The sequence below is a fragment of the Nicotiana tomentosiformis genome, chromosome 3 (genome assembly GCF_000390325.3).
Source record: "Nicotiana tomentosiformis chromosome 3, ASM39032v3, whole genome shotgun sequence".
In the NCBI taxonomy this organism is placed as follows: Eukaryota; Viridiplantae; Streptophyta; class Magnoliopsida; order Solanales; family Solanaceae; genus Nicotiana; species Nicotiana tomentosiformis.
The window spans coordinates 100,798,016-100,930,227 of NC_090814.1; the positions used below are offsets into that span (position 1 = coordinate 100,798,016).

At 39.4% G+C, this 132,212-nt stretch overlaps 7 protein-coding genes and 1 long non-coding RNA gene across 13 annotated transcripts; 4 read left to right on the forward strand and 4 right to left on the reverse strand.

Annotated features, from left to right (window-relative positions):
* The first annotated feature begins 39,579 nt into the window (after positions 1-39,579).
* LOC104093216 (uncharacterized) lies at positions 39,580-41,208 on the forward strand. Of its 2 annotated transcripts, none has more exons than XR_011415200.1 (4): positions 39,580-39,706; positions 39,962-40,026; positions 40,545-40,706; positions 40,818-41,208. It is a non-coding gene; the product is annotated as an uncharacterized lncRNA (long non-coding RNA). The 2 variants fall into 2 exon arrangements; XR_685590.2 differs by having other exon boundaries at positions 40,634-40,706.
* A 1,534-nt stretch (positions 41,209-42,742) lies between these two features.
* Positions 42,743-65,095, forward strand: LOC104093217 (potassium channel SKOR-like). Of its 3 annotated transcripts, none has more exons than XM_070197337.1 (13): positions 42,743-43,116; positions 44,719-44,943; positions 45,051-45,114; positions 45,951-46,290; positions 47,429-47,724; positions 47,881-47,961; positions 48,784-48,882; positions 49,743-49,967; positions 50,174-50,362; positions 62,763-62,838; positions 62,953-63,247; positions 63,872-63,990; positions 64,723-65,095. In XM_070197337.1, the coding sequence occupies exons 1-13, from the start codon at positions 42,872-42,874 to the stop codon at positions 64,968-64,970; spliced, it is 2,502 nt and encodes an 833-aa protein (XP_070053438.1). In that variant the 5' UTR covers positions 42,743-42,871; the 3' UTR covers positions 64,971-65,095. The 3 variants fall into 3 exon arrangements, with proteins under 3 accessions (XP_070053438.1, XP_070053440.1, XP_070053439.1); XM_070197339.1 differs by having other exon boundaries at positions 42,982-43,116; positions 44,719-44,924; XM_070197338.1 differs by lacking the exon at positions 42,743-43,116 and having other exon boundaries at positions 44,634-44,924.
* Positions 65,096-69,646: 4,551 nt separating this feature from the next.
* Positions 69,647-71,384, forward strand: LOC104107556 (large ribosomal subunit protein uL29c-like). Its single transcript, XM_009616392.4, has 2 exons — positions 69,647-70,022; positions 71,038-71,384. The coding sequence occupies exons 1-2, from the start codon at positions 69,696-69,698 to the stop codon at positions 71,209-71,211; spliced, it is 501 nt and encodes a 166-aa protein (XP_009614687.1). The 5' UTR covers positions 69,647-69,695; the 3' UTR covers positions 71,212-71,384.
* A 748-nt stretch (positions 71,385-72,132) lies between these two features.
* On the reverse strand, positions 72,133-73,418 carry LOC104107555 (protein VACUOLELESS GAMETOPHYTES-like). 2 transcript variants are annotated; one of them, XM_033659028.2, is made up of 2 exons: positions 72,590-73,418; positions 72,210-72,450 (listed from the first exon to the last, which is right to left on the reverse strand). In XM_033659028.2, exons 1-2 carry the CDS (start codon positions 73,337-73,339, stop codon positions 72,433-72,435), a joined length of 768 nt encoding a protein of 255 aa, XP_033514919.1. In that variant the 5' UTR covers positions 73,340-73,418; the 3' UTR covers positions 72,210-72,432. The 2 variants fall into 2 exon arrangements, with proteins under 2 accessions (XP_009614685.1, XP_033514919.1); XM_009616390.4 differs by having other exon boundaries at positions 72,133-73,418.
* Positions 73,419-74,779: 1,361 nt separating this feature from the next.
* On the forward strand, positions 74,780-78,865 carry LOC104107557 (uncharacterized). The gene is made up of 4 exons (XM_009616393.4): positions 74,780-75,056; positions 75,191-75,273; positions 78,373-78,428; positions 78,525-78,865. Exons 1-4 carry the CDS (start codon positions 74,885-74,887, stop codon positions 78,601-78,603), a joined length of 390 nt encoding a protein of 129 aa, XP_009614688.1. The 5' UTR covers positions 74,780-74,884; the 3' UTR covers positions 78,604-78,865.
* Positions 78,866-79,401: 536 nt separating this feature from the next.
* LOC104107558 (extra-large guanine nucleotide-binding protein 3-like) lies at positions 79,402-95,551 on the reverse strand. Of its 2 annotated transcripts, XM_009616394.4 has the most exons (8): positions 94,326-95,518; positions 94,083-94,220; positions 93,156-93,260; positions 92,857-93,042; positions 92,043-92,220; positions 82,978-83,222; positions 80,351-80,520; positions 79,402-80,258 (listed from the first exon to the last, which is right to left on the reverse strand). In XM_009616394.4, exons 1-8 carry the CDS (start codon positions 95,295-95,297, stop codon positions 79,694-79,696), a joined length of 2,559 nt encoding a protein of 852 aa, XP_009614689.1. In that variant the 5' UTR covers positions 95,298-95,518; the 3' UTR covers positions 79,402-79,693. The 2 variants fall into 2 exon arrangements, with proteins under 2 accessions (XP_009614689.1, XP_070053441.1); XM_070197340.1 differs by lacking the exons at positions 79,402-80,258; positions 80,351-80,520 and having other exon boundaries at positions 83,164-87,844; positions 94,326-95,551.
* Positions 95,552-103,090: 7,539 nt separating this feature from the next.
* On the reverse strand, positions 103,091-103,495 carry LOC138908248 (uncharacterized). The gene has a single exon (XM_070198903.1). The coding sequence runs from the start codon at positions 103,493-103,495 to the stop codon at positions 103,091-103,093; it is 405 nt and encodes a 134-aa protein (XP_070055004.1).
* A 7,541-nt stretch (positions 103,496-111,036) lies between these two features.
* Positions 111,037-115,263, reverse strand: LOC104107559 (uncharacterized). The gene is made up of 4 exons (XM_009616395.4): positions 114,840-115,263; positions 114,020-114,165; positions 111,527-111,645; positions 111,037-111,444 (listed from the first exon to the last, which is right to left on the reverse strand). The coding sequence occupies exons 1-4, from the start codon at positions 115,052-115,054 to the stop codon at positions 111,343-111,345; spliced, it is 582 nt and encodes a 193-aa protein (XP_009614690.1). The 5' UTR covers positions 115,055-115,263; the 3' UTR covers positions 111,037-111,342.
* Between the last annotated feature and the right edge of the window lie 16,949 nt (positions 115,264-132,212).

Consider the following 132,212-nt stretch of genomic DNA (forward strand, 5'->3'; position numbering starts at 1 on the left):
ATATCCGAGCTCATTGTTTGCCATGATTGTACGTAAGATTTCTTAAACACGTTCGTAACACGGAAGGGAAAGAAGATATGCCAAAAACACACTCAAATATATAGCTAACATCGTTTAAGCTCACTGGCAACGACGCCAAAAATTGATCCACTCCCAATCCACACTCAACAATGAGTGGAAGAGATATTGGAAGAATTGTACCTAACTATGAGTCGGGGTCGATTTTCTCAGGGAGCTAAAAATGGGTGTTGGGGTATACTTGATGCGTGAAGACGAATGAGCTTAAATACACTTCCAATCAAGCTGGTTTTGCTAATTTCTTTTATAAACTACACTATCAATGATCAACTAGAGAAACAAAATTAGACATTGACTAATTGTTTTTGGTTGTTTTCAAATAGGTAAAAAGGCCTAGGGATGTAACCTTTGCGTAGGTGTTCGCCTAATGGGTTTATTATGTTAACACTTATTTTAGTAATTGTGGTCTATTATAGCTCTCAACTCTAAGTTACCCACTCAATACCTCTCAGCCATAGAGTGATTTTGCTCCATTTGAATTTCTCAAGCCCAAATAAGTATCAAGCTAAATAGTTGATATGAGCTCATGTCGGATTTTCCCTATCTCTAGTTCAAACCCTTTATTTAGGCTATTCAAATACTTAACTAGCCCAATTTCTTGTTAGCCAAGTTTTCCTGGACTAGGTCCCTCTTTGTCAAGTAAAGACTAAGTCAAAAAGGCAGGAATCAATGTTTGCAACCATTAATTCTATAATTAAAGTATGACCAAGGCTAAATGAAAAACATCCAATCATAAACAAGCATTAAATTAGATACCCATAATATTTACACATTAGGGTTCGGCTGCAACCATTAAATTAAATTCCATGTGCGGTCCGCACATTGCTTGAGTCTGCAGGTTGAGAGATTTTGCTGCCGCACAATTTGATTTGCGGCTGCACTTCAGCTTCTGCGATTGCACAAATCATGTGCGGTCTGCAGTCCTGGCAAGGCTTCAGTCTTGGTCATTTTTCACACTCTCTGAACTTTTTGATTCTTGTCAGTGCGACCATGTTCTGCGGCCGCACAAATTGTGTACGGTCCGCACTTCTCTTCAATCACTTATGGGCTTCTACATAAGATCTGCGGCCGCAGAGAGAATTTTGCGGTTAGCACATTCTTTTACGGCTGTAGAAATACTTCTGCAATCTACACTTCTGGTATGCTACGCTCTTTCCTGCCTCTTGAGCCGGAACACCCCTTTTGAGTTGGATTTTTTCATTAGAGTCAAAATCTCCAATATTCCTGCAATTTACACACTTTCATTAGTTTTGGGAACATAAATCAACATTTTCGGACTAAAACTAAAGCATGAAGGTACTAAAGTGGTCAAAATCCGCACTTATCAATATACCACAAGCAGGAAGACCATAACCAAGGCGCAATCAACCATTCAACACCGAGGGCCATCTTGCTCGAATTCCGCCACAATGCCCAAATAGAACCACATCATGTGTGTAAATAGTCAACAGTCTCACAAATCATTGTATCATATGAGAGTAATACATGGAAAATATCAGAAAAAGAATAACATCAACTATAACATATGACCGTCCCTCAATAGTAATTGTGCTGAGTAAACAAAGCCAACCCGATGTAGAACACACATTCTCATTAGACCTACCAATGCCCTCAAAATCAATTCCGATACGCACGAAATAGGTAAAGAACCTCTGAAAAGTCCACATTAACCTATCCATAACACATTCACTCAACTGTCAACCTCTCAACATACCTTCACTGTCTACAACCAACGAACAATATGCCTTTGAGAACCCTCGTAGTCTTTAAATCCCTAGATTACCTGATTATTCGCGTCTGATCCCAACCCACCACTCAAATGAATGATACATCCCTCATATATAATCACCTCACAATAATTATTTCCATAATTATTTCGTGCCACATAGCAAACTCTGAACATCAGTAGTCAACCAACAACCAGGCGATTACCGTAATACCAGTCAAGCATCTGCAAGTCAAACAAAATATGCCTTCTGAAATATGCACCATTATCAGGTGATACATACAGTGCCAGCATCCTTCTAAATGTCTGAAACCGTCAATCATGTCTAGAACTCCTGACCTTCAATTCAAAGTTGAACCGCAACCTCGTACATGCAAACCTTAATCCCACACGTCGCACCACATCTATCATGCCATCATAAGAAAAATATGAAAATCCCATTATCATCCCGGAATTATAAACCGGACACATATTCTGTCAGTCAGAAACATTCAACTTGTCCCTTATCCAAGAAACAATCACAAGCCGTGGTTGAAATCATTGGGAGCTCTTCTAAACCCATTAGCACAAAACCAAATTGCCTTACATTTATTGAGAGAGTTGAGTCAGTATCAGCAGGTGAGTATATCTTCAGATTATCTTTGACTCCTAGTTACTTTCAATTATTATATTATTAGTTCAGTTTCAGCTTTCAATATATTGCCTTACATACTCGGTGTTGATACCAAATTTTTTCCTTATATTTTTAATATATATATATATATATATATATATACACTTTGAAATAGTATATTTGCATTATCATTTAGTTTATAAACCTATACAAGCTTTTTTCATAATTTTTCATAATTTTTAAAGGCTTTAAATCGATTTATTTCTATATTTTTATTATATAAACATCCAGTAATTATCCTTCAAATTATTTTTATGATGATTTAATCATCTAAACTTATCATTTACACCAACATGATGTTTTAAATACTTTTCAGTGCATTTTTTATAATTACATTTGCATTTTAGGGCTAATCGCACATTTTTGCAATAATAGTCCATATTCATGTATAATTACATTATTTATGCAAAAAATAACTTTTTATATTTTTATAACGTTAAGTAATTCTTTTTAATCATTTTAGTGCACAAATAATTTTTTTGTTATTTATTAATTACTTTTATGAATTATGTTTATTAAATATTGGGTATTTAAAAACTAGCCTAAAATCCTACTTATTTTTCGGGCCAATCACTCGACCAAAATCTAATACTCTAGACCAAATAACCCCCAGCCCAAATCAATTAACCCAGCCCCACAACCCGGCCGCGACCCGTTTTAACCACCCGAGCCAACCACTTTTTAATCATGGCCGTTGATCTCGAAGATCAACTGCCCCCATATCACACCCTCTCTTTTAACTACCCCAAACACCCAACGCTAATCCCCATTTCTGACCGTCCGCCGCACTCATATCCTCACCTCCATTCTCCCGCACCCCTAAAATCTCTCCTAATCCCACCCAATATGGGATTCCATGGTGTTTCTTTGCCATATACGGCCTCTCTTTTGTACTGGTTACTCTTCTACACTGCTTTCCTAAACATGGCAAGCAGATCTCATAAAGATCGAACCAAAATCGGTTCAAATCCTTGACTTTTCTGATATTCTATCTATATTCATCATTTTGCTCTATTGTTAGTACGATATTTGTGTATCTTTTGTTGATTCTTACTTACCCTCAAATTATGGTTTTCAGATTTCCTTAAATAAGAACAAAATTGTTTCGATTCTTTGATTTTTAGTGCTATTTGTGTCTATATTCATCCTATGTTATTATTTTTGTGTATATTCTGGTAATATTTGTTTTCCTAAAAACTAGGGTTTGCTTGACTTCTCCCAAATTGATTCTGAATCAGTTCCGCATGTTATTCTTTCCTTTTTCTTTAAAGTTGATTGATTGTTTTTCCTTGTTTGTGTGTTTAACTTTGCTACTATAAAAACCCATCCCCTTACCCTTTCTGGACAGAACTGGAATCACTATTATCTCACTAAAAATTGAACTTTTCTACTCTATACTGGTTCACTATTCGATTCTGTTTGGTTCTTGGCCGGCTGAAAGCCAAGGCCATTGGACTTATAATTTTTCTGACCTCTCTTAGGTGTGGGCAGTGCCTAGGTTCTTGAAACCCTTGGAACTTGACATATTCAGGACTATGGGTCCTTACTGCAATCTTTTTCTTGTTTATCGAACAATCACTGGTTATTTTCTAACTTTCGCAATGTTATTATGTTCTAATTAGCATGTTCTCTTAATTGCATGATCTAATGCATTTCTTTGACTCCTTTCTGCCTAATACTGCTTGTGATTGCTAGCTTAATAATACTTTGCAGCTAGCCTAATTAATTTAGACAAAATGAAGCATGCTTAGTTTAGTTTGTGATAACCTGAAAAATCTGTTTTGACTATATGGTTCAATCGATGTTCTCTACCTAATTCTGAACTTCTAATGACTAATTTGATGTTATTAGTATGCCCTAACTTGTTTAAGACCTTTACTCTGAATGTTATATGCTCTTATGACTATGGTTATCACCCTATGTATTCTTGCCATATCCAATATGTACCTCTGACAACTTGTGATCCATTAAAACCGGTCTCCCTTAACTGACACTCTATGTTACCTGATCATGTTTGTATTATAATGCTTAACTCTTGTGTTTGGTATAACATGATCCCTTAAGTCCTAAATTAGTTTCATTACTTGGTTTTAATGGTCTAATATCATTTCCTGTTAACTTGCAATCCCAGGCTTCTTGTTCCTTATCATATGTCACCCTGCCCAGTGTGTTAATTTTCTTTTGGAGTTCATTATGTGATTATCTTACAAGTTTGCTAATGTTTTCCAAACCTATTACCCTACTACTATTTTCACTGGTTGTTTCTTGTTTAATTCTGGGGCTGGCTGTAAGCCAAAGCCCTTCCCCTAAGTCTCCTCTATCAACCTCCCTAGTCTGAGCACTGCCCTGGGTTCTTGAAGCCCTTGAGAACTATGACACACTAGGATCCAAGGTTCTTTGCCACCTTTTTCCTAATTGCTCAATTTTACTCCCTCTTCTCACCTACTGGATAAACAAGTTGGTTTGTGTAAATGGCTATACCTCTGGGACTTTTGATGGCTACTGGATGTGGGCTATTTTGTGTGAATGGAGATTGTTTCTGCGATGTTGTGAAACTGTGTTGAAGGCCTAGCTAGGCTAGGTATACATTGGGCCTACATTAGGCCCACTATAGCAATTCTGTAATTCTGTAATTTATTTCACTCATTGGGCTTGTAATAATGTTATAATAACAATTGGGGTGTTAGTAAAATTGGGAAAAGAGGTTTATTTTATTATTTGCATGAAACGGGTAGAAATCCTGCCTATAGGTGTTTACTTTGCTCGAACATGTTCTGCTATTGTGTGTATTAGATAACCTGCCTATAGATATTTAATTCATTTAACATATTCTGTTTCTACATGCTAGATGTCATGCCTATAGAAAATAAAATGACCAATGTCTCAATGTGCATTACAGCATATTCATTAGGTGCTACGACCATAGGGTTCTGTTAATTTATCTTCTATCAAATCTGCATTTTAGAAATCATGCCTATAGGGTTTAATTGGTTAATGTGTTGTTGTTATAATTGCTCATTTAGGAAACATGACTATAGGAGCTAAAATCAGTTTCCATCGCGAATCGTAGAAATCTTGCTTTAAGTGCTAAAATTGAACTTTCAACATTATTTCGTTGCCACTATTAGAAAGCATGCCTATAGGAGCAAACTAAGTAATTCTGAATATCTCCTGTTATTATCACTGCCAATTAGTGCGTAAATCATCTAGATAGCGTGTCAATAGGTTTAATCTCTTACAACCTGTAATTAGTAGGCAACTGTGTAGTCACTTAGAAATTATACTCTGCATACAAAACTGTCTGCACGTTCAAAATTCATGTCACATAGAAACCATGTCTATAGGGCCTAATGGGTTTAATTTGCCTCAATCCTGAAATTGTATAACGTTTAATGTGAAAATTTGTTCGCGTGAATTGGTTGTCTAAGTGTGGAGGCTAACTTGAGATCTTAATTGCTTTTACATGAAGTCCAACTTGTTTTGTATGTCACCTAGTTTTATCATTTCTGAGCAGCCTAAGCTAAGTTTAGAAACCATCCAAAATAAAGGTCCAAACGCCTCCTGGGCCATAGGTATGGGACGGGTAGTGCAAGCATAGGGCACGGTTTAGAACCAACTAGTGCGCTTTAGGTAAAAACTTAAAGATAGTAATCGGGTAGCAGGAGATGATAGTCTATGCCCGCTGAATAATATGACTAACACCCCATCTCGAGGGAGTTACGAAGTATTATTTATGTTGCACGGGGTGATCCTTTAGGCTAATAAACTTAGGACCCCCCATCTTATATTTAAACCAATTATCTATGTTTACTCAAGGACTTTCTAATAATGAATTTTTTTCAAACTTTTTGTTTTTCTCTCTGACTATTTGACTAATTTATATAATTCAAGTTTGGCCGGGACCCACAGTTGTGGACTTCGAAGAGTTCCTAACACCTTCTCTTCAACGTAATTTCAGCCCTTACCCGATCTTTGGTGACGCAAACTGGTTAAACCAGAGTTATTTGCAAATAGGTGCCCTAACGCACCTCAAACCCATTAGATGGCGACTCTCTCTTTTAACACCTTCCTTTAAAAGAGTTGTCACGTGTCGAAACCCGATTTCGCGAGAAAGAGGGGCGCGACAGCATGGCAACTGTGCAGGGGACATTTTTAGGCTCTTACCATAGCAAACTTGGTCTATATGAATTAGTCTTCTTTGATGAATGTGTTTCCTTGTTCTTTATAGTTACATGAACATCCTGCTTCCATTTTCCCTTTTTATGGCTACATGCACACCATTTCCCCTATTTCCCTCTATTTTGAATTTCTATTAATATTCATATTTTTGCTTAATTTTGTTACAATGTGCGTTTTCCTTTATTTTCCAAGTCATGTTCACTTGCTCCGAATCATTTTTAAATTTGCTACATCATGTCTCTCCCTACCCCTACCCTTTGCTTGCCTTATTGCAATTCTTTCACATTGCGCGAACTAACTTCTTCCTTGGTTTCCTTTCTTTTTATGTTTTTACGCTCCATTTAATACTGCGTTTATTGTCTTCATCATGCAAAATACTTGACAACGTGTTGTTTTAACTTTACATAAAGCATGCTCCACATCATATTCCACTCGTGCATAATTAATACCATAGCGGCACTTGATAAGTGTCCGCGCTCTTCCTAAATCACCCTTTTAAATTTGGAAAGGCTTATTTGCGGTAAAACCAGTCGATCAACAGTGCAATCGACGGTTCTGTGCCTTCCCCTCTCAAGTTGTCCACTTTAGGGTACCGATCTAGACTCTTCTAGAAACCCCCACTCTAATATTAGTTGTGCATGCATCATGTCTAAACCTAGTATGGGTTAGAATGTTGTCCGCGTAATAACTCTCTAAGGCAAGCCTTGTCCAAATCCCGCCGGGATTTCCTTAAATCCCAATGGGTACAATCATGATATGTGCATTATTTGGAGAAAACGTGTCGATATGCTAATTATTAATGTGTAAATAGTCGAATCTGGAGGGGGAAAGGGCTAACTTTATTTGTTTTGTAGAAATGAGGCACGAATTCCGTAGGTTCGGCATGGTTCGAAGTATCCCACCTTTGTTAAGAGATTGGTGGGAAAATCTCTCGCCAAGTGACAAAAACCATGTGAAAAGAGTTCTTGGGAATTTACCTTCTTTGTTAGATATTCAGCCAAACAATGCGTTAATTGAGGCTGCCACCATGTTCTGGGATGAGAAGAGGACCATCTTCCGTTTTGGTGATATAGAAATGACTCCCCTTCTAGAGGAAATAGGAGGCTTCACTAGGCTCCCATGGGATAGCCCTGGCTTGTTGGTACCGAAAAACCGTACTTCTCGAGGTTTCCTAAAAATGATGGGTTTCACGAAAAATGATGAATTAGCCTGTCTGAAGAAATCTTACATACCATTCGACTTCCTTTACGAGCGTTATGGTCACAACAAGTCATATCATCTTTACCATGATGAATTTGCCATCACTTCTTTGGGTTGGACTCACTTCCGGGTTTTTGTATTCATTGTCTGTTTTTAGGGTTGCTGATATTCCTAATATAAGGGGAAATGATCCACACTCGCCTAGCTATGGTCACTAAGACCCTAATGGAAGGAATTGAGGGGCAAACTTACACTATTGTCCCAATGATCGTGGCTGAGATGTACCGAGCATTAGACCATTGCAAAAAGGGATATAGGCATTTCGAGGGTTGCAATCTATTGCTGCAAATATAGTTGTTGGAACACCTTCAGAGAGGACAATACCGTCAAGAATTTTCGCGACGACCATGGAATGACCACATAGCTTATCACCATCCGAAGAGAATGACTTTTATCCCAGACAGGTTTGCACAACCGGGAAACGATGTGAGCTGGGTAGATTTCTTTAGCAATTTGATTGATGACAAGGTACATTGGATGTTCGAGTGGTTCCCTAGCAGTGAATTCATCATCAGGTTGAGAGATGTTCCTCATCTAATGCTAATCGGATTAAGGGGAATCTATCCTTATGTTCCTATCAGAGTCATGAGGCAAGCTGGGAGAAAATAGGTTATACCACAAGTTTCCAAAATAGTTCATTACAAAGCAGACTTCCAAGGGAATGCCATTCCATTCAAGTTCAATGCACATCACATGAGGCATCAAAAGATTATTGTGGAGAAAGATACCATCGAGCCATACAGGTATCATGCCGGCCATGTGTACTTATACCCATCATGGTTGGTCGATGACATAGCAGGAGAGGTCAAGCCAGGGGTTGATTTGAGAAATAAGATCATAGACGGCGCTGCTGAAGCACAAGTTAAATACAGGAGGTTGCGCAAAAGAGTCTTTGAATCTGAGGCCAGGCATCTGGAACAACATAAAGTGGACATGGAAGCAATCAATGAATGGAGGGGAATCGTTACTAAATCAATAGAAAGGTTGGAGTATTTGGAGCAGGGTTTGATGGAAGTTGAAGGAAATATGAGGAAAAGGATCTCGGATTGTCAGAAAGCAAAGGGCAATGAAGGAGGACATCTAGCAAGGGCGTATCTGCTGTTGGACATGCGCGACCTGGGGAATCTGATTGACGGGGCTAAGAAGGCCAAGCTTGGATAAGGTCCCTATGTGACCGAGGTGATTAGGAATAATGTTTTCTAGATTCATTTTAGAATTTAATTGTCATAAGGCAAATGCCACTAGTGACTCTTTATAATTATTGTCGTTTTAGTATAGATTTGGTCTATTTATCATATTAATGAAATGACGCAGTTATCGACATTGAGTTTTCTCCAAAGATATATGTCACTAGGCCTACCTCGGGCACGATGAGGTCCCCAAATTAGGACGTGAATTTATAATTCCGCAATACCTGTTTAAATATCGTAAATATCCTTTTAATACTCCTTACTGACTTGTTTACCTTTTATTTTTCTTCTTTTCTTTGTTTATTCCCGTCCCCTAAGGTTGGTTCGTGCATACTGGCATCATCAGCATATCATACCAGATCTAGAGGTCCTGCACTTCCTCCTCCTCCAAGTGATCCCAAGAACAAAGGAAAAGCTAAGATGGACGATATGAGTGGTATCCAGAAAGACAATGCTGCGCACACCGAGAATGTTGAAACTTCAGATGGTCGAAGTACTCCAGCGCAGAATGACTTGGTTTTACGGTTAGAGCAAAGGATATTGGAGTTACAAGGGGGACTTGAGCAGGTCCGTAACTTGGCAAACCTATCCCTTACCCTGAATGTTCCCGACATCAACCAACAAAACTCACAAAACCCAACTCCTCCACAACATCATCATCATCTGACCCAGTACCCACAAACTATCACCTACCACACTCCTCAAAATGCACCACAACCTACTCTTGATCCCCAAAACTCAACCAATGATCACCACTACACCCAAATCCCTAGAGTCCACCAAAGTAATCCCATATATGTGGAAACCTTACCCCACACTTCACAACAAACCCTGTATACACCGGAATCTGTCGAGAAGGACCTGCTCATCAAAAACATGCCGGAAGAACTTAAGAAGCTTACAAGTCGAGTCCAAGGTGTTGAAGGTGGTAAAGGCATCGAAGATTTGAACTATGGGGATTTATGTATTCAACCGAATGTAGAACTACCAAAGGGTAACAAACCTCCTAAGCTCAAAATGTTCGACGGGACAGATGATCCAAAGGTACATCTAAGGACGTATTGCGACAAGCTCGTAGGGGTTGGTAAAGATGAAAGAATCCACATGAAGATGTTCATGAGGAGCCTCATTGGATACGCCCTATCCTGGTACATCCGTCAAAATCTGAAGAAGTGGATTAATTGGGTAAGCATGGCGTCAGATTTTATGGATCGGTTCAGATTCAACACAGAGAATGCACCGGACGTCTTCTATATCCAGAATCTTAAAAAGAAGCCGATAGAAACTTTCTGCGAGTATGCTACTCGGTGGAGATCAGAGACTGCAAAAGTAAGGCCAGCATTGGAAGAAGAACAAATTCTTTGTCCGAGCCCAGGATCCGCAATATTATGAGAGGTTGATAGTTATTGAAAATCATAAATTCTCCGACATCATCAAATTGGGAGAAAGAATAGAAGAGGGAATCAAAAGCGGGATGGTAACAAATTTCGAGGCACTCCAGGCTACGAACAAAGCCTTGCAGTCGGGGGGTATATCTAAAAAGAAGGAAGTAGGGACTGTGATGGTAGCCCAAGGTCCAAAGTCTCCTCTCACACATCAAATGCCTCTACCCACATATCAGCCTTCAACCCTAGATATCAACAACCCGCTACCGCCTACCACACTTACAACACTCAGCCAGCATATTACCACTCACCACCAGCCCGCCAAAACTACCAAAAACCTAGGCCAAATTTTGACCGTAGGCTGCCCAAATAATACACTCCTATTGCCGAACCTATTGACCAGTTGTATGAGAGATTGAAAGTTTCTGGTTATGTCACTTCTATTCCCACTGTCGCCATGAAAGATTCCTCTCAATGGGTCAATCAGAATAAGATATGTGCCTACCATTCAGGCATGAAGGGTCACACTATTGATGAATGCCGCACTCTAAAGGATAAGATCCAGATGCTGATTGATACACAAGTTATACAAGCAAAGGAGACTGCACCTAACGTCCGCAACAATCCCCTCCCGGATCACAAGGGCGAGGGGGTAAATGTGATAGAAACTGATGAAGAATGGGACTCGGAGGGGTCAATTGGGCTCATTCGAGAAGAGGATTATCCCAAAATGCCTCCAGTCACTCTCACGCCTATTGTTTTACATATACAGTCACCGATTGAAGTTGAGGTAGCCGCACCAACTCTGTTCGAGGTTGAAGTAACAATGCCCTCAGCCACACCAACTCCGTTCGAAGTAGAAGTGACCACACCATTCACCGTAACGGTAGCACCCACACCATCCTTTAATTCCAATGTTATGCCCTAGGACAATACTGCAGAAGAGAGAAGGAAAGGAAAGGGGAAAATGGAAGAAACTGGTGCAGCACAAGATATGACCAGAACTGGTAGGGTTTACACGCCCGAGCATTTGGGGGGAACAAGTAAAGAGGCCACTTCCAGGAAGCCTATCATTGAAACCGGCCTGGATGATCTTTGGAGAAAGGTGCAAGTGAGGGAGTATTCTGTGGTTGATCATTTGAACAAAACCCCTGCTCAGATATCCATTTGATCACTACTGCAGAATTCTGAGGCACATAGGAACGCGTTGATAAAAGTGTTGAATGAGGGTTATGTACCCAACAACATTATCAGTGGAGAGATGGACAACATGGTTGGACAAGTATTGGAAAGCCATAAGATCACTTTCCACGAAGATGAATTGCCACCAGAAGGGTTGAGCCATAACAGGGCGTTGCATATCACAGTACAGTACTAAGACAAATTCATGGCCAGGGTCTTGATAGATGGGGATTCAAATCTCATCATTTGCCCGTTGACTACTTTGAAGAGGTTAGGTAAAGGTTTGCATGAGATACGAGCAGGAACTATGAACGTAAAAGCATTCGATAGGTCTCAAAGTGCCACAATCAGAGAAACCAACCTCTACTTACAAATGGGTCCAACTTGGTTTGATGTTGAATTCCAAGTGCTCGACATATCCGCCTCATACAATATTCTATTGGGACGACCTTGGATACACACCGCTGAGGCTGTAGCGTCTACTCTGCATCAGGCTGTAAAGTTCGAATGGAATCATCAGGAGGTGATCATTCATGAAGATGGGAGTAACCCTATTTACACCAACCAGACTGTCCCGGTTTTGGAGAATAGAAGGAAGTTAGGGGGAGAGACTTACCATCGCATTGAGCGTGTTAACACGATCGAGAAGGACAAATGGTGGAGTAGCAAAATAGAAAGCATATTGGCATGGACATGGTATGAACCCAGCAAGGGTCTCGGCAAGAATCTCCAATGGATCACCAAACTAATACAGTTAAAACATCACGGCACGACCTTTGGACTGGGATATCAATATCACTGGCACGAGTATCAGAATTGGTCACCACCATGGCGTGGTCTTTATTACCCTCTCGAGCAGCCGATACCACATTTGAGCCAATCCTTCCACCAGGCTGATATGATGTCGGGATCCGAAGAAGACGAAGCGCTAGCTGGTTTAAGGAATCTATTTATGGAAGATGAAGACATGTACTGCAGTGTAATAGTTGAGGAGGAGGAGGAAGAAGGCATCGTCATCAAGACAGTGGAGAAGGGAGTTGTTCTCAAGAACTGGACTGCCACACCATCAAGGGCCCGCCGAGTTCCGGGGTAGCCTGGCTGCTAGTGTGATTTATTTTGAAAACAATTCTTATGAGCATTTTTAAAACATTTTCAGTATTTTGTTTTGAAACATTTGTTTGAATCCTTAAAAATCACTTTTGTTTAACATCTTAATAATTATCAATGGTTTGCTATTTTATTATTTATTACTATTCTCTACATTTTTCTCTCTACAACATTACTATTTCTTATCGTGATGAACCAACAACTGTGACATGTAATGAGACAACGCAACATAAGGATAGTGACTCGAAAGAAATAGAAGAAGAGGATATAATACCTGAGGAAATTATTAGAGAAGTTGAAGATTTTGAGAACAAGCCTAAGTCCAACCTGGACGAAACTGAGATAGTCAACTTGGGAGATTCTGAAACAGTTAAAGAAACTCGCATAAGCATTCACCTGTCACCATCAGAGAAAGAAGAATACACTCGTTTCCTGAAAGAATATGAAGACATTTTTGCATGGTCTTATGATGATATGACTGGTTTGAGCACGTCCATAGTGGCTTGTAAACTACCCACCAACCCAATGTGTCCGCTAGTAAAGCAGAAGCTCAGAAAGTTAAAGCCATATATGAGTCTAAAAATCAAAGAAGAAGTTACGAAGCAGATCAAAGCTAAGGTTCTCAGAGTGGTTGAATATCCAACTTGGTTGGCTAACATCGTGCCAGTTTCGAAGAAGGATGGGAAAGTCAGAGTATACGTCGATTATTGGGACCTAAACAGAGCAAGCCCTAGAGATGATTTCCCATTACCCAACATACACATACTGATCGACAACTGCGCCAAGCATGAACTCCAATCCTTTGTGAATTGCTTCACGAGATATCATCAGAACTGGATGGATGAAGAAGATGCCGAAAAGATAACTTTTATTACACCGTGAGGGGTGTACTGCTATAAAATGATGCCGTTTGGTCTGAAGAATGCTGGAGCCACTTATATGAGGGCCGTGACAACTATTTTCCATGACATGATACACAAGGAGATAGAGGTATATCTGGATGATGTCATCATCAAATCCAAGAAGAGTACAGATCACGTAGCAGACTTGAGGAAATTCTTTGATCGGCTTCGGAGGTACAATTTGAAATTGAATCCCGAAAATGTGCCTTCGGGGTCCCCGCAGGAAAGTTGTTAGGATTCATTGTCAACCGCCAAGGAATTGAGCTAGACCCATCAAAGGTCAAGGCTATCCAGGATTTGCCACCTCCAAACAACAAGAAAGACATAATGAGCTTCTTGGGACATCTTAATTATATCAGCTGCTTCATAGCACCACCAACCGTGATATGTGATCCGATTTTAAAAATGTTAAATAAGGATGCCGCAACCAATTAGACTGAAGACTGCCAGAAAGCTTTTGACAGAATCAAAGAATATTTGTCCACACCGCCAGTCCTGGTCCCGCCGGAACCTAGTATACCACTGCTACTCTATCTCTCTATATTAGATGGGGCTTTCGGTTGTGTCTTGGGACAACACGATGAGACGGGAAGGAAAGAACATGCCATATAATATCTGAGTAAGAAGTTCAAACCCTACGAAGCACGGTATTCTTTGCTGTAATGCACCTGCTGTGCTTTGACCTGGATAGCCCAGAAACTGAGGCACTACTTCTGTGCCTATACCACATAACTCATATCAAGGATGGATCCTCTGAAGTACATTGTCCAGAAACACATGCCTATAGGGAAGCTGGAAAAATGACAAATATTGTTGAGTGAATTTGACATCGTCTATGTGACTCATAAGGCGGTTAAGGGACAAGCATTAGTGGATCATCTTGCGAAAAATCCGTTAGGAGGGGAATACGAACCACTAAAAACATATTTTCATGATGAAGAAGTATCATTCGTAGGAGAAGATATAGCCAAAGCCAATGACGGATGGAGAATGTTTTCGATGGAGCCGCAAACTTCAAAGGAGTGGGTATCCACGAAACTCAGATTTATATGCACCAATAATATGGTAGAATATGAGGCTTGCATATTGGGGCTCAATTTGGCCGTTGATATGAATATCCAAGAATTACTGGTAATTGGTGATTCAGATCTTCTGGTACATCAGGTTCATGGATAATGGGCTACAAAGAATACCAAGATATTACCATATCTATATCATGTGCAAGAAATAATGAAGAGGTTCACGAAGATAGAGTTTAGACATGTCCCGAGAATCCAGAATGAGTTCGCAGATGCATTGGCCACTTTATCCTCCATAATACAGCATCCGAACAAGAATTTCACCGACCCCATTCCAGTAGGGATTCATAATCAGCCAGCTTACTGCGCTCATGTTGAAGAAGAAGCAGACAGGAATCCATGGTTCCATGATATCAAGGAGTACTTGGCAAAAGGAAAGTACTCGGAGCATGCAAATCATACTAAAAAATGCACGCTCCAAAGATTGTCCAACCATTTCTTCCAAAGTGGAGGAATTCTGTAAAGAAGGACTCTAGACTTACGGTTATTACAGTGTGTTGACGCCAAAGAAGCTTCCAAACTGCTCGAAGAGATACACTCTGGAACTTGCGGACAACACATGAATGGTTTCGTTTTAGCCAAGAAGATACTGATGGCAGGTTATTTTTGGATGACTATGGAAACAGACTGCATCAGGTATATCCAGAAATGTCATCAGTGCCAAATACACGCAGATATGATACGGGTGCCGCCAAATGAACTCAATGCAACAAGTGCACCTTGGTCTTTTGCCGCTTGGGGAATGGACGTCATTGGACGAATCGAGCCCGCCGCTTCAAACGGGCACAGGTTCATTTTAGTGGCCATAGACTACTTCACAAAATGGGTCAAAGCTGCATCCTACAAAGTTGTAACCAATAAAGGCATCGCAGATTTTGTTAGGGATTATATTGTTTGTCGATTCGGGGTTCCAGAGTCCATCATCACCGACAACGCCGCCAATATCAACAATGACCTAATGAAAACTATGTGCGAGACCTTCAAAATCAAGCACAAGAATTCCACAGCATACATGCCTCAAATGAATGGAGCCGTGGAGGCCGCAAACAAGAATATCAAGACAACACTGAGGAAGATGATAGACAACCACAAGCAATGGCACAAGAAGTTACCATTTTCCTTATTGGGGTACCGTACCATAATCTGCACATCAACCGGGGAAACACCCTATTTGCTGGTCTATGGTACCGAAGCTGTCATTCCTGCCGAGGTTGAAATTCCTTCTTTAAGAATTATACAAGAAGTTGAGCTCAGTGATGCAGAATGGATAAGAAGACGTTATGAACAATTAGCTCTCATTGACGTGAAAAGAATGAATGCAGTGTGTCATGGTCAACTCTATCAGAATAGGATGTCTAGAGCTTTCAACAAAAGGGTCAAACCTAGACAGTTCGCACCAGGGCAGCTGGTACTGAAGTAGATCTTCCCGCATCAAGATGAAGCCAAATGGAAATTTTTGCCCAATTGGCAAGGGCCATACATTGTTCACAAAGTACTAACAGGAGGAGAATTCATACTCGCAGAAATGGACGGAGAGGTTTGGTAAAAGCCTATCCATTCAGATGTAGTTAAAAGATATTATGTTTAGAATGTTCGCATTTCTTCAACTGATGTAATTGAACTACGCTCGACCTGATTCCCGTTTAAGAGGGGATACATAGGCAGCCCTGTGGGTTCGGTCACAATTCAATAAAATTTTCATTTTCCCCACAACTAGAATCTGGGGCAGAATTTTGAGGAGGACCCACAAAATTCGAGAGCAAGTCCAGCCAACGTCATCATATGCAGAACGGTCAGAGAATCGCCTAAGTAAACTGGGGCAGAATTCTTAGGAGGACCCTCAAAATTCTAAGGATGTTGCAATGTCTCTTAAGGGTCACAGTCATTGGTTCATCTAATTTATCCGATATTGCATACAAATGTATTTTAAATAACTACATTCATCATATGCACGCACATTATCGAAAACATTTTTTATGAAACAGCAAGATGCTACCCATGGTAACTCGAGCAGGATTTCGATGCAGAGCAAGGCAAAGAACGCAGGCAAAGGCATGAACCAACCTTCCCCGTAGAACTCACAATTTTACTTTGGATGCAGGAACAAGGAATATTCACAAATACGTGCACACCTCAGGATCACTATCTTCATAACAAAAAAACTGCCAAACGCAAACATATCTCCACCTAAGAAATACTCTGCTATCAGTTATTATTTGTTCATTGCATGAGACTAAACATTGTCTCCATTTTGCATGAGGCTAAGCCCTTCCTCCTTAATCACATAAGGCTAAGCACTGCCTTCCCCTACATGAGACTAAGCATTGTCTCCATTTTTGCATGAGGCTAAGCCCTGCCTCCTTAATCGCATAAGGCAAAGCACTGCCTTCCCCTGCATGAGACTAAGCATTGTCTCCATTTTTGCATGAGGCTAAGCCCTGCATTCTTAATCGTATAAGGCTAAGAACTGCCTTCCCCTGCGTGAGACTAAGCATTATCTCTATTTTACATGAGGCTAAGCCATGCCTCCTCAATTGCGTAAGGCTAAGCACTGCCTTCCCCTGCATGAGACTAAGCATTGTCTCCACCTTTGCATCAGGCTAAGCCCTGCCTCCTCAATTGCATAAGGATAAGCATTGCCTTCCCCTGCATGAGACTAAGGATTGTCTCCCGCTTGCATGAGGCTAAGCCTTGCCTCCTCAATTGCATAAGGCAAAGCATTGCCTTCCCCTGCACGAGACTAAGCATTGTCTCCCACTTGCATGAGGCTAAGACATGCCTCCTCTTGCATGAGACTAAGCATTGTCTCCCATCTTGCATAAGGCTAAGCCCTGCTTCCTCCTTGCATGAGACTAAGCATTGTCTCCCATTTCGCATGAGGCTAAGCATTGCCTCCCTAATTGCATAAGACTAAGCTCTGCCTTTCCTTGCATAACACGAAATGCTATTCTACTTGAAATCTAGCATTATTTTCTATTTTTCTTAGGGCTAAGCTCTGCCACCGATCTCACACAAGACTAAGCTCTGTCTTGTTTCGCTTCGCATATGACCAAACATCATGTCTTTGCATCTCATGGGCTGAAACATCGCCATTTTGTCCAAAGGCGTCATAGTCTGAAGGAATCATCCTCAAAGCCGGAAAACACCATGCCATGGCCTGAGGATCTCACAATATTGCACATCATTATTCAAAGGCGTCATAGTTCATAGGCACCATTTTCATGGCCCGAGAACATCATTTCATTGCCTGCGAATCCCTTATAACGCAATTCATGGCCCAGGACATCATGGTCTAAGGACATCATCCCCATCGTCCCAAGACAACTTTCATGGTCCAAAGGGAATTTGCATCATGTTTAAATTATCGCAATATACACCTGGATGCATTGTATTTAAGTTTTGCAGGTAATCCAGGAGGTAACCGTTCTCCCAACGGGAGCAATCTTCGCTTTGTTCAATATTCACACCCTGTAACTACCTCAAATAAAACCAACCACCATCCGTTACCCATTTCCACTTGATGACCGTTCAAATGCCCATAACCGTTCCAAGGTACATTCATTCACAACTCTGATGTCATCCTACCTAGAAGAACTTGTCCATTCCTACAACAACTTCATCGGCTCAGTTCACCGTTGAATCCAAAACTAGACATGGCCTGATTCGTGTAAAACCAGGGATATGTAGGCAACACAGAAACCGGAGTTCGGCCTATATTTTTCCAAATCACCCCAATCGGTCAAAATTGGTCATCATTTCTTTACTAGACAACTCTTTCATCATTCCCGGGTAAAGAGGGGCATCTGTTGATACCCAATTCTTTGCCATATACGGCCTCTCTTTGGTACTGGTTACTCTTCTACACTACTTGCCTAAACATGGCAAGCGCATTTCATAAAGATCGAACAAAAATCGGTTCAAATCCTTGACTTTTCTGAAATTCTATCTATATTCATCATTTTGCTCTATTGTAAGTACGATATTTCTGTATCTTTTGTTGATTCTTACTTACCCTATAATTAGGGTTTTTAGATTTCCTTAAATTGGACCAAAAATTGTTTGATTCTCTAATTTTTAGTGCTATTTGTGTCTATATTCATCCTATGTTATTATTTTTGTGTATATTCTGGTAATATTTGTTTTCCTAAAAATGAGGGTTTACTTGACTTCACCTAAATTGATTCTGAATTAGTTCCGCATGTTATTCTTTCCTTTTTCTCTAAGATTGATTGATTGTTTTTCCTTGTTTGTGTGCTTAATTTTGCTACTATAAAAACCCATCCCCCTTCTCCTTTCTAGACAGAACTAGAATCACTATTCTGTCACTAAAAATTGAAGTTTTCTACTATATCTCAAAGAATAAAGTACAACGTAAAATGACATAAAGTCTTGAACAGAGTAGGGCTCACCAAAACCTGCTGAGTAGAGAGTAAATGCTAATGAGGATCAAGACTGCCCGCTGATGAACTACTTGCATCCATTGAAGATGCAGCGCCCCCGGCATAAGGTAAGTTAGTACATATGGAATAGTACTAGTATGTAAAGCTAAATGTGCTCTTATGAAATAGAATGCCAATAAAATAAGGGGAAACACCATGGAAGAAACAAGTAACAATCAATGATATCCAAATGCCAAGTTAAAACTTAACAATTTTCATAATACAAAAATAATATATATTTTTGGTTGGGAGAACATTAGCACCGATATGCCACCGTGTTTTTAGCACGCAGTCCTATCACGCTCGATCGCGTAGGCCATTTCCCCATGGACAATGTGGTTTAACATGTGATGTGAAAAAAGTTGTTACCAAGAGTAGTACCACCATGTGCGCAACAAGGCGTCCGATATCCACCCGATCGGCTAGGCCGCCTTCCTACATATGCTGTGTGGGTTGACTTTTCAATTCACAGCTAATATCAATCTCATCCCAAATAAGGGGAATAATCACAATCCACCACAATCCACCAGTACACCGATTCATGTAGTTTCGGGTGTGGGCCTTATGACCCACCCTTCCTCGGTTTGCTAAATATAAATGTATTCACCTCATCATCTTTAACATTGTATAAATATTCATTAAAATTTTCAACCACTCACAACAACACTATTTCCTTGGCTCTTTTGGCCATTCACAAGTTGATTTATTAGAGTCTCGCGGATCGGTACGGAGACGTCCGTACTTAGCTTTGGGAGGTTATGGAACTATTAAGAACAATCATACTTCTTTGATTTCCTTGTCGTGTGAGTTATTGACATCAAATTCAAAAATTCTCTATTCTATTCTTTTTCACAGATAGTGAGGACCCGTACCAGGAGATCCGATGATCAGGCACTCGAGCCCCCTGCCAGAGCCGCCAGAGGCCGGGGCTGGGGTACAGGATGACCACGCGGTGCAGCCAGAGCACCTGCGTGAGCTGCGACAGAGGAGCTCCCAGTAGCTCCAATTGGAGGGCCGGCACCGGAGGTTCCTATTGCTGCTCCATCCCTCTAGGAGACTCTCGCTCAGTTCATGAGCATGTTCAGCACTTTAGCTCAGGCTGGGCTAATTTTGCTAGCTCTATCCACATTTTAGGCCGGGGAAGGGGCACAGACTCCAGCAGCCTGCACTTCTGAGCAGAGGGTCCAGGTTGATCAGGCCCTAGAGTTCATTCCTATGCCGCCGGTATCCCCTATTCAGCATGAGACTAGGACAACTGCTTCTGAGGCGGAGCAGCTCAGACTTGAGAGGTACAAGAAGTACCACTCCACCTACTTTTAGCGGATTAGCTTCAGAGGATGCTCAGGGTTTTCTAGAGGAGTGTCATCGTATTCTCCGCACTATGGGCATAGCGGAGACGAGTGGAGTTCCTTTTACCACTTTCCAGCTGAGAGAAGCAGCCTATCGGTGGTGGCATGCCTATGAGCTGAGTAGTCCGAACGAGGCAGCCTCACTCACTTTGACTCAGTTCTCAGATATGTTTTTGCGTGAGTATGTCCCTCAGAGCCTTAGGGACGCTTGGCGCATGGAGTTTGAGCAGCTGCCCTAGGGTTCTATGATTGTGTTAGAGTATGCAGTCTGTTTTAGTGAGTTGGCTCGACATGCACGCCACAATTCAAGAGAGGGTTCGTCGCTTTATTGAGGGACTCCACCCCAGTATCAGGACCAGTATGGCCAGGGAGTTGGAGATGGATATCTCTTATCAGTAGGTTGTGAGTATTGCCAGGAGAGTGGAGGGCATGCTTGCCCGGGACAGATAGGAGAGAGAGGCCAAGAGGTCTCGAGAGACTAGTCATTATTCTGGAGCTCGTGCCCCAGCAGCTCGCCATGGTAGGGGTTTTGTGAGTCGCCCTGTTCATTTAGCTCTTCCAGCCGCCAGTGGTGTTCCAGCTCCTTCCATTCCTCAAGAGCCTTATTATGCACCACCAGTATCCAGTGTGCCTCCTGCTCGGGGTGCTATTAGCGGCCAGTCTAGCAGACCTGGTCCGAGCCAGTCATAACACCCACGTCCTCCGAGGAGTTCTTTTGAGTGTGGTAATATTTGCCACATGGTGAGGGATTGCCCAGACTTAGGAGGGGTGAACCTCTACAGACTTCTCAGCCACCACGTGCTCCACCGGGCCCTCTGGCCATGCTTCCAGCACCAACTACCACCCCACCTACTCAGGCAGTTCGAGGTAGAGGTCGGGGAGGCCGAGGTCGCCCTAGAGGGGGAGGCTAGGCTAGGTATTATGCTCTTCCAGCTCATTCAAAGGCAGTTGCTTCCGACTTTGTCATCACAGGTATTGTTCCAGTCTATCATAGAGATGCGTCGGTATTATTTAACCCAGGCTCTACGTATTCATATGTGTCCTCTTATTTTGCTCCATATTTGGGGGTATCTCGGGATTCTTTGAGTTCCCCTGTTTATGTATCTACTCCTGTGGGAGATTCTCTTGTTGTGGATCGCATATATTGGTCATGTTTGATTGCTCTTAGTGGTTTTGAGACCAGAGCCGATTTATTATTAGTCAGCATGGTAGATTTTGATGTTATCTTGGGCATGGACTGGTTGTCGCCCCATTATGCTATTCTTGATTTTCACGCTAAGACCGTGACGCTGGCTATGCCAGGCTTACCGTGATTAGAGTGGAGGGGTATCTTAGAGTATACTCCCCGCAGGGTTATTTCATTTCTTATGGCTCGGCGAATGGTTGAGAAGGGGTGTGATGTATATTTGGCCTATGTGAGATATGTCAGTGTTTATACCCCTACAGTTGAGTCAGTTCTAGTAGTGAGGAACTTCCCAGATGTGTTCCCAGCTGATCTTCCGGGCATGCCGTCCGACAGAGATATTGATTTTGGCATTGATTTGTTGCCGGGCACTCAGCCCATCTCTATTTCTCCATACCATATGGCTCCTCCTGAGTTGAAGGAGTTAAAGGAGCAGTTGCAGGAGTTGCTTGATAAGGGCTTTATTCGGCCCAATGTGACACATTGGGGTGCTCCGGTCTTGTTTATGAAGAAAAAGGATGGTTCTATACGTATGTGTATTGATTATCGACAGCTGAATAAGGTTATAGTGAAGAACAAGTATCCATTGCCCAGCATTGATGACTTATTTGATCATTTACAGGGTGCCAGAGTGTTTTCCAAGATTGACTTGTGTTCAGGCTATCATCAGTTGAAGATTCGGGAGCCGGATATCCCGAAGATTGCTTTCCGGACCAGATATGGTCATTATCAGTTTCTTGTCATGTCTTTTGGGCTGACCAATGCCCCAGAAGCCTTTATGCATTTGATGCACAGTGTGTTCCGGCCTTATCTTGACTCCTTCGTCATTGTGTTTATTGACGACATCCTAGTGTATTCCCGGACTCGGGAAGATCATGAGTAGCACCTAAGGACTGTGCTTCAGACTTTGAGGGAGAAGAGGTTGTATGCAAAAAAAATTTAAGTGTGAGTTTTGGCTTGACTCAGTGGCATTGTCGGGTCACGTAGTATCGAGTGATGGGATCAAGGTAGATCCAAAGAAGGTGGAGGCAGTGCAGAGTTAGCATAGACCGTCATCAGCTACGGAGAAGTTTTCTTAGTTTGGCGGGGTATTACTGTCGCTTTGTAGAGGGATTTTCATCTACTACAGCACCTATGACCAGGCTGACCCAGAAGGGTGCTCCGTTCAGGTGGACAGAGGAGTGTGAGGAGAGCTTTCAGAAGCTCAAGATATCTTTGACTACAGCCCCAGTATTGGTATTGCCTACAGGTTCGGGGTCTTACACTGTCTATTCTGATGCTTCGCGAATTGGTCTTGGTGCGGTGTTGATGCAGGATGGTAGGCTGATTGCCTACGCGTCCAGACAGTTGAAGGTGCATGAGAAGAACTACCTTGTCCACGATCTTGCGTTAGCAGCTATTGTTCATGCCTTGAAGATTTGGCGCCACTATTTGTACGGTGTTTCTTGTGATATCTACACTGATCACCGGAATTTGCATCACCTATTCAAGCAAAAGGATCTTAACTTGCGCCGGCGGAGGTAGTTGGAGCTACTTAAGGATTATCACATCACTATTTTGTACCACCCGGGGAAGGCCAATGTAGTGGCCGATGCTTTGAGTCACCGGGCGGAATGTTTGGGGAGTTTGGCATATCTTCCAGCAGCAGAGAGGCCCTTAGAATTGGATGTTCAAGCCTTAGCCAGCCAGTTCGTGAGATTGGATATTTCGCAGCCAAGCCGATTATTGGCTTGTGTGGTCTATCGGTCTTCCCTTTATGACCGTATTAGGGAGCGTCAGTATGATGACCCCCATCTATTAGTCCTTCAGGACAAGGTTCGGCGAGGTGATGCTAGAGATATGACTATTGGTGATGATGGCGTGATGAGGATGCAGGGCCGGATATGTGTGCCCAATGTGAATGGGCTTCGGAAGTTGATTCTTGAGGAGGCCCACAACTCACGGTATTCCATCCATCCGGGTGCCACAAAGATGTACCAGGATTTGAGACAGCACTATTGGTGGAGGAGGATGAAGAAGGACATAGTTGGGTTTATGGCTCGGTGTCTCAACTGTCAGCAGGTTAAGTGTGAGCATTAGAGACTGGGAGGCTTGCTTCAGAGGTTAGAGATCCCAGAGTAGAAGTGGGAGCGGATCACCATGGATTTCATAGTTGGACTCCCACGGACTTCGAGGAAATTCGATGCTATTTGGGTGATTATGGATCGGTTGACCAAGTCAGCTCATTTCATTCCAGTGATGACTACTTACTCTTCAGAGAGGTTGGCTAAGATTTACATCCGAGAGATTGTTCGCCTTCATGGTGTCCCAGTTTCCATCATTTCAGACAAAGGCACACAATTTACATCACGGTTTTGAAGAGCCATTCAGCAGGAGTTGGACACTAGAGTGGAGCTGAGCACAGCATTTCACCCTCACACGGACGGGCATTCCGAACGCACGAATCAGATTCTAGAGGATATGCTCCGTGCATGTGTGATGAAGTTTAAAGGGTCATGTGACCAGTCCTTTCCACTTGCGGCGTTTGCCTACAACAACAATTATCAGTCCAGCATTCAGATGGCACCGTATGAGGCTCTATATGGTAGGCAGTATCGATCCCCAGTGGGTTGGTTCAAGCCGGATGAGGCCCAATTGTTGGGTACAAACTTGGTCCAGGATGCCCTGGATAAGGTGAAGGTGATTCAGGATAGACTTCGCACAGTCCAGTCCAAACAGAAGAGTTATGCAGACCGGAAGGTTCGCAATCTAGCATTCATGGTTAGAGAGCGGGTCTTGCTTCGATTATCGCCTATGAAGGGCGTCATGAGGTTCGGAAAGAAAGGCAAGCTGAGCCCGAGGTACATTGGTCCTTTTGATGTATTGCGGCATGTTGGGGAGGTTGCCTATGAGATTGCTCTACCTCCCAGCCTAGCAGGAGTTCATCCGGTATACCACGTTTCTATGCTCCGGAAGTATCACGGTGATCCGGCTCATGTATTGGATTTCAGCTCAGTCTAGTTGGACAAGGATCTATCTTATGTTGAGGAGCCTGTGGCTATCTTGGACAGGCAGGTCAGAAAGCTAAGGTCAAAGAACATTGCTTTAGTAAAGGTTTAGTGGAGGGGTCAGTCAGTCGAGGAGGTGACTTGGGACACCGAGCGGGATATGCGTAGCTGTTATCCTCATCTTTTCTCAGCTTCAGGTATGTCTCTATGCTCGTTCGAGGACGAACAATTATTTTAAAAGGGGGAGGATGTAATGACCCGACCGGTCGTTTTGAGAGTTAGATCCCCGATCCCCTACTAACTGCTTCCCTCGTATCTATTCCTGCTATTGTGTCTTGCCGGGAGGGTTCATTTTGGTTTTCGGAGTAAATTGAGACACTTAATCTCTTAATTGGGAGCTTAAGTTGGAAAAGTCGACCGGATGTCAACTTGTGTGTACACGACCTCGGATTTGAATTTTGATGATTCCTTTAGCTCCGTTAGGTGATTTTGGACTTAGGAGCGCGTCCGGAATGTGATTTGGAGGTCCGTAATAGAAATAGGCTTGAATTGGAGAAAGTTAGAATTTTGGTGATTTTGGCCTGCAGTGAAAATTTTGATACCGGGTTCGGATTGGATTTTCGGAAGTTGGAATAGGTTCGTAGTGTCATTTTTGACTTGTGTGTAAAATTTGAGGTTATTCGGACGAGATTTGATATGTTTCGATGTCGTTTGTAGAATTTAGAAATTTCAAAGTTCATTAGGCTTGAATCCGGGTGTAATTCATGGCTCGACTAAGTTCGTGTAGTGTTTTAGGATTGGTTGGTAGGTTTGGTTGAGGTACCGGGGGGCTCGGGTGAGTTTCGGGTGCGTAACGGACTTATAAAAGCAGCAGATTTTCTGGTGTTGTTGCAGACAATTCCTTCATCGCGTTCGCGAGGGAGGTCTCGCGTTCACGTAGGCCATATGAGAGGCCAACTGGGTTTGTTCTTCGCGTTCGCGATGTTGTTCCCGTGTTCGCGAAGGTATGGAACACTAAGGCTACGCGTTCGCGATAAGGACCTCACGTTCGCGTAAAGTCAATGGTCAGATGGGTTCTAGGCATAATAGCCTACGCGTTCGCAATGAGTGTCACGCATTCGCGTACGGTCAGGCTAGTTGAGTTTCGCATTTGCGACCAATGCATCGCGTTCGCCATGAGCATTTTTAGGACTTAAGCAGCTTGTGCTTCGCAAACACGAGGCTTTGACCGCGTTCGCGAAGAAGGTTCACCTGGGCAGTATTATACATTTCAAAAATGAGGGTTTGGCCATTTTTACCAAATCTTGAGTTTGGGAGCTCGGAATTGGATGAGACTTTGAGGGATTTTCAGAGATATCAATTGGGTAATGATTTTACACCTGATTTTGGTTATATCCCACTAATGTATCCTTAATTTTATCATTTAATTTTGGATTTGGGGCGAAAAGATTGGAAAAATGGAAAGAACTTCTTCAACTAAGATTTTGAGTTTTGATTGGGATTTTGACATCGGATTTGGATAATTTTGGTACGAGTGAACTCGCGAGTGAATGGGCGTTCATAATTTGTGATTTTTACTTGATTCCAAGACGTGGGCCCGGGGAGGTTTTTTGAGTTTTTTTCCAATTTATTGCTTTAACTTTGATTCCGTTCGCTAGATTAGTTTTTTGTAGTTATATTTATGTTATGTAATTGGTTTTGGCTAGATTTGGGTCATTCGGTGTCGGATATTTGTGGAAAGGGCATTATTTCGGATTGATTTGAGCTTGGTTCGAGGTAAGTGGCTTGCCTAACGTTAAGAGCATTGTGAGGGATTGATTTGAGCTTGGTTCGAGGTAAGTGGCTTGCCTAACCTTGTGTGGGGGAACTCCCCTTAGGATTTGGTATTGTTTTGATATATGAGCGCCGTGTACATGAGGTGACGAGTACGTACACGGGCTAATTGTTGTAAAAACCCAATTTTCATTAAATAGTAACTTGTCTTTCCTCTTATTTGAACTTATTAGCATGTATAGTTTCCTGTTAGACTAAGAAAGCATGCCTACTTGCCTTAACTGTTTACTTGAACTACGTGCAATATGTTTAGTGGTTTTACCTGCTTTCCTTAACTTGTACTTAGGTTAAATTGTAAGATTTCGTACCGTAACTATTGAATTCCGTTGTTTGGCTGCATATTTACTTTGGGACTACGGAACGGCATTCCGGGAGATCCCCCTGCATTGCATATTTACTTTAGGACAACGGAACGGTATTCCGGGAGATCCCCCTGTCTTTCATATTTACTTTGGGACTACGGAACGGTATTCCGGGAGATCCCCCCTGCACATTTACGTTTGGGACTACGAGACGGTATCTTGGGAGATCCCTTGTTAATTTGTTGTGTACTGAGCTGTTGTTTTTCCATGATTTCCCTCTTGTTACATTTCAGTCTTTATTTTTGCGATATTTCATTTTTACTTTACCTTATTATATATATATATATATATATATATATATATATATATATATATATATATATATATATATATATATATATATATCCCGATAGGGCCCTGACCTGACCTCGTCACTACTCGACCGAGGTTAGGCATGGCACTTACTGGGTACCATTGTGGTGTACTCGCGTCCTTTCCTGCACATGTTTTTCGTGTGCAGATCCAGGTACATCTTACCCGCCTCATCATTAGTACAGTCGCTGCAGATAACCGGAGACTTCAAGGTACATCTGCCCGCGCCCACATATCCTCGGATTCCTCCTCTGTCCCTTATGTTGTTTTTCTTCCTTATTTCCTTTAGATATTATGTATAGAAAATAGTTAGACAATTTCATAGAGCTTGTGACTTGTGATTACCAGGTTTTGGGAATACTGTTAATATTCGAGTGTTGGTGTTCTTGTACATGCCGAGCGGCATTGTTATCAGTATATAGTATTTATTGCAGTTTAGTTGTTAATTTCTGCTTTATTTTCTGTTATTTCAGAATTATTAGGCTTACCTAGTCGTAGTGACTAGGTGCCGTCACGACAACTTACGAAGGGAGAAATGGGTCGTGACAGGTGCAAACTTTGCTACCTGGTGCGGAAGGTCGTGGGAGCGTATCCCACAGGGAAATTTGTACAAGTGTGACATGTTAGTCACTTGATTATTAAGGATTGAAGCCAAGTATGGAGATTTTGATACTGTCGCTAATATGAGAGCTTATGCCTGAAGGGCTCCCTATTCATTTAGTTATGGACAATGGAGGTTTGTTCCGGATTGGACGGCTGCTCGTGTGTGTCATGAATAGGGCCATTATGGATCCTTGAAAGGGTGTTGGCCCAATATGGTATGATCATAATCGGTTTGAGGTCCGTTGATGGGCCTAATGTGCATGTGTGCTCTATATCAGGTCGGATGTGTTCATTCAGCATTGCGTTGTTTATGGAAAGTCTTCGAATGTTGGCTGTTATTTCTGTCGCCAGCTATTCCATGTAATACCCTATTGTGCCATGTGGGTTGTGAGACGGCTTAATTATTCGCGCACGCATTGTGGTCCCGTGTAGCTTATGGTGTTATATGATCAGGATGGCTCTCGAGATGGAGGTCATTTATCGCACCTTAGTTGTGCTTGGGTTTTGTAGCGTATGGCACTATTTGTCTCCCCATGGTTGTATTTTTGCACTTGGCGTGCTTGAGGTCGATATCCGGTATTTTGTAGGTATAACCATTATGTCTTGATGAGTATTTCCTTATTTAATATTTTGTGCGGATCGGGTGGCATGCTGCCACGAGTATGTTGTTTGGATCGGGTTGCACGCCGCAACGATACCACTTTTGGATATGGTTTCATGTCACAATGGTATCAAGTGTGGATCGAGTTGCACGCCGCAACAGTGAGATGTTGAGTACAGTTCCCCATATCTATTCTTGTGTATTTTGTTTCTCATACTCTAAGAAGGGCTCATAGCATCTGTTCGACCGTTTTATTCTTTACGCGGGCTGGATAGTTCTTTTCCAGAGTTCGTTCTTCCTTATATGTCATATTCAAGTTGTAGCTTGTTGGTGCATCGACGGCGTCATATGAGATTTTGGTCAGTGTTTGAGGTGGCTCATCGCCGAGCAGCTTGTACTGGGTGAGATGAGGTTATTGGATCTGGGATTAGTGCGGTCGGAGTTATGACGGGCATATTAAAGAGCAAATATCATTATTTAGTTCTGAATGAGGTAATGGTTCTTGTCAGGAGGAGAGGCTCTATGATTTATTGATTCTACAGGTGGTTATGAGTTTCTACACATCTCTTCTGTCATGGCACTATTGGGAGAGTCAGAACATGGCTTATATGTGTTATGAGGTGTATTGCGGGCACCGGGTCCATGAAATTGCAGCTATTATGGTCGAAGAATGTTATTGTGGTCAAGCGACTTATGTGGTGTATGGTGTGATTTCAGCGGAGGAGCATGGTCAATTTGGGTACAGTTTTTGGAGATTGATGCGGTGTTCGTATGTTAGAATCAGGTCTCGTGGCAAAATTCCGGATGTCGAAATTTAGTTCTAAAGCTTGTTAGCTAAGGTTATAGTAAAGATCTTCATTCTGGCTCGAGTTGATGTGCTCAACTGGGTTGTGGTGGTACGAGCAGGTGCACGAGGTGTTAAATAGTGATTTTGGACAACTCCGGAGCAGTTCTTGGCATGTTCAAGGACAAACGTATGTTTAAGTAGAGGAGAATATAACGACCTGACCGGTCGTTTTCAGCTATAGCGCGTCGTTCAGCGGTTTAACGCCTTAAGTAGCTTCATTTCATGTATTATGACTTGTACGCGTGTTTGGAGTTGATCCGGATGGAAAATCCTAAATTCAGAAGCTTTAAGTTGAAAGAGTTTATCAAGGTTTGACTTTTGAGCAAACGACCTCGGAATCGAGATTTGAAGGTTCCAACAAGTTCGTATGATGATTTTGGACTTGGGCGTACATTCGGATCGGGTTTTGGATGACCCGTGAGCATTTCGGTGCCTATTGTGGAAAATTGGCATTTTTGGAAGTTTTAGAATTTCATAAGTTTGGTTTGAAGTGGACTTTGGTGTTATCGATGTCCGTTTGGGGTACGAGCCTTGGAATAGGTTCGCATCGTGATTTATGACTTGCACGCAAAGTCTGGCGTCATTCCAGAGTGTTTTGATATGATTCGGACGCGTTCGTCAAAGTTTGGAAGCCAACAGTGAACAATCTAGTGATTTCCCATTTTAATAAGCTTTTCAAGTAAATAATTTTCCTTAATTTAAAAGATATAATAAATAACAGATTTAAAGTAATTAAAATGAAAGCAGCTAAATGCAATCATAACCGTAGAAATAAATCCAAAACCACAACTCTACTAGTGTGTGCCAAGACCTGGTATCACAAGCGTACGAGCATTCTAGTAGAATATACAAAAGAATACTAGTCTATTGTCTCAAGTGAAATAGACAGAAAAATATAAGCAAAAGAGAGACTACAGCGGCTGCAGAACGGCTCGGAAGGCAGTTCATCGTGAAGTCTCGAAGTGGTAATCAAATGTGCGTGTCGGACTGATATCCAGATGCACCTGCCTCAGATCCTGCATATTTAAGTGCAGAAGTGTAGCGTGAGTACACAAATAATATGTACTCAGTAAGTATCTAGTCTAACCTCGAAGAAGTAGTGACGAGGGGTCGACTTCGACACTTACTATGGGCCAACAATATAATAATATGAAATTCTAATTAAATATGATAGATATAAATGACAATAGAACTCAGAGTAAGACATAAATAAGCAATCATTTCACCGTTAGTAAGAACTGAATCATTTCCCTCATTTAAACATGAAATTTCTCAAGTCAATGAACTAATATCAATATAAAGGGACTTCCAGTATTATTATCACGCGCGAATTATGCCGAGGACGTACGACCCGATGCAAATATGCATATACATAAACTGTGTGCATTGTCGAGGGTCGAATGGCATAAACCATTCTGCGGTCTAAAGTCTGCTTCTGCGCAGCAAGCCAGGCCACTGGCCCATCGCACCTGCGGAGCTGGGCCGCTTCTGCGCAACCGCTGTTGCGCCTTTTTCTTTCGCTCCTGCGGACACTACCGCTTCTGCGGTCACAGCCTTCGCATCTGCGCATTTGCAGGTGCACTAAATCTCTCGCTTCTGTGAATCCTGGGCAGCCTTGGCTTTTCCGCTTCTGCGGCTCATGGCTCGCACTTGCGGCTGGCCAAGCGCAGGTGCGATTACACTAGCAGCTGGGAGCTTTAGTTGTTGCTCCCAGGTTCTAACTTGGTTCGAGCCTCGTCCGATTGACACCTAGGGCCCTCGAGGCCCCGCCCAAACAAACCAACAAGTTTGGAATCATAAAACGGACTTTCTTGAACTCTCGGAACGCCCAAAACAACATCAAACTAAGAATCACACCCCAAACCAATTGAATAAAAAATATGAACTTTAAGTTTTTCAATTTACCCCCAATGCGCCGAAACGTACTTAAACTACTCGGAATGACACCAAATTTTGTGTGCAAGTCTTAAATGATATTACAGAACTATTCCCGGTCTCGGAATTCTATTTGGACCTCGATATCACTGAAACCTACTCCAAACCAAATTTAAAGAACTTCAAAAACCTTCAAGGAACCAGCTTTCACTATTAGGCACTGAAACGCTCCCGAGTCATCCAAAACCCGATCCGAACATATGCCCAAGTCTAAAATCATCATACGAACCTATTGGAACCATCAAATCCTGATTCCGAGGTCGTTTTCTCGAAATGTTGACCGACGTCAAACTTAGCCTTTTTAGCCAACCTTAAAGAACCAAGTGTTCCGATTTCAATCCGAACCCTTCCAAATCCCGAACTAACCATCCCCGCAAGTCATAAAACAGTAAAAGTACCTACGGAAAGTCTTATTTAGGGAAACGGGGTTCTATAAAGTAAAACAACTAGTCGGGTCGTTACATATTATCAATTAAATATTATACATTAACTAAAATTGGCCGACTTCGGTCGGTATTTCCATTAAATTAATTTTTAAAAAATTAAAATTGAAATACCGACCAATTTCGGTCAGAAATATGTGGTCAAACGGTCAAACACTAACTTAAATACATCGACCGCAATTTTCGACCGAAGTCAGTCGGAAAATTTTAATTTAGGGTCCCGGATACGAGTTTCTTCCCCGTTATTCTCTTTACTCTTTCTCTCACTCATTCTTCTACATCCGTGAACCCTTCCCAAATCCCACCCAAATCAACTCATCACTCTCTTATCACCGAAAATCAAACCCCCTTCCCCACCCCTCCACTTCTTCTCTCCCCGTTCTCCGTTGGTCCCACCCCTGCCGCGCCACCACTGCTCCTCTGCCACCACTGTCGCGCCACCACTGCCGCGCCACTCCCAAAATCATACCCCTCTCCTCTCTTTAAAGGTTATTTATCTACATTTTTTAATTTTAGTTATTTAAATTCTTTCAATTGTATAAACTAGGTTTTACAATTTGGGAATTTGGGATTATTTCAATTGATTTATAATTCTTTAGATTTAGGGTTTACAAAATCATGATTTAGGGCTTATTAAACTATGATTTAGGGCATATTAAATTATGATTTAGAGTTTATTAATTATGATTAATAGTAAGTGAGCTAGTCTAATTGAATGGCTTAACTAATTCAATATTCTAGTAAGTAAATGTTGTACTTTGTAATTAAGTTTATTATTTAACTTAATTCTATAAATTAATTTGAATTATGATTAATATAACATGTAATTTATTTGTTCTTTATGTAGATGGAATATCGTAGTTGGATGTTTAGAGCATATTAAATTATGATTTGGGGTTTATTAATTATGATTAATAGTAAGTGAGTTAGTCTAATTGAATGACTTAACTAATTCAATATTCTAATAAGTAAATATTTTACTTTGTAACTAAAGTTTATTATGTAACTTAATTCTATAAATTAATTTGAATTATGATTAATATAACATATAATTTATTTGTTCTTTATGTAGATGAAATATCGTAGTTGGATGTATAATAGGAATTATCCTAATCGTCGGGTTTTTAGGGAGGAATTTATAGAAGGAGTTAAAGAATTTATTAGGCATGCAATGTTACTTGAACCGTTTTGAATTGGAGGGATAATTAGGTGTCCTTGTACGAAGTGCAAGTGTTTGATTTTTTGGGGTTCAGAGGATGTTACGACTCATCTTTATAGAAAGGGTTTTATGGATAGTTATTTTGTGTGGACTAATTATGGAGAGGTTGATGGTACTAATGGTGTATTTCATAAATTAGTTGTTGGTGAAAGTAGTAGGTCGGTGGAGAATAGCATTCAACATCCTAGATACCATGCAATGGTTGCAGATGCTTTTGGGATGCACTTCGATTTTGAAACCATGAAAGTGTTGAACAACCTCCTAACGAAGAGGCAAAATATTTTTATGAACTGTTAGAGGCCGCTAGTCATCCACTAAGGGAAGGGAGTATGCACTCTCAGTTGTCTGTTGCGGTTAGATTATTAAGTATCAAATCAGATACCAATATTTCTCAAGTGGGAATGGATTCTTTCATTGGCCTTATGAGTGAACTAGTTGAACCAACTTTCAACATACCTGAAGATTTATATAAGGCTAAAAGATTGGTTTCTAAGTTAGGACTCTCGTCTATGAGAATCAACTGTTGTGAAGATGGTTGCATGTTGTATTATAAGGGTGATGCAGATTTAGAAAGTTGTAAATTTTGTGAAGACCCTCGTTTTAAGCGGCTTTCCAGCGGGATGAATGTTGTTGTGAAGTCGATGCATTATTTACCTCTTATTGCTAGATTAAAAAGGTTGTACGTATCGATGAGTTCTGCTCCTCATATTAGATGACACTATGAAAATAGAAGGTCGACCTGTGTTATGTGTCATCCTTCAGATGGGGAAGCTAGGAAGCATTTTGATAGGACGTATCTGGATTATGCTAGTGAACTGAGGAATGTTTGGTTGGGTTTGTGTGTTTATGGTTTCATGGCATTTTCTGTTTCTGCAACACCATATTCATGCTAGCCGGTCTTTATTACGCCGTATAATCTTCCGCTTGAAATGTGTATGACTAGTCCATATATTTTTTTAATTTGTGTTATTCCCAATCCCCGCAATCCAAAGAGTTTGATTGATGTATATTTGCAACCTCTGATTGATGAGATAAAACGGTTGTGGTATGATGGAGTTGAGACATATGACATATCAACTAAGCAAAATTTTAATTTGCGTGCTAAATTAATGTGGACCATTAATGATTTTCCTGCGTATGGAATGTTGTCTGGGTGGATGACTGCTGGAAATTTAGCATGTCCTTACTGCATGGAAAATGGTAAAGCGTTCACTTTAAGACATAGCCGAAAGCAGTCATAGTTTGATTGCCATCGTCGGTTCTTTCTAGTTGATCATGAGTTCAGAAGGATGAAGAACGCATTCAAAAAGAATACAGTTGAACATGATTTGCCACCTCCAATTTTGTCAGGTGAGGAAATATGGGAGAGGGTTCAGAACTTCACTAAAGTTACCGAGGCCCCACCTTCTAGATTTTCTGGATATAGTGTTACTCATAACTGGACAAAATAGAGCATATTTTGGGAGTTGCCATATTGGAAGGATAATCTTCTCCGACACAATCTCGATGCCATGCATATTGAGAAGAACTATTTTGATAATTTGTTCAACACAGTGATGGATGATAAGAATAAGACAAAAAATAACCCGAAGGCTAGACTTGACTTACAAGAATATTGCAGGCAACTTGAATTACATTTGCAATCTACGAACAATGGTAAGGTGTTCAAGCCCAAGGCCAGATACACATTCACTTTGGAACAAAGATGACAGATTTGTGAGTTGGTTGCAAACCTAAAGATTCCCGAGGGCTATGCTTCGAATCTGGGAAAACGTGCCGATATGGTTGAAGGAAAGCTGACTCATATGAGAAGTCATGACTATCATATCTTCATGGAAACCTTAATCCCTACTGCATTTTGAGGTTTTCCTGAAAATATCTGGAAACCCATCACAGAGATAAGTTTGTCTTCAAAGACTTATGTTCTACCACATTAAGGGAAGAAAACCTATTTCAAATGAATCGGAACATTCCTGCAATCAGTAATAAGCTGGAAAGGATTTTTCCATGTGGTTTATTTGATGTGATGGAACACCTTCCAATTCACCTTGTACACGAGGCGCGACTTGGAGGGCCAGTTCAATGCAGGTGGATGTATCCATTCGAGAGGTAATGATCAAACCTTGATTTATTCTTGTAATTTTCTTTAACGTTATCATCTAATATGACAATGTGCAGGACTATCGGCAACTGTAAATGATTTGTTAAACAAAGGAATAGGATTGAAGGATCCATATGCGAAGCCTATCTTGCAAAGAAAACTGCCCATTTTTGTTCTTACTACTTCGATAGTCATGTGCCATGTGCTAGAAATAGGCCCAATCGGCACAATGTCGTGACTGAGATTGATCCATTATATCCACCAATGTCCATATTCAATCAACTAGGCTGAGGTTCTAAAGATCGAACAAAAAGGGGCCTAAGTAGTATGGAGTACAAATCAGCTTCAAATCATGTGTTGCTAAATTGTCCGGAAGATCAACCCTTTCTTAAGTAAGTGTTGACGTAAGATTAATTTACATGGACTACTATTTAGTTTGGTTGATGCAACTAACAAAATTTTTAATGTGTCGCTCAGTGACTTCGTGAGTCAATTTGGCCATGATGCTGTATATTCTACATTTGAGGCATGGTTTAAAGAGTGTGTAAGTGCATCTTACATACTTTCTCACATGTGAATATACATACTTGGTCGCTTGTGATTTATTTAACACTGCATATAGGTCAATAATCCAAACAACGGTGTTAATCAATTTTTGAAAGATATATCTTGGGGACCTGCCACTACTGTTACAACTATGTCTAAGTATTTTGTGAATGGTTACAAATTTCACACCGCGGAATACTCCAAGTATTAAACAAAAAAAGCAATAACAGTGGGGTGTGTATCAAAGGTGGTGAAGGCAACCATGATGGGGAAAATAATTGTTATGGTGTGATCAAAGAGATTCTAGAATTATCATATTCAGGTTGGCCAAATAAGAAGATCGTACTTTTCCGATGCAAGTGGTTTGACCCAACACCTAGAAGAGGTACAAATGTACACTCGCAATACAACATAATTGAGGTTAATACAAAGAGGGAGTATGATCGCTATGATCCTTTTATAATTGCAGAAAAAGTGAAGCAAGGGTATTATGCTTTATATTCATTGCGGAGGGATAAGGCTATCAAAACTAAGCCTGTTGGTAAGGTGGAAGTTGAGAATGTGCTAGATGTTGCTAACCAAAACGATACCTCAAGTGTTAACCAAATGGTGGATGATCAGTTAGAAAATGACTTGGAGAATCCTCAACGCACATTAGAAGAAGTTGATATGGAGGAAATATCAATCATAGAAAATGAGGACGAAGAATCACCTAATGAAAATGAAATAAGTGAAGAGGAAGAATTTTCGGACGAGGAAGGATACTTCGAAGATGACTAGCATGTTAGTTTTTTCAAGCGCTCTTAACTTATATAGATTTATATTCTCAACTCTTACATTTTCTTTAATTTATGCAGATGACCGGTAGGGGTCGAGGTAGGTCTAAGAAGGATAAGAGGCCTATTGATCGTGATGATGGTGCTACACTCTCACTTCCTTCCACTCCATACTTGCAACCCTCCGTTGCTGATGGCCGGCAGCAATCTTCTAGGCACACATCTTTTCCACCACATCTATCTACTCATCAGACTACCTACCATTCGCCCTCCCAGCAATATTCTTACCATTCTCCACCACAGGGCTATACCCCGCTTCCTCCACATGATCATGCATATAGTTACATGGGCCCACTGAGTCAGCAGTCACGGGGCCATGTGGTGATACACCCATCATCTGCTCCATTTGCTTCATCACCAGCTGGATCGCATCTATCTAGATTTTAGCCAGCTGGATCGCATCTATCTAGATTTTAGCCAGCCGGATCGCAGCAGTGGTCTGGATCGCAACAGGGGTCTAGATCGCAGCAGGGGTCTGGACCACAGCCATCTTCATCAGCGACCCCGTCTCCCTCTCCACGGAGTTCATCTCCTAGCATTTCTAGATTTCGCCTTCGGGATAGTAGCGCTGAGCCAGATGACTCCCCTTCTGTGCACGCTTCAAATTCATCAGAGGAAGATGATCCAGAGGAAATGCGGTATGATCATTATCATAGGATGATCATCAGGCCTGAGGGCAATGGGCAAGATTTATTTATTACTTCTTTGTTTTTGTTGAATTATAATATCTAGTCTTGTTTATTTAATGTAATTGCTATGTTACAAGTTCATACCTAATTATCGGACTACAAAGATAATCACTAAAGCTCTTGGCCAATTGTATGATGCACCCTATGCGACTTGGAGTGAATTTCCACCGGAGCTCGTGGAGAAAATTTTTAACTAATTTAAGGTTTTAATACAATTCTTATCTATTTAAGTATTATATTAACAATATTTTCATCTAACGTTACGCACTTCATTTACAGACTAAGTGTGCCTAGGAGGACCAGCATAACAGTGTCATTCTTGAAAATTTTGAGTTCAAATGCCGTAAGAAACTATCTGATTCCTTTTGTTCTGCTCGGAAGAAAAGCAAGAAGCCTTCATGGGTTCTACCGCACATATGGGAGGATCTGTTGAGGCAGTAGACCACTGAGAAGTTCGAGAAGAGGAGTGAACAGGGAAAGAAGGCTCGAGCATCTAAGAATATTTAATTCCTTAAATATTTAATTCTATTTTTATCAAACTATATTTATATATTTTAATTTAGTTAACATGTTTTATTATATTTGTAGGAAAAACATATGGGAGGAAGATGATTCATGATGAGTTCTTCATGGAGACTCACATCCGGAAGAAGAACGCACTGACAGATCTAAGTAGATGGGTCGAGGACCGGGCGAAGACTACATATGTAAGTTTCATAACTACTATAACTTGAAATTAATGTTTATAATATTATATAGTTAATAACTTTCTATCTTCTAAATAAAGGGTCGCTACAAGATTAATGTGGAGGAGTACACTAAGAGCTTGCCACCGAATGAGCAAGGCGAGCGACCATCTCTTTCAGATGAAGAAGCGCAGAAGATATGGTTGGATATTGTCAGTGGTCCTAAAAAGGGGATAGCATACTACCTTCCAGAGAGATCATTTCGGCACTACAGAGCTGGATTGCAAGGTATAGGGACTTCCGCCCAGGGCGAGGCAATTGATAGGTCGACTCTCTCATCTATGGAAATGAAGATCGCAAAGCTAACAGTACAGCTTGAAGAGACAAAGGCTAGAGAACAAAAGAGAGATAAACAATTTGATACCCTTCAAGTTCAGCTAGGGGTGGTCATCGGTCAGTTCGGTTCAGTTGTGAATATTATCGGTTCGACATATCGGTTATCGGTTTATAAGTATGCAAAACTGATAAGCGAACCGATAAGAAATTTATTATCGGTTAATCGGTTATCAACTGTTATCGGTTCGGTTATCGGTTTACCCGATAAAATAACTCAATCTAGATCAAAACATCTTCAGAAGCTCGCAACTGAAGATTTTTTTAGTCCTTTAGATATAATATGTCAAAATGTAGCTAATTAGCAGTGGAACAACAAACAACCACAACCATAGGATAAGCTCAGCGACAGTAACTTGAATTAGCCAAAAATATATAATAATGATATACTAATAATAATTAGTAGCAGCAGAATTCCATTCATTACATCCACATATTGCAATGGAATGTCAGCAATAAGTTGCGACACTACACTGCCTCCTCCTATCCTACTCATGTTTAGTACCTTTTTAATACAAAATTATTTACTGGACAGATACAATAATGAAACTGGCAAGAAGAACAAAAGTATTCTACAGTGTTTCAAACTCCGAACATTGTAGAAAATAGTAATAATAGTCTAATACTTCAAGAACAGTTATCCAAAATCAAGAAACGAAAATAAAAATCATAAAATATGAGCACAAAATAAAGAATTTTTAACAGTCAAAAATTCCTATATAAAGATGAATTTTGTTATAGAAACCTATTGTATAAGACTTACGCTAGGAGTAAGGTCTATGAAGATAAAGACTTTAAGACAATGAACTGAAGAGTACGACTAAGAGGGAATATGAGAGAATGAAGCCCTAGATGTATGTATATACTTAAGGATAAAGTCATAATTTCTTATTGGGTTATCGGTTAACCCATTAATAAAATTGACAAACCGAGGCCCGAACCAATAACCCAATAGTAAAAAAATTCTAAACTATTACCAAACCGTTAACCCAATAACTCGATACCGATAACCCAATAAGCTTTTTTCGGTTCGGGCTATCGGTTTTACCCGATATATGCCCAGCCCTAAGTTCATCTAGAAAAGAGGGACCAACAATTTAATCTCCTTCAAGGTCAGCTGGACAATCTTCTTGCTAGTGGTGTTTTTCCCATTCTCTGGTCTCGTGAGCCTTCCCCAGATGCTAATCCTTCTCGTCGTGATCCTTCGAACCATGCCGACGATGAAGCTTCTAGTAGTGAAGATGGAGATGATACAATATAAAACACTCATTGAATGGTGTATATTGCTAAACAAAGTCTTGAACTTGTGAATATTTAGTTGGAATAGTTTTGAATGATGATTGTATTGTTGATATTATTTTTTTATTGAATATTTTTATTGTTATTTTTGTGGTTGGCGTTGTTGTTGTGGTTGTTATTAGCGTTGTTGTTGTAGTTGTGATTGTTATTAGCATTGTTATTGTGGTTGTTATTGGTTAACTGTTGTTGTTGGTTAATTGTGGTTGAATGGCAGCAATATAATGCTGCCATTATAGGATGGTTATTGATTGTAACTGCCGATTCGGTCACAAATCTTTTTTTGTAATACACCCTAACCCGTTTTTTCCTCTTTCTTCTTTCTTCCTTCTTCTCTAACTTTTTTTCCTCTCCTCCCCGCTCCCTTTCTGCCCCCACCCGTTCTATTTGTTGATTTTATCCGCTAATCTAACCATATTAGCTATGATTTTCCTCTCTCTCACTCCCCCTCTCCCTCACCCGCTCCATTTCCCCCGTCCAGCCCTCCCCCCCCCCCCAGTTATTTTTGTTCCTAAGTTGTTTAACTCATTTTTCGTGCAGGAATCCGGCGTCTCGTCTCCCCTCCGGTGGTGGTTCGGCAGCTGATCTGTTGGTTCATTTTTCAGGTTTTTTTGCATTAATTTAACAAAATAGTATGTACAAATTAGCTATATAATTTGCAATATAGTATAGATAAATTAGCAATAATTTTTGCAATATAATATGTATATAGTGATGTTAAATATTTATTAGCTATTTTTTTATTATTTATATAAATTCTTGTTTAATACTTGTTTATATAACTTCTTGTTTAAAATTCTTGTTAAAAATACTTGTTAAAATTTTTTGCAATATAATAATTTTTGTTTATATAAAAAATAACTAAAGAAACAACTTAAGTGCTAATACTTCGTATAATTTAGGTTATAATAGTTAGAGTTGAAAAATATTTTAAAGAGTTAGAATTTTTATACATTCAAGTTATGTTAGTTAAGAAACAACTTAAGTGCTAATACTTCTCTGTTTCGGCTTTTCGTTTGGAAATTCTCCATGCCCTATCTATGTATTAATTATATTATTTATTACTGAAACGAAATGAAGAAGTATCATATTATGTTTATTTTATTTATTATGTTTATTTCAGGACACTGATTCTGTATTATGAAACGAAATGTATTATGTTTATTTCATGACAAGTATCCTATTGATTTTGATGCATGGCGATAAACTCAGCCTGAAGGAACTCAGCCGGCCCCGAAGGATATGACTGCAATTTCGACACAGGCGGCTGGTGGCGTGAATAAAGGTATAAATATTATGTAATTATCTATTTTGGTATTAGTTTGAAAGTTGCGTGTTTATTTTCTTACTTCTTTTACTTTCTTTTTTTTATTTCTTGTGAAAATAATAAATAAAGGTCGAGTCTACGGGATTAGAGTACAGCCATCCTTCAGTCGTCCATCAGCACCATTATTCACTGGGGCACCAGTTTCCCAAGAAGACATGAAAGCTATGCGTCAAAAAGTGGATCAAATGTCGCAAGAATTTCAAGCAACTCAGGCTTTGATCCAAAAATTATTAAAAAAGATAAGCAAGAAATGAGTTGCAATGGAGTCTGAGTCTGAGGAGGAGACTGATTCTGAATAGGCTATTTGAATATTTTAGAGTTGAAGTTAGAGAAATGTGTAATTTATGTTATTTGATAGTTGGTTGTTTGATTAGTTGGTTGAATTGTTATAAATATTACTGTTCGTTTTGTAGTAAATATTGGATTTGGATTGTTATATTAGGTTTTTGTTTGGTTGTTAGGTGTTTGGTTGGTTGTTTTATTTGGAAGGTAGTGTAATTAGAAATACAACAGAATTCTGCTTAATAATGCCCAGATTTGCGACTGAATCAGTCGCAAATTTCACCAGGAATTACTCAGATTTGCAATTGATTCAGTCGCGAATTAAAAGTTTCTAACAAAATTTAATTAACATTTGCGACTGAATCAGTCGCAAATGGAGAAATATCGATATTTTTAATTAATTAATAATCAATATTTACGACAGATTCAGTCGAAATAATTAATTAAAAAGTAATTTTATTTTTTAAGTTTCCGACGGAATCAATCGCAACCTTTAATTTATATTGATTTTTTTAAATTCAGGTCAGCGACTGAATCGGTCGCTAAATTTGCGACTGATTCGGTCGCAAATGGCCAAATTTCAAATGTCCCGTATTTTTTAATTTGCGACTGAATCCGTTGCAAATTTTTGACTGATTCCGTCGCAAATATATTACGACCACGTATTTTCCGACTAACACTTTTTAGTCGTAAATCCATCAGAAAAATACGATTTCCGACTGATTTGACGGTCGTAAATTTTTTGCTTTTTAGTAGTGTCGGTCGGTTTTCTTGGATGATTTTTGGCAGTTTTCTAATAGTGTAGGATCGTTTGATCATCAAGAGTTACAGTGTAACGGATAGAATCTCTCTACCTTAAATCAGAATCTTCAGTTCAAGCATTAAGAATGAAAAAGAATCTTAATATATATAGAGCGTTTTCCTCTTTAACGGGTCTTACATGAATTCAGATTATATAATCGTGCTCAAATACATATATCAGAATTCAGAAAAAAAAAAGAATAATGTTTTCATAAAAGAACTATTACAAATTGAAAAATCATTTCAATATTCTTATTTTTATCAACCGCTCAACGTTCTTTGATGCAATCTGAAATCCATCAACGTGAAAAAGGGTATAAGCACATTTTGCTGTTGTCAAAGACATAACGAATAAATAAAAAGTTAAATAAATAAAATGGGAATCTAAAACCTTTTGCTTACGTGGACAACAAAAAATTCGTCGAACTGTACGTTAGGACGTGGCCGTTGTTATATTATAAGCGCCAAATAAGTATATACATGTCCTTCTTATTGAAGTCTCCCAAGTCACAATTGGATATTGTATCAGAAGACTAAAAAAAAATTACAATATAAATCAATAGCTATTCAATCGAACAATGAAACCTTCTTAATTAATTTGCCAAAAATGTGCTTCGCTAATGTCGAAAGAAGCGTGATATGCTGAAGAAAACTCGTATCCACGCAAAGAAAAACGAGTGAAGTTTGCTATTCTAAAACTTCACACTGTATTAATGGAGATCAATCAATAAAGTAGCAAGCATAAATTCTGTGTTTATTATTCCTGCAGTCTCCAAATTATCTTTATTTATATTTATTCTCGAGTTGACATAAAGAGATATATTCCTAGTTCAAGTTTCAATTCTATTCCCGAAGCACCTCATCCTGTCCAAAAGTATATATCCTGCTCCAGCAACTTTGGACTCTATAAGACAAGAACTCTTGCTTCTGTTTTTGGCAGAATTAAGATAGTCCCATGATTGCAATACATTAAACAAAAAAATTTCAATTTGGATCAGCCAATTTTATTTGGAAATAAAGCAGTGATAGAGAACTACAAGATGGATAGAGGAAAAAGAAGAGGTGAAGATTCAGAAGATGACGAATTTAAGGTTGAAGATGTTCAAGAAAGTTCCAACTCCAAGAAATTAGCCTCTAATTGGAAGAATCGCTTCAAGCTTTTGAGGAACTACTCTAGTCTTGACACCAATAATGTTAGTGTTAGAAATGGAGATCAAGGGAGAGACAGTACGAGCAGGGGACGTAGAGATCACTGCTATGGATTTGTTATTCATCCCGATAATTGGTCAGTCACTGTGTGTCCTTAAGGTTATATATAGAAAAGAAAAAGGATTTAAAAGCATGTTTGGTCAAAATCAGTTTATTTTGAAAATTGATTTTCTTCAAAGCGCTTTTCAAAAAAGTTCTTTTGATAAAAATCAGTTTTGTTTGACTAATTAATTTAAAAATCATTTTTGAATGGCAATTGATGTTTGGACAAACTTTTAAAGAGTGTTTCTAAGAGTCCATTTGGCCAAGCTGCCAAAACTGCTTATTTTAAAAAATATTTTTGTTCAAAAGTACTTTTTGAAAAGGATTTTTGCAAAATAACATTTTGTATTTGGCCAATTCGTTTGAATAGTACTCTTTGCAAGCTCATTGTGTTTGACCAATCTTTTAAAAAAATACTTTTAAGTATCAAACAATAAAAGTTCAATTTGCGATTAGTATTATTTTTAAAAAGAAAAATAATTAATTTAAATATTTATTATAAAAGAATTTAATTAAAATATAAAACATAAAGTAAAAATTCTAATAATATAAAATATAGTTATTCCAAATTGGGTATTTGGTACTACTTATTGTTTACATGATAATTTAAATATATCAAAATATATCGTTCCATAAAAATTTAAAATCTACGCTTAGGAATTAAAGAAAGAGAATAAATATATGATTAAAACAAAAAGGAGAAGAAATGTATAGTAGAAATAAAAAGAAAAAGGAAAAAAAAGTATTAAATTAATGAGAGATAATTTAAAAAATATAAATTTATTGTATGGTTATTTTTGTTTTGAATAAGTTAATTTTTTGTTTCTGCTTCTGCTTTTTGTAAGAAGTTAAAATTTGTAGCTTCTCTGCAAAAGCAGAAAAACTGCTTCTGCTGCTGCTCAGAAATATTTTTTTATTTTAGCCAAACAGGCTCTACGTGTCTTTTTTAAAAAGTGCTTTTGGCGATTAGATATTTTTTGCTGCTTCTAAAAAATTACTACTGTTTCTACTCAAAAACACATTATTCTTTCTAAAAGCTTGGCTAAACACCTTAACTATGAAAGCTAAAAAGAAGCTTGGCCAAATAGCTAGAAGTGATATTCACCGCGTCAGTGACACTATAAATTTTTTTATACTCTTATGGGTCCGTTTGTTCAATTGTAATATACACTAGGATATCCTATAGGTTGAGTTATCTCATAAGATTAGCTTTTTCGCCCTCTAAATGTGATAACTAATAATAAAATATATATAAGTATTAACTATATTCATAATTAAACATGGAATAAATACAATCTCTAATATTATCGTGAGATTAGTATCCTTATTCCGTGACCAAAGGGCCCCTCAACATCGTTCAATTATCATTTTTATCTTTTATCTAATTGTGTGAATAATTTTTAATAACTAGCGCAGAAAACTTAAACTCAAAAAAAAAGAAAAAGAAAATCAAAAGTCCGTTTGCCAACTGTTTATATTAAGCAATGGCCAAATTGGTATTTTGACATTTATAAAAAGAAAATCTTTTTCTTTCTCAACTTCCAATTCTAAATCTGAACCCTCAAATCAATAATACCTTGTCCGTGGCGCCAAGATAACAATTACTGACTACTATAAAGAGAAATTTTGAATGCAGGTGGTACCTGTTGTGGACTCAATTCATTCTGATATGGGCGATTTACTCCTCCTTCTTCACTCCCATGGAGTTTGGGTTTTTCAGAGGACTCCCCGAAAATCTGTTCCTACTGGACATTGCCGGCCAAATTGCTTTCCTCATCGACATCGTCGTTCTCTTTTTTGTTGCGTATCGAGACGCTCATTCTTACTGCATGGTCTACGACCGTAAACTCATTGCCCTTCGGTCTGTCCCTTTTTTTAATTTACGCAATTCCTAGTAGTACTACTCATGCAACTTTTTTTCAATCATTTGTTTTTAATCACCGATTATGATTTCACTAATATGTATAGGTACTTGAAATCTCGTTTCCTGGTGGACTTGCTAGGTTGCTTCCCATGGGATGCTATATACAAGGTTTGTTTAACCATGAGGAATTTCAGAATAGGACCTGAATAGAGCGGAATATTTTTCAGGATTGAGGCATACTTGATAGATTGATTTGTATTATGGCTGTGTTGTTCAAGTTTTTGCAATTTTATACCAATGTGCTGCTCTAGTGAAAAGACAAGGTTATATATATATAGCTATGTGTTTCCTAACTATCGTAATTCAATAGAGATATCCTTATTTGTGATACTCCACCTCGAAAACGCCAAGCCATTACTGTTGTTGCCTTTTTGAAATGGAATAAACTTATAGCCTTGTTTCTTTCTGTTTCCAAGACAAATGAAGTGATGACTGACTAGTTTCTGTTTAAAACAATTTTCTTCCTTTGTATTATAATTTACCATTTAGGAAACTGAGAATTTAATTGTGGTGGCTAGAACATTCCTTACAGGACTGGTCGCAGTGGTAGTTTGGAGTGTGAGGACTGTGTATCAACTAAATGTATGCAACTCTCCAATCATTTAGGAACTTGTGTGTTAGTCTTCTTGTTCTCCTTTTGACAAAGTGTTATAATCCTCTCAACGTTGGCCTCTGATAGTCAACTTCCAGCCTTTGTACGATGATTATCAACTAGAATCTAGCTTATTATTATGACTTTGAAGCTTTTTTATGAAACAAAATAAAAAAGGTTTTGCCAACCATGGTGGATGGGCACGACTTTGCAGCTTGACATTTATGCTATTGGTATGCATAAGTTGTAGAGTGTTATGCAATCTATTTGGTCAGTTTCCAATGCTGATAATAGCAAAGAAATTGACATAAATGGCTATAAAATGAACTACTGAGCTGTTTTCTGTGATCAGGCTTGTGGAAGAAAGGAGCCAGTTAGATACCTCTTATGGATTAGGCTAAGCCGAGCCCTTAGAGTGACAGAGTTTTTTGAAAAGCTGGAGAAAGACATCCGTCTAAATTATCTGTTTACAAGGATTGTGAAGTTATTAGCTGTCGAAGTATACTGCACTCACACAGCTGCTTGTATTTTTTACTATCTGGCTACTACATTGCCTCCATGGGAAGAAGGTTACACGTGGATAGGAAGCCTGAAGATGGGTGACTATAGTTATGCACATTTCCGAGACATTGATCTTTGGACTCGCTATATCACATCTTTGTACTTTGCCATTGTCACCATGGCAACTGTTGGTAAGCTATTTCTTTTTACTGCAAAGTTCAAACTATATTAGCTTATTGATTTTATCATTCTAGTTCCATCTATTCATTTATACAAATGTCTAAAACAACATTCATGTTTTACTCCCTTCTTTACTTCGGATCTTCTTACAAATCTTTTAGATTCATCTTAAACACAAGTGTGTCTTTTGAATTTTTATCACTTCTTTGCTTATTGTTTCCCACTAGGAAAAGCAGAAATAAGAATTAGCAAAGGTAGCATGGGAATAATGCAGTAAAATTTAGTGACTTTCAGTTTATTAGGAATTACAGTTGAGATTAGTGATTTTTGGTTTAAATGATTGTAGTAATTTCTGTTAGCTAAGGGTATTAGTTACTTGATACAGAGGCTATATATCATATGAAGCCATGCTTCAATAATTCTCTTCAAAATCAAATTCACATTTAGTTGGAGATGTTGAAAATTCAGATGCAACAGGAAATAGTTGTACTTCAATTGCTAAGAACTTTGAATTATTAGCTCCTCCATAACCTACAAAATTAAATATATGAAAGTTGCAATTTTGAGTGATACTACAAGGATTTTAACTCTTTGAATATTCTGGCACTCGGCTCATCACCTTTGTATGATGTCCTAACATATTTAGCTGATCTCTCGGCGTTTCTGTTATATACAGCTCCAAGGTGGTGGTAGTGCTATTAGTTGAGAGACTTTGGAGTAGAAAGAGTGGATTCTAGAATTTCTAACATCACACTGTTCCTACCGTGTCCTAATGCTAGAAACATCTCAGCAAAGGCAAGCCAAATTACTCTTCTGCAAGAAAAATTATGTCTGCGAGATGTATACTGGAAGATATAATGGAAGTCCTCTTGTCCGAGCTGAAAATACAAGAAATCATTAGAAAGTAATCAAAGATAATTATAAGTAGAAAAGTATTATGAATTTGTGATGAACTGAAAAAGGTCTCCTTTCATTAAACATTTTACATCAAAAGCTAAAGCATACATTTCTGGGAAGTTATCTGGTTGTGGTGTTATTGCCGTCTAGGTAAGTGATTCTACTTTATTCTTAGAGCAGCACGAATTTGGAAAGGTTACTTTTCTCAAAATCAGTATCTGGCATAATGCATTTATTTCTCTTATGCTGCAGGTTATGGAGAAATTCATGCAGTCAATACCAAGGAAATGATATTTGTAATGATTTATGTCTCTTTTGACATGATTCTTGGTGCCTACCTACTTGGTAATATGGCAGCATTAATTGTAAAAGGATCCAAAACTGAAAAGTTCAGGGATAAAATGGCAGATCTTATAAAGTATATGAACAGAAACAAGCTGGGAAAGCGCATAAGCAAAGAGATCAAAGATCATGTCAGATTACAGTATGAGAGCCGGTATAATGAGTCTTCTGTTCTTCAGGATATTCCTGCTTCAATTCGAGCTAAGGTATTGCAAGAAGAATTTTATCTCTTTAGTCTTTACAATCTCCTGTTCTTTGCTCCCTGTGACCAAAGAAAAAGGAAAGATCAGGGAAAGGAACAGTAATAAGTATAAATATGAATGTTTGGTGTTGTATGCCACAGTAACGGGTTCCTCTTGCAGATTTCGCAAAAGCTGTATGAGCCCTACATCAGAGGAGTCCCACTTTTCAGAGGTTGCTCGCATGAATTTATCAAACAGATTGTACGTTCACTTAACCACAAGGAAACTGGCTTATAATATTTGCTTTCTTTATTTCTTTACAAAAGTGTGTCACTGGTTCGCTTATTCTTGCATCTTTGAGGAATAAATGCAGAGACAAATGCTACTTTCTTTCTGCTTATTTCCCATTAAACAGCTTATTCTAATGTGAAGCAATCTTGTCTTTCCAAATGGATAAGATTGATCCTATATCCCAAGAACTCTTCAATCTGCTGATGCATTCCCCCCCTCCCCCCCCCCCCAAATAACGGTTGTCTATGCCAGCTCATGCACACCTCGACTATTCCACCGGATTACTGATGCATTCTCCTTATATCAAGTCGTTTCCTGTTTTCTTCCCACAAAAGAATTCATCTTATATCACTGACCAAAAGAAATATCTTATATCAAGTACATTTCATCGTGATCGTAGAATAGTTATTTCCTTTAACATTTAAACAAAGATACAATAATCTTTAGCTAGGTGACTAAAAATAAAACGGCGCCTATTTCAGAACTCATTATACTTCTTTAAGGAAGCTATGCTATCCTAAGAGCCTTATATGATTTCTATTTGTAGCTATCGTGTGCTTGTTTCAAGATTTGACACTTGTCTGCTGCTTCCTTCCTTTAAATATTACCGTATTCAAGAATTTTGTGCTTATTTAACAAATGACAACTCCAATTCTTATGATTCATGTTGACGTCAATAAGTATGTCCTGTTGTTTGCTATTATCCTACATCTGAAGCTGATATGCAGTAGTAGCGACAATGCAAAGTCTGTAGTAGTGAAGGGCGCCTCACCAATTCTTCTCTTTTTGTAGGCAATCAAAGTACATGAAGAATTTTTCCTTCCAGGGGAAGTGATTATGGAACAGGGTAGCATGGCAGATCAACTGTATTTTGTCTGTCATGGTAAAGTGGTATGGTTTCCATCTTTTGAATTCCATTGTCATACTAAACGATATGCTAAGGGAAGATTGTTAAACCTAGGCAGAGAAATAAAATGGAAGCAGCAGCAGCTGTAGCAATTAGCTTTAATTTAGAAGCAGATACGTTTTATTTACATTGATAGGCACAATCGCTACAGAAGTAAAGTCCAACAAAGACAAAAATAAAGGAGAATACAAGAAGAAGGAAAAGGGAGAACAAAGAAATGGACAGCTGAAGAATTTTGGCATGGAAGTTTCTGTTCCCTCCTCCCCTACACCCTGAATATCGTCATCTGCAGTAATGTTGAGAAAGTTCGTCTCAGTGTTAAAAAGTAGGCCTTTTTTTTTGTCTTTGATACTCGAGGAAGGTTGTGTACTTCATTTTTGGCATTTCAAAATATAGAATATTTACAAGTTGGAAAATTCCGAGGCAAAGAAATTGGAAGAAAGGTAGACATGGAGATAGACAAAGAAGGTTGGCGTAGTCTCCTAGGATATAATGAAATCACATCCGTTTTGCATTTTTGTTCACACTCATCTTTATAGGTGAATATATATATATATAGAGGGAGAGGGAGAGGGAGAGGGAGAGGGAGAGAGAGAGAGAGGGAGAGAGAGAGAGAGAGAGAGAGAGAGAGAGGGAGAGAATTTCTTCCAGAATTGATATGTAAATGAAAAGTAATTTTTCAAAACAATGTAATTAGTAAGTTATACTCGAGGTGTTTCCACAAAGGCTTTCATGAGTTGTCAAAGAACTGAACAGGATCTCAACTGTAGACTGTTTGTTACAGCTTTTCCTTGTCCAAAAAAAAAATTGTAGATTGTTTGTTCATAATTTGTATTGTCTACAGGAAGAAGTTAGAAAACCAGAAGAAAATGAAACTGAAGAATCTCTCCTGGATCTTCACACTTACAACTCTGTTGGTGAAATTTCTGTTCTTTGTAACATCCCAGTCCCTTATACAGTTCAAGTTTATGAGTTATCTAGACTGCTACGCATTGATAAACAAGCTCTGGTGGAGATTCTGGGGATATACTTCTCTGACGGGCGTGTGATCATCAATAATCTACTTGAGGTTCAATAGCTTTTCATTTTTAATCTCTTATTGTCTTCCAAATTTCTGTTGATTTCTTTCAAATGCTATTTTAAACATTGAGCAACTAACTGGACCCAGGGGTTTGGAAAAGGTGGTAGTTTTTAAAAAAATGTCAGGTGATTTTAAAATTTTCGAAAATACAGGAAGTGTTGTTTTTCATCATATGTGCATGTGGAATTTCTCAGGGAAGAGAGTCAAGCCTTCGAAGCAAGATATTAGATTCAGACATAACACTGAATATTGCGAAACATGAATCTGAGCTCACGATGAGGTTGAACTGTGCAGCTCACGATGGAGATTTGTATCGACTAAGTCGTATAATTGGTGCAGGAGCAGACCCCAGCCGAACTGATTATGATGGAAGATCACCCCTGGTATCTATTTCTAGCTTTTGTAAACTGTGTTGAGAAAGATATATCTTTGCTTGGACTTATTATATCTTTGCTTGGACTTTCCTATAATAATTTATAGTTGTTTCTGTCATAACAAGCTACCAAATGTCAATGCCAAGGTTACTTATAGAAAAGGTATATCAAGATCATACTCCATTATTCATTTTATTGCTGCTTTAACTAGGCAACTGGTCTTATATTTGGATATTTTCAAAAATATCATTTTTTGACTTCTTGCTTCAAAGAGGCGAGTAAAGTTTCTGTTTTCAATTGAGGCTATTGGATACGAGATGAAGTAGCTTGTTGCTAAGCAGCAAAAATAGAGGAAAATCAGATGTATCCACCCCCACCCCCCTTTTTTTTTTTCCTTTGTGGTTCATTTCATCATACTCATCTGCCAACTTATGATTGTTCACTTGTTCTATAGGTTATAAATTTGCTCTCAATTTCTGTTTGCAGTAACATTCTTCTAGTAGAAACACAGTCACACTCTTCCAGTAGAAAACAGACTAACCCAATTTTGTCTGTAGGGGTTCGATTCTTACTAGTCTTTCACTGGTCTTGTATAGCTTTCATTGATTTTAGATTTTTGAAAGCTGTATATTACCTTGATTTCATTTAAGCTTTTTGAGAACAACAATTTCATAATATGTTACACAGAGTTGAGGACTCGTGTCTTAATATCTCATTTATTGCGTACCACCATAATAAGCAACAACAATTGCATCTCAATGCCAAACTAATTCTGGTCGGCTATATGCATCTTAATGTGCATTGCGATCCATTTGGACCCCTTTCAAATAAGCCTTAATAAGCAAGATTTCACATTCAGCTGATATATACAAGACTATGACATGGTAATTTTTTTTTCTTGATGACCGAGAAATCCGTCTGGGGCCGATCCTTTGGACCAACCGCAGCCTTCGAAACTCGGTGGATAATGGGCCCGCCCCTCTACCCTTCTCCACTTAAATACCAGGCTTTGCTTTGCATGGTGTGGGGGCTTGAACCTGTGACCTAAGACACAAATCCACCACCCTTTGCCACTTGAGCTAGGCCCTGGGGGCAACACTATGACATGGTAATGATGTGTGGCAAATGTAAATTAGAGTTATATTCTGCAAAAATATGTTAGTCTAAAGATGGATGATAAGTACACTATTTTTGCTATTTCTATGGTATTATAAGAAGAAATGTCAGACCTTTGTTTTTCACAAAACCCCGAGATATTTTAGGTACAATCATGGTTATCCTAGATGCTTGATTTACTTATTAATGAGTCATCATTTAGTAAAGCTGTTGAATTTGACAAGATTAATGTGAACTAGTGTGAGCATTTGAAGCCTCTTTTTTGGAAGAAATTGGTAGATGCATTTTTCATGCATTTACATTGCATGATCACACTTAATATGATGTCATGCATGACATTATTAAGACCATTTCCCTTCTATAAATAGCAAGGGTTTTGTTCATTTGTAAACATTTCTCCTTGCCTTCTTATCTCCTAAGTCATTTGAATCTTTTTTCTCTTTTGTAGTATTTCACTTGTATTTTTTGGAGTGAAATAAAGTTTGAGTTGATTGTGTCCGGGTACTAAGCAAAAATTAAATTTTGCCGAACCTCGTTAATTTCTGGCTAAGTTGCTCGGACTCTTCACTTTCAGTGCCGCACCCGTGTCGACACGAAGTGGGTGTGGGTATGGGTGTGGGATCCGTGTCGGATCTGGTCAACCGATTTTGGGTACTTTGACCAAAATCAACGGAGAAATTTGGGACAGATACAATGATTTTTTAAAACAAATCAAAAGCTAGGGTGATATGGAAGAAAATGGAATACCTTGTATATAAAAATTTCTATGTCAATACTTTTCCTTTTATCTCCTAAAATTCTACTCTTGTTCAATATTTTCTCCTTCTCGGAATACCTTGTAAGTTCTCCACATAGTGTCTCATAATTTAAACATATTTTTATAACTCTATTTTTAAATAATTGAATTATTTTTAGCCGAATCCCCGCACCCGTATCCGTACCTTGATCCGTACCCCCGAATCTTTAAATTTAGATCATGAAGGATCTGACCTCTAGATCCGCACCCTTATCGGACACCCGCACCCGAGTCCGAGCAACTTAGATTTCTGGTATTTTTTTTATTATTGTCTCATTTATTATTTATTAGCTACCTTTAGATATAGTAGTTGTGATTTAATCACTCTATATATTCGGCTTCCGCAACAATTGGTATCAGAGCCAAGGTTCTATCTTAGTATGCTCTGTGGTTGCAGCATAGTGTGAACTTCCACATCAGAAAAGAATTACTTTGGTATTCTGTACTGTCAGCAAATAAATAGTATATGTAGCAAAATGGGAGATAATAAAAATGAAGAGTCCACATCGGGTGTCAGTAATACGTCGTTGGCATCTTCGCTTATGACAGTCTAGTGCGAAATTTGCAGTTTAAATTTTTGACGGGTCAGGACATTTCGGGATGTGGCAAGCTGAGGTTCTTGATGTCCTTTTTCAACAAGGACTAGATATTGCCATAGAAGAAAATAAACCAGACAATATCGGAGAAGGAGATTGGAAGATTATCAACCGCGTTGCTTGTGGTACCATTCGATCTTACCTCGCAAGAGAACAGAAGTATCCATACACAAAAGAAACTTCTGTAAGTAAATTGTGGAATGCATTGGAGGATAAATTCTTGAAGAAAAACAGTCAAAATAAACTTTACATGAAAAAAAGACTGTTGCGCTTCACATATGTTCCTGGTACTACAATGAATGATCACATCATCAGCTTTAATAAGTTGGCGACTGATTTGCAGAATATGGACGTGACCTTTAGTGATGGAGATATGGCCTTAATGTTATTAAGTTCACTTCCCGATGAGTACGAGCACCTCGAAACAACTCTACTTCATGGGAATGATGATGTATTTCTCAAAGAAGTTTGTTCTGTCTTATACAGCTATGAACAAAGAAAGAGAGAAAAGCAAAAGAGTGGAGAAGGAGAAGCACTGGTTGTGAGAGGTCGTTCTCAAAATCATATGAGAACGAAGAAAGGAAGATCCAAGTCAAGATCCAGACCTATCAAAGATGAATGCGCCTTTTGCCGAGAAAAATGGCACTGGAAGAAAGACTGTCCAAAGTTGAAAAACAAGGCCAAACCTAACAATGGGAAGGCTGCGATGGATTCAAATGTAACTGATTGTGACGACTCTGATTTCTCACTAGTTACAACTGAGCCATTCAAACCATCTGACATATGGCTGATGGATTCAACTTGTAGCTATCATATGTGTCCCAACAGGGACTGGTTCATTGATTTTCAAGAAGGGGAATGTGGAGTTATTCACGCCGCGAATAACAATCCTCTTACCGCATATGGTATTGGTTCAATCCGATTAAGGAACCATGATGGATTGATCAGAACATTAACAGATGTTCGATACGTACTAGAATTGAAGAAAAATCTCATTTATGTAGGAGCCCTAGAGTCAAAGGGGCAAAAGTCGTTGCAGAAAATGGGATATGAGAATATGCTCCGGTGCACTAGTGGTAATGAAGGGAATTCGGCGAAATAATAACATGTACCACTATCACGGTAGTACAGTTATTGGGACAACAACAGTGACATCCAGTGATGACGAGGAGGCAGAAGCAACCAAGCTATGGCACATGCGCTTGGGACATTCTGGAGGAAAATCCTTGAAGATTTTATCAGATCAAGGATTGTTAAAAGGAGTAAAGACTTGCAATTTGGAGTTTTGTGAGCATTGTGTCAAGGGGTAACAGACAAGGGTTAAAATTGGAACAGCAATCCATAATACTAAAGGTATTTTGGATTATGTTCACTCTGATGTTTGGGGTGCTTCCAAAACACCTTCATTAGGTGAGAAACACTATTTTGTAACATTTATTGATGGCTTTTCCCTGAAAGTATGGGTGTATACTATGAAAACCAAAGATGAGGTGCTGAGAATTTTTCTCATGGAAGGCGATGATAGAGACTCAAACAGACAGAAAGATAAAGTGTCTTCGCACAGATAACGGTGGAGAATACAAAAATGATCTTTACAATAAGATTTGTGAAGATGATGGCATTTTGAGACATTTCACCGTCAGAAATATACCACACCAGAATGGAGTGGCAGAACGCATGAACCGGACTTTGCTGGAGAAGGTTCGGTGTATGTTGTCTGTGAGAAGGCACGTGAAAAAATATGCTATTGATATTGGATGATAAATACAATACAAGAGGTCCCTATTTATAGCTATACACTACAAAGAGATATTACTCTTCTTTCAATGTGGGACAAGACTACACTATACATATCTGTAAACTAATACTCCCCCTCAAGCCGGTGCATACACATCATATGTACCGAGCTTGTTACACATGTAACTAATACGAGAACCAGTAAGAGACTTAGTGAAAATATCTGCTAATTGATCATTCGACTTTACAAACTTTGTAACAATATCTCCTGAAAGTATTTTTTCTCTGACAAAGTGACAGTCGATCTCAATGTGTTTTATCCTCTCATGGAACACCGGATTTGACGCAATATGAAGAGCAACTTGATTATCACACACTAGTTCCATTTTGCTGATTTCTCCGAACTTTAACTCCTTGAGCAACTGCTTGACCCAAACTAACTCACACGTCGCCACAGCCATGGCCCGATATTTGGCGTCGGCGCTAGATTGAGCAACTACATTCTGTTTCTTGCTCTTCCACGAGACCAAATTACCTCCTACTAGAACACAATATCCAGACGTAGAACATCTATCAAAAGGTGATCCTGCCCAATCAGCATCTGTGTACCCAACAATCTGCTCGTAGCCTCGATCCTCGAATAGTAATCCTTTGCATGGAGCTGACTTTATATACCGAAAAATGTGAACAACTGCATCCCAGTGACTATCATAGGGAGAATCCATAAACTGACTTACAACACTCACCGGAAAAGAAATGTCAGGTCTAGTCACTGTGAGGTAATTCAATTTGCCAACCAATCTCCTATATCTCGTAGGGTCTCTAAGAGACTCTCCCTGTCCAGGCAGAAGCTTAGCATTCGGATCCATAGGAGAGTCAATAGGTCTGCAACCTATCATTCCAGTCTCATCAAGAATGTCTAAGGCATACTTCCGCTGTGAAATAACAATACCTAAGCTAGACTGAGCGACCTCAATACCTAGAAAATACTTCAATCTGCCCAGATCCTTAGTTTGGAAGTGCTGAAAGAGATGTTGCTTCAGATTAGTAATACCATCCTGATCATTACGAGTAATAACAATATCACCAACATAAACCACTAGATAAATACACAGATTAGGAGCAGAATGACCTATAAAACACAGAGTGATCAGCCTCACTACGAGTCATGCCGAACTCCTGAATAATTGTGCTGAACTTACCAAACCAAACTCGAGGGGACTGTTTCAAACCATATAGTGACCTGCGCAATCTGCACACACAACCATTAAATTCTCCCTAAGCAACAAAACCAGGTGGTTGCTCCATATAAACTTCTTCCTCAAGATCACCGTGGAGAAAAGCATTCTTAATGTCTAACTGATAAAGAGGCCAATGACGTACAGCAGCCATGGACAAAAAGAGACGAATAGATGCTACTTTAGCCACAGGAGAGAAAGTATCACTATAATCAAGTCCAAAAATCTGAGTATATCTTTTTGCAACAAGACGAGCCTTAAGCCGATCAACCTGGCCATCCGGGCTGATTTTGACTGCATAAACCCAACGAGAACCAACAGTAGACTTACCTGCAGGAAGAGGAACAAGCTCCCAAGTGTCACTCGCATGTAAAGCAGACATCTCGTCAGTTATAGCATGTCTCCATCCTGGATGAGATAGTGCCTCACTTGTAGACTTAGGGATAAAAACAGTGGACAAAGAAGATATAAAAGCATAATAAGGTAACGAGAGGCGATGATAACTTAAACCGACATAGTGGGTATTAGGATTAAGTGTGGATCGTACACCTTTGCGGAGTGCAATTGGTTGACTAAGAGGAGACAAGTCCGCAGTAGGTGCCGAATCTAATACGGGGCGTGAATCACCTGAGCCTTATGTTGGATGTGGACGACGATGATAAGTCAAGAGTGGTGGAGCTGCAGAAGGTTGAACTGGATTATGCGGAGGAACTGGAGTTATAGGTGGTGGAGCTACAACCGGAGCTGTAGGTGGTGGAACTGGAGCTATAGGTGGTGGAGCTACAACTGGAGCTGTAGGTGGTGGAGTTGGAGTGACTGAATCTCCAAAAGATGAAACTGGTAGTACCTCAAAAATATCTAAGCGATGACCTGAACCTGTGAAATATGATTGGGTTTCAAAGAAGGTAACATCAGCGGACATAAGGTACCGCTGGAGGTCAGGAGAGTAGCATCGATACCCCTTTTGTGTTCTCGAGAAACCCAGAAATATGCACTTAAGAGCACGAGGGGCTAACTTATCTGTTCCTGAAATAAGGTTATGGACAAAACAAGTGCTTCCAAAGATACGGGGTGGAAGAGAGAACAAAGGTAAGTGGGGAAACATGACAGAGAATGGAACTTGGTTCTGGATAGCTGAAGATGGTATACGATTAATAAGATAGCAAGATGTAAGAACTGCATCCCCCAAAACGCAATGGAGCATGAGATTGTATGAGTGAGGTACGAGCAGTTTCAATAAGATGTCTATTCTTTCTTTCAGCTACCCCATTTTGTTGAGATGTGTACGGACAAGATGTTTGATGAATAATCCCATGAGATTTCATAAACTGCTAAAATGGGGAAGACAAATACTCTCGGACTTTATCACTACGAAATGTGCGAATAGAAACCCCAAATTGATTTTGAATTTCAGCGTGGAAGGTCTGGAAAATAGAAAACAGCTCAGATCGATTTTTTATCAAAAATATTCAAGTGGAACTGGAATAATCATCAATGAAACTGACAAAGTAGCGGAATCCCAAAGTGGAACTGACCCGACTAGGACCCCAAACATCTGAATGGACTAAAGTAAAATGTGACTCTACTCGATTATCAAGACGCCGAGGGAAATGGGAGCGGGTATGCTTACCAAGCTGACATGACTCACACTCTAGAGCTGACAAGTGAGATAAACCAGATACCATTTTCTGAAGTTTTGACAAACTGAGATTCTGGTGAATCAGTAACAGGACAAGTTGTAGAAGGAAGACAAGATGTGAGTTCATGTGATTTAGCAAGGATAAGGTAATAAAATCCGTTTGATTCACGCCCGGTACCAATGATCCGCCCCGTACTGCGTTCCTGTATAAAAACATGGTCATCAAGAAATAAAACAGTGCATTTAAGTGATTTGGCTAAGCGACTAACAACTATGAGATTAAAAGGACTATTAGGAACATAAATGACTGAATCTAAAGGTAAGGAAGGAAATTGGCTTGCTTGACCTATTGCAGTTGCTATGGTTTGAGACCCATTGGCCATTGTGACTTTTGGAAGAGATTGAGAATACGAAATAGTAGTGAAAAGAGATTTCTTACCAGAACTATGACCTCATGCACCTGAATCAATGACCCAAGACTCAGAGGATGAAGATTGGGAGAAACAAGTCACGCTATTACCTGTTTGAACAACAGAAGTTATCTCAGAAGATGTCTGCTTACATGCTTTATACTGAAGGCACTCAATATAATCTGCTAAAGAAACCATCCGACTATTCAAAGCATCGGTTCCCATGTCGCTACAATTTGTAGTAGTAGGATTTAACTTGAAATAGAGGAAATAAGTAACTCCTGTAAAAACTGAAGAAATAGCTTGAAAAATACGGTTTACGGCAGGAAAACAGAACATTGTTCTGCGCCGGAAACACTGTAGCTCGCCGGAAAATTCCAAAGTTGTCGGAATTTGTCGTAACCAGGATGGATAGACTCGGAATTACTTTGCGAGCAAGTTGTCCTGAAGAAATGTTTTCAAAAAATGGCCAGAAAGGTCACTGTTCACGCCGGAAAAATATAAAAGTTGTCGGAATTTGATTTGAATTAGATGGGTAGGCTCGGAATTTTGAGGAGAGCATACTGTCCTGAAGAAGCTTCGCGAAAAAATGGCCGGAACCCTTGCCGGAAAAGTGCGTGGCGGCTTTTCTGCGATAAAATTTTAGGGGTTGGTTGTCGGAGGGTGATCTACCTCGTGGTGGTGTTGGTTTTAGCACAACACCGACAGAAAGTGACTTTTACTTAGACAAGCCTTAGGTCACCGGAAAAATTGCACGATGACTAAGTTCTTTCTTCCCGGTTAACGCTGGAATGACGCACAACGATCTTTACTCACTAATGCTCTGATACCATGTGAGAATGCACGGGAGAAAATATGTTATTGATATTGGCTGATAAATACAATACAAGAGGTCCCTATTTATAGCTATACACTACAAGGAGATATTACTCATCTTCCAATGTGGGACAAGACTACACTATACATATCTATAAACTAACATTGTCCAATGCTGGCTTGGGCAAAGAATTTTGGGCTGAGGCAATAACATATGCATGCCACCTCATTAATCGTCTACTATCTGCCGCTATTTGAGGCAAGACACCATTTGAAAAATGGTATGGAAAAACTGCTGAAGATTATAATTTTTTGCATGTGTTTGGCTCAATTGCATACTATCATGTGAAAGAGTCAAAATTGGATCTGAGGGCAAAGAAAGCTATATTTATGGGGATTACTTCTGGAGTCAAAGGAATTATGGTGTCCAGAGACAAGAAAAATTATATTCAACAGAGATGTTACCTTTGATGAATCTGCCATAACAGATAAGGTGACAGTTGAAGATGTCAAGCAAACTGATGGTGCTTCAAAGCAGGTGGAGTTTGAGGGAAAATTAATTTTTCCAACACAGGGAGAAAACGAGGAAACGATAGAAGATTTTACCCTGGAAGAAGAGTCGGTGGAAGGGGTGATTCCAACTCAGGAACTCCAACAACAACTTGAATCAATAGCAACCAGCAAACCAAAAAGAACAATAAAGAAACTTGTTCGTCTCATAGAGACGGTGGCTTTTGCAGCCTCAATTGTAGCTGATGGTGTTCCTACCACTTATAAAGACACAGTCCAAAGCTCAGAAGAAGATAAGTAGAGGATTGCCATGAATGAAGAAATGCAGTCCCTTCATCAGAATTGCACATGAAAATTGGCCAATCTCCCGAAGGGCAAGAAAGCAATTGGGTGCAAATGGGTATTTTCAAAGAAAGAAGGATTTCCTAACCAAGAAGATGTTCGATACAAAGCAAGATTGGTGGCCAAAGGGTACGCTCAAAAGGAGTGAATTGATTACAATGAGGTGTTTTCTCCGGTCGTGAAACACTCCTCCATTAGAGTTTTGTTGGCTTTGGTAGCACAGTTGAATTTGGAACTAGTTCAGTTAGATGTAAAAACTGCATTTTTACATTGGAGACTTGGAAGAGAAAATTTATATGACTCAGCCAGAAGGATTCAAAGTTGCTGAAAAGGAAAATATGGTGTGCAAACTTAAAAAATCGTTGTACGGATTGAAACAATTTTCTAGACAATGGTACAAACGATTTGACAAGTTTATGTTGCGGCAGAAGTACGGAAGAAGCAAATACGATCATTGTGTGTATTTGCGCAAGCTTGAAGACGGATCCTTCATATATCTTCTCCTATACGTTGTGATATGTTGATAACTTCCAAAAGTCAAGAGGAAATTGAGAAGTTTGAGATGAAGGATTTGGGTGAGGCAAAGAAAATTCTTGGCATGGAGATAAAAAGAGATAGACATTCAAAGAAACTCTATCTATCTCAGAAAGAATACTTGAAGAGAGTAATAGATCGATTTGGCATGAATGAGAACACGAAATCGGTTAGCACTCCTCTTGCTCCTCACTTTAAGCTTAGTGATGCTATGTCGCCGAAGAATGAAGTTGAACGAGAGTATATGTCAAGAGTGCCATATGCGAATGCCGTTGGTAGTTTGATGTATGCAATGGTTTGCACAAGACCTGATATTTCACATGCTATCGGAGTTGTAAACAGGTATATGCATGATCCAGGAAAGGAGCATTGGCAAGCTGTGAAATGGATTTTACGGTATGTTCGTAATACTGTAGATGTTGGATTTATTTTTGAGCAGGAAGATAGTCAATATCTGGTTGGATATTGTGACTCGAATTATGCAGGTGATTTGGACAAGCATAGATCAACTATTGGTTATATTTTTACTTTTGCAAATGCACCAGTTAGTTGGAAGTCTACTTTGCAGTCAACGGTTTCTTTGTCTATTACTGAGGCAGAGTACATGGCAATTACAGAGACTGTAAAGGAGGCAATTTGGCTTCAAGGGTTGCTTAGAGAGCTTGGTATTGGTCAAGAAAGCATCACACTATTTTGTGATAGTCCGACTGTCCGAGTGCTATCCAATTAGCAAAGAACCAAGTTTATCATGCAAGGACGAAGCACATTGATGTTCGATCTTACTTTGTACGAGATATTATAGAAGAAGGTGGAGTCATGGTGCAGAAAATTAGGACTACAGACAACCCTGCCGATATGCTAACAAAAGTAGTAACTGCGATCAAGTTTCAAAATTGTTTAAACTTGATCAACATTGTTGAACTTTGAAAATTGAAGTTGAAGACACAATCAAAATTTATCAGTGAGAGAAAATTGAAAAAGTCGAATCTTGCCAAGGTGGAGATTTGTTGAATTTGACAAGATTAATGTGAACTTGTGTGAACATTTGAAGCCTTTTTTTGGAAGAAATTGGTAGATGCATTTTTCATGCATTTACATTGCATGATCACACTTAATATGATGTCATGCATGACATTATTAAGGCCATTTCCCTTCTATAATTAGCAAGGGTTTTGTTCATTTGTAAACATCTCTAACTTGTCTTCTTATCTCCTAAGGCATTTGAATCTTCTTTTTCTCTTGTAGTATTTCGCTTGTATTTTTTGGAGTGAAATAAAATTTGAGTTGATTGTGTCTGAGGACTAGGCAAAAATTAAATTTTGCCGAACCTCGTTAATTTCTGGTGTTCTTTTTATTATTGTCTCATTTATTATTTATTAGCTACTTTTAGATATAGTAGTTGTGATTTAATCACTCTCTATATATTCGGCTTCCACAACAAAAGCAACATACAAAATAATTGGCGAAAACCATTCTGGGCGTGGGGAGAAGCAGAGCAAAGACTTCAGTATTTTTTCTAACGCAAATACTTCCATTCCCACCTGGCAATGCTACACAAGAAAGTAAAGACAATAAACCTGAGAATACATTATGGAGTACTTATTTTGCTTGGTGGTCCAAGTATATGGAATCACAACAATAACAATGAGGTACTTAACATTAGAATGTTGGGTCATATATTTTTGATGACCTTTCTATGACCAGAAATGAAAATTGGAAAGGCATTGTCCATTTGGGACATCCTAAAGAGAATGGGGCTTCTGAGTGGGATAGATGGAGCCATGGAGGAATTCCTGCTACTCACAGTAGTTGATCTTAACCAATTACTATAAATTTCAACATACACTTGACTTGAAAACTAGTTCAGAATTGGTCAATAAGCTGGTTTATCCACTCAAGATCATTCTGCAAAGTCTAGTGGGAAATTATCACCCTTTGTTAACTGTTAAGTATCTCTGTCATTGTGTAACTTAATATAAATAGATAGTATTTCTGATAAGGTAATCAGTATAGTTGATTGTTATTGTGAAAGAATCTGCGCATTCAATCCAAAACCATAAGCAATGGATGGAGTAGCGCAGGAGCATCCAATCCAAAACCTTGAGCAATGGATGGAGTAGCGCAGGATCTTTATAAACCCGTTTTTTAACCCCTCACACTATCTGTATGGACAAATATAACACAACTTGTACTTTATATGTGCTGTGTCAAGCGCTATATAGATGTACATTTTCATTACTACTAATGAAATAGTTGATGACTTGATGTGTAGGGGCGGAGCTAGACTGTCGGGAGCAGGTTCGGCCGTACCCAGTAACTTTAGTTCGAACCTTGTATTTGTCTTAAAAATCCATTGAATATGTATAAATTATTAATTTAGAACCCAGTAACTTAAAACAATTAGAATCCCGAACCCATAAGCTTGAAATCCTAGCTCCGCCTTTGTTGACGTGGTAATTGTATAATGTAGAACAGCCCCAAAATAAGGCTGAATCTAAATGCTTCTCAACTGTTGCTTATAACAAATCCACACAAAGTTTGGTACCTTTGTTGATACCTTTTCGTCTGCTTATCTAAAGTTGCTGATATGGTTTCATTCTTTTGTCAAAAAGTTAGTATGAGTACCATTTTTAGAGAATTCTGATGAAATCTTACATGTATGGTGTAAAACACAGCATCTAGCCGCATCCAAGGGACATGGAGATATTGCCGTTTTCCTTATCCAAAGAGGAGTGGAGATTAATGCTAGAGGTAACCTCTTTTTTGTGTTTCGTGTTTACTCCATCTCTAAAACTCTTCAATTTATTTTTATTGATGTTTAATTCTCTCCTCAAAGAAATTCTCATAAAAAACTTCTCTAAACAGATAAGTTTGGCTCCACTGCATTGCTTGAAGCGGTTAAGAATGGCCATGATCATGTGGCTTCTTTGCTTATGGAAGCAGGGGCACTACTAGGTATAGATAATGATGGGACTTGTCTTTGTGAGGTAGTCGCGAAAAGAGATCTAGATTATTTGAGAAGATTGTTGGACAGCGGCATCAATCCTAATTCCAAAAATTATGACTTTCGAACACCACTTCACCTAGCTGCATCAGAAGGGCTGTTTCCAATTTCAGTATTACTGTTAGAAGCTGGGGCTAGTGTCTTTGCAGTGGACAGGTACTTCTAGGAATTTAATTCACTTATGTAGTATGAGAAGAGATGCAGGTTTATTCTCTTCTCTTAGTCTTGCGTGCACTCAAATGTGATCAAGTTTAATGAGTATGAGCACTGTGCTATTGTAAGTAAATGTGTCCTTTAAAATGCATAAATATTCATGTAATTATAGCTTTTTTCATGGCCACCAGGTGCGGAGCTACATTGCATGAAGGAGTTCAATTGAATCCCTTGTCAGAAAATTTATACTGCACAAACAAGATTTAAAAAAAAAATTATGTATAAATTGCTTCAGAGATTAGTTTAGTCACAGGTTTGAGTCCTAGGTGTCTCATTCCTATACTTTTTGAATCCCCTCGTTAGAGTTCCTACTCTGCCATTTATGGCCATCTGACGAGGAGACTTACAAGTGAAAGGTTTTAACAAGGCATTCTGTGATAAACGCTGCTCTATTTTGTAAATTACCTCTCAACAATTGCATGAATTACTTTTAGCCTTTTAATGTACTTTTCTTCATCGTATCATGACTTTCAAAGACATTTTCTTTAGATATGATGTCTATTACCTTGACTAGTATACTATAGTATAACCTGCCTCTTGAAAACTCAAAAGTGTATGTATTTGCAGATGGGGAAGAACTCCACTTGATGAAGCTCGAGTAGGTGGAAACAAGAATCTTATTAAGCTACTGGAAGATGCACAGGGTAGTCAATTGTCAGAATTTTCTACAAACTTTGGAAAACAAGGTAACGTTAAATCTGAAATGTTCTCTCTATAATAAATGAATCCGAGCAGGGAGGGGGATGAATTAGGTCGATATAGACTTTGTGGCAAAACGAAGTCCTTTTCAATAAATCTTTTCTCTAGAACTTCCACACCAATGAACAATGGAGCACCATTGAGAAACACATCTACTATATCAAACCATTTTAAACATAAGAGTATCAGATTAGTTCCTAACATAGCAGACTAAAGGTATGATAAAATGTGTATAGATCACTAAAACAGAACAGCGGAATTAGAGAATTCGAGTACCAGCTACCAGAATTTAGTTTTTTTGAAATGGATATTAGATTCCTCGAGTTGCGTTTTGCAATAAGAAGATTTCAATGAGGTACAAGAATATATCGATCAGTTTTGATTGGCAACTCGAAACTAATAACGAGCCTTCAGATGATGGGTGTATATCAATTTAGAAAATCATACTCCTATTAAATAGCTTTCCTATATTTAAACCCAAGATGCTGCTAGCTCCAAGTTTGAACAAACAATAGCCTTTTTTTGGCTATTTAGGTGCAAAAACAAAGAGCATTGGACGGAAAACATCAATCCACTATTTGAACGTCTCCTTGATAAGGAATTCTAGCTTGTATGATCTGTTCTCTAACATTATGTGTTAAATGTGGGTGCAAGTGTTTAATTATTATTCTTCTCTCTCAACAATAACCTGAGCTAACCAATATTTATTGGCATGATAGATGAAGGGCAGCGGGTTAGATGCACAGTGTTGGCTTCAGACCCCAGGGATCTCAAAGACGAGAGAAGTAGAGTAGTTCTATGGGTACCACAAAGCCTTGATGAGCTCATTAACACAGCTAAGGCGCAGTTAAGAGTTTCATCAGCAAATTGTGTAGTCTCAGAAGATGGAGCCAAGATCCTGGACACAGACATGATATCTGATGGTCAAAAACTGTTTTTAGTTAGGGAAAGCACACTAAGTCTCTAAGATATTACTCAACATATATGTTGTAATTTCCTGGTGGGCTCTTAGAGGAAGAGAAGAAACTAACATAGTAATAATATGTAATAACTGAATAGATTATACAATATTGAAACTGGAGCTTTCCCGTATCACCAAGACTATAAGCTTCATCCTTGTGATTAAAAGCAGCATGAGAAGCAGTTGGGTTGTTGAGAGAGCTTGGTAATCATCTCATCTCAATTCTCATGTATATATTTGCTGATCAATGGTGGTTAAACTCGAACTTGGGATCTCTACATTATTATATTAAATTGTGTGACCACCCCGAGTAAAAGTTTAAACGGTCAAGAATGAATACATTTATTGTATACAAAATTTATTTAAGCGTTTTTTTGAGTATATAAAGGTTCACAAGTAATGTCTTGTTTAATACTACAATCATAAGTGAATTAGCATATAAGTCGTGGATGCACGTGGACTAAGGGTGGCAAGTGGGCCGGTCTCGGGCCTAAACGGGCTAAGTGGTCCGGTCCAAACGGTCCCAAATTAAACGGACTAAACGGTCTTTTTGCAGGGACCGGCTCGAGACCGGGACCGTTTGGTCCCGAGCTAAATGGTCCCTGCCCGCGGGCTAAGTGGGCCCAACGAATTTTTTAAAAAAAATTAAATAGAAATTAGAGATAAAAGGATGTTAAAAATAATATCTAAGTCTAAAGACAAAATATTGTAAAGAGATATGCCTTGTAATTTTATTATAATATTAAAAAATATGGCAATATCTTTCTTAGTCTTCATCACCCTATGGAATGAGCACAACAAGGTACTAATACCACAATTGAGAAGAAAAATAAACTAATCAAGATGTGCCAAAATATAAGTTACATAATACATACTAATTTTTGTTCATACAAGTTACATGGTATCTCTTACAAACTTCATAAATCTATCAAGGTCCGGAGGAATTTCCGTTGGTGGTGGCGGAAAAGTAGCTTAGTCATCACCACTTCCGGGCGAAGCAACATCCTCCGCAAGTTCAGCTAACATTTCTTCGTAAGCTTCGTCTTCATCTGGTTGTAATTCAGCACGTCCAAAATTTCTTCTTTCCGACCGAATCCAATCTCTGAAAAGTACTGATTTTTTCAAGCTCCCTCATAGACGCTCTATAATCACCGAGTTGAAGTCTTGTTTGACTAAAAGCGCTCTCTGATGCACTGTTGAAGCTTGAATAGTTAAAATGTCTCGGGCCATCCTTGAAAGGACCGGAAAGTATTTTTCTTTGTCCTTCCACCATTCCAAAAGATTAAAGGAGTCGTCGGGATTCACTTCCTCAATTCCCTGCGACAAATAAACTTCAAGCTCATTTAGTTGTGAAAAATCACTACTACTAGAACCTTGAGAACCCCTAAACCCCGCCCAAGCACTAAGTGCTCTTACTCCCGCAGTTCTCTTAGATGATTGAGAATCAGAAGAAGAGGGAGTTGGAACATTTGGTCTAACATGATTTAATGCAACTTGATAAGTATTAAAAATAGTTTGAGCATTTATTCTAATTGAGGCTATTGCTTCCGGAAGTTGAGACAATTCCTCATCTTCAAGTGCTAAACCATTATAAACAATTTCATACCAAAAATGAGGACCTCCTAATTTCATACAAGGATTTAACAAAGCAGAAACACCATAAATAGGGGGAATAGGGAAAACATATTTTTTATACTTTTTTCTCATAGAATCAATAGCAAGTTTATAAATTTCTCCACCCTCTAAAAAATGAGCAAACAAATTTGCAAGTTCTGCAATATAAACTAAACAGTTAGAAATAGTAGGATAATATTGCCCAGAAAATTCATTTGTAGCAATATGAAATTTTTCTAAAAAATCTACAAGTATTTTAACATTAGCTCAATCCCCATTTGTAAGGTGCTCATCATCATCACTTACGTGTGCATTAAATATTGAGTTTATGGGGTTTCTATATTCATATGCAACAACCAAACTTCCATACATGTAATTCCATCTAGTTGGACAAGGTTTAGGAACCTTTCTTTCTCTTAGGTCAAATTCATCGCATCTTTTAAAATATTCTCTAAGTCTACTTCTACGGTTTGAATAAAAAAGCCAGTTAAGAGCCATTTTAACCTTTCCAATTTCAATATTTAAAATCCTCATACCATCACCCATAATTAAATGGTAGATATGACAAATACATCTAACATGAAAAATATCACTAAATACAGGATTTAGCGTAGTGGTAAGCAAGGCTATAACATTTGTGTTACTAGTAGCATTATCCATTGAAATTGACATTATTTTATCACTAATGCAAAAATATCTACAAATATATATAACTGTGCTAGCAATAAACTGCCCTGTGTGACGTGAATTAATTATTCTATAAGAAATAATGCGCTTTTGCATTATCCAATCCTCATCAATCCAATGACTGGTAACAGTAAGGTAATCACAGTCGTTACCACTTCTACCAATATCAGTTGTAATAGCAACACGATAATTTATATGAGTAAATAAATAGCGCAAATATTGTTCATATTCATGTTTATATTTATAAATATCGCTCTATACGGTTGTGCGAGGAAAACCTTTATAAGTAGGATTAAAAAAAATTCTAATATAATGCACAAAGTTAGGGTCAGAAGGAAAACTATAGGGTAAACGCATAACAGTTACCATTTTTCCCAATTCTTCCCGATCTTTTTTTGGATCATAATATAAAATACTACCGGTAACAGTATTAATTCCCGGTTAAAATTGATTTGAACCGGTACTAGGGTCAACCTGACTAGGAGTAGGTAGACTTTTCCCCTCGGCCAAAGCTTTCAGACGATGATATCTCACTCTATCTTGAGGGTGTTTCATTATGTGTCTAGCCAAAGTTCTCGTCCCCTCCCTCCCCCTTCCCCCCTTCCCCGCGATCTAAAATATTTAAAAACTAACTTTGTGCCACAAGTTTTACACTTAGCCTTATTTTCTGGAATTAGTTGAGTAAAAAATGGCCAAACGGGAGATGTTTCCGTCCGTTTGCTAGGTTGTCTAGAAAAAGTAGGGGTAGTAACAGGAGTATCAGATGGGGCATCATTTGGATTAGCAGGGTTATCACTAGTTGGGTTAACATCAGGAGTAAGACTAGTTGGTGTATCATCATCCGGTTGAGTTTCATCAAAATCTATTTCCTCGTCATCATTTTCATCAATAGTTGGATTAGAATAAAGAGCATTAATTAATTCATGGTCTAATTGTCCACCAGCTCTAATATTATGGCAAAATTGACTTTCAGTAAATTGTAATAAACTATTATCGCTATCAAGAATAGCAGGTGTAGGACATATATGGAGTTTGATTCAGGGAGCTCGGGGCAGTGGAGGAGGAACAGATTGAGCACTAGATTCGTCACTCTTGGATTTTCCCTTATTTTTACCAAAAAGTTTTTTTAAGGAAGCCATCTTAATTAATAAAGTAATAGAAAATAAATAAAATAAATAAAATTATAATATTAAAACTTAATAGTTGGAACGGGTTTACCGAATTGACGAACAACTTGTTGAAAATTGATTATCGTTGAATACTTCAATTCACCAACTTCACAATTGTTTCACAAATTGTAACAATAAAGTAAGCAATGATAGCAATTATAGAAGAAAATTAGAGAGAGATTGTGATAGATTGATGATTTTGTAAGAAAAAATGAAAGAATGAGTGGGTATTTATAGTTAAAAATAGGAAAAAAGTGTAATTATAAAAAGTTCGGGATTAAAACAAAGTTGGGAAGGTTAAATGGCTATTTTATAAATAGCCAACGACTATTTTTGACAGCCCAACGACTATTTTTTTATTTATTTATTATTTTATAAAAATATAGCCGTTGGGACCGTTTGGCCCGCTAAGGGACCGGCCCGGTCCCGGTCCCTGGCGGGCTAAATGATCTCGGTCCTGGCGGGCCCAAATCATAGGATCAGCCCACGAGACCGGCCCATGCCCATTAAAACCGGACCAAATGGTCCTGGCCCATTTGGCCCGCGGTCCCGGGCCTGGACCGGCCCACTTGCTACCCTTAACGTGAACCCATTGTTTCAGATTTTACATACACAACATACAAAACTTAAAAAATGGTTTGGAAATATACAACAATCTGCACCTTATTTAACAACGTGACAGAGAAGAAAAGGGGGAAAAAATCAGATATAGCCTAATTTACAAATGTTAACTGAAAATTAGTCACAATTTCAAAAGTAATCGAAATTTAATCACTTTTTCATGTAAAAATAAAATTTTAACAAAAACACCTTTAAAAATTTGAAAAAATTCCAGCATGTATAATGGAGTTCAAGTTTTTTACATATGAGATTCCAACATAATGTGTTTGGAGTTCCAACATAATATGTTGGAAGTTCATACAGAGAAGCTTCATAATCCAGTATAGAACTTTCCGTGTTTCAGGTAGGTATTTTTGTCCATATTTTTTCTCCGTATAAAATAATGATTATATTTTAATGATTTTGCAAATGATGGCTATTTTTCAATTAATACTCCGAAAGTTAGCTAGCATATGCTATTTTCAAGGAAAAAATGGCATTTCGGGTCAAAGTTGGACAAGCCTGGCCCGAAAGTTGGCCCAAATCCAAATGAAACCATTCTCCTTGGGCCTTTGCTGCTCGAGTTAAAGATGAAAATAAAACATAGCCATCAACACGTTATCCACCAGTAGGAACTAGGAAAGAAAGAACAACAGAAAGGATGATGAGCCTCTCCATTGCCACTCCTTCAAGTGTCACTTTTACTTCCAAAATAAACCTCTCGAAATCTTCATTTAATGGCATTCGAATTGCTCAATTCTGTCCGGTTAATCATGCTCGAACCGCTAACTATATGACTTCTTCGTCAATGGGATTGGTGGTGAAGATGGCGAAGAGGGAAGAGGAATTGAAGGAAATAAGAACCAAAACTACAGAGGAGCTTCAGGAAGAGATTGTTGATCTTAAAGGAGAGCTCTTCATGCTTCGTCTTCAACGATCTGCTCGTAATGAGTTTAAGTCTAGCGAGTTCCTTCGAATGCGTAAAAGGGTACTGTGTTGTACTTTCTATATTTTCTGATTGTACCGTTTATTTTTTTTATTAATTGTGATGTTACATTATTAGCATTAGTTAATTCTGGTACATGTTTGGGTGAAACTTGGAGCAAAATTTTGGATAAAACCGTGCTAGAATTTTGGTAACTGTGTATTGAAGCGAGAATCCTTATGATGTTTGAAGAGTTTCATCTACATGGTAAAGTCATGCTTAACTATTATCCAGTCGAAGCAATTTGACCAGCTTAAGAGGTCTCGATGCTGTTTGAAAAAGTTTTTCTAATTCTCTTGTCAACTGTCTTGTATTTTCTTCCTAATTTGAAGTTTAATGTGCGTCAATTATCCAATCCTTGTGTTTGCAAGTGTATTGACCTCAGCATAACACTCCTGAAGTCCTGAGATTACTAAGTTACTTTTCGAGAAGTCAGCAATTTCTTTGCGGTGGGTATTACACAATGTTGCAGTCATTTCTAAAATTCTTCTCATAATGAGTAGAGGGAAATCGCCTCCCTATACACAAAGATTAACATCGCTGCTGATTGAAGAATAAATGTGCTTCTGTCTCATATAAAAGTGGGTACTTTTCTCGTTGGACTCTCGCAGTTACGAGTGGCCTTACCTTTTTTGTTCCAGAACCAAAATAATGGCTGCTGAGTCTTCCATCCCTTTCCCCTGTTTTTTCGTTTTTATACTTTATCTGATGTGCCTGGATTCTTTTTTGCCTTTTCTTTTTTGAGGAGCGGAGGGGGTTATGATCTGAATTCTGAAATGAATACTGATATCATCAAGTTCTTGAATACATCTGGTAGCATTACCAATCTTAATCTTTCACTTGTCGCATCCATGAGCAATTCCACTGCTTCATGTTACTTTCCTTTCCTGAATTTTCGGTCATGTTCATTTTCTATTGCCTTGGATTTTGGTAGTTACAGTACCTTTTTCTCATGATTAACTTCTCAATCTGATTTAGTTTTGCTTCACTTTCTTGTCTGGCTTTCATAATCTGTTAGATTGCTCGGATGCTTACTGTTAAACGGGAGCGTGAGTTGGAAGAAGGAATTAACAAAAGGATATCTAGGAAGCTTGATCGGAAATGGAAGAAAAGCATTGTTCCTAGACCACCTCCTTCTTTGAAGAAATTGCAAGAGGAAGAGGCAGCTGCAGAAGCTAAGGAATCTGCTTGATTTTAAAACCTTTTAATTGGTAACTGGTTCATTTTCATCTCTCCCGTCTTCTCTAATTTGGTGTTTCATTTAGGCTAGAATGTACAACTTCTGTAATTCTTTTTAGTTCTCTCTCTTTTTTTGTATCAGACCATTTATTTTGAAGATGATCATTCTTAGTATGTATCTTTCAATCCTCGAGTATGGTGCCATTTTTGTTCCACTTAAAATTGCGCCAGAATATAAATCCTTTTTTTTTTATGGAGTAACTAATGTCTTGATCCTTTGCATGAAATTCCAGTACATGCTACCAGGCAATATAGTCAAATTTTAGATGAACAGTATAGTCACCCGTCAATAGAGTGAATAGCTTTTGCCCCTGAACAGATAGACCAACAGTATAATCAGATCACAAGGCTAAAGTGAAGAGAACTGTTGTTATTGTTGGTGAATAGAGTAATGAACTAATGAACATCCTTTGTTCCCTCCCTTCCTTGTTTGGTTCTCCAACTTTTGGCAGCTGAGTTGGCTGAATTTACTACCATGCCCATGCTTCTCTTTAATGCCGATATCCATAAACTAATCGCTGAAATGTGTAAAACCATTTAATGCCATGCGGAACATAGTGGTGTTTGCTGGCATACTGACAACCTCTTCACACAGAAGCATGAATTTAATGATGTCTATCCTTATTAAGTTAAATCTTCAACCACTGAAACTCCAGACGCCTAAATAGGGCGTAGGGAGTTGGTAGGTTAGGGCCATCTTAAAAGAGCAAGGTGGTAGACCTTTCACACTGGCACATTCCCAAGTTCTTGTTATTACACCTGATTGTGAATATTGAACAAGAAACCTCAATAATCAAGTATTCAATCATAGCATTTATCAAGATGTAAACTTTCTTGTGTTTTGCTTTTTTGAGATCATGGCTCATGATTATGACAAGTGATATAACAGAAGAATGGAGATTCCAAGCATCTAAAACACAAAATAGTGTGGTAGTTTACCAAGATACTATGTTAACCAGAAGTTGTCCTGTTTTACGTTTACTGATAGAACACATTTGAAATGGAAAAGATATGAAAAACTTTTATTTCTGCGACAAGTCACCAAAAATGCTTCCCAGAGTTGAAGCTCCTTCATTCCCATCACTGTTGTTATCACCACCTATGATCCCCTGCATGATTGTTTGACCAACCTGCTGAGCTGCACCTTCCGCGCGTCCTTGAACTGCAGCATTCATCAAATCATTGTTTGTCCCTGGAGACAGCATGTATTGGTTAGGCCTCACCTGTCCTTGAATTCGAGGAGGTTGCAAGGATTGGTGCTGAGGGATTGAACCTGTACTTGCACTATGGAATAACGGGTTTGGCCTCGCTTGGCCTGTACCCAGACTAACCTGCATGTTCTGATTTTGCAAAACATGTCCGGTAAATATGGGAGTCTGCGGGGACTGATTGCCAGTTGCACCAGTACTTGCACTGTGCATAAACTGGTTTGGCCTCATCTGTGCAGCCATGGGAGCCTGCTGGAACTGGTTATGTGAACTAGTCGCCCCAGGGAATGAGTGGTGGTGCTGGAGGATGGTTGGCCCTTGAACTGCCGATATAGAAGCAGAAGTTGAACAATCCAAATGAACATCAAAGTCGCAACTGCTGCATCTATAAAGCCACTGCTTGACTCCAATCTTGTGGCACACATCGCAAGAGAAGCCTTTGGCATCAGTGTAAGGATTCTTGAAGGTAAGTTCCAGCTGGCATTGATGCAATTGGTGTGTAATCTTGAGGGGTCTTGATGCACAGATCACATGGAGATCATATTCACAGTCACTGCAATGGTAGCTGAATCCATCTCCGCGGTGGTTGCAGGCATCACAGTTGAAAAGGCCACCGGGGTATTTGGATGTCGGGAGGAGAGCTAGAGGGTGGTCAGGATGTGAGGGGTGGCTTATCTGCTCTGGGAATTGAGTGCAGCTTAAATGGAGAGTGAAGTTGCACGGTTTGCACATGTACATTTGGGCTAATGGTGGGAGTTTGCATCCTGAACAAGGTGTAGGATTCTGGAGTTGGGTGCATAGCTCTAATTCATGTGGATGACTGAAGTGCTTGAGGCTTAGATTTGGATCACTGTTCAACTTCAGCCTCCCCATCACCCTGTTGCCTCTTTTCCTCTGTTCTCCTCTTATCTTATCTTCTCTTTATTAGTTATCTTGTTAGTGATGCAACTTGTTATTAATGCAATGAGATGGAGGTGTTGAGGGGATGAATGAGAAGCAAAAGACAAGAAGACAAACTTGTTGACCCTTGGAAGTCAACGTCCTAACACGATTCTTTCACTGATTTAGATGTGTAGTGATGCAAACTGCATTGAATGTTTTCTTCTTTCACTAATTCTTAACCTGGTTTACTTTAATTTCAGTGTGCGAAGGATGGTGGGATGTTCTTTAATTTCTCGGCCAAGATGATCACTGAAAAAGTTTACTAGTGACGTAATTATTAAGTTAGGCGCCTTTATTTTGATGCAAGCTTCATATGACCAAACATAAGCATTCCTTCCATTAAGACGCTACATACAAAGTTAATTTTTCAAAGGAATCTGTCCAATTACAACTTTAGACATAAATTTAAGACACATTTTTAGGAGATAAAAGCAGTTGCTACACTCGATCAACCGCGTTACCTCTTGGTGAACCGTGTGCAACTAGTCCTTTGTTTTTTGTTTTTTTTTTTCCCACAAGGTGTCAAGTACTCACATTGGAGTCCGACTATATTCGGATTCGTATCGCGTAAGATCCATTTAAGGAGGAAGCACTCCCTAACAAAGTTTTTTTCCATACCTAGGGCTCGAAAACCCGAAACCTTTGGTTAAAGGTGAAGGAATCTTATTCATCCTACCACAACCCATGTTGGTCTTTGTTTTATCTCTCGGTTATTTTACGTCATTAGTCTTAGAATTTTTCTTATATATATACACAAAATAAATAAGCAGATGATACAAAATTGATTAAATAACCTCATTTAATGTGCTTAAGTAAAGAACACAATCAAGGAGCTTTAAGCTAATCTTTAAAAAAAAATTGTTGACTCTAAGCTTCAAAATTTGGATAGAAATTTTCTCTCAATCACAATTGGAAGATCGATATAAAATTACATACATGCATTTTGTAAATATTTTGAGTCTTGGACGTAAAAACCAAGGCTACTTCATTAAAAGTGGCTCGAAGTTAAGACAACGTTTCCTATTTTAACTAGGATCAAAGCTTGTACTACGCGGAAAAATACACACAAAAAAATGAAAATGTGGTTAGGAAAATGCAAAGAATTGAGGAAATGGACAGCAACAAATATTCTCTAAAATAAAACAGTCAGATTTCTAGCATTTTCTTTTGTTGTTATGTTAAAAAGAAATTGGCGGTGCCGCTACTTTTCAATTAGGAAAATATTCCAACTACTCGGTCTATTTTTGGCGTGGTTATTAAATTCTAGCTTACTTTATTAAACGAAATTACAAATGACCCCAAAAATACTGACATAATCAGGAGGATAGTTTGGTAATTTTGTACTGACACTGCCAAGCGTCAATATGAATTGAGAAGAAGCATCTTCAACCATACCAGTCTGTGTGAAACCACCAAATCAACATAGAAAAAGAAGAAGAAGAATACTAAGAGCAAAAGCAACAAAGATTCAGAGAAATGGCGTTGCAGTGGATGATACTGACGTACGTGGTGGCGGCAGAGGCTGCCGTAGCAATTCTCCTGACATTGCCCTCTCCAAAAGCAATCAAATCTCGTATCGTTTCATTAATTTCGCTCACCCTTCAACCTTCACTTTTCATCGTCCCCTTCGCCGGTTTTCAGCTCCTCGGTACATATACTTAATACTCTTTCTCTTTTATTTTTTCCAATTGAATCTTATCAGTAATCTGCCAATTATCACTGGACTTAGGGTTTTGAGCTTTTTTCTCTTTACTTTTTTGTTTGGTGTTTTTCTTTTGTTAGATATATATTGGAAAAATGAGCATCGGTTGATGTGCACGGGGGAGATCTGCACTGCTGCCGAGAGAGACCGCTACGAGAAATCCGTAATTTCTCTCTTTCTTTCCTTTTTTTTTTTCCGTAAAACTTTCAAATCCTTTTTTGCTGACTTGTACAGGTTGCCTATATATTAACTGAAGTTGTGAATTATTACGCCTAGTAGATTGGATTTTAGCAATTAATAAACGAGCTAATTACAGTTGTGTCATTAAATTTTGTAAGCAGCGTGCTGCCTCATTTATTTAAAAATCCATAAAACTTGAAGGGGGATGATTACTATATTTTGAGATTTAAACATTGAGGAAATCTCAATTTGTGATTTTTGCACTCTTACTTGTTGGCGAAGAAACCATAGGAGATTGCATCCAAATGTGATAGGAAATGACATCCGGATCTCTTCACCTTATCGAAACAGTCATCACAGCTTTCTTCCCCAAACAGGTGGAACACACAATCTAATACCAATATTTAATTCGGAAAAAGTACATTTTACCCAAGTGGAGGTAGTTAAAGCTAACGGAAATTGAGTAGCGCAAGAATGCATCTCTCTGAGAGAGAGAATCCACCACCAAACGGCGTAACTCATACTGATTTTCTTCTAGTGTGAGTATGACTCGTTACTAATGTCTTTTGTTTCAAGGGAACATCCTGAACTTAGAAGGAAATAGAACCAACTGTAATTTAGTTTAAATTCTATTTGCTTTGTTAGTCACCTTTTGTCCGTAATTTGAAGAACATAATTAGAGAATGTTGTTTGATGTAAAAGGAAAAAAAATGAAATGATGGTATGGCTTATTCGAGCTTGGTTACAGCGTTTTTCCTGGTTTAGAACAATCTTGATCAAGTTCTTAAAAATGAAGATGACAATGTATTTCTCTGTTTTGAATGAAAAATAGACCTGATCAAGACAGTTTTGCTAGGTATATTTTAGCTCTAGTAAGATTGTAGCTTTCTTCTAATGGGTAACTACTAACTAGTGATTAGACATAACAACAACAACATATCCAGTATAATCCATAGGTGGGGTTTGGGGAAGGTAGTGTGTACGCAGACCTTACCCCTACCCGGAGAGGTAGAGAGGCTGTTTCCGATAGACCCTCGGAAACAGTTAATTGAATCTAGTTAAATGTGGAGTGATTAGACATCTCCTAGTTAAATGTTTTCAATTTAATGGTGGAAAACAGTTTGAGATTCCTTAAGTGAGCTGCTTTGTTTTAGAAATCACTGTCAGTATTGCATGGTTGTGCTATTTAGAGACTCATGTCTTTTCGAATTATATTTTGGTATTAGATTGTGTGATCCACTCATCCACATGTTTGGGGAAGCATGCTGTGATGACTGTTTCACTTCTTTTATTTCGATAAAGCAAAGAGATTCGGATGTCATTCTTATCACTATGATTTGCAAATTGTTGTTATTTGTGTTGCTTTACACTCCTTTTCGTTTTACTCCAAGGCTTACACTTTAGTTTCCTTTCAAGGAATCAATAGATTATTCCTACATGGCCCAGTTTCACTTCGATCGACTTTCGTTTAATTTTTCTAGAGTTGGATAGAGAAATATATAACTATGCTGACATTTCTTGATAACCCATGTTTCTTGGACTTGGATATGTATAGAAATTGGTTTTTCTTGAGGTGTCTAATTTGGCAAGCACTTTAGATTCAAAAAATAGAGAACGTTACACATGAAGAAGCCAATGGGATTCAATCTAATGTATATACATAAAAAATTGACCTTATGTACACATTTTAATTTTCAGTCTAGCTCCGCTCCTGCCACAAAGCATTCATCACATGTGCAGTGATATGCTGAATTAGTAGAAGAGTGGCAATATAATAAACTAAGGTTACTGTCAAAAAAGAAAACTTTTGGAAGTTTCCATTAATTGACATCTATATAATAGGTGGTTGCATAAAAAGGAAAGCAACTTAGAAGGGTCAAAAGCAACTTAGGAGTGTCTTTTTCATGATTTTCACATGAGCTAATTTGTGTTGTACACGGAACAGGAGTAATGTGTGCGCAATCAACTGATGAAAATTTTCTCTAATCGGGAAAGGGAGTTCCATGGCTTTGAAAAATAGAAAACTATGCAAACTGCTGACAAATTGAACGAAATGAGGGGGAGAAACCATAATTTGTTGTCCTTGTTCCTTTCCATTAATGGAAGTATTTGAACTTTTCATCAACATGTAAATGCATCTAGGCGTAATGAAACCTTAAACTTAAAGGCCGATGAAACACTTCGTTTGAAAGGATGTCTTTTACCTTTTTTATTGCTTAGTTCTCATGTTGGAATTTCTAGTGTAATGAGTGTGGACCAATAAGGAAACACTGCAGAAGCTAATCAGTAGTGTTTAAACTAGTTCTTTATGATCACTGCCATGATTTAAGGGTTCCAATTGTGTGCTTTCCTCGTATCGCATAGGTCTGTTTTTCACATGATCTCAGGAATTCATATAGAGAAAGAATAGCTGGAAAAAAGCATTTGTCACAATGCTATATTGCACATGCTTTTTCTGAAATGCACTGCTTAGTGTTTACCTTTCACCTTTGTTCCAGTCTTGTCTGCTTTCTTATTCTTAGGGGAAGACTCCCACACAAACATTAACTGAATGGTTATTCGGAGGATGAATTAAAATGATTGTTTCAGAGGCGGCTTCTCTTAGTTTCTTCAATTTGGTAAATACATTGGGGTTGTATGGGCATCATGGTGAGACTAAATTATTTGATAGCTTCTATTAGCATGAAGAGCCTACCAACTTATTACTGTTTGACTTCACTTTTTATTTCATCTATCTGGAATCCATGGATCAAATGCATTTGATCTGCTTTGGTGGATCTGAGTCCAAAGATTGAGTTAGTCCTAGCAATATAATCTACCTGATCCTACAATATATAATGTTCAGATATAGGAGAAACCACAGCCTATGGAATGTCATTTTAAGTTTTCCCGTTGCTCTCGTAGCTAGTACTCCAAGTATAGCTTGAACATCCTGACATAACATATGAAGCATGAGTTCCACTTGTCCCCTTGTGTTTATCTCCTTATGTTTGACGATACAGTAGCTGAAAGACTACCATGACTGCATCCATTGCTGTGTTCTGTCTGTATAACTTCTTCGATCTCCCCTCATTTAATGCAGATTTACAAGGCTCAAAGAAATGCTATTCTGTGTCTGGCAGCATGCCTTCTCTACTGGTATATATGCAAAATCCCTTGCGACCTTGTATTTTGATACTAATTTGGGCTTTGTATTATTCAGTTCATAAACAAAGTGTTTTTATGTGGGTATAGGTGTATCTATCGTGTCTGCAAGTACTATAAGGAGATTCAGAGCGTTGAGGAGGTGGAAAAGAGACTCAAGGACGAGTAGAGTTTTCTTGGCTACGGCACTTCCACTGGTTTTGAGATCTAGTTGTAGCTGAACAGGTGCCTAGTGACACCTTTTTAAGACTTTGTAATGTGATATGAATTTTGTGTTTGCTTTGTTACTGCCTTCTTATGGCACGCATTTGTTAGGTTTCTATGTCTTCCACCTCAAGGTGGTTCCTTTTCAGTCGAAAAACATAAAATGTAATTGGTCGTTGCAACAATCACCTATACACATTCAAGTACTATCTACGTTTATCTTCTCAGGTTTCTTGTATAATTTTAATGAAATAAGCAGTGATAATGGATATCTTGCAAGTACATTTTAATTAAATGAAAATAAATAACTTAAAAATCTCTCATAATATACATTTTAAATCACTTATCTATTCAAATAACATTAATTGTAAAATGAATCTTCAAATATCTTTATTTTTGGTTGTAAAGTTGACACTCAAATGCACTTTTGGATTGATGGGCCAAACGCAAACGCATGCTTCTGAAAATAACTAACTTAAAAACCTCTCATAATATACATTTTAAATCATTTATCTATTCAAATAACATTAATTGTAAAATGAATCTTCAAATATCTTTATTTTTGGTTGTAAAGTTGACACTCAAATGCACTTTTGGATGATAGGCCAAACGCAAACGCATGCTTCTGCATTACCAAGAAAAGCGCATTTGAAATGATTTGGTCAAACATGAACTATCACGAACCGAGAGTACTTCTGATGAATCTCTATTTGCGAAAAGTGCTCGGCCAACTGCAGCAAGCATGAAGACAGAGCAACACAAATGGGAGATAAGCACTTTTCATTAGAACTCAAATAGCTCTGACATTCACAGTAAAAGAGAAACTCCAGAGCCTGCTCTACATTTTTACAAGCTGTAAGGATCAAAGCATCCTTCATTTCAGTTACAAACTGATTCATTGAGTCTGCCAGCCATGAAATCAGTGAATATCTCAGTCGTTAAACAAATGCTATTCTCCCTTCCAAAAAAAAAAACTTAACGGAGCTTTCGCACACCAAGTTGGGAGCTGATATCTCATTCTACCTGCACACGGAGCAAAACAATTCTAGCCGCATTCATGGAGTAAAATCAGTTTCTGTACTGGAGAATGAATCGTCCTCAGCGATGCAATATACCTTTTCCTTCTCTTCATCCCACATTAGAACTTCTCGTACATACCTAAATGCTTCATCAACAGATGTACTTTGAAGAGCCCTAGTCGGCCAAACAAATAGCTTTTTGCCAGTGATTGAAGCATAGAGCTGCTTGAACTTAACAGCAACATAATAATATGCTTGATTTGCCAAGGCTTGATTGTTTTGTCTCTGTCTCAAAGGTCTAAAGTCATGAAACCAATCACAGACTGTCAAAGGAACTTGGTTGATTTTGTTTTCAAAGATATCATATTTATTTAGGAGGAGCACAAAAGAGGCTTCCTCGAAGCTAGTATGTCTAACTAAACTCTCAAATACATCTCTGCTTGCCAACATTTTATTTTCTGAGGTACCATCACCTTGGGTCCATGCCAGGTCATAGTCACTCAAGGCCACACAAAAGATTACCACTTTAACATCTTCAAACATTTCAAGCCATTTGCCACTATCATGGTCTCCCTTAGAACTGATACGGATCAATTGATACCTGAAGGAAGACAAACAGAAGAAAACGGATGGTCACCGAGGGGCAATAAGTTCACTTTATCAAACTAATATTAGCTATGCAAAAAGAGTTACTTGGTCCAAGGAGGTTCGCTTTGTAAGTCCTCATCATAGATCTCAGACATAGGGCTGTGATCATCGAATGAGAATTCAAGAGAAGCAAGTCCGTTGCTAGGAGTCACCCCTTCAGCAAATAAAATGTCCTTTTCTGAAGGTTCGTACTCATTACTAGATATCTCGATGGCCTGGCAAAAGTAAGATCGCATATTGACTGGCAGATGCAAGCTAAAGGCTTCCAGATAAGCATTATCAAAGATTATTCTAAAAGGTTAGCAACATCTAGCAAGCAATTGCAGAACCCCTTAAAAGTATCAATATCATTGAATTTGAGATAGTATAAAGTAGGGAGCACCCTAGATTAAAAAATAATCTCTGAAGAAATGTACTTTTGACAACCATTTCAAACATAAGTAGCATTTATAGACTTGTAAGTTGATGATGACTCGAAGCTGTTTTACCCGTTATCACTGCAATTCAGTGTTTATGCTTACACAATATAGGCTATATCTTATTATCTACTAATTCGTCAATCCAATTTAAAAGCTGCATTCTCTTTTAAGAATTAGTTGACCGTGCTTCTGCAATATCACATATTGCATGGACTCTATTTCATTTACAAGCTACAACACTTCAGAAAAGATGTGGCAGTATTCAAGAAAAACAGACTTGAGATTGCTGTCTGCCTTGTTGGTGTAGAAGTATTTAAACTTTTCCACTAATGATAACTTAAGAGCCTGTTTGGTTGGGGGAATAGAAGATTCCATCACCACATTAATTCCGTACAAGTACATACATTTTGGCTGTTTTTTCTTCTTTTTTCTGCATAGGTTATGCGGGAATGTATGCATTATTTTATGCAGAGTAGAATGTGGAATAAAAATACGGGTATTAGTAGTAGATGGATTAAAATAAAAATGACAAGAATGCCCTCACACTCTTTAGATTTATTTCTTCTTTTTAGTTGAAAATATCAAACAAGAAATAATCTTTGTATTATAATCCCTACATTATTAATCCATGCATAACTTGTTTCTAACCAAACTACCCCTAGAAGTATGTAATAGAGGAGGTCATTGTACTTGAACCCTATTTTTTTAGAAAATGGAGGTGCTGTAGCACATTATATTTGATGGCAATCAAGGTTATATAGGAATGCTTGAAGAGATCTACAATATAATCGACATAATAAAATAGAGAAGCTTGGAAACGAAATTTTCTAGTATCTAAGCCTACAACATCTGAGACATGTCACACTAAAGGCTCCATGGAGGTAACTAGGAGTGGCAAACGGGCGGGTCGGGTTGGATATGGTTCGTGTAGAAAACGGGTAATGAAAAAATGGATAAATTATCCGACCCGACCCATATTTAATACGGATAAAAAACGGGTTAACCGACGGATAATATGGGTCCATGACTTCTTGAATATGAACACTTTTTGGAGAATTTGTAGTCTCCCAAACTTGAGGAACCCCCAATTTGAGGCTTTACAAATGTAAAAGTTAAGCTCATTAGTTATCCATTGGTAACCCATTGGTTATCCATTTTCTAAATGGATAATATGGTTCTTATCCATATTTGACCCATTTTTAAAAAGTTCATTATCCAACCCATTTTTTAGTGGATAATATGGGCGGTTAACTGTGTTCTTTTAACCATTTTGCCACCCCTAGAGGTAACCTATGATGCAGCATCAAATATACCATCAAAAAACAGAAACAACAGTACGTACAAAGTAATAGAAAAATATGGTCATAAAGCCCAAGATCAATCGCTAGATCTAGTAGTTAAATATGAGCTATCTATTCGAGGCTATAGCTAAATCTTCTTGCTAAATCAGTTCAATTACGGATAAATTTAAGCATGCATCAAAACAATCAAGAGGCAAGTTCTGTAAGTTACCATTTAACATGATAAGGCTATAAGACCTCAGTGCAATGGGTCAAATTGTGCTATGATCTTGTAACATCACAATCAAGTGAGCGGTGAAAATCATAACCTTGACATGACTTGTTAACTCATTTGCTCTATAATGACAGCTAATGTTGACCTTATTATCAAATGGTAACATCTGGACCGTCTAGTGAAATGTCACCCTTACTTATTTTACTGAATAAATAGTAATTGTCAAAAAAGTCTTTGGCAAGTAAATAATAAATTCAATATACAAGGTAAGCTTCTGATGCTATTTATAGTCAAAAACCATGCATTTTCAACTTCCTCTCTTCATGATAATATCAAGTAATAGAAACATCAATCCAAATAAATTGTGTCGCTACCAACTAGATGTCAAATATTGATTTAGTTGATTTATGTTTTGTAACTTAATAGAGCAATAGATACCTCTATTCAATAATCTTAGAAATTCAAAACTAGATGTATTAATACCACACCACTTATAAATGAAGTATTTACTATTGAATTTCCTTCATTTACACGATCTTCAATTCATCATAATTGAATGTGACTCTCATTACATGCTTACGAATAATTTAACAGTGTTTACTCATTGTGACCAAATGAATTTTAACATATATTTTCACCTGATTTCATGTCCACTATAAGTGCCATGTCTCAAATTGCCACCTCTAAACCAACTGCTATCCAGTAAATGCAGATATCGTTTATGGAAACAAGGTATACCTGGTCCAGGAAATATTTAGCAGTATCAGGAAGAAAATGCAGTTCATCCCTTCTCTTGTATGTTTCCTGGATGGCAGGGTCTTTCCAGATCTCGTCTACAACTGGAGCATATTCACGTGTTGCAGCAGGAAAGAATGTATCCAAATCTCCCATAGCTATGATTTCCAGTAACCAATCAGAAAAATGTTTTACTCTTTGATTGACTGAGTAGATGCAGCGCCTGCTCCCATCAGTTCCGGCATCAACTGAATTAAATTTACAGTATCCACACAACAGAAATTCAGATATTGCCCGCATGATATATATATCCATCAAGGAGAGGATGCCCTTTGTGCTTATAAACAACACATAGATACAAAGACCACACACATAAATCTCTCTGTGTATATATATATATATGTATGTGTGTGTGTATATATATATATATAGAGGGGGGTTGGAGGGGGGGGGGGGGAGGGGGTCAGTGAAACCTTGTATATTTTATAGTAATGTTTCCCCAAAACCACTAAACGAGCAAAGTTGAAGGGGGAGTAGGATAATTCATGTAATGCCTTGTAACGACCCGGCCGGTCGTTTTGAGTATTATAGCCATGTTCCCCCATTTATTGCTTATTCTACGTTCGTTTGTTGTTATGTGACTTGTCGGGGTGGTTGGTTTGGTTCCGGGGATATTTCGGAATGAATTGGGGCACTTAGTCCTAAGGTTGGAAGCTTAAGTTGAAAGAGTTGACCGGATGTTGACTTATGTGTAAACAACCCTGGAATGAAGTTTTGATGATTCTGATAGCTTCGTATGGTGATTTTGGACTTAGGAGTATGTCCGGATATTGATTTGGAGGTCCGTAGGTCGTTTGGCTTGAATTGACGAAAAGTGAAAAGTTGAAGGTTTGGAGAGTTGAGAAGTTGATCGAGAGTTGAATTTATTGATACCGGGCTCGGATTTTGGTTCCGGAAGTTGGAACAGGTCTGTTGTGTCATTTATGACTTGTGTGCAAAATTTGAGGTCCATCGGAGTTGGTTTGATGGGTTTCGGCATCGATTGTAGAAGTTGGAAATCCATTAGTTTCAATAGGCTTGAATTGGAGCGCGATCCGTGTTCTTGATATTGTTTGAGGCCTCGACTAAGTTCGTATGATGTTTTAGGATGGGTTGGAATGTTTGGATGGGGGGCCCGGGCGAGAATCAGATTGATTTCGGATTGAGTTTGGTACTTATGCAAAATCTGATGTGCTTCAGTTCTGGTGCAACTGCACCTGTGAGCCGCAGAAGCGGCCATGGGGTCGCAGGGTGCGGTCTTGAGTGTGTTGGGCAGTGGTTGCAGGTGCGAGGGTATTTCGGCAGATGCGGATTTTGGTCAGGGGCTTAGGGGTCGCAGAAGCAGAAGCGAAAGGTATCCACAGGTGCGCTCCCGCAAGTGCGGAGCTTGGACCGCAGAAGCGGACCCGCAAAAGCAGGATTTGAGCCGCAGAAGCGGCTGGTCGGGAGTTTAATGAAACTCCGCAGAAGCGGAGGACTTGTCTGCAAAAGCGCTGAACCGTAGAAGCAAAAATGCTAGACAAAGTTATAAGAACGAGAGTTAGAGTATTTTCTTCATTTTTGGACTTTGGGAGCTTGGATTGAGGCGATTTTTGGAGGGGTTTTCACCTAGATTGAAGAGGTACGTGATTTTTGATCACTTTTGTCCATGAATATTAAATACCCATTGATTATTTCACTTATTTATAATGAATCTAAGTTAGAATTTGGAAATTTTTGACTCATGTATTGGAGAGTAAGATTTGGGGATTTGAGGGTCGATTTATGGTCGGAATTGAGTGATTTTGGTATATGTGAGAAAGCACGGGAGAAAATATGTTATTGATATTGGATGTTCAACACAATACAAGAGGTCCTTATTTATAGCTATACTATACAAGGACATACTACTCCTATTCCAATGTGGAACAAGATTACACTATATACATAGCTGTAAACTAACACTCCCCCTCAAGCCGGCGCATATAAATCATATGTACCGAGCTTGTTACATATATAACCAATACGAGGACCAGTGAGAGACTTGGTGAAAATATCTACAAGTTGATCATTCGACCTCACAAACTTTGTAGCAATCTCTCCTGAAAGTATCTTTTCTTTGACGAAATAACAATCAATCTCAATGTGTTTAGTTCTCTCATGGAACACCGGATTTGATACAATATGAAGGGCAGCTTGATTATCGCACACAAGTTCCATCCGACTAATTTCACCAAATTTCAACTCCTTGAGCAATTGTATGGTCCAAACTAGCTCACATGTTGCCATAGCCATTGCTCGATATTCTGCTTCTGCACTAGACCGAGCAACTACATTCTGTTTCTTGCTCTTCCAGGACACCAAATTGCCTCCTACTAAAACACAATATCCAGACGTAGAACGTCTATCAGAAGGTGATCCTGCCCAATCAGCATCTGAGTATCCAACGATCTGCTCATGACCTCGATCCTCAAACAGTAACCCTTTGCTTGGAGCCGATTTTATATACCGAATAATGCGGACAACTGCATCCCAATGACTATCACAGGGAGAATTCATAAACTGACTTACAACACTCACAGGATAAGAAATGTCGGGTCTAGTCACTGTGAGATAATTTAATTTTCCAACCAGCCGCCTATAGCTTGCAGGATCGCTAAGCGGCTCCCCCTGTCCTGGCATAAGTTTAGAATTCGGATCCATCGGAGTGTCAACAGGTCTGCAACCTATCATCCCCGTCTCCTCAAGAATGTCTAAAGCATATTTTCTTTGAGAAATAACAATACCTGAGTTAGACTGGGCAACCTCAATACCTATAAAGTACTTCAATCTGCCTAGATCCTTAGTTTGGAAGTGTTGGAAGAGATGTTGCTTCAGATTGGTAATACCGTCCTGATCATTGCCAGTAATAACAATATCATCAACATAGACTACCAGATAAATACAGAGACTTGAAGCAGAGTGCCGATAAAACACAGAGTGATCAGCTTCACTACGAGTCATGCCAAACTCCTGGATAACCGTGCTGAACTTACCAAACCAGGCTCGAGGAGACTGCTTTAGACCATAAAGTGACCGACGCAAGCGACATACAAGGCCACGAGACTCCCCATGAGCAACTAAACCAGGTGGTTGCTCCATATAAACCTTATCCTCAAGATCACCGTGAAGAAAGGCATTCTTAATGTCCAGCTGATAGAGGGGTTAATGACGAATCGCAGCCATGGATAGAAAAAGGTGGACTGAAGCCACTTTAGCCACGGGAGAAAGGTATCACTGTAATCGAGCCCAAATATCTTAGTATATCCTTTGGCAACAAGACGGGCCTTAAGTCGATCAATCTAGCCATCGGGACCAACTTTGACTACATAAACCCAACGACAACCAACAGTAGATTTACCGGAGGGAAGAGGAACAAGCTCCCAAGTACCACTTGTATGTAAAGCAGACATCTCGTTACTCATAGCATGTCGCCATCCTGGATGAGACAACGCTTCACCTGTAGACTTAGGGATGGAAACCGAGGACAGAGAAGATATAAAAGCATAATGGGGAGATGGCAGACGATGATAACTCAAACCGACATAATGAGGATTAGGGTTAAGTGTGGTCCGTATACCTTTCCGAAGTGCAATCGGTGTACTAGGAGCAGGGTCCGCAGCAGGAGCAGGGTCAAGTGTAGGACGAGAACCAGTTAGGCCTGATGTAGGGCGCGAACGACGATGATAAGTCAAGAGTGGTGTTCCTGTGGCTGGGGAGCTAGGAGGAACAACACTAGACTCCTCAACGGTTGGTATGGATGAAACCTCTGTGGTCGAAGTTGGAGGAGGAGCTATAGTAAACTCCTCAAAGGCCGGTATAGGTAAGACCTCAGATATATCATGGTGGTCAGCAGAAGTAAAGAAAGGTTTAGACTCAAAAAATGTGACATCAGCTAGCATAAGGTACCTACGAAGATCTGGAGAATAACAACGATATCCCTTCTGAACACGAGAATAACCAAGGAAGACACACTTGAGAGCACGAGGAGCTAACTTATCTTTCCTAGGGGCTAAATTATGAACAAAACACGTGCTCCCAAAAACACGGGGTGAAAGAGAGTATAAGGGTGACTGGGGAAACAATACTGAATGCGGAATCTGATCCTTGATGGGAGATGAAGGCATCCGATTAATCAAATAACAAGTTGTGAGAACTGCATCGCCCCAAAAGCGCAACGGAACACGAGATTCAATTAGAAGTGTGCGAGTCTCAATAATGTGTCTATTCTTTCTCTCAGCAATCCCATTTTGCAGAGGGGTATAAGGACAAGATGTTTGATGAATAATTCTTTGAGAAGTCATAAACTGCTGAAATTGAGAAGATAAATATTCTAAGGCATTATCACTGCGAAAAATGCGAAAAGAAACACCAAATTGGTTTTTGATTTCAGCACAGAAACTCTGGAATATAGAAAATAACTCAGAACAATCTTTCATTAAGAAAAGCCAAGTACATCTTGAATAATCATCAATGAAACTAACAAAATAACGAAATCCCAAGGTTGAACTGACTCTACTAGGACCCCATATATCAAAATGAACTAAGGAGAAGACAGACTCTGCATGACTCTCAACACTACGTGAAAAGGAGGCTCGGGTATGTTTCCCAAGCTGACACGACTCACAATCTAATGTAGACAAACTAGATAAACTAGGCACCATCTTCTGAAGTTTGGATAAACTCGGATGTCCTAAACGTCTGTGGATTAGATCTGGAGGATCTGTAACTAGACATGTTGTGGAAGGACTGAGTGAGTTAAGGTAGTAAAGGCCTTCTGATTCACGTCCTGTACCAATTGTCTGACCGCGTCCTGCATAATAAAAGAATCGTCAGTAAAATATATACCACAATGGAGGGCACGAGTCAAACGACTAACAGATGCAAGACTAAAAGGATAGCCAGGGACATAAAGAACGGAATAGAAGACAAGGGATTAGCTTGTCCAACTCCTTTTGCCTTAGTTTGACATCCATTGGCTAAAGTAATAATGGGAAGAGACCGTGAATATACAATATTTGACAAAAGTGATATATTACCAGAGATGTGATCAGAAGCGCCCGAGTCCATGACCCATGGGCCAAGAGTGCTAGACTGGGAAACACAAGCAAAAGAATTACCAGTAACAGAAGTATCAGTCTGAGCAACAGAGGCTACTTGTGGAGATGTCTGCTTACTTGCTCGATACTGAAGGAGCTCATTATATTCTTCTTTAGATAAAGAAAATCCTTGGTTACCTGGAGTCTCGGTCTGAGCAATGTAAGCATTTTTGGGTGGACGACCATGTAAGGAATAGCTCATTTCACGAGTGTGTCCAAGTTTGTGACAATAAGAACACTTGGGTCAAGATCTTCCAAAACGACCTCCTTCTCGTCTATGCTCCATAGTTTGAGATGCCCGAACATCCATTGTCTGGGATGCAAGAACAGAGGAATCAAGTATCTGTGACGAGATCACTGGGTGACTTGGTGCTGCAGCAAGGCGGAGTAATCGAGAGAATAATTCATCAACTGTCGGGACAGTCGGACTAGACAAAATCTGGTCGCGTACTGAATCAAGATCATTAGGAAGTCCAGCGAGGGTAAGAACGAGAAACATCTTTTGTCGCTGCTCTTGTTGTTTTTCAAGACTAGCAGAAACTGGCATCAACTTCTCAAATTCCTCTGTGACTGCCTGTACTTGACCCAAGTAAGTAGACATATCTAATTCCTGCTTCTTTAAGTTTGTCATCAGCGATATCACATCATAGAAACGAGATATGTCATTAGTGTATAAGGTGCGTGCCTTTGCCCAAACCAAATAACATGTCTGGAATGGACAAAATAAGGGCATCAACTTGGAATCAATAAATCGCCATAAGATGCTACATAACTGAGCATCGATTTTTGCCCAAAGTGCTATTGCCTTTTCATCTCCTTCGCTAGACTGTTTGATTAGATGATCTTGAACACCTTGGCCTCTACATCACAACTCGACAGATGAAGCCCAAGCTAAGTAGTTTGAACCTCCCATTAAAGGTTTCGAGGTAATAATAGCACTAGAGCTTCCAGAACTCATGTTTCTAGACCCAAAAGCATCAAATCCCAAAGACATTGTTGCAAATTATTCCCAAATAAGAGAAAGAATCAACTGTAATCCACTGAACCAGAGTAAGGAAACACAGAAACAGAATAATGAAATATTGTAGCTGCCGGAATCTTACTGTAGCTGTCGGAATAGTATTGTAGCTGCCGGAAAAAAACTCAAAGTGGTCAGAATGAAATGAAAACAGTAGGGGTAGGATCGGAATTACCAGGCGACCCAACTGTTCTGAAGGAAGTTTTTCAAAAAATGACGGGAAGTGATCGTACGCGCCGGCGCGTGAGCTCACGCGCGTGAGCTTCTGGTGGCGCGAGGAGGCGCGTGAAGAGGCTGCTGCCGGAGATTTTCACTGGAGTTTGGTCGCCAGACAGTGACGACTCTTGTGGTAGTGTTGGATTTTGCACAACACTGACGGAGACGAAGCAGACGCAAAACAGCCTTAAAAAAAGAGTCGCCGGAAACAGACTTCCGCTGACTGATTTCTCTTCCCGGAATCGCTGGAATTTATGCACAGCGATAAATCTCTCACAATTGCTCTGATATCATGTGAGAAAGCACAGGAGAAAATATGTTATTGATATTGGATGTTCAATACAATACAAGAGGTCCTTATTTATAGTTATACTATACAAGGACATACTACTCCTATTCCAATGCGGGACAAGACTACACTATATACATAGCTGTAAACTAACAGTATAGTTGGACTCATTATTGAGTGGGTGTTCGAATTTTGTCGGGTTTCGAGACGTGGGCCCGGAGTTGACCTTTTGAATTTGGTTAAAGAACTTAGCTTTATCGTATGGGATCGATTCCTATAGCTTGTATTGATTATATTAAGTTGTTTGTGACTAGATTCGAGTCGTTCGGAGGCCGATTCGCGAGGTAAGGGTTTGTTGGAGCATTGAGTTGCGCTCTTTGAGATAACACTTCTAAACACGGTACTGAGGGTATGAATCCCTGAAATACGTGTATGTGGTTGGTGCTGAGGTGACGCACATGCTAGGTGACGGGCGTGTGGGGGCACCATGGTAATTATGACTCTGTTGATTTTGTGGTACTGTGTAGTTATCTAATTCTTGTTCTATCCGTGAAATTCCTAGGTGTCAGAGTAATTGAGCTGTGATTAATGCTAGAAATCATGTTTAGGCTATGTGCTTATTCTGTTGGAACCCACTGAGGTCATTTCTCCTGTTGAGTTATTTGCTTAAATTGCAATTATGTACTCAGTCGTATTCATTTATCTGCATATCATATCTCAGTCTCTGTTATTATTTACTGTCACATCATGTTATCATTTTTTCTTTTAGGCTGAGTGGTATGAGATTTGTGAGCGCGTGAGGCGGGAGAGATTAACGACTGAATTAGGGCCTGAGAGCCGGATTGTGAGTGATATTTATAGGATCGGGTTGCACCCGAAGCAGACCTTATTGGTCATTTATGGGATCGGGTTCCACGCCGCAGCATGCCTCATTGGTCATTAATGGGATCGGGCTGCACGCCGCAACAGGCTTTATTGACTCATTATGGGATCAGGCTGCACGCCGCAACAGGCCATGTTGGATGTATATTAGCGCTTGGGCAGGATCCGCCCCTCCAGAGTCTGACATACCAGTAGTGAGCCCAGGTACCGTACAATGCTGAGTAATTGTGCATGATGAGTGGGAGTTGAGGCGGATAGATTGAGTACTCTGAGTGTGTGAGTACCTGAGACTATTACTGTGATGCATTGCATTTGACATGCATATTTGACATGTAGGCATAGAGATGTAGCATTCCTCAAGCTAGTTGTACTTGCATATTTTATCAGCGTTGAGCTTAAATTGTTGAACTTGAAAGCATGCCTAAATTTTTGTACCGTGTACAAGTTAATTATGGAAGTTCTCAGTGATTTTTACTGTCATTATCTTGTTATATTTTTGTTGCCATTATTTGGATTCAGACTGTATCTTTCTGAGCTCGTCACTGCTTTCAGCCCAAGGTTAGTCTTGTTACTTATTGAGTACATTGGGTCGGTTGTACTCATACTACACGCTGCACTTCGTGTGCAGATTCATGTACATCAAGACATGGCGGTTGCTAGATTTGGTACAATATCTGCTTGGAGACTATTGAGATAGCTGCTATGATGCCCGCAGACCTCAACTCTCTTCCTTTCAGTTTATTCAGTACTGTTCTATTTTCCAGACAATTGTATTAAAGATTTAGACTGTGTTGACACTAAGTAGCTCATGTACTCGGTGACACCAGGGATTTGAGATTTGTTGTTATTGAGTTTCAGTTATTTTTTTTATCAGTTATCGATTGAGATTTTCCACTATTGAACCTGTTAAATCATGTCTTTAATTTAGAATGCGTAGCTATTATGTGATTGTCGGCTTGCTTAGTAATGTGATAGGCGCCATCACGACAGGTTGGGATTTGGGTCGTGACATGCCTTGGGTTTAGGAAAACGCTGAACTTAACTAGCCCTTTGGAATTGTGAGAAACCACCACATAGATTCCATTGGTCAACCTATGACAAGCCAACTTTGACATTAAATAAAGGCCATATCCAATCCTTTAAGAACATAACAAGGATGAAAATATATGGAAACAGGCCCTCAGATCCACTCTGCCCATTGTATATACTACACAGTCAAATCAGAAAGAAAGCAAACCTAAATTTTCTGGCTATCAGCATGCACCTGTAGCCTGTAGGAAAATGCTTTTCCCCATGTACAAGCAGGTGCAAGGGAGAGAGGATCTATGCCTTTCTTCTAGTTGTCATTTCTAACTAAATGCTTTCACACTTTGCTTCCTTGCTTATTACAAGTAGCTATCCTTTGCAGGCCTTTACTTTTATCAACTCAAAATAAATTAGGATTACAACCAGAATGGGTGCAACTCAATTCAGCTTACGTTCAACGAGGAAGGAGTGTCTAGAATACCTGGTGAAAAATTTTCCATCTCCAAATCTGAGGTTTTCTTATCCATCAGGACCTCCTCCTCAAAGTGCTCTCGCCCCTCGAGTAAGACACTCAGGTATCTATAGATGTTTCTTTGAATGGTAAGCTTGATATTCTGTACCTCTTCAACTGTGAATTTACTTTTAGATATAAACTTCACCTGTTGTATTGAAAGAAGAGAAGGAATACAATTGATTAAGAGATAATCATGAAATAAAGATTACAAGGTTTGGCAACAGTAGCAAATAGGCAGTTTCCAGGTTCAATCGCGGTAGTCATGTAGGTAAATGACAGAAGCAACTTAATATAAACCATTAACCAAGCATGATTAATCTGTGTTAGACTGGAATCAATGTTCCCTACTTAATACTACAGATGATCCACCAAGATAATCTGAATCGCCGAAAAGAAAACTCAAACGAAATCAACCTGAGGAATTTACCCAGTAAGAAGGAAGCTAGCACTTTTTGTTTGAATTTCGGATTGAAAGGAAAAGACTCAACTTCAGTGTGTACATTCAACAAGTTTTTAGCCTTTGAAACTCAATAACATGAATGAAGAAATGCACTTACTAACTTGTAATATGATGAAATGTCACTAATTTTCACTTCAAAGAGAAGGAAATAAGTAGAGAATCCACAGTTTTAAGCTTTCTTCTCAAAAGGCTATCTGATATACTGTAAGTACTGGAGAAAGGCCCTCGCTTAAAGATCATCATAGAAAACCGGCAAGCTTCTTATTCAAGGAATTACTAACTTATCCAAATAACAGAAGATATATGATTTTGTATGCCGACCTGCTTAAAAATGGTGCTTGTCCCGGATCCTTCCAACCCAAACAACAAAAGTGTCTGCAGTCTACCATGCTCCAAATACTCAGGTATAGACCTACCTGAAAAGGCAGTCGCATCTTCTTTTGGCCCGTGAATATTTCCAGGTGGAACAGGCAATGAAAACAATGAACAAATGAAACGAGTAGATGCCTGCCTAACAAAAAGTACAGCTGTAACTAATTAAAATACAGGCATAAATCATTTAAAAAGGATCATAATGTCCCTCAAGTGGACACTTTTACTTAAAAGGATTACGAGAGAACCTTTCCCCATATGTTTCCTCTAATGTTATTTTGACCTTCTTCCTCATAGGATCCATCATCGTATACCCAAAAGTGAGTACCTCGTTGACACTGAACCTTGGCTAACTGAGAAAAGAGGAAAAGATTTCAGCACAGATAGCTAGTTTTTGTTCCAGTCTTATAAGACACCATCATCTCTAGAAATTTTATCTCCATTGATTTCCAGAATGCAGTGTGAACACAGGAATCCAGTATTGAGCATGCCAAAGCTACTCTCATTCAGAATATAGGAAAATATATGTTTTGAGCAAAATTAATTAGTATATCATCTACTTAAGGGTATCCTTCAAGATGGAAATATTGAAACTCCTTAAAAAGATGCGGCTTAGCTTTGCTAATACAATGAGTGGGAGGGTCGGGGCTAAAATGGGTTCACACCCTCCAGCCTCTCTTGCTTTCTGCACCAACAGAAATTATGCGACTCGAACTGCATCAACTGAAGTTGCAGGCTTGCATCTTGTGACGCAGTCCATTACATGAGACAGTCCTAAACCTTCCTTCAACTACAGCACTCTTCAAGCACGCACATAATTCTCGTGTGCAATGCCCATTAGATCTTACACACGTCGGAATGATCAAAGCTGGCTACCAGCAAAATCTGATTCTGATAATGATATATCAAACTTCCATGTCTCAGAAAATAAGTGATAACAACTAAATTATTCAGAAACCACTATGAACTACAGTAACAACAAGAAGAAGATCTGTAGAACAATCACTTCAGAATCTTTAATCAACACGGAACATCGACTAAAGCTAAAAACATGAAATCCATGATAAAATGATGCGATATGCAATGAACTAACTTCAGAGAGTATTTTTCATGCTCAAATAGAGCGAACATGCACCAGAATATTCTGAATAATCCAACATTTGAATTTACTTTACCTTCAGAACCCTGAGCTCAACTTTTGTAATCTCACGGCCATTGATGAACACTTTTGTATTTCCTTTACTAGCATCAATCTGAAGCTTACCACCCACATTCAGTTTTGAACTTATTATCCTATCTGGCTTCTCTCCCTCCTATAAGAAAACATGCCAAATCCAATGAGCAACAAAATGCCACAAATAAATCACATACAGAGTACCTATGCAAATTGACGAAAGCACAATAAAAACTGCTGTCACCTTTCCCCAAAGCCCCGAATCCTTGTCATACCAATACTTTTCAGGTCTCAACTTCTGCGGTGGAATTGCACATCCAAGCAACTCTACTAATTCCTCCTCCCGCAATGGCCTCCCATTGACCCACACCTGCTCAGGTTGAATTTGGTTTGCCAAGCACTCACTCTCTGCCTTCATTATCAACTTAACTTCCAAGGGACTACAGATTTTCGCCAGCAAACGAGAACACTTACCCAGTTTTTCTCTGTTAGCCTCATCTATAGGCTCTCCTATGCATCCCACACATTTCCTACCCTCTGGCATTGAGCCCATAGCCTTAAGCAAACAGTTTCTACAGTACCTAGCACCACACACAATGCAAAATTCTCTCTCTCTTAACCTGTTATTCTTCCCACACCTACTACAGGCATGAGCCCTAATCTTAACCCCTAGCCTATCATTTTTTCCATTTTTCTCCCCTTCCGGCAATGATTTATCATCAACATCAATAGGCCGCGCCAAATTATACTCATTTCTATCTACGCTATCATATTTATCATCATTATCATTTTCATATTCATTCTCTGCATTTTCATCAGTATCAACAGCCGGAGCATTACCGCTATTATTAAACTCCGAAATAGATTGATCCGTCGGGATTTTACTCTCAGATTCCGAGCTGGAATTCATGCGCAGCCTTGAAGCCGAACACGAACTTCCGCTTCCACTTCCACTACTGTTTTCCTTCACGTGCATAGCGAATTTGGAATAAACGGACGGTACCTTACGGAATTTGGGAAGTTTCGTGAGGGTACTTTGGGAAGAAGCCAGTGGATCAACTACAGGAACAGGAAAATCTAACGGAGGACCTTTATACTCAACAGCGATAGAGTAGTCGAGTTGTTCTTCGTCCGGTAGCGGAGCTCCGGCAGGCAACATTCGCCGGAGAAGGTCTAGCCAAGCGTCAGAATTGGAATCAGTTAACGGCTCAGTCATGTGGAAATCAGTAGAAGAAAGAGGATGAAGATTCAATGTGCAATTTGAAGAGTGTGAAATGGAAATAGTGGTGACATGGTTGCTTGCCAAATTGGTTAGGTTGGGATTTTGGTGCGTAACTGAAACTGACCTTTTGGACAATTAAGACAGAGAGAAAAGGGATGCAACTGGGAAAGGAAACAAAGGACGGTGGCCAGGTGGGCGTTCGTTTTGAAAATTAAAAGCATGGGAAATTAAATTACTAAAAGCCGCCTACATGCTCAGACTAGGTGCGCGTCACTCCTGAGTAAAGCCTCATGCAATTTGGTAACTACGTTTTTTTTTTCTCTTCTCCAAATTGGTAACTACGTTCTCCCTCTTGAAATCTTTTATCTAATGAGTCAAATTCATTTTACTAAATTTTTGTCAACGAGTATTACTCACAAATTCATATGGATTAACCAGTAGTAATGAATCATTTTATACGAATGATATATGATGCTAGTATATTCATCTGGAAAATTTAAAAAGTTAATTCATTAACGTTGAAAAACTTGTCTCTCTATATATATGTTATAAAACAATTTATATGCAAAATACATATCTTATGCATTCGTTGGTTTGCCATATACACATCAAGCACAAATTAAGTATGATCCATAAAAAATTATTTGGATTTGACGTTTCCTTAAACTCTGTACAACTTGGGAAGTAAGGGAGGATCCAACTCTCTGCAGTGTTAAAGTAAAGAAGTAACATGGGGTGTTTCTTAACAGATTATTCCTACAACTAATAACACCAGTCTCTATTATTTTCAATCATATCAAAAAAGTTATTTAACATTATTTATAATTACATTTTAATTTATTTTATGAGGTACAAACATATTAGTATTACGATCATATGTGTTAATACTTCTTAATTTGAAAAAGACATCCTTAGTATATTGTTTACCCTCAAAAATAGATAACAATTAAATTTATTTATGGTTTTAAGGATACGTGGATTAATTCGATACAAACGATAAAGTGCGTTAGATTAAACGAATAAAGGAAGTAATAAATTATCAAATCACTTGAGGAGGAGGATTCCGGACTTTAAAACAACCTTAATGAAATATCTGCCCTCGATCTCGGACTCACAATGACCAAGCACTGATGAACAAGAATAAGAACTTTGAATAACGGAGAAAATAATAGTATATTGCCTTGATATGCGTGTTACCATGTCTAATGAATAATCAGACCCCTCCCCCCTATATAGTAGGGGAGTCCTACCCTAGGTACAATTCCATAAAAGGTAAAAAATTTTCGTTTAACTAATCACCATATTTCTGCTGGTACGTGCCAAGATCCACGCCGTGATACCCGGCCGGTCACGGATATCACGGCCTTTTATTAATCGTGCTCGGTTGCCTGACAACGCTCTCTGAAGTCTTTTGGGATTTGGACCGATCCCGAGGTCATGGCCCTGATATTCCCGAGGGTGGGCGTTGTGTCCCCGGACCCTGGCTCGATGAGACTCTCGCCTCGATTCTGATTTCTTATCATTACGTCTCTTGCTCGATTTACCTAATTAGAAACTAGGGTGTCCCATGGGCCCGGTTTCACCCGTATACAGATAGTCCCCTTATTTCTTGGAGAGTAAGTTTACGGAGACGACGAGGAACGACATGAGCTCTTCGATTCCTTCTTTAACATGCCGTGACACGACAAAGAAATCAAAACGTCACGTCAGTCGCGTCATAATGACTCCAAACGCGTGTCAGCCATCGGCAGGCCGTTCCTGGATGCGAAGCGGCGCAAAGCCTTTATAAATACTCCTTCCTCCGTTCATTTTTTACTTTTGACCAAGCTTCTACCTTCGATCCTCCAAGATATCACTGCCTTTCTTCATACTCCAACATTCTTACCTTCGTTCTTCAAGTTTTTCCAACAAATTGCAATCTTTTCTTTATCCTCTACTCAAGTCGGCGTGCTTGATTTTCTTAGCAAGTTTTTACCCTTCATCTCCTAATCTTCCTTCACACTTTCAAACCTTTTTCCAGACAACAATGACGAAGACCTCCAAGACTGTTCCCCAAAAAGGTGCTTCTTCTTCCTCGCAACCGACTGCCGAGGTCGAGGAGACCATCCCTGGTATGGCTACCGATGAAGTGGCAGTCGAGCCCCCTTGAAAATGTTCGTCCTCGGGGGTGTTCGGTCGCGGATGACTTTAAGGTCGAAAAGCCCTCTTCGGTGTAAGGCCGATGCGAGACAGTGTTAAGGTGCATTTGCTCTATCACTGTGGTCGTTCTTCCTGTGGTTCGGAAGGACTGTGGCTGGGCGGATAAGGACGTAGTGATCCTCGGGCCCGATGACGACATTACTACCCATGTGGAAGGGTATTTGAGTGCTTACTACCACTTCACAATGGGCCCGGTGGACCCGGTCATTCTAGACTTCTACGGGAGGTATGATGTGTGCCTCGGTCAGATCCATCCGTCACTATGGAGGATCGTAATCCTCCTTCGATTCTTTGTGAACAAAGTCGACTCTTGTTTGTTCACCGTCGATCATCTACTCTGCTGTACAGTCCCCGAATCTTCCGAGGGGACTGATAAATCTCGTACGCCGGGCTAGTAAAGCCTAAAGGTGACAAAGGGGTGAGTCGGGCTGGGTCAAGAAAAAAGTGACCGGCAGGTCATCGATCCGGGCTGGGTTTCAGATTTTACAAATCGGGCTTAATGGGTCTGGCCCCATCCGGTCAAAAATTGAACCGGAACGATTCCGGGTCGGGCCGGGTTAGTGTAATTTTTTTTTATACTTTATATAACTAAAGTAAAAATATAAAACAAAAAAATAATCTTATAAAAAGATGTTTGAATAAAGGATACAAAGACTTTAAAATTCCTATATTTGAATATTTTATTAAGAATTTAAGATAATAGAATACAATGAAGATGAAAAAAATTGCAGTTATAATTTACAAGTTCAAACTTGCAAATTAAAGTTTATATTTAACAACAACTAAATTAATGAAAAGGAGTAAATTCAAAGTTTAATTATTAAATATAAATCTAGAACTTCAAAGGTTTTGCATTGTCTTAGTAAATTCTTCATAATCAATATGACCTTCTTGGCCATCTTCTCGAGTGTTAAATTCAAAGGCTTTCATAGTTTCATTTTAAATTTTCATTGCATAATAATACTTCAAATTAATCTAACAAACTAAAACATTAAGCATAATACGTCTAAACAGGAATGAAATCAGGGTTGGCAGGGACGCTTTGTCCGGGTGAGGACCACCGACCTGATACCTGCTTAATTTAGGCCATTCCTCGAAAAGTGGAATGTAGCACATAAGTGTCTTTTTCTTTTAGATATCAATTTTACGTCTTACCTCCCTTTTCCTCATCCGTATTTGATGTGGTGCAGCCTTCGCTAGAGTCCTAAACGTTATTTCTCAGTTCAAGGATTGGATCAAAGGCATTTGTTCGCAGATGCCTTATGTCAAGTGCTCGTTGCGCGAGTTCTCGATGGGCCGTTGGGAGGCCCGTTCCCCTGGTAAGATTTCTTTTCTTGAATAAGTAGCACCAGGCTTTCTTTTTCAGCACTATGTTCTCATTCCTTCTCGTCTCTTTTTACAGGCTTGCCTAAAACCATTGAGCTTAGGCCCTTAGTAGGGGGCGAAGACCTGCATGTTGATCCTTCTACTTTGGGGCAGCCGGGCTCCCGAGTGCCTGACTCGGACACACTTTACCGGCATAGGGACGAGCCCGAGGAGGACGAACTTGTTGTGGCATGCGAGTCGTCCATCCCCGAGGAGTGGGTGGCAGCCGAGGAGGAAACAGCAGAGGGTAATCCTCCTTAGGTTTGGGAGGCTAGTGTAGAAGTAAGGGCTGAGACCTCTCGAAACGCCGGTTCCGCCCCGCCTGGTGTTATAGAAATTTTGAGGTCGCCTTCGTTTATAGAGTCCATGTTTGATGAAGCCCGAGCGACGAAGGAGCGATCCAGCGAAGGGGCTCATGGTGCGGACGATCCCCTTCATTGCTTTTTTGATGTCGTGGACTCAACCGCTCTAGAAGACTTCTCCGGATTGGGTGATTTAGAGGTGCCGAGGAAAAGCTCATCCTCGGAGGTCGGTGGGCCGAACTCAAGCCCAATGTTGATCAACCGGTTCCCCACCCCGAGCATGGATCCCGGCCGAAAGCCATCAGTTATCATCACCGTCCTGGAGGATGCCCGGGTTCTTTCCGCCCTTGTCGGAGTAGCTAGCTACCTCCCATGCCTGGTAACCGAAAAAGATCAAGTGAAAATGAAGGAGGTGGATGCGTCGTGCTTGTTCAACAAAGCATAACAGGCGGTGAACCGGGTAAGGTGTCATTACACTCTTTTGTCTTTAAATTTAGTTTTTGATAACTCTCATGCCTTTTCCTTTTCATATATTTGCAGGCCTCGGTACTCCATCATGAAGCCTTTCTCTGATACCGGGCTGAGGTTAACCAGCTCGAGGCTGAAGTCAAGGAGCTTGCTGAGAAGAGGGACACATATAAGCTTCTCAGCAAGCAATGTGAAAAAGCAGTCAAGAATCTCCGGGCTGAGTTGGATGCGGCTAAGAAGAAACATGCCGACCTGGTGGAACAAGTAAAGATCTTTGAAGTTAGAGATAACGAGTTAGACATGGCGACTAATGGTCAAAACCTGTAGGCTCAGTAGAAGGTTGACCAGATCAACCAATTTTGAGCCGAGATGGACGAGGTCAAGGCTATGGCCGAAGAGTGAAAGGAAAAATTGATCGATTAGATTTGGAGAAGGAGGCTGCCCGGGAGCAGCTGGCCTCGGTGGAGGTCCAACTTCGAGTGGCGAGGGAGAAAACTGAGGCTCAGGCCCAAAAAACCGAAGACCTCTAATCTCAATTGGGCTCGATCATCGCTGAACTTGATGCCCTTGGCAAGGAGCATAAAATAGCCAAGTCAGTGACGGAAATAACCAGGGCTGATGCTGAAGAGATGGTAGCTCAGTACAGAGCTAATGCTGAGGCATCCCAGGACCCCCTGAAAGCCCCTGTTGAGTACGTGAAGTGGTAGTCCCGAAGAGAGGCTCTCGATGAGGTTCGTGCCTGGGTTTTCGACTTGTCGGCCAAGATCGAAAATGCTAAAAGGCTCGAGGCCGAGGCCAAGAAGCTGGTTGACCCTGAGGACGAGGAAGGCTCTGAGGGCTCCGACGAACACGAGGGCGGAGAAGACCCCGATGGCCCCGGTGACGATGCTGGCTCCGTTGGAGATCAGGCTTAGGTGCCTTAGAGATTTTTCTTTATTTTTATATTTTTGTTCATTTTGTTGAGGCCGTTTGATATTGTATAGATCTTTATTGGAATATATATATATATATATATATATATATATATATATATATATATATATATATATATATATATATATAGCTTTTTTCCCTTCGGCAATTTTCGAGTTTGTTTCTTTTGGTTTCTTCTTTATGATTGCAAATATTTTAAATGTCTTAGCACGAAATAAAATGTAGTAATAGGGTCTTGTTTGGAGGTTCGAACCAGTGTTTTAAAAGGCGTGGGTATAAAGCGAGGCATTTTACATATGCCTCAGTGAGGCGTAAGCCCCATAGGTATTTAATTTGTAATATTTTATAAAGTAATATAATTATAGTAAATATTTATAAACAGGTAAAATTGCATAAAAATTGAAGAAAACTATATATATATATATAGATGTGCTTCATCACCACAAAAAACTAATCAAAATAATCTATTATATGCTGCTTAGAAGCACAAGTAACTTGAGTCGAAAACAATAAAGTTTTTTACATGGAGGAACAGAAAGGATGATTAACCTGCAATTTGAATTTTGAACTTGCTACTATGAAGGAAAATGGAGTTCTCTTTGTATTTGTAAAAAAGAAATTGAATATTCGTTGTTTTTGGGAGATATTAGCAGACTAGCGAACAAGATAAAGAATTGAGAAAGACCATGAATTAGGGCTTCAATCAATAAAAAAAATCTTGACTTTTAAATTTAATACATTTCAGTTCTGTTTTGAAACTTTTGAGTATTTACCAAGCTGAATTTTGAGAATTTGGGTATTATATGAAGGACTTATTCAACAAATTTTGTTTTAATTTATAAAAGTCTCTGGGGTTTACGCCTCACTAAAAGAATGCGCCTCAAACGCCAGGACGTACGCCCCAAATTGCTGGGCGTACGCCTCTTAAGACTTTCGCCCCAAACTATCGCCTCGGGGCGTTTTTGGTACGCCTCGCCCCGAAAAAGCCTTTTAAACCACTGGTTCGAACAAGGCTCATTCTCGATGTAATTTTGTTTGAAATTCATGGGGGCTTGGTATGACCGGAAGCTTTCCCCAAAGTGCTTAATTAAATATTTTTAGATTATAGTTTTGCCGAGGGTAGCCTTTGAACTAGTTTGGAATTTTTGAAGGCCTTATGTTTTGATTATGGGCTTCGGATGTCTCCGAGCCGTTTCTAGGACGGTTGTAGCCTTTTAAGTTCGGGCATTGCCTAATAGGCTTTATACCCCCGGGCTCGATACCCGAGCCGTCTGGGCTTGCCTAGGACGACAGTCCCCGAGTAGGGGTGGTCGTAGCATTTTAAGTTTTAGGCACTGCCTAATAGGCTTTTGTGCCCCCGAGTTTCGATAGCCCTAGCCGTCCGAGTTTGCTTTGGACGACATTCCCCGAGTAGGGGTGATCTCTTGGATCCGGATAGAGGCTACCCTTGGGCTCAATATCTATCCTTCAAGAATAAAATATAATAGTAATAAGGGATAAAATATGTATCTGCAAGGTAGAAACTTTCTTTTATTTCTATGCGCAACATACAAGATTGTAAATGTGTACAAGCTTCGTGTTATGGCTTAAGTGGTCTATGTGCGCACGGTTCATTTGACCGTTTGGCCCTTATAATAAATCCTATCTACCTATCCCACATTGTTCAAGCACAAAGTTTCCTTCCTTACTAAAATCATTATCCGATGATGATGGCCCCCAGTATTTGAGGTCGATCGTTGAGAGGGCTCGGATACTGTTGATGCGACCCTCGACTCCGGTTCGTAACCGGTCTTCAATTCTAAGTTAGCACGATCTACTATTGCCTCATTACAAACCTTGCCGGAAAACCCATTTGGCACAAAACCGGTTCAAGGAAAAAAGAGTGCAACGTGTGTTTTCAAGCCTTTTTTTTATGAAATAAGTTATATTTCATTAACAAGATGCATCCAGGGGATGCATAGGTTACAAAGATAGGGAAATATCAGCCCAATGACAAAAAACTATTGTAAGGCTAAGGCGCCGATAAATTCCAAATAAGAGTCAGGGTTATATATAGGTGTAAAATTAACCCAACTAAAAAGATTAACTAAACATTTGGCCTTGAATGCATGGTTGGCAGTTGAAATGCCATCAAAACATCTTTGATTCCTTTCTGTCCATCTGCACTGCAAAATACAAGCAGGAATCATAGACCATATCCTTTTGATGGACTTCCCAACTCTCCAGGCATTCCAACTCAAGAAAGCCTCCCTGACATTGCATGGCTCTGGTTATCTTACGAACCAATGATTCAGCACCCGAATGGTTCCCGCAGGTGCCTTCGTGAACTTCCCTCAAGACATATTTGGTATCTCCCGGTCCCATGCATATGGCGAGTGGGCCATCGAACGTTCTCCTAAATAGGGTGTTGTTTTCGAACTGGCTGAACCTGGCCGCCTTTGTACGCAGAGCTCTCAATTCTTTAGGATCCGAGGGAAGCTTCCCGGTCTTTAGGTAATCTATATACTTATTTCTCCAGTCCTAGGTTAAGCTTGTCGAGTTTATCTCAGCGTGATCTTCTTCCACTACCGATTTCATGAATTGTACGACTATTCCCAAGCTGAACTCATCGTCATCAATCGACGATCCCAAGTTGGAAAGAGCATCAGCTTCACTATTTTGATCCTGAGGTACATATTGCAGGGTCCACTCCTTGAACCGATGTAGCGTTACCTGTAGTTTATCCAGGTACCTTCGCATTCGTTCCTCTTTGACTTCGAACGTCCCATTGACTTGGTTCACCACAAGGAGGGAATCACACTTAGCTTCGATCACCTTGGCCCCCAGGATTTTAGCCAGTTTGAGACCTGTAATCATGGCCTCATACTCGGCCTCATTGTTAGTCAATTTTACAGTTCTAATAGATTGCCTAACTATATTACCCATCAGTGGCTTCAACACGATGCCAAGTCCGGACCCTTTTGCATTCGAGGCACCATCTTAAAAAGGGTCCAGACCCCCGAGGAAGTCCCTGAGTTCAACAACAATTCCCTTTCTACCTCGGGTATTAGGGCCAGTGTGAAGTCAGCCACGAAGTCCGCCAAAATTTGAGATTTGATGGCGGTTCGGGGTCGATATTCATTATCGTATCCGCTGATTTTCACAGGCCATTTGGCCAATCGTCCTGATAGCGCGATTTTATGCATTATGTTTCTCAATGGGTAAATAGTCACGACATATATGGGATGACATTGAAAATGCGGTTTTAACTTCCTAGAGGTGCTTAGCAAAGAGAGTACCAATTTTTCCAAGTGAGGATACCTAGTTCCGGCCTCGCCTAGAGTCCTTCTAACATAATAGATAGGGAATTGCATACCTTCCTCTTCCCGGACCAGGACTCCACTTACAGCTATCTCGGATACCGTTAAGTACAAGTATAACTGCTCGTCTGCCTTCGGAGTATGAAGCAAAGGCGGGCTCGATAGGTACCGTTTGAGTTCTTCCAAGGCTTGTTGACACTCTGGGGTTCATGAGAAGTTATTCTTCTTCTTCAATAACGAGAAGAACAGATGGCTCTTGTCGGAGGACCTTGAAATAAATTGACCCAAGGCGGCTATCTCGGTTAACCTTTGAACGGCCTTGACATTCTCCACCACGGTAATGTCCTCTATGGCCTTGATCTTATCGGGATTGATTCTGATTCCTCGGTTGGACACCATGAATCTGAGGAATTTCCCGGACCCGACTCCGAATGCGCATTTCTCCCGGTTCAGCTTCATATTGTATTTCTTCAATATGTTAAAGGTTTCCTGCAAATGTTTCAAATAGTCCTCTGCTCGCAGGGACTTAACTAACATGGCATCAATATAAACCTCCATTGATTTTCCTATTTGCTCTTCGAACATCCGATTTACTAGGCGTTGGTAAGTGGAACCGGCATTTTTTAGTCCGAATGGCATCCGATTTGGTTGTACCCGAAATAGGCATCGAGAAAGCTGAGGATCTCGTGGTCGATCGTCGCATCGATCATGCGATCGATGTTGGGCAAAGGAAAAGAGTCCTTGGGGCATGCCTTGTTCAAGTCTTTATAGTCTACACACATTCTTAATTTATGCCCCTTTTTAGGGACTACTACTATGTTTGCTAACCAATCCGGGTACTTAACTTCCCAAATGGACCCTATTTTAAGGAGTTTAGATACCTCGTCTTTGATGAATGCATGCTTGACTTCGGACTAAGGCCTCCTTTTCTGTTTGACCAGGTGGAACTTTGGATCCATGCTCAACTTGTGAGTAGTTATTTCCAACGGGATCCCTTTAATGTCAAGGTGGGACCAGGCAAAACAATCTATGTTAGCTATAAGGAATTCAATGAGTTTTTTCCTGAGCTCGGGACTTAACCACGTGCCCAGGTATACCTTCTGATCGGGCAAGTGCTAGATCAATATGAGTTACTCCAGCTCCTCGACTGTTGATTTGGTGGCATAGGTATCGTCGGGGGCTATGAAAGACCTGGGAACTCTGTAGTCATCATCCTCGCCCGTCCCCTGCTTTTTTGGCTCAGTCGGTACCGATATCGGTGATTGCTATTTGGTTTCTTCCTTGGTGACTGAACTCGGGTTCTTTGATATTGAGAGTGCGGATATCGGGACTACCTCATCGACCCCGAACAACTCTTTTGCGGCTGGTTGCTCTCCGTAAACCATTTTAATACCTCCAGTGTTGGGAATTTCAGTACCTGGTGAAGTGTCGAGGGTACTGCCCTTATGTTGTGAATCCATGGCCTCTCGAACAGAGCATTGTATCTCATGTCTCTTTTGATCACGTAGAACTTTATTTCTTGAACGGTTCCGGCGGTGTTCACCTGCAGGGTTATCTCCCCTTTAGTGGTCTCACATGTCATGTTGAATTCGTTAAGAACTCGGACTGCAGGCATAATTTGGTCTCGTAGACCTAGCTGTTCTACGACCCATGATCTAATGATATTGGCCGAGGTACCTGGATCAATTAACACACGCTTAACTCAAGATTTATTTATGAGTACAGATATTACCAGTACATCATTGCGTGATTGCACTATGCTTTCAGCGTCCTCGTTATTGAAAGATACAGTTTCTTCTGGCACGTAATCTCGAGTCCGTTTTTTCCTTGTGATGGACACTTTGGTGTGCTTTAACATCGGCCACTGGGGGACGTCGATCCCACCAATGATCATGTTAATGACATGCTAAGGTTCCTCTTGCTCGATCTGCTTATTAGAGTCCCTATTCTTGAAATGCTTTTTGGCTCAATCGCTCAGGATCTCTCGGAGGTGCCCGTTGTTGAATAACCGGGCCACTTCCTCTCTCAGTTGTCGATAGTCTTCAGTTCTGTGGCCGTGAGTGCCATGATATTTACACATTAGGTTGGGGTCCCTTTGGGTATGATCGGACTGTAAAGGTCGAGGCCACTTGGTGTCTTTAATGCGTCCGATGGCAGATACAATGGCAGCAACATCGACGTTGAAGTTGTACTCCGATAACCTTGACGCTTCCTCTTTCACTTCTCACAAGGTTTCTCTCAAGACCATTACCTCTTCGGTCTCCATTGTATGATTGATACCGGTCTCTATTTGATCTTGGTTCACGATTGATGTCTCTTCTGGATTCATCACTAGCTCTGCCGGGATAAACGGACCCGGAAAGGGCCCCAAGCTCATCATCTTTGACCCTTATTTTTGATTGGTACCTGTTATGGACGTCGTCCCAAGTTACCGCCAAATATTCTATAAGATTTTGCTTCAACTTTTGTGAAGCCAATTAGCTTCGAGCATTAAGTTTTTGGGTGAAGGCTTGAACAGCCCAATCGTCCGCGACCGGAGGCAGGTCCATTCGTTTCATTTGAATCTGGGACACGAATTCCCTGAGCATCTCATTATCTCTCTGCTTCATTTTGAAAAGGTCTGACTTCCTGGTCTTGACCTTGATGGCCACGGCGTGTGCTTTCACGATGGCGTCTGCAAGCATAGCAAACGAGTCAATAGAATTAGGGGGTAAGTTGTGATACCATATCATAGCTCCTTTTGACAAGGTCTGTCTGAACGTTTTCAGCAGGACGAACTCGATCTTATTATCTTCCAAGTCGTTCCCGTTGATGGCGCACGTGTAGGAGGTCTCATGTTTATTTGGGTCAGTTGTTCCGTTGTACTTAGGAATTTTGGGCATGCGGAACTTCTTTGGGATCGGCTTCGAAGCTGCGCTCGAAGGGAAAGGTTTTTGAACAAACTTCTTGGAATCCAGGCCCTTCAATATCGGTGGTTCTCCTGGGATTTAGTCGATCCTGGAATTGTAGGTTTCTACTTTTTTGTCATTGGCTTCGATTTTCTTTTCTCCCGATTCCACATGTTTTGTCAGTTCCTCAAGCATCTTTATAATCTCAGGGTTGGTCCCGAGTTCAGCTTCACTCGGCCTTTCTACAATTGGTTCATTTCTGCGAGCATTTTCCCGAGATGGTCTGCTGGGGGCGCAGCTCTGGTTCTGCAACAGGGCTATCGGTGCTTGTTGAGCCTGCAACATTTCGAAGATTACTCGAAAGTTGATCACATCACCTTCACTGCCGTGTGTATTTTGGGCTACCGATCGAACTCCCCCACGGATGTTGTTCTCAAGATCGGTAGGCAGGTTTGTATTGATGGCCACATGTGAGTTAGCGTCGATCGGGTCCGCGACCGAAACTCCGTTGGGGTTGGCAGGGGCACCTCGTTACTGGGTACCACATTGTTGTTCTCGCCATGGTGTCCACACTCAGCATCCATGTTCAAAGAGGCAGATTGGGAGTTCGACATTTTAAACTTTGACCTAAAATTAAAGACTTCAAAGAACAAGTGAAAAATAGGGTGCGTTATGAAAATTCGTATCACATTGCCACTACTATCCTTAGCCCCACGGTGGGCGAAACTGTTTACCCTAAAAAACGGATAACAATTAAATTTATTTATGGTTTTAAGGATACATGGATTAATTTGATACAAATGATAAATTGTGTTAGATTAAACGGATAAATAAAGTAATAAATTATCAAACCACTTGAGGAGGGTGATTCCGAAATTAACAACAACCTTAATGAAATATCTACACTCGATCTCGGACTCACAATGACCAAGCACTGAAGAACAAGAATAAGAACTTTGAATAATAGAGAAAACAATAGTATATTGCCTTGTTATGCGTGTTACCATATCTATTGAATAATAAGACCCCCTTTATATAGTAGGGAAGTCCTACCCTAGGTACAATTTCATAAAAAGTAAAAATCTTCCGTTTAACTAATCACCGGATTTCTGCTGGTACGTGCCGAGATCCACGCCGTGATACTCGGCTGGTCACGGATATCACGGCCTTCTGTTAATCGTGCTCGGTTGCCTGACAATGCTCTCTGAAGTCTTTTGGGATTTGGACCGATCCCGAAGTCATGGCCCCGATATTTCCGAGGGTGGGCGTTATGTCCCCGGACCCTGGATCGATGAGACCCTCGCCTCGATTCAGGTTTCTTATCATCACGTCTCTTGCTCGATTTACCTTATTGGAAACCGGGGTGTCCCATGGGCCCGATATATATATATATATATATATATATATATATATATATATATATATATATATATATATATATATCTTTTATCCTCGTGGGAGAACATGTTACGACTAAAATAATTCAATATTAGGGATTTAGCCACTGACTAATTTTCAGTTCTAGCCCTAGGGACTTCGTTCATTTCCGCTGAGGTTCTACACAGATCTTATGAGACAAGAAGTTCCACTCAACAAAGGGTGAGACTTCCAACTTTCATAAGTAGTAGAGTAGTAAATATTTTTGCTATTATGTTTCCTTTTAACATAAATTATATATCTATTAGCATGTAAAAGATTATTGATTAACTTTGTGATTTCAGTTCTTTCTCATCCTCTTCTCTTATTTTGTAAGTATATCCATATTGATTCATTTGTGTTGTCTTGAATACTTACTCTTTGTAATTTGCATATATTGTTTAATTTTCACTTAAAAGGTACAACATATTCTTTCAAGAATAATAATAAAAAAAGGTTAACATTCTAATATAACTAAAACTAACAATCATTTAATTAAATTCAAAAGAATTAAAGAATTTATTAATCAAAATAATAACAAAACGATCAGAGAAAATCAGTTAACTTGAATAATCCAAAATTCTCAAACACACATACCTGCTAATTTTTTTACCGGTTTTCAATTAAATAAAAATCTTAAGTTTCTCTTTTAGTGAATATGACTCAGCCATTCTCTCTAAAATCTAGAACGTATATTTAATATTTTAATTTTCTTTTTACCTCAGTGAACCATTTACATGTAAAATAAAAAACATTATGGCTACAATAAGAATGAAAAGTTTAATTCACCTTAAAATCTGCAATTGAAAAGTCAACATCATTAGCATCATAAAAATTAATATTATCAATTGAATTGCTTTTCTTAGTCATGAACTGTGGCTTAATTTCGCTGCATTTTGCACATGATCTTCACGAGTTCGTCCATTGTTTTTACTATGCACACATAAATTCTACTTACTAAATAAAATAGAGAGTTTAGTGACCTATTTTTAAACATCTTGTGATCATTTGGTCTAGATAAACAAGGGTCTTTAATTCTTTTGAGTGAATAACCATGTCTCTGAAAAATTAGAGAATACCTTACTTATAGATAAGATTTCGATTTTTTTGTTTCTTGATAGCAGTTTAATTTTTTGATTGTTTTCCACTTTCCCAAAACAAACTTTGTAACTTACAGTACATTATCCATTCTATTGATTAAAAATTATGGTATTATAATTAATGCACGCAGCACGTATATTGCACGTGTTACTCGCTATAGAATATTTCTTGAAAGATATTTTACTTTTATATTTATGTTATATTGTATATGTTTCTAAGAATAGAAGACAAACTAATTTCTTTTTGACGATGTATTTTATTTTTTATTTACATTATGAATTTTAGTTTTCTCTTATATTTAGGAGTTATTTTTTTTACTAAACAGTTTCATTCCTTCTCAATTGGTACTTGTCTCGTTTTATTTATTTAAAAAATTTATTTATAGATAATGTGATTTCTTATTGAAAACTTTTTTTCTTTTTCTTTTTAAAATATTACATCGATTTACTAAGATAGTAAATGTAACAAAATGAGTTACCAATTACATTACACTGTTTATGCATAGATACAATGATAGATGATATTCCTTTTTTTTGTTGTTGTTAATTTTTCCTTTTGGCCACTTAAAAGAGAAATACTTACTTAAAAACTTCACTTGATTTATCTGTAAGTTTGAAGTTTTTGTCTTTTAATCCTTGTAGGTATCCAATGAATTCGTAGGCGCTCCTTAGTTTTAGGACTTTGAAGGGTTTCCTCTTTTTCTTAGTTTGGTAATTTAGTAAATTAAAAAGAAACATCTTATAAATTACAATTTTGTGCAGCATGTATATTTTAAAAAGAATATTTTAAAGTTATTTTGGTCTTCATACTTTTATAATGATATAGATATAGATATAAATATAGATAGATATAGGATCCTTATGGTGCAGGTCCATGTGTTTTCTGATAGCAACATTAACCTAATTGCTAACTACAAAAAAGAAAACGAACTATTTACAGTATATACTCTCTTTGTCCATGAAAATGAATTGTTGTAGACTAGGTTGCTTCGTTCGCCAAATCAACTTATTCTCTCAAGATTCCTTTCATCTCCCTCTCTAGTTAACACGCCAAATTGATATTTCAACTTTATTGCCTTTGCAATCTCTGCTTTTGCGTAGCAATATGTTATTGAGTGTTTCCTTTTAATTCTCTCATAAATCTTTTGCCGTTTGGTTACTGAGATTAAGGGTTATCCCAAATAAAACTTGAGATTAGATTTATCCAGTATTTAATTACGGATATTAGCTAAAACTAGAATAAGATTTATACCAAAATCATGGATTATCTATTCCATATAGAAAGTGAAATTATCTATACTGCATTCCTGGTTATAATTCCGAAATAACCTTGTTTTGAACCAAACGACCCCATTCTTCTTTAACCATTGTCTGCTGCTTTTCTTAATAGTATAACATTGCTTCTCCAATTCTAACTCGGATGGAGAATCGTTATTTCTAATTAAAATCCATAAAAGCTTGTCTTCATCTGCTTATAAGATCCTTGTCTGTGTATATATAACGACTAGTCCTTGGATCTTATAAGTGTATCTAACAAATGTTTTTACCACGCAACAGGACACTACTTCTGGTACTGATATAAGAGTAGCATAAGACGACAACATTGAGGATATTGAAACCTAGCAAAAAGTTGTGCCTCGGTCGACGTCCCTACTACATAAAAAAAAAAAAAAAAAAAAAAAAAGGCCCTACAACGCGCGAAGTTAAATCCGTTTAGGCACATAAAAACTAAAAAGTGATTGAAACATCAACAGCTGGAACTATAGGAACAGAAGTTGGAACGTGATTGCCTTGTTAATTTGATCTCTAATCCAGGAGGGTGATGTCCTAAATTTAAACAGAATTACGGGCAAAAGAATATTAAGTTACATTACATTGTTATGCTTAACGAGAAGCGCAAAGCAGGAACATTACACATAATCAAAGCCAGCAAAGGCTTTTGAAGCAATTTTTTCTTCACTTACCCAGTTATGCTCATAACAGGAAGGTTATATGCACAAAAAGGCTATACCTCCAGATCGGACACCAAACAAATAATGGTTCCATTAATATTCTAAGACACTGCCGTTTCAGTAGAAGGAGATGCTGTACAGGAGCTTCCTTCTGTGCTGTTTCTCAAAATTATTGATGATATCATCAATTGTATCCTCCCAATTTTCAGTCGCATCAAGCTGCAGTAAGAACTTATAAAGTTGGTGAAAGACGAAAAGAAATTCATATTTGAGATTTTATCAAGAACTGCAAAACACATACTTCTTGGCACAAAAGCAAAGCAAGGCGACCTCCAACTGCTGCCTCCTCATGGTTATCTTTTACTTCTAAATTGATTATAAGAACCGGCTTCAAGAGGACTTGATTTCGGTTATGAAGATCTGCGTTATCAGAAAATGGTTGAACCAATTATGCTTGAGATCCATAATGCATGAACAAAAACACTCTCCAAGAAATGTAAGGGGATCAATTGTAAAACTATCCGACAGCAGAATACATAATGTTCAAACTTGTTCAAATGAGGAAAACATCCATGATTTCAGGTGCTCTTGCCAATGTAGAAAACTTTTTGCCATCATAGAATTACAAGACAGGTGTACCACAACACAGAATGAGATCAAGTCTAGGCAGCTCTTAAAGGAATATATAGCATGGATTCAGTACAAGAATGTCTATTAAGATCTTGCTTTTAACAAGACAGACATTTTGCTATACAATGATTTGCAAGATGTGTCAATGACTACAACCAAATTGCCGTCTAGTTCCAAATGAAATAAACAAAAACGAAAGACCGAGAAGAAGGACAAATGAGATCATATATTCTACTTTAGCATATAGAATAAAAATCTGTTTAAGCAGTTAGAAGTAAGAATAGAATGAAAATCTGCTCAAGCACTTAAAAATTAGCGTAAAGCATTTGATTCATTTAATAAAACCTTAAGCAGAAACAGTACCAAAGACCCTGGAGCAGCACAAGCTTCATGTCAGCATCAATCAACCGACCACTCTCTCATCTTGTAGATATGTTGAGATATGGAAGCATAACATTCACCCACATATAATATTATTGTCTCATAATCCTACGTGGTTCTTCCCTTTCTCTTTGCTAGAAAACTTCTAATTTGCATTGTGCTACGGTACACTTATCTGTTCCAGTCGTTCTATTTTCGTTCTATGTGTTATATTTTCATCTATATGCCATTCTCTTGGAAGACTTAACCACCTTATGGGAGCTAAATATTTTTTAAAATACCTTATATGAGCTAAACTACTTGCATATATATATTCAATCTCACTTCTAATTGTCCTAAAACCTTATTTTCTAGAGTACTTTTCCATTGTTCTAATTTCTTGTTGACGTTCTCACTAACTTTGTCAATTAACACAATATCATCTGCAAATACCATGCGCCATGAAACCTCATTCTATATTCTATTGCTTATTGGTTAGCATATCTATAGCTATGGTCAACAAGTAATGAAACAGGTAGATCTCTAGTGTAAACCCACCACTATTGAAAACTGCTCTGTATCTCCTTTTGTTCTTCTCACTCTTGTAACCACCTCCCTCGTATATATTCTTTTACGTCATTTACATAATTAATATAATTTCATTTCTTCTCAAGCACCTATCAAAAGATTTTGCTTGAGTATCATATGCCTTCTCTAAGTCAATGAATATCACATGGAACCCTTTTTTCTCTCGTTATAAATTTCCATTGATATTCTTGGAAAAAATATAGCATCTCACAGGATAAACTTTACTAACAATCCCACTGAATGTCCGGAACAAAAGAAGAAGAAAAGACACACACACACACACACACAAAGGAAAGGATGTCAAGATAATAACACTGTAATCTCTCGTCTAATGACAACATATTCAACATCAAGAAAACTAAAAATGAAGAATTCCAACTATGCATTGTGAAGTAACAATTTGTTGTACATCCCAGCTTACATCTTCCTTGGTCAAGAAACGGAAATTATTTGGGACGGAGAGAGAAATTTTTTCCAACACGAGTAAACATTGGAAGAGTACTATATCTAGCAGTAGCAAAATCATTCCCTATTGCAACTCCCTTTGAGATTAAATTACATTGCTAGTTCTTAGAAAGGCCCTGGCCCCTAAACTCTCTTGCATCTCCAACTACCTTCCTTACTCTCCTACGACCGTCATTTTAGTCTATAAGCAGAGGTTTCAGCACTCGCAGACAGAGATAGTAAAATATGTGGCTTAGACTACTATACTTTCCTTTTTTTTTGCCTCAGAAAAGCAAGCCAAGAATATCTCCACAAGAGATAAGATTATTGAACTTTTTCTCACCCAAATGACCAAGTCACGATTTTACTGCAGCTAGAGAACATTTTCTACCAATCTTTACCTTCAGTAGGTAAATATCTTGCAATTGCAAGGATAACGCTTGGCAACTTTCCCTCGTACTGTATATGGCTATTCAAAGGTTTTTATGAGCATTAAGAATTATTCCTCAGATGCTCCATGGCTATTAGTCAACTGGGATGCTACATAAAGGTTGTTAGTAAAGTTCACACCCTTCGGTACTGAAGGCTTGGAGATGGAATCCAATAAGTCTGATCCGAGATAATATTGATCTTTTTTCTAACCTTACTAATGTGCAAAATTTTCAAATTCTTCAGCAACCTGATAGCCAGAGCTCATTTAAGTGCAACCATTTAGTAGGATTATCAATCCATCATTTTCAAATAAACAGAAACGCAAACGAGTATTACCAACCTTCAAGCACCAAATCAAAAACTTTTTCTTCAAACGTAAGTACGACATCAAAGCAACCATCAGCAGCATTTTCCTGCCAACGTTGAGGTGCAGTCTTTACACCCAAGTTCCTTTTTAGCATAGGCAATATTCCATTTCGCTTGTACCTGGAAAAATGCAACTGAGGCTCAACCCCCAATCCCAATTAAAACGAGAGGATTCTGAAAATAAAGCAATATATATCCAATAAATATAGTTTAATAACCACTTCTTCGGCATGGAAAAGAGTAAAGGTTGTAACTTTTGTCCTACAAAGGAACAAGTAACCTAATCTTTATAGTTTGAAGGTTTAATCAGTAGAAGACAATGAGGTTTTTATATTCCACAAATTGCAAGCTTAACCTGTACTTAATAGTTTAATCTCGTATATGTTGAAATTTATTCGCAAGAAAACAAATGTTTTCCCAATAGTTAGTCCTGTTACATGCATGTTATCACATTTGAACTAACAGAACTTGATTAAAAAACACATAATCCAATTAAATGAAGTCCTCCCAATCCATTATACTAATAGGCTATGTAGGGTAGGAAATTAGCATTAGAAATTAAGCATCCAGAACCTTCAATCAGATCAATCCAAACCCTAAAGCACCAGTGAAATTCATCAATTCTTCCAATGAGATTACAAATCAGTACACAAAATTAGGGTAATCTAACTGCAAGTGAAGGGGGGACAAATGCTCTTACGATCACTAATAGAAGGTAACTAGGCAATTTTGACCATGGCAAAGATATAGCTAATGAAGACAAAAGGAGAGCATAGAGAAGCAGAAAGGCGTACAGTTCCGGGTCTTTGCGGCGGAGGTCGTCGAACATGTGTTTATAGGGAGTGCCGAAGTCGTAGACATTGGGTTCCCTAATAGAAGGACCTGGAAGCTTCACGTGTTGCCCCGTCCCGTACGAAGCTACATCAAACCCTTCCCTTTTCAGCAGGCAATGAGCCTCCATGCTCCGGTTCTGGTTCGACGAACAAACCATCGCGTACCGGAGCTTCATACTTGATTCCGGCAGTTCCTCACGGCGTAATACTCTTCTATTCCGGAGGAAACGAATTCGTCGATAGCTACGAATTTTGCGCCTGTGCCTTGCAGAGAAAGAGTATAGCTTCAAACACTTGAGCAGAAATTTAGTACACTAGAAAGAGCAAGGTGTTTTTTTTTTTGGAGTCCGAAACCACAATAGGTCCTTTTACACTCAAAAGAACCAAAATGTGGTTGTTTTGCAGTCAAATAACCTCGTACTTAGTCCAAAAGAACCAAAATGTGTGGGCGAAAACTGGCAATCGTAATATATATAACGCCATTTTATAACAACTATAGTATGCTAATTAAGTATAGCGTCCTAATTTAAGGCGCTATATATATATAACGCCCTAACTTACCGTGCTATATATGTTATGTGGCTCACCAATGATTCTTCTGGGCTTAACTGACATAACAATAATTCAACTGGGTATAGTGCCCATATTTAAGGCGCTATACCTCAAATAATTGTACTCTGGACTGGTTTTTGCCTTATTTGAAGAGGTTAAGGATTTTATAAAAATACATTCATAAATATTCTCAAGTCTTCTGAAATATTTCTTCCTTAAGTTATTTTGCATTTTGTCATAGTATCTAAAGAGCGAAGAATTAGGGTTTCATTATATTGGGGGTGAGGTTGTGGTGACGAATAACTCAGTAAGCTATAGTTTATCTTCACAGTATCATGTTAAGTTGTCACTTACAATAGAGTACGATATATTGATATTATTATTATGTAAAAAAATGAGTGTGAGCAAACGTTCGGTGAATATTAAAGTAATCGGAAGATATTCGTATTTTGTTACTCCGCAAGGGGTTGCTTGTTATGCTGAGTTTAACATCGAAAATGATGAAACTCTGAGAGACTTTTTGAGGACTCCGGATGAATACCGGAAATTTCTTGTGATAAAAATGTTTGAAATGTATGTCAAGGCTGAAAACCTTCGCAATAATGAGGTTATGCAAATTAGGGATATCCCCCAGTCATCGGGTGGTTATTTTGGAGCAGTTTTAGCCGAACAGGTTCTGGGTGAAAGAGTTTGACCTGATATAAACTTCTCTCCACGGGCGAATGAGGAGCGAGGAAATAATTTCTCCCCTAGTTTACATAATCCACAAGCCGAGTGGTAAACTTCAATTTTTCTTTGTTACGATGTTTATTTTTGATGTATTGAATTTGTATTAATACTCATATATTCCACAAGGGTACCAGCCAGATATGAATTTTATAAGTTATGAACCAACGCCCAGTTGGAATATGCCTAGTTTTGGTGTGTTGGATCATGGTGGTCCATCCGGGAGTCATCACCAACAGGATAATGTCCATCATGGGATATCAACACATTATGATTTATAAATTAAGTGATAAAGCTATATGTAAAGTTTGGATCAATTTGAGTAACTCATTATTTTGTTGGTTGTGCAGTGAAAACGAGCAACTTGAAGGTCATGTCCTTACACAATTGGCCGAAGACGACATATGTAATCGCGATCTGCAGATGAGCAGAGTCAGTAAGAGAATAGTAATTATGACAACAATGTCGATGAGTCTGGAGATGACACACCCTTCCCTGATGAGGGTGATGAGGAGGAGGAAGAGAATGTTGAACCTGATTTGACGAGGGAGCATGCTCCATCTCCCGTTAGACTAAGAGTGTACGAGTCCCACGTGTCGTTTCATTCAAGGGAGATTCCCTACCTTGATTATTTGCCAAGTATGCCGGATGTGGATGCCCTCACAAGGAATATTGACGAAATTCGGACAACAACGTGGGATGAATCTAGAGCAACGGTGCTGTCAAAGGGCATGCTTTTTCCTAATAAAGCGCGCCTAAGCAGGGCGGTGCGAATGTACAGCGTAAAAGAGTGTCGTGAGATCACGGTAGCAGAGTCATCTCCGAATGTATACAAGGTTATTTGGCGTACATAATTTACGGGTTGTAATTGGATGCTGCCTGCGAGGAAGAAGAAAACAAATATGTGAGTTGTGGGTAAATACATTGGCACCCACAATTGTGAAATGGACACATTCAGTGGGAATCATTTTTACTTGAATGTTGACTTGATTTCTCTTGTCTTGATTCCACACATTGAAGCGTCCATAAGGTACAAGATCAAAGAGTGAATAACATCTGTCCACCAGGAATATGGGTGTACCATTACCAAAAGAAAGGCATTTCTCGGGCGCAAACTTGCGTTTGAAATTGTTTATGGCAGCTGGGATAAGTCCTTTGTATCTCTACCTAGGTACATGGCTGCATTGCAACACTTTAACCCCGAGACTGTTGTTGAATGGAAGCTTGAGCGGAGTCCGGGAATACAAGAACATATATTCATATATGTGTTCTGGACATTTAAACCAGCAATTGATTGTTTTGTGCATTGCCGGCCGGTAATATCCATAGACGGCACTCATGTCTATGGAAAGTATGATATTAAGTTATTGGTCGTCGTTGCAGTAGATGCAAATGGAAGAATATTTCCCCTACCTTTTGCTATCTGTGCCAATAAAAGCCAAAAGACGTGGACACTATTTTTGAACCACTTGAAGGAGCACATTGTCAGACAACGTTTAGGTATTTGTCCAATATCTAATTGGCATGGCGGTATTTTAAGTTCTGTACAGAATTTTTCTGCATGGCAGGAACCGTATGCCTACCACCGTTACTGTGTGAGGCACCTGAAGGCCAATTTCCAAAAGGCACATCCCAAAAAAAATTTGCATGATATTAATGTGGATGGCTACAACAGATCATCACCACCAACAACAATAACAACAACAATAACAATAATAACCCACTATAATCCCACTAGTGGGGTCTGGGGGTAGTGTGTACGCAGACCTTACCCCTACCCTGGGGTAGAGAGGCTGTTTCCGATAGACCCTTGGCTCCCTCCCTCCAAGAACTTCCCACCTTGCTCTTGTGGTGACTCGAACTCACAACCTCTTGGTTGGAAGTGAAGGGTACTTACCACTAGATCAATCCACTATTGTCCTGCAACGAATCACCAAGAGTGTAAATTCAGGAGGCGCATGGAATCGATTAGGCAGGAAGACCAAAGAGTCTATCGTTAGTTGATGCGACATGAGTTTGACAAGTGGACTTTGCATGCAGATGGTGGCAGAAGATGGGGAATTCTGACTACAAATGTGTCAGAGTCTTTCAACGGGTTATTGAAGTCTGCACGTGGATTGCACGTCACTACCGTGGTACGGATGTCATTCAAGCAGATGGCGGAGAGGTTTGTTGAAAAGGCTAGAGGTGCATCGTCATTGATGGAAATGGGTGCTGAATTTATGCCAATACCGATGAAAATATTTGAGAAATACAGGAGGCGAGCACATTGGCATTTATATTTAAGTATTGCAACGAGCGAAATATTTTTGAAGTTCGCACCGCTATCCATCAAAATCGGGGGAATAATACATACACCGTAAATGAATCTAGAAGGTTATGCTCTTGTAAAAAATGGTCCATCTACCACATGTCGTGCTCACATACCATGAAGTGCTTTCAACATACAGGTTTCGCGGCAACCAGCTACGTTGATAAAGAATATAGTGTTGCTGCATACTTAAACACCTATAGTAGACAATTGCAGCCAGTGGGTGTTGAGCATTATTGGCCGCCGGAACCATTTAAAATGGTGTGTAATAAGGAGTATTTGCGTCAACGACAAGTGCAAAAAAGAATGCGTATACGAAACCAAATAGATGTTGGTGATACTGTTTATGTGCGTAAATATGGCATATGCTCGCAAACAGGAGTCGTAAATATCCTTTAGCTGGTTTGGGTAGCGGTAGTAATTCAGCTCCCGGTGGAAGTTCATGCAATGTGCCCAATTATTAAGGATACCCGTAGTGTTGTATTTCAATAATTTATTATAATAAGTGTATGTACATGTTCATCTTGCAGAATGTATGAAATAAAATTATGTTTCCATTGGTGTTAAGTCTTATTGATATTTAGCATTAATACTTCACTACAATAATTTAACATACACCCCAAGAAAAAAAATAATTATCATTCGCCATTATCGTCGATGTCTGGAACTATTTTATTATTATTGTCTTCATCTTCTCCGTTAACATCGTGTACATACCCTTTGGGACTAAGGGCATCGTAATTTAGGCCTCAGTTGACACACATTTCTCACATTTCATCGCTATCATCAAGAAGACTACTTGCTTAATTTCTACAATAATACGGGACTCCTACGTCCAACGTCTGTGGTAAAAACTTAGGTAGTCCCTCCCACTCGACAACTGTTGGGAAAATAGAATAATCATTGTCTCTATGCATTTTATCATTTTCTAATAAATCTTAGTACTGAGCCTCCGTTCCTCCCAGGAAGTTAAGATCATCCATTGCATGATGAATATCTAGTGCCTTTTCCATCTCTAGAATCTTCTTCATCAAATGTCGAATCACTTCTGGTTCATCTTTGTGTGTGTTTGTTTGGAAGGTTGCAGACAGTGTTTGTGGAACAAAAAGCCCATGCCAGTGACATAGTACTTCGTAATCACACCGTTTTGAGTAAAGAGGAACCCATTGTAGTTTTTCGCCCCAAATTTGCATACCTTCAGGCTTTGTAGAATGCACTTCGCCCTCAATAATGTGCCCTACAAATTTAAGATCAGTATGTATATTGATAGGCTTATTTTCCAAGGTACTCATAACACCATACCACTTGTCATCAACCAAGTCAGTGTAGCAACCTAGCATATTTTTTTAAGGTAGGGACCGATAGTGTTAAGACGTGTTTCATGGGGATCTGTTGAACTACCTTCAACATTTTGCCTCTTTTTGAACCACTTGTTAAATGTTAGTGGCATTTTATAAATGGATGTTGTAATATTTATTCAAAAGGTCTTTGAAATACAGATGACTTGGTTCAATTTAAGAAGTTGTCTTATATCCAAAAGAATCATTATCACGCGAAACATAGCGCGGTGAAATACCATGTTATGTGTATTGTCTTGTCGACCTGAAAAAGTTGTTGTTCTGCAAAAGCTATCTTCTGAAAATGTTGTATTATTTATGTAAGTATAGCGCCTTAGGTAAGGGCGTTATACTATAACGCCTTAAGTTAGCACGCTATACCTTCCCACCCGTTTGCGTTCAAATATAGCGCCTTAAATAAGGGCGCTATACTTAACTGGGCAAACGGCCGTTAAGGTATAGCGCCTTATAAAAGGGCGTTATATATATTATGATCACCCATTTTTTTTTCCCACACATTTTGGTTCCGGACTCATTTTTTGTGGAGAAAATGCCGAAAATAGTCCTTTATGTTTTTTCAATAAGTGTAAAATGGTCCCTTAAATATATTACTGAGCAGTTTTAATCTTGTAAGTTTGTCAAAGTGAATACTTTTAGTCTTTGTCAATTTAACAATTCTGCTTATTTTGATAAACCTAAGACCAAAAATGTTCAGAGTATATATTAGGCATAAATAGTTAAATAAAAAAAAATCGAATGCAAACTCACTTTAAGCATAACAATATGATGATTGTAAAAGCGTTCTGCTATCAGGGCAAAACTCACTTGTTATTGAGCAATCTCATCTTAGCTTTGAATACTCCTAATAAGAGAATGAATCACATATTTATTTTATTATATTGAGTAACACGACACAAAAAAAATATAATGAAAATAACAAACTTTTACAGGAAAAAGTGAACAAAGATCAAAACAACATTATACATATTTTATTAGCAATTGATTTATTGTTTAATCGATATTGAACGTCCAAAATTTTCCAAATCAAATTTACCATTAACTTCATTATTAAAGATGTTGTGTTATTACTGTTTACCACTTCTCAAGTTCCTATTTTCTTTCATTATATCTCTTGTAATTATCTCTGACCTTAGAGCTTTTACTTTAATCTTTTCATGATTTTACGTTGTAAGGGGAGAAGAAAACTTCAAGCGGTTACTGGTGTAATTGTATAGGAAAAAATCGTTTTATATTAAATATTTTTATCATAGCGTGACACGTAGAACCGAAAACATATGGAAGATGAAGTAAGTGGAAACCAATAACGAGGATAACAGGTTCGGTTAGCACCGGGTAGATCCCGAAGAGAACATTATCAATGAGAGCAAACGAATGTGTGTCGCCAGATGACATTCAATGAAGAATATTCTTCGGTATTAAATATGTAGTAGTTACAGAGGATTTTGACATTCATGACATGTCGTTACATATTCATCAATGGACATCATTACTGTCATTTAAGAGCGGCTTGATCGTAGGACCTTGTTCCCTATGTATATCTATAAATAGTGGCTTCAACAACCATTGTAAGACACGAAAATTCTGACAAACTTATGCTACACACTATTTTCAAGCTAAATAATACTTTATTTTCTGTCTAACACTATTCTTATTGCTGCCTTCGGAAGCCTTGCTCTCGGAACCAAGATATCTTCTATTTATCTCTATTTCAAAGCTAAGTCTTGTATTTTATTTAATTTATTTATCATTTTGGGATCAAATCGATTTGTTTGTCTATAAATCACGCAATAAACTTAACTGTACCGTTTTACGGGTAAACGGTTTGGCGTCCACCGTGGGGCTTAGACAGTTGAGTAATTGAGTTGATCCTTGCATATATTACTAACATGTTTGATTCTTTGTTTCTTAGCAAAAATCGTAAAAAAAAAATGCCAGCTAACAATGTCAATATCGCACGCAACGTTGAGGCACAAGAAAATCTGCCTCATAATGAAGATTTGATCAGCGACACCTGCAACGAGGAGGACGTAGAAACGCCATGGCGGGCGATATCCCCGACACGTACGGGATCTGACTCCTGATGATGCTGAAGACAAACACGTTGCGGAAATGGTGAGGATCTTGAGAGAACAGCAAAAGGTCATCATGGGCCATCTCTCATGGCAAGACCATGCCATGATAGAATTAAGGCAAGTGTTGTTAGGTGCTTCTAATAACGCGAATGGAAGAGACCCTATTCCTCCTGGTGCTCCCGCAAATCAAACAACACAAAGGGTTGATAACAACACCCCAATGGGTGAGGTCGTCTTCGACGGAGCCGGGGGGATTGGCAACAAATCCGGTAACAACAACAACAATGATCCCTTCAAAATTGAGCTCATACGATTCATGAGGAAAATGAATGAGCGGATGGACCAGAATACGAAAGAATTCCACGCTCGAATGGACTAAATTCCGGGCGCACCACCAGTGCTGAAGGGCTCGGACATGAAGAAGTAATCCCAGCTACCGTTCAAACCTAGCGCAGCACCAGAGTTGACTCCAAAGCGGTTCAAAATGCTAGACATACCGAAATATGATAGGGCTTCGGACCCTTAGGAGCACATCATCACCTATACAATGGCGGTGAAAGGAGACGACTTGGCTCAACATGAGATTGAGTCGGTCTTGCTGAAGAAGTTCTGGGAAACCCTCACTAATGGGGCCTTGACATTGTACTCACTCTTACCCAAACACTCAATAGATTCCTTTGAGATGTTCGCAGATTCTTTCATCAAGGCCCATGCCAGGGCCAGGAAGGTCCAGGCCCGAAAGGCGGACAAATTCAGAATTTCGCAAGGAGATTCCGAGTTGCTGCGTGAGTTGGTGATCAAATTTCATAAAGAAAGAATGTTGTTACTGGCCATGCCAGCTGAATGAGTAGATGAGGCATTTACTAAAGGGTTGAACCCGAGGAGCTCCAACGCCTCCACGAAATTAAAAGAAAACCTGCTCGAGTTCCAGGAAACTACATGGGCGGATGTCCATAACCATTACGAATCAAAGATAAGGATAGAAGATGATCATCTCGGGTTACCGGTATCAACCAAAGGTCGGGATCAAGAAAAGAACAGGGATAAATCAAAAGAAGACTTTGGTGCAGATTGACAGTCTTCTAAGGGTCGTTTCTTGCACTATGAGAGGGCCGAAGGACGCAACAACAATGGATTCCGATCGGTGGATAGGTTTGCCCCCAATAGAAGGGTTGACCACGGCCGAAACAACAGGTCATTGCAGGATAAAGAGAAGTTGAGTTTTCGAGATTCCACTTATCCCAGGCTATTACAATTTCAATGTCAGTGTAGTGGAGCTGGTATCGGCGATGAGGAACATCAAAGAAGCACAGTTCCCGAGGCTTATGAGATCCGATACCAGTCAAAGAGATCCTAATTTATGGTGCTAATACCATGGGACTAATGGACACTGAGCTGGGGACTATCGACTTCTGCGCGAGGAGGTAGCAACGCTGTTAAAGTACAGTCATCTTAGGGAATTCTTAAGCGACCGGGCTAAGAACAACTTCGGTCTCAGTCGAGACAACGTAGAGCCTTCAAAGATAGGGGAAGACTCGATCAACGGTGTAACCTTCTCGGTAGCAAAAAGGATAAAGGTATCGGTGACTCATAGCAAGAGACTCCGGGATGTCGCCGAGGATCATCACCTTCACAGAAGAAGATGACGATGGACTTCAACTGCCGCATAACAACACCCTGGTAATTTCTCTTAACGTTTTAAATTTCAAGATTAAACGTGTTTTGGTTGACCTAGGAAGCTCATCCAACATCATTTAATGGAGAGTGTCGGAACAAGCCAAGCTAACGGGAAGCATCATTCCGCCAACAAAACTCCTCGTCAGGTTTAACTTAGCAAGCGTGACAACCCGAGGGGAGATCTTGCTGGCCACAAACGCCGAAGAGGTCATGAAGACTACCTTATTCGAAGTAGTAGACAGCGACATGGCCTACAACATAATTCTTGGTAGGCCGCGGCTACATGATATGAAGGTCGTACCATCAACATATCACCAATTTCTGAAATTCCCAAATTTAGAGGGAATAAAACAAATAAGAGGAGATCAACCGGCGACAAGGGAGATGAATGCGATCTCGATTTCCAGCAGTAAAGGGAAGGAACACGAGGCATAATAATTAGAGGAACCTACGCCTGATCCCGAACCAAACAAAGATGACAAAGGGGAGGAGCCGTCGGAATCCCACTAGGTACCAAGATATTTCCAGGTACCAGAGCGGAAGAACTCAAACAAGTGGCAGTGTTCGAGAAATTTCTAGAGAGGAAGTTTTACTTGGGGACAAGAGTATACCCCGAGCTCAAGTCAGGATTTATTAAATTTATTAAAACTAGCGTTGATTATTTTGCATGGTCGCACGCGAATATGACATGTATCCCGATAGAGGTGGCCATGCATAAGCTAAGCCTGGACCCAAGCATCCCGCCAGTAAGGCAAAAGAAGTGCCCAATTGTCGAGGTCAGAAACAGGTTTGTCAAAGAAGAGGTAACTCGATTACTTTACATCGGTTCAATCCGGGAGGTGAAGACGTGAAGTATCCCGACTGGCTAGCTAATATAGCTGTAGTTCCGAAAAAGAATAATAAATTCAGTATGTGCGTAATTATAAAAATTTGAATAAGGCGTGCCCAAACGACTCGCTCCCACTGCCAAACATTGATCAATTGATTGATGCCATGGCCGGACACGAGGTGATGAGTTTTCTCGATGCCTACTATGGGTACAACCAAATTAAGATGAACCCGGAGGATCAGAAAAAAACTTCGTTTATAACGAACTTTGGCACATATTGCTACAATGTGATGCCCTTCGGGCTTAAAATGCGAGAGTCACTTATCAAAGACTCGTGAACAAAATGTTCGAAAAGAAAATAGGGAAAATAATGAAAGTGTATATAGATAATATGCTGGTCAAGTCTTTGAATGCAAGTGACCATCTAAAACATCTTCAGGATACCTTCGACATCCTAAGGAAGCACAACATGAAGCTCAACCCCAAAAAATGTGCGTTCGGAGTTAGCTCCGGTAAATTTTTGGGTTTCATGGTGTCACAAATGGGGATCGAGGTCAGTACCGATAATATTAAAGCCATCGAGGACATTCCAGACCAGCTGATAGGCGTGAAAGAAGACTAAAGGCTAACCGGAAGACTTGCCGCTTTAAGCATGTTCATTTCTCGGTCTTCGAAAGAATGTCATCACTTTTTCTCACTTCTGAAGAAGAAGAACAACTTCGAATGGACTCCAGAATGCCAACATTCCTTAAAAAACCTCAAACTAGGGGTGGGCATAATATCGGCCGAACCGAAAAAATCGGCTGAACCGTGAATTTTGGTTTAATCGTTTATTCGGTCGGTGCACGGTTTTTAAAGTATTCAATTTCGATTTTTCGATGCGGTTTACGGTTTTGGTGTTTCGGTTTTCGGTTAAACCTAAAAACCGAAATTTTATCTCAAATTGTTAAATCCTTACGCTGCCTTGTTTGTTTAAAATTGGTTTTGCTTTTGCAGTTGTTATTTCACCTATTAATTGGTCTAAGTGACTAAGTGAATTGGAGTTATGCACCGTTTTATTCCAAAAGTAAGAACAAAAAAAATCAAAGCAGTAGAAGACCAATAAGCATAGTATTGACTAGACATGTCTATCAAACGCTGCCTTGTTTGTCAAATTGTTAAATGTATACCTTGTCAAGTGGAATTTTATTTTGAAATCTTCCAATGGCACATGTCTATCTATATTAACTGGATTGCTAGCCAGAGGCCAAACTCAAGATCCATAGTCTACATCGGATGTAAAAATCTTGAACCCTTAATAATCGAAAAACTAAACCAAAAATAACCGAACCTTGAAAAATCCGTACCGAACCGTAAATACTTTGGTTTGATTTGGTTATTATTATTACAAAACCAAAAACTGATAAACCGAACCGTACTTTCATAATAACTGACCGAACTGACCGACGCCCACCCCTACCTCAAACAATATCTATCGAGCCCTGCATTACTATCAAAATCGGAGGAAGGCGAACAACTGCTAATGTATCTAGCGGTCTCGGAGGTAGCGGTAAGCGTCGTTCTAGTCCAGAAAGACGAAGGTACACAATCTCCTATCTATTATGTTATCAAAATTTTATCGGGAGCGGAAACTCGTTATCCGCACCTCAAAAAACTGGCCTTAGCTCTCATAGTCGCCGCTCGAAAGCTTATGCCTTATTTTCAGTGCCGCCCGATAGCCGTGGTGACAAATTTTCCCATGTGGCATGGCCTTCACAAACCTGAGTTGTTAGGTTGACTGGCCAAATGGGCAGTTAAAATTAGTAAATTTGATATTGAATTTAAGCCTAGGACTGCGATCAAATCATAAGTTTTGGCCGACTGCATGGCCGATTCTAGTCCCGGGCTACTGCCTTTGGCCATAAAAGAAGCAATGATGGTGTCAGAAACAACATCAAGAGTTTGGACCTTGTTCACAGATAGAGCTTCCAACGCGAAAGGGTCCTGGCTCGGGGTGGTCTTAATCACGCCCTCGGGAGAAGTCTTGAGGCAGGCTATAAAAACTGTTCCTTTGACTAATAATGAGGCTTTGATTGTAGGACTTGAACTAGCTCAGGGACTAGACTCCGAGGTCATTGAAATCAAATGCGATTCCCAACTAGTGGTAAATCAAGTATATGAAATCATCGACACCAAAAAGGAGCTCACGCAATAATATGTGGTTAAGGTTCAATCTTTGCTCACGCGGTTCAGGGAATGGTCGATCACCCATATCCCGAGAGAAGAAAATGCATAAACGGATGTATTGGATAATTTGGGATAGTCCACGGAAATGAAGGGATCGGATTCTGATACCGTCGTTCAGCTCATGCATTCAGTGTTGGGTGTGGACGGCTATTATGAAGTAAATACAACCAACCTAGTATGGGACTGGAGGACTGCGATTATCGATTACCTCGAGCACGAGAAGCTGCCCGAAGACCCGTATGCATCCCGAGCACTCTGCACCAAAGCAGCTCGTTACAACTTCTAGGGAGGACAATTATATAGAAGGTCATTCCATGGCCCATTGGCCCGATGTTTGGGAGCCTCGTAGGAAAACTACGTCATGAGAGAGGTTCACGAAGGAATTTGAGGAAATCATTCAGGTGCAGATTCGTTGGTGCTAAAATTAGTTAGGGTAGGATATTGTTAGCCCCGGATGGAACAAGACGCAAAGACGTTCGTTCATAAATGCGACAAGTGGCAACGTCATGCACCGTTAGTGCACCAATCGGTAGAACTGCTGCAATCGGTACTCTCCCCATGGCCATTCATGAAATGGGGGATGGACATAGTCGGGTCGCTGCCACCGGCTCTCGGGAAGGTAAGATTGCTTTTAATTTTAACTAATTACTTCACTAAGTGGGTTAAAGAAGGTCCTTGCCAAAAAATCGGCGAGTGCGAAGTGGTCGATTTTCTATGGGAAAACATAATTTACCGGTTCAGAATACCAAAGGAGATTGCTTGCGACAATAGGCCATAATTCATGAGCTCAAAGGTCACAATAAGGTGATTATTCAAAACCTCAAAAAGAGGTTGGAAGCGGCCAAAGGCAAGTGGCTCGAAGAGTTACTGGGAGTGTTGTGGGCATACCGGACGTCGGCCAAGTCAAGCACGGAAGAGACACTTTTCTCTATCGTATACGGTGCAGAATCTCTAATCCCGATGGAAGTAGGACAACCGACCTTTCGGTATTTTTGGGTGGACGAAGAAACAAACAACGAAGCATTGCAGGTCAGATTGGAGCTGCTTGATGAATGCAGAGACTTGGCGCACATAAGGATGGTGGCCCAGAAATAAAGAATGGAAAGGTACTATAACCAAAGGGGCAATCTCCTTTATTTCAAAGTGGGAGACTTGGTTTTGAGAAAAGTGACTCAAAATACCCGGGAGCTCAACGTAAGAAAGCTGGGTCCAATATGGGAAGGTCCCTACCAAGTTCAGTTGTCACCATAAAAGGGATCATACGAACTAAAAAACCAAGATGAAGTTAAATTGCCGAGCAACTATAACGTGACTCACCTCAAAAGGTATTACTAATGATGGACACTGCTTGTACTAAAAGTATGTGTTGCAATCTTTTTCGCTTCACCCAATTTTTGTCCCAAATGGATTTTTCTGGCAAGGGTTTTTAATGAGGCAGCAACGGAAAACATTCTACGAAGAAAACATCATCAGCAGAGATAAGACCGTTAAATGACAAGGCATTGAAGCAACAAACCACTACAGGATGGTTAAATAATTTTTGACTCGCTAGCAAATTCCAAATGGGAAGCAAAACTTGCCATCGGACCAAAGGCTATTCAACCATTCACAAGTGTTTTCTCTACAAGCCACTAGGGGGTGGTTAGATAACCTTTGGCTCGATAGCAAAGTTCCTAACGGGAAATGAAGCTTGCTATCAAACCAAAGATTATCCAACCATTCACTAGTGTTTTTCAACCAAAGACTTCCAGTGTTCCAATTAGCATTCCTCGCATTCGAACATTGGGGGAATAATATGAGAATACGACAACCTGATTGCCACAAAAATCGGGACTACGAGACCAGGGAATAAAAATGTCTTATCGAGACCAGGGACTGCACAACCAATCGCGTAGAAATAAGTTATACAAATTAGCCATATGAAATGGCAATTTCTCATCTTTCAGTAAATGAATGCTTATGCACTTTTGAAGATTGAAGGAATAAAATAAAGTCCTTTTATTTTTATCTTGTTTCTTGTCCAAACGATGAATTGATTTTATCATTTGAAAGTTAACTAAGTACTTCAAATGCTAGTGACAGAATGAACATGAGACATCCTCTTCAAGAGCACCTTAAACATAAAAGGGTCCTCTCTTATGAAACTCTCACAGTAAAGGATTGGTTCCGAAAAGGTTTATACTCAGAATCCAAATACTATTGGGGAAAAATACACCTGAAGCCTTGCCTAATTTGACACAAAAAGAATAAACTTTGCGCAATGCTTAAACAAAAAGCACTTTTATTTATCAAACGTGCAAAGCAACACAAGTACAAAAATACAAAAGGAAAATAACAAAGGAAAATAAATCAAAAAGCTAAACTACGTCGCCATCAGAACTTAGAGGAAAAGAAGCATCAGCGCCCCCTGGAGAAGTAGGAGGATCTGTAGTCGGCTTAGGATCTTTGTCTTCATCGTTATTCTCTTCAAGTTCCTCCTCGGTTCCTAAGAACTTGGAACCGGAACTAGAAGAGTCAGTTGCATCAGGCTGAACCGGAAGGTGTCCTCAAGCAGTTAACTCCATCGCTCAGGCCTTGGCGATCTCATCGTCAATATCAATGACGCCCTCTTTGGCCTCTTGCAAGGTTTTCCTCCTCATATGATACATAGAGTGTTTTTTGATGATGAGGGAATCCCCCGGCGCTGAAGTTCTAAATTAAGCCGATCAACCTTGGTCAAAAGGCCATCCTGCTCGGATCTCATGGAGCTAAGGCTAAGATCAAGATCACAGATAGTGGTTATATGGGCCATATTATGTTCCATGATCTTCTTATACCTATCCTCCATCTGGGCACGTTTCTCTTCAGCAGCAACAACCTCTTCAGCCTTGGAATTCAAGGCTGCCTCCAAGTTATTCACTCGCTCAATGAAGGCGGTCTCGCGCTTGGCAGTAACAAACACGACATCTTGAACTTCAGACCACTTAGCCTTAGCATCTTGGAATTGAACATTTAATCGAGAAGCTTCTTGACTACGGGCCATTACCTCTTGCTCTCTAAGCTGCAGCCGGGCCTCGAGATCACTCGCTTCAGAGGCCTTCGCTTCTAATACCAGGAGGTGCAAGACGAGTTGGTTCCTCTCGTCCAGCAGTTGATCCCGCTCAGACTTAAGACCCTCTTTATCGAGGATCAATTTCTAAAGGCCCTCGGAAGCAAGGAAGTTTTGCGAATCAAATACCCAAGTTAGAAACTCTGTCATAGCAAGTCAAGAAGAAACATACAGTAAAGAGAACAAGTGCAATATCATTGTTGCATTGTGCATGGCGTTATTTATTATACATTCCCCCGAAAAAGAGTGTATTTTCTTCTTATCTTTCTCTGAAGCCAGCATCTTCAGATAATTGACGAGTTCCACCGGCCGAGATAGTAGATGGCACTCCGTGGATACAGAGGAAGACACTCCTTTTCCCCTGAGGATCTGCATAAGGGGCGAATAGTTATGCCCCAAATTCCCATGGTCAGGGGACTGAGGAGGAGGGACATCCTCCCCTCGGGAGTCTGCGGCCGGTGGGGGAGATATAGCAGTTGCTGGTAATGAAGGTATGAACGACGTAGAAGGAGATGAAGCTGATGGTGTTGTAGGTTGAGAAGCAACTGCAGCAGAGACAGTGTTGGTTGTTGGTTGCTCACCAACCGAAGGCATAAGAGGCCCGGTACTCGGCCTCATAGTACCGGAAGCAACAATTGGGGCCGAAAAACAAGAATCAACATTCTCCACTAAGTCAAACTCTCCTAGAGTGCTCAGACATCGCCCTCGGTTGGGGTTCTAAGCTCTCCAGATTGAGCATTCTATTGAGCTGATGAAACCTCTTCATCACCGGCTTCCCCGTCATCATCAATAACTACAGTGGTTGTGGCTGGCTCAAATGCGACTTTCTTTACTTTCTTATTTTTACCCTCGGCCGAAGAAGAACGCTGCCTTTTTGGTTGCTTGTTCTCTGGACGGGGACTCCGAGAAGAAGCACCTGCACCGGAAGCAGACTCGAGGGCACCAGTTCAGGTGAAAGCCTCTTGCAACAACCTCGTAGCCTCTGCATGATCGACCAGAACATCTCCTCAGGGATAGAGATAGAACCCCGAGGGAGACCCGAATCAAACAAAAAGGTAGGGTTAGCGAGTTTTCTTATGTACAAGATGAAATGAAGGCAGAGTCAGTTTACCAGGGTTCTTGGCCCTCCATCCATATTTGGGGGCTAATTCCTTCTACCGGCAGGTTTCGGGCATAGTGATGTCCAGAATCTTATGAACCACCGGTCAAGGACTTCAACCCTTGGAGGCGTCCAACGAGTTGCTGAAATAATGAATGAAGAGGGGTTAACAAAGACATAAATTAGACTATTTTCAGAGAATAGGATAAACTGTGAACTTACGTGAACGAGTCCAGGACTCGGGGAAGGATGGAGTTGTAACCGGGATGATATACCTGGTAGCAATGACGACAAACCGCTCCATCTATCCACGATCATTGTCATCATCCATGTTGGTAAGCAAAGCATGGTAGTCACGCTTACTGAAATTTATTACTCCTCCACAAAAAATCTTGGGGGAATAGAGGTTCATCATATGAGCCAGGGTGAGGGGCACCTTCGTTTCCTAACACAACCACCACAGATAGGCCACCGTTCGCCACATCGAAGGGCCCACCTGTGCCAAACAAACCTGGTGCCAGTGGCACAGTTCTAAAATCACGGGGTCAAGTCCCCCGCTCAAAGAAAATAGACCCAAAGTGAAGGGATACGTATAAACATACGTAAAACCCTTGTTAGTAAAGGTCACTCGCTCCACCAGATCGGGAGGAATGATATTTAAAGCATGGCAATCACAGTCCTCCTGCACAACACGAATACTAGAAGGGTGAATAGAAGAAGGATATTTGCCAACAACCTAAGTGTGAAGGTTTGAAGTAGGGAACTTTTCTTCGAAATCATTACGTGTTGAGATGTTTGGGAATGGTGGTGCCCACCGTGGGAGAATCAACATCAACATCAACCTCTTTATCTTTGCTCTTCTTCGGACCTCCACCGAAAAGAAGACCAGAGTTCTTAGAAGAGTTAGCATGAGAAGCCATAATAATAATAATGAGGCGATAAGTTTTTTTAGAAGAATATCAAATAGAGATGAAAACAGAAGAAAGTTAAAAGCAAAGAAGTTGAGAGAGTTTATGAAACTTGTGGAAGTGAAAGAAGAAGAATGAGGCGTATAAGTAAAGGAATAGGTGGCCAAAATCGTGGCCATGATTACCTCGAGAACCGGCGTAAATATTGGTAAATCGTGGAGTAACACGTGCTCGGAATATGAAATGCGAGGAGACGTGCGTCTTATCAAGCGTCAGAAACTTTTCAGAAGGGTTCAGAAAAATTTTCGCTAAGAAAGGAATCTTCACCAACTTTTCGGTGACACAAAGATGTACCACCGGAACGTAGTAGGACTATCTGTATAGGGTAAAATTGGTTTATATTAAATGTTTGTATCATAGCGTGACACGTGGAACCAGAGACAGATGAAAGATGAAGCAAGTGAAAACCAAGACCGAGGACAACAACT

What these genes read in the sequence shown, in the direction of transcription:
- LOC104107556 (XM_009616392.4), top strand. Translation starts at nt 69,696, where the DNA reads ATGATGAGCCTCTCCATTGCCACTCCTTCAAGTGTCACTTTTACTTCC. An exon ending in TCCTTCGAATGCGTAAAAGG is followed by an intron (nt 70,023 to 71,037) that starts GTACTGTGTTGT and finishes ATAATCTGTTAG; the next exon opens with ATTGCTCGGATGCTTACTGT.
- LOC104107557 (XM_009616393.4), top strand. Translation starts at nt 74,885, where the DNA reads ATGGCGTTGCAGTGGATGATACTGACGTACGTGGTGGCGGCAGAGGCT. An exon ending in GAGACCGCTACGAGAAATCC is followed by an intron (nt 75,274 to 78,372) that starts GTAATTTCTCTC and finishes CATTTAATGCAG; the next exon opens with ATTTACAAGGCTCAAAGAAA. An exon ending in GCAGCATGCCTTCTCTACTG is followed by an intron (nt 78,429 to 78,524) that starts GTATATATGCAA and finishes ATGTGGGTATAG; the next exon opens with GTGTATCTATCGTGTCTGCA.
- LOC138908248 (XM_070198903.1), bottom strand. Translation starts at nt 103,495, where the DNA reads ATGGGTAATATAGTTAGGCAATCTATTAGAACTGTAAAATTGACTAAC.
- LOC104107559 (XM_009616395.4), bottom strand. Translation starts at nt 115,054, where the DNA reads ATGAAGCTCCGGTACGCGATGGTTTGTTCGTCGAACCAGAACCGGAGC. An exon ending in CGCCGCAAAGACCCGGAACT is followed by an intron (nt 114,166 to 114,839) that starts GTACGCCTTTCT and finishes GCATTTTTCCAG; the next exon opens with GTACAAGCGAAATGGAATAT. An exon ending in TTTTGATTTGGTGCTTGAAG is followed by an intron (nt 111,646 to 114,019) that starts GTTGGTAATACT and finishes CTGATAACGCAG; the next exon opens with ATCTTCATAACCGAAATCAA.
- LOC104093217 (XM_070197337.1), top strand. Translation starts at nt 42,872, where the DNA reads ATGGATAGAGGAAAAAGAAGAGGTGAAGATTCAGAAGATGACGAATTT. An exon ending in GTTATTCATCCCGATAATTG is followed by an intron (nt 43,117 to 44,718) that starts GTCAGTCACTGT and finishes TTTTGAATGCAG; the next exon opens with GTGGTACCTGTTGTGGACTC. An exon ending in ATGAATTTATCAAACAGATT is followed by an intron (nt 47,962 to 48,783) that starts GTACGTTCACTT and finishes CTCTTTTTGTAG; the next exon opens with GCAATCAAAGTACATGAAGA.
- LOC104107558 (XM_070197340.1), bottom strand. Translation starts at nt 95,297, where the DNA reads ATGACTGAGCCGTTAACTGATTCCAATTCTGACGCTTGGCTAGACCTT. An exon ending in TTGAGCTCAGGGTTCTGAAG is followed by an intron (nt 93,261 to 94,082) that starts GTAAAGTAAATT and finishes CTCTTTTCTCAG; the next exon opens with TTAGCCAAGGTTCAGTGTCA. An exon ending in GATGGAAAATTTTTCACCAG is followed by an intron (nt 87,845 to 92,042) that starts GTATTCTAGACA and finishes TTTATTATGCAG; the next exon opens with GACGCGGTCAGACAATTGGT.
- LOC104107555 (XM_009616390.4), bottom strand. Translation starts at nt 73,339, where the DNA reads ATGGGGAGGCTGAAGTTGAACAGTGATCCAAATCTAAGCCTCAAGCAC.